The 124,511-nt window shown below is 38.1% G+C and overlaps 10 protein-coding genes and 2 non-coding genes across 17 annotated transcripts in view; 8 read left to right on the top strand and 4 right to left on the bottom strand.

The window, feature by feature from the left end:
* Positions 1-10,294, bottom strand: part of ttbk1a (tau tubulin kinase 1a) — a 62,739-nt gene extending 52,445 nt beyond the window's left edge. The window contains exon 1 of one of the 3 annotated variants that reach the window (XM_028017587.1): positions 10,204-10,294. Coding sequence is in view for 1 of the 3 variants with exons in the window: in XM_028017585.1 (XP_027873386.1) it covers positions 1,227-1,229 (3 nt within the window). In the remaining 2 variants the exon portion in view is untranslated. Of the gene's footprint in view, positions 1-1,226; positions 1,819-6,169; positions 6,874-10,203 lie in introns of those variants that run through there. The other 2 variants (XM_028017586.1, XM_028017585.1) reach the window with 2 other exon arrangements.
* Positions 10,295-11,539: 1,245 nt separating this feature from the next.
* LOC114144783 (peroxisome assembly factor 2-like) lies at positions 11,540-27,168 on the top strand. The gene is made up of 18 exons (XM_028017960.1): positions 11,540-12,131; positions 12,969-13,586; positions 14,516-14,682; positions 14,857-14,940; positions 16,176-16,275; positions 17,101-17,234; positions 17,626-17,731; positions 18,701-18,897; positions 19,879-20,059; positions 20,361-20,437; positions 21,461-21,578; positions 22,255-22,460; positions 22,557-22,618; positions 23,785-23,893; positions 23,990-24,106; positions 24,970-25,047; positions 25,501-25,640; positions 25,857-27,168. Exons 1-18 carry the CDS (start codon positions 11,604-11,606, stop codon positions 25,991-25,993), a joined length of 3,159 nt encoding a protein of 1,052 aa, XP_027873761.1. The 5' UTR covers positions 11,540-11,603; the 3' UTR covers positions 25,994-27,168.
* Positions 26,800-28,854, bottom strand: LOC114144784 (histone H1-like). The gene has a single exon (XM_028017961.1). The coding sequence runs from the start codon at positions 28,370-28,372 to the stop codon at positions 27,752-27,754; it is 621 nt and encodes a 206-aa protein (XP_027873762.1). The 5' UTR covers positions 28,373-28,854; the 3' UTR covers positions 26,800-27,751.
* A 2,379-nt stretch (positions 28,855-31,233) lies between these two features.
* On the bottom strand, positions 31,234-31,902 carry LOC114144785 (histone H2B 1/2-like). The gene has a single exon (XM_028017962.1). It carries the CDS (start codon positions 31,890-31,892, stop codon positions 31,518-31,520), a length of 375 nt encoding a protein of 124 aa, XP_027873763.1. The 5' UTR covers positions 31,893-31,902; the 3' UTR covers positions 31,234-31,517.
* A 1,479-nt stretch (positions 31,903-33,381) lies between these two features.
* LOC114145661 (U2 spliceosomal RNA) lies at positions 33,382-33,572 on the top strand. Its single transcript, XR_003595747.1, has one exon. It is a non-coding gene; the product is annotated as a U2 spliceosomal RNA (small nuclear RNA).
* Positions 33,573-34,255: 683 nt separating this feature from the next.
* Positions 34,256-34,446, top strand: LOC114145677 (U2 spliceosomal RNA). The gene has a single exon (XR_003595762.1). It is a non-coding gene; the product is annotated as a U2 spliceosomal RNA (small nuclear RNA).
* A 439-nt stretch (positions 34,447-34,885) lies between these two features.
* On the bottom strand, positions 34,886-37,749 carry LOC114143916 (two pore calcium channel protein 1-like). The gene is made up of 5 exons (XM_028016312.1): positions 37,512-37,749; positions 37,301-37,391; positions 36,252-36,365; positions 35,917-36,032; positions 34,886-35,408 (listed from the first exon to the last, which is right to left on the bottom strand). The coding sequence occupies exons 1-5, from the start codon at positions 37,705-37,707 to the stop codon at positions 35,278-35,280; spliced, it is 648 nt and encodes a 215-aa protein (XP_027872113.1). The 5' UTR covers positions 37,708-37,749; the 3' UTR covers positions 34,886-35,277.
* A 7,937-nt stretch (positions 37,750-45,686) lies between these two features.
* LOC114145059 (trichohyalin-like) lies at positions 45,687-49,014 on the top strand. The gene is made up of 2 exons (XM_028018403.1): positions 45,687-48,817; positions 48,953-49,014. The coding sequence occupies exons 1-2, from the start codon at positions 46,627-46,629 to the stop codon at positions 49,012-49,014; spliced, it is 2,253 nt and encodes a 750-aa protein (XP_027874204.1). The 5' UTR covers positions 45,687-46,626.
* An 11,947-nt stretch (positions 49,015-60,961) lies between these two features.
* On the top strand, positions 60,962-72,951 carry LOC114144116 (probable ATP-dependent RNA helicase DDX5). The gene is made up of 13 exons (XM_028016615.1): positions 60,962-61,147; positions 63,362-63,542; positions 63,671-63,767; positions 63,884-64,017; positions 64,540-64,605; positions 65,677-65,818; positions 65,900-66,060; positions 66,200-66,372; positions 67,147-67,257; positions 67,384-67,445; positions 68,269-68,328; positions 69,759-69,980; positions 72,140-72,951. The coding sequence occupies exons 1-13, from the start codon at positions 61,107-61,109 to the stop codon at positions 72,598-72,600; spliced, it is 1,911 nt and encodes a 636-aa protein (XP_027872416.1). The 5' UTR covers positions 60,962-61,106; the 3' UTR covers positions 72,601-72,951.
* Positions 72,952-73,956: 1,005 nt separating this feature from the next.
* On the top strand, positions 73,957-78,434 carry polg2 (polymerase (DNA directed), gamma 2, accessory subunit). 4 transcript variants are annotated; one of them, XM_028016616.1, is made up of 9 exons: positions 73,958-74,234; positions 74,330-74,787; positions 75,615-75,720; positions 76,368-76,473; positions 76,793-76,978; positions 77,313-77,450; positions 77,544-77,624; positions 77,725-77,825; positions 77,929-78,434. In XM_028016616.1, exons 2-9 carry the CDS (start codon positions 74,331-74,333, stop codon positions 78,092-78,094), a joined length of 1,341 nt encoding a protein of 446 aa, XP_027872417.1. In that variant the 5' UTR covers positions 73,958-74,234; position 74,330; the 3' UTR covers positions 78,095-78,434. The 4 variants fall into 4 exon arrangements, with proteins under 4 accessions (XP_027872421.1, XP_027872417.1, XP_027872419.1 ...); XM_028016620.1 differs by having other exon boundaries at positions 73,957-74,787; positions 77,544-77,620; positions 77,922-78,033; XM_028016618.1 differs by having other exon boundaries at positions 73,958-74,787; positions 77,544-77,620; positions 77,929-78,064.
* A 637-nt stretch (positions 78,435-79,071) lies between these two features.
* srp68 (signal recognition particle 68) lies at positions 79,072-94,506 on the top strand. The gene is made up of 16 exons (XM_028018251.1): positions 79,072-79,228; positions 79,683-79,749; positions 80,630-80,743; positions 81,915-82,110; positions 82,336-82,418; positions 82,545-82,654; positions 82,748-82,827; positions 83,815-83,955; positions 88,214-88,312; positions 89,529-89,593; positions 89,865-90,018; positions 90,153-90,247; positions 91,056-91,185; positions 91,259-91,334; positions 91,448-91,500; positions 92,668-94,506. Exons 1-16 carry the CDS (start codon positions 79,144-79,146, stop codon positions 92,893-92,895), a joined length of 1,776 nt encoding a protein of 591 aa, XP_027874052.1. The 5' UTR covers positions 79,072-79,143; the 3' UTR covers positions 92,896-94,506.
* Positions 94,507-99,902: 5,396 nt separating this feature from the next.
* evpla (envoplakin a) lies at positions 99,903-121,676 on the top strand. The gene is made up of 22 exons (XM_028018244.1): positions 99,903-100,060; positions 105,112-105,211; positions 105,311-105,465; positions 106,055-106,178; positions 106,290-106,421; positions 106,520-106,561; positions 107,085-107,246; positions 109,763-109,870; positions 109,953-110,048; positions 110,934-111,044; positions 112,375-112,521; positions 112,636-112,790; positions 113,108-113,205; positions 113,321-113,493; positions 114,397-114,572; positions 115,534-115,672; positions 115,763-115,956; positions 116,377-116,527; positions 117,313-117,396; positions 117,508-117,615; positions 117,684-117,776; positions 117,891-121,676. Exons 1-22 carry the CDS (start codon positions 100,008-100,010, stop codon positions 121,275-121,277), a joined length of 5,988 nt encoding a protein of 1,995 aa, XP_027874045.1. The 5' UTR covers positions 99,903-100,007; the 3' UTR covers positions 121,278-121,676.
* Positions 121,677-124,511: the final 2,835 nt, after the last annotated feature.

Here is a 124,511-nt window from a genome sequence, read left to right on the forward strand (position 1 = left end):
GGAGATGCAGTGAAACCTGCTGCAGAATTCAACACGCTGCTGAGACTCCAGTCACTGCAGAGGAGAGGGACCACTAAGTCTCCCTGAAAGCACAGCAACAGTCTTACATAACTGCAAACACATCAGAATCTGCTGTTTTACTTGTTATATAGATGGAAAATAGGTGGATATCACAAAATAATACATAAACTGATTTGAGGTGTGCATGGCCACCAATATTACAAACTCATTAAAGCCATTGGTGAGTTTTTCTGTTCAAAAATAATTAATGTTTTCATAAACCTTCTAGCTGTTTTTGCACCATTTGTTTATATGTAAGACTATTAAATATTTTCACACATTACATAGACGCTCAAGCAATGTTGAAATATCACCTAAAATGCAAAAAGTAAACATATTTGTATACTTTAAGCACATATTCTTCTTTTAGGCTACAAAAATTAGCTTTTGTTTTTCTTAAATCTTAGCGTTTAGTTTTGTAATTTCTGCCACTTGCTGGAGTATTTTGTATTTTGATTTTGAGGGCTGTGATTACTTCTTTTTCATCCAAGAAATACTCAAAATTAAACAAAAACATATATTATTAGCTTTAAGTTCAGAACACAGTTGTTCTCATACTTTGCATGTGAAAGATATCAAATGTTGCATGTGTTTTGGCCCTCCTGGCTTTCCATACATGAGTCAGGAGAGCCAGAGCTGAGCATACACACAGAGCAATTGTTTATCAGAATTGAGATTGTGCCTCAATACGTAAACATTTGTGAGATTTAAATGCAACCGCCAGAAATTATTGTTTGCTAACATAGACATATGTGCTCACGTCAGTCTCACTGCACATAGATAAAATTTTTGAGCAAAACTGGAGGAAAAGCAAAGTGTTAAAACACCAAAATCCTCCATGGGTGTGACTCAAATTAACTATTAATAAATGTAGTATAATGCACTTCTATATGCACAAATAAAACAGCATTCAGCACTGATGTGTAAAATAGAGGAGGAGGCTTAGTGGTCCAGCAGAAGTAAACTACGGGTCGTAACGGGACCTCAGCAGCAAATCAAAGTGAATCATCCTGACAGACACCTCCTCTACAATCAAACCGCAGTCTTGTCTTCTTCTATCTACAAATCTATCAGTTTATCATTGTGGAGGAGAGGGTGGGATGCTCTGCCAATAGCTGAGTTTTTATCATTCCAGTTTTGATCTGAGAAAGTCACTCAGAGCTCACCATAGTTCTGAGCTCCTGGAAAACCTGATGGTTTACAACAAATCCTGAGCGGGAAAAAACCCTTCCTGTTCCTTTGTCAGCCTACAAGCCAAAACAGAGGGCACAGTTAACCATCAGAGGATGCGAACGCACCGACTGCCACAGCGTCGTCTGTCCTCGCTTCAAAAGGAGGCAGAACATGAAGGGGAAGGGCTTCATAAACAGAGTTTACATCTTTAAATCCTCAGAGACCAAATGCATATTGCAAAAATGAAAGAAAATAAAATGAGATTCATTTAGTTTTACCATGTAATGCTAGATTCACCACAAACCAAAAGTGTAAGATTTTAAAGAATTGTGTAAAAATGTTTGAATCTGAGTTGTTTCAGATTTTTTGTTTGGTCCTCGTTTCCTGTCATTCAACCAGCTGCAAGATGTATTTTTTAAATGCAGTCTCATTGCAGATAATTAGTTAAGAAATGCAAACTACCACGTCACCTCATGTTTGTTAACGTCAATTAACTGATGTATATATTAAAATATTCAGATGTTAATTAAACTAATGAAATCAGATGATTGACATTTGCTTCTGCATATAAAATCCAAAATCAGGAAGGATAAAATATATTTCAGAGTCAAGTGCGTAAATCCCATCTCATTATTGGGGGGGACCATAAACAGGAACATTTCTTAAGAGCAATTTTGGGGGGGGGGTCAGCAAAGTTACAGTGAAATGTAACGCAAGATATGGTTTAAAAAGTTTTTACACCCCATTCAAGCGACAGGACTAAAAATGACTAGTAATGCACATTAAACATGTTTTAGTCTCAGGCTGCAGAAAAGTAAAACTAAAATTTAAATGTTGCTTAGATATGAGTTTTGTCCAGTTTGACTGATCTAATCTCTGCTACATCTTTACAAAAATGTAAGGTTCTAAATACAATAGCTTTAACGAATAACTGCTTTTAATAAAATTCCTCATAAACACTGATTTATGGAAATGGCTCCCAATACAAGTTATGGGCTATTTAGATAATAACTTGTTCAGTTTTGTCATGTCCTGGGTGACTGAGAACAGAGTAGATAGAAATTAATATCTGGGGAATGTCATAATTTAAACGTAACACTTAAAGCACGAGAGTTTACACAGAAAAATATTCAGATTTTATTTTGTGGTTTTAAAGGCTCTACGTTGAAGACAGTGAGAAATAAAGGAATAACTTTTTGTAAATTTCTATCTGTTCTCTCGTCTGTTCTCGGCCCCCAAACACAGAGCTGGGTCCACTTGCTCAGCCCGTCCTTCCCGTTTCACACTCTTCTAATTTAACTAAAAGTTAAAGAATCTCAATATGAATGTTTGCTACCTTTGACAAAAAAGCTTAAGTCCATGAAAGCAGTGTAGCAGTTTTGCTAAGAAGGCAGCTTATCATGACTCAGCCGAATTAAGAAAATGACGAACTGCAGTCTGACTTTTATTGTTAATGCGTTTATTCCCACTGAGCAGTGAAAGTAAATAAAATGTTTACATGTCTTTTGCTGTAAGTATTTACTTACTGGAGGGGTTTTTATTTGTGATGCAGAGCTACAGCTAACAGTTAGCTCCTCACTTCCGTGGCTCTGGCCAGCCTGTACCATTCGGTACAGGTCCACTTTGGACTGAACCATTGTTCTAATAAGGGTGGGAGGAGGTTGCCTAAAAATTTATTCTTATTTTTTTCTAAGATAAATGGCAGATTTATCGTTTTTTGTTCTTTTGCCTTTTTATATTGATATTATTTAAATGCAAATGTTTCTTCAATATTTTTTTTAGGGGGATAATTCTAAACTTTTCCAAGATTGGGAGGGTCCAGACCCCCCCTGACCCCTCTTGGATTTGCGCCTATGTTCAGAGTCTATGATATTTTCATTTACTGGTTTCATAATTTTCCAGAATCAGTTTTATAGATGATCCTTTCAGTTTTTATGGCAATAAGACATCAGTCACCTATAGTTTATATTTAATACCGAAGCTTGCTTCCCATTTGACAGTGAGGTAAAAATCTATTTCTCAATTTTTTCTGGCATTTTTTCTGTACAACCTGATGAACTGAAATCTATAAAACTGACTAATATGAATTATTCTAGGTTTAAATCCTTTAAATGACAGTTCGTGACCATCATTCTTGTAATTTCACAAAAATTTAAAGAACTAGAATATCAACACTAAACTGAATTCAGTTCCATTACCAACCATTGGCATCATAAAAAAAAACATGATGGCCAAATTAAAAGATTTTTGAGAGGTATGAATATTTTTGGTTTGACCAGCTAAAGCACTGAGACTCCAACCAAAAACTTACATTTATAATTAAATTTAAAACACAATAAATATTGTGTTTTGCAATATCACATTTGCGCACACTTGTATTGCATGTGATAATTGGCTACACTTGATTTTATTTAGGGATAGATAGATGAAAAAGGGTTAAACATAAATAAACTAAAAAATATTAAGGTTTTTATTTGTGAAACTATTCATCTTTTTTCTTCCACTTCACATTTTAAAAAAATGCAGATGAATAACACTAAAGTTTTGCTTTAATGTGACAAATTGTGGATGAGTTGAAAGGCATTTTAAGTGTATAGATTTATTTAAAGTGTTTTGCTAGTTAAGTAACTTTAAAGGCTCGCTTGTGTCATTTTGAACTACTGCACAACTGGCACCATTCCAATATAAAAGCACCAAAAGCATCTCCTCAGCTGTTTATCCACCTCATGTTTCGTCTTGAAGATGGTTTATCACTTCATGTCATTAAAATGTTATGGATGCCTTCGCTAAGTAGTTTTGGAATTGCAAAATAAGACTAATTTATGTAAAAGAGACATTGCTGTCTTCTGCTGCCTCAGCAGTTCGACTGATATTAACCGATGTGACAAAATACTGCAGTTAAATCCCAAACTAATTGAGATGGACTTTTTTTTTTGCATTGCAGTAAGACAATTTGCACACTCAAAGGTTTTCTGAGCCAAATTCTGAATTTCATGGTGAATCTGCCATTAGATGGAGAAGAAGAACATCAACAGTTTCATATTTGTGCCCGAAAACACATCAGTCAGGCGGCTGGGTCTACCTAAGAGCAGAGAATTACGCCTTTATGAAAGCATTCAGAAACAGCTAGTCACCATTTTAAAGATTATTTTATCTTAAGGTAATATTAATGATAAAAAATATGTATATATATAACACAATATATCGCCTTAGCTTCTAAAAACAACTAAACCAATCTTACAGAAAATTAAGCTAAACTAGGATAAAAAAAACGCAGAATTTTGTCATTTCTAATGTATTTATGAACTTTATTTTGAACCCTTTGCTGTCAAAAATGATCCCCATATTCCTACATGTCTCTTTTTTGATTTTTTTTAATTAAAGGGAATCATAAAACAAATCATCTAAATAAACGTTTGCAAGATAAACAAAGAACTACATGCTGCTTGACAATTTTTACATTAACATGTTAGCTAAAAAATGGCAGTTTTCTCTACTTCTCTAAGCTACATCTCTGTTTTTAAACATTAACGGCACAAACGGTAGACATATTTATTGGTCCAATGGTAATCTTTTACTGCAGTAGCATATTTACAAGTGCAAAATACAACCTTCAGTTTGAGAACATTTATTGGTGGGGAAATAAAATGTAAAATAAGAGGTTTTAACAGAAGCTTTGTTGAAATTTTAACTAAAAGTAGGTGTGTTTTTGACAGATGAGACTTAGATTTTGTTGGTTTTTTGGGGGAAAGAAAGGGTTCATATAGGGTTAGTGTGGTGCAAGGGATGAATATATGATAAAGTACCACACGTCCATAGTTAAGCATGGCGGAGGATGTGTGATGTTGTGGGCCCTTGAGTGTATAAGGCCTCAAAAACAACTCTTGGTGAAAAATGAAAAAAAGAAAAAACAAATTTTTCAAACATATCCACCGTAACAAGGGTATGAAATAGTGAACAGATTGATACCAAAAATACTAGCAGTATTAGATCTGTGTTTTATTAACATTATAAAATAGAATAAAATAGCAACATACCCTAGGAAAATGCATCCATCCTACTTTTGTAAATGTTTTGTCTTTTTCTTTATATTAAAAACAAACCAAGCAGGAGTAAAATGCAGGTTCTTGTAAAATCTTTCAGTAGATATTTCTCAAAAATTTATAATGTGGCTTTTTTCTTAAGGTCATCTAATATCGGTGGCTCTAAACAAGCTTTATGTCGCCAGACTCTTTGGATTGTGAAGGTAATTTGTGAAAAGTTGAAAGCGTGAGATTATGTTGCTGCAGTAAAAGATAATCTAACTTAAATGATTTTTATACATCTTTAGCAGGTCTAATCATAAATGTGAAACAGACAGAAATATTAGATAATATTCCTGCTTTCTTCAAGCAGGAACAGGAGTTTTTTTTTTTATTTATGAATGAGATCTTTTAATTGGCTACTACATCTTGAGAGTTCAGGATGGTAACAAACGATGTCCGCTTTAGTATTAAAATCAGTTATTTTCTATTTTTCTAGAATCGTTTTTGAAATTAAGAACAAATATTCAGTATGAATGAATAAATAGAAGCTTGTGAGGCACACTTCCGCTCTGATCCAGCTCTACACCGCAGCATCCCTGCATCACTTTTTATTCAATCTGTCCTCTGCAGTGCATAGTCATGGGTCCTCGGCGCGCATGCGCACCATTACACCTTACCAATCAATACATTTGGCCCGCACTGGACCACGTTATGAATTACAGCAATGCAAACAGCATCATCGTCATCATCATCATTTTCATCCAGCGGGGTGTGCAGGTCTCATTTGGATCTAAAGTCGCTGATACGGATTATTAATTTCACTTCAGTTGACCCGAAACGTTTCCCACACACACACCCACTAAACGCTATAAGAGGTAGTCCGGGCCAAAACCGGTCCGGATCGGGCCTACCTGGCACACCGTCCGCTCCTTTTCCGCCTTTTGGGAATCTTCATCTGGGATTTTACTTCGGCACAAAACGTTCTGGTCCAGAAAACCCACCGTTCCTCTAAGGAGGGGTCGAGGTCTGGGCCTCAGACTCCCACAAGACTAAATCACCATTTATTTCTCCTCAGACAGGGGGGCTACCAACCCGGACCGGGCCCGTCCAACAAGCCAGACGTCCCGCTGCAAGTCCGGAACCAACAGAGTCCAGAAACAAACCGCAGGTTCTGTTTTCGGAGCCGCGCCGCCGTCCCGGACTCATCCGATGCTGTTGCAGCTGAAAATGATGCTGAGGTTGAGGAGGAAGAGGAGGAGGAGGGGAAGGGAAAGGGCGGAGGATGATGCGAAGTGGTTCCTTCCTCCTGTTGGACCGGATCCGAAAGGCTAATCACAAGAAAAGCCGAACCGGAACCAGCGTCCCTGGCTGAGGCGGACCGGGGCGGGCTGTCGGGGCGGCGTGTGTCTGTACTGATCTCCGGCTCCAGCCTGTTTGTCCGCACTGCAGCTCTGCCTCCAGCAGCGTCAGAACAGCCACAGCAACCACAACATCCGGCGGGCTCTTTCAAAATAAAACTCCCTCTGATCAACGCAGCCATCACAACGTAAAGTTGATTACTGACAGCGACGTCGTTCCATCGAAAACTAGTCTTTGCACTGGGTTCCAAAATTTAAACTAAAATTTTATTAAATAAAAAAATGCCGAAATTATTATTATTATTATTATTATTATTATCATCAATTGGGTATTTCTTAATAAAACCTGTATACCATTAAAACATAAAAAGAGCTTCAGACTACTGCCTTTGCGAAAGGAAAACAGACAATTTCCAAAGTTTTTTGTCATCAATTATTTTCAATTTTGTTGGCCAAATTTTTAACATTGTTGAATTGTTAAAAATTCAACATGTCCATATACTTTGGACATGCCTGACTTAACTGATTAAAAAATAAATAAACATGATTTTGTCAAGCCCATACACAGTACAAGATTATTCGAACTTTTTTTTTAACAAAATGTAATGCTCCAACATCAAACTTTAATGAATTTTATTGGGATTGTATATAATATATCAACTAATTGTAAAAATTAAAAAAATTATACATGGTTTTGATTTATTTAAAAAGAAAACAAATCTGAACTTTTTGGTTAACATATGAAAAAACACAGATTGGTGGATATAAAACTCATTTGTAAGATAAGAGGCACCTTTTGAAAACAACCTCTAAGCTGGTATTAAGCATACTTTTCATTAAACCTACATTTCTGTAGCCTGGTAAAAAAAAAAAAAGAAGTAAATTTTCTTTTGAGTCGTTTAACATATACATAATTTTTTTAGCCAACTGAAGTAAACGTTGATTATGCTGTGAAATGGTTGCATGTGCCTGTAAAACACATAATATTTAATATTAATATTTAGTTAGATCAGGAAGCCTGCAGATGATTAAAAATAGAGCAGCAGTCTGGAACAAACTTGATCCTTCCCACACACTTTCAGTTGTTTTACATTTTTCAGAAAAGCAGAGACCTGTCATCTGATCCTCACTAATATTGACTTACAATTATCTGGGAAGCAATGAGAGCAGCTATATTTCAAATAGTAGATATGGATTTCATGGCTTGGATTGCTCCTGTTCTTCTGAGATGACAGATACTTCACAAACACAGCATTCCTTCCATGCAAAGTGGTCTTTCTCATATATATTAATTTCCTTCTTAATGAAGTTCCAGTTCGGAAAATTCTTCAATGAGTTGCCAAAACAATTACTGGACAGATAATGCATTACCAAATACCAAGCAAGCCTCCAATTTCTTTGCCTCAAATGACGCAGAGTTTGCACAATAAAAACACAGTTTACAAGTACAATCACAAAAAACACAGAAATGTTCAAAGTAAATTAGGCTGCTACCACTAATGTTACAGATCTAATTGTTGAGCAGGAGGAAAATTATGAATAGTTACAAAAAATATATTATTAAATATATGTAAAGATATATTCTATCTTTGTGCCTCTAAAAAATATATTCTATTACACATATTGAAAATATTCAATATTTTGTAGAACCATCTTTCTTTGCAACTGCAGCTACAAATTGTCTTGCAAGTGTCTCCAACAGCTACAGAGAGGCTACAATTCTGGCTGGTTCTTCTTGAAAAACAGCTTAAGAGCATCAATAGACGACCAAGAAACTTTCAATACACTTCACTTCCTTTCAACAATGGTTTTCCTCCATAAAGGCACACACTAACACCTATTTAGAGAGACTAATTAATCTAACTATGGAAAGATGCCAGATAACACACACATAAGAACTAAATGCAGAAAGAACCAATGATTCAAACCCAGGACCGTCTAATTGCAGGACAACAGGGTGCAGAGTCAATTTGTAATTGTGTGAGCAGATAAGATAAGATAAGATAAGATAAGATAAGATAAGATAAGATAAGATAAGATAAGATAAGATAAGCTTGTCCCAGCATAGCACACAATAATAATAATAACAATCTTAAGGACACACACATATCACTCAGTATATTGCTTAATATACATTCAACATTTAAAATGCACAGCAGCAAAGAAAGTTAGTTGGTTGCACAGTTTTTTGTTCTCCTCACTTTTTTCGTTTTTGTTTGTTTATAATAATTAGAAAACCGAGAATTATTATTTTAACTATTTTCATAGCACTGAGTTTCTTGTACTTCACTTTATTTTAAGATAAGTAGGTTTATCACAATAAATCCCACTGCAATACATTGAAATTTTCTGTAGGAAAGAGTTCAATGTGCACAAACACTAATACAAAGATGTGTAAACACTTAATGTCAGAATGCTATCATCACTAGTCTGACTAGTTTTACAATTTTTTCTGTTTTTAAAAAAATAATCCAGTTCTAATTCTGCGTGAGGGAGTAAAAAAATATACACGAATACCATTTAACTACTAGGCAATGTTGGAAGCAAATCCCTACTAGCAGAGCATCCAAAAATTGTACTCAAGTAAGAGCAGCACTACTTCAACATATTTTTACTCAAATAAAAGTAAAACGTAGCTGTCCAAAAAATTTGTCAAGTAAGAATAAAAAAGTATTTGGTAAGATGTTTATTCAAGTGCTGACTAACTGATCAAGTTATCATTTAATGTTTAAAAATGACATAATTATATACAGACCAAAATATAAAGCTAAGTGGAAATTTCTGTATTTTAAGGACGGAAATGACAATAATACATATAAGTAACAAAAATTAAATCAGCCAAAATATTTTTTTTCCCAAATCAGTTTCTTTCAATAAAAAAACGTATAAACTGTAATAAAAAGTGCAGACACAGACACACAATAAAAAGTGTGTGTCTGTGTCTGGTGAATTTTGGTTAAAACATGTTTGTTTTTCATTCAGTGAATAGAAAATCCAGAAATTTAACTCAAGTAAAAGTAACCATATTTTATAATAAAATAACTCAAGTAAAAGTAAATGGTACGGCGTAGTAAGAATACTCCTAAATGTAAATTTTTTCAAAAAGTTACTCAAGTAAATTTGTCTGAATGGAGGTAACAATTCATGAAAATCTGTCTATTAGTTATAAGAGAACATTATTCTACACTTAACACATTTATTTCACCTGTCTGCATTAAATAAAATTACATAAATCAGTCCAAACGCAACAATGACTTTTCTCAGCCGCTGGGTGAGGCATGAGAGTCTTGTAAGTCCCACCCTGATTTAATCTCCTGAACGCCTCATCTTGTCCGTTGTATCAAGGTTTATTATCGTTATTCTGCTGGTTCATATTTTATTTTACTAAAATAGATTCGTCTCTCTCCACAATGCTGAATAAATGGCGCTCTCTCCTCCCTGCATCCATCCAGCCTGTGGCCTCACACACACACACACACCCACCCACACACACACACACAGACTGTCTCTCCGGTTTCACTTTTTTTAGGTTCGCGTCCAGTTCAACCAGCTGTTTCTTTTAACTCCTGGCTGATTTATCGCCCTACCTGAATGTTGCTATCCGTCTGGAGGATACAGAACCGAGCAGCTTCCACTCCCTTCGCTCCATCTCTACAGCATCAGCACCGCACGCTTCCTCGGCGTTAAAATGTTCACAGCTGTAGCTCTAACGCGCCTCCTGCTGGTGGACTGTTTCCACTGTAACTCTACATATTACAGGTCATCATTGTCACAAAATATGTGTGTGCATTTTTAGATAGCTCTTTTAATTTATTGTGTTGAAATTTACATGTTATCATTAACTATATTGTCTTCCTGGGATAAATAAAGTCGATCTTATACATATATTTTTTTAATAATTCAAAATTGCACCTAGACAATTAGCTCAAACGTGAATTTTGGTTAAGACATGATTGTCTCAACTATGCCTGTCACAATAAGCAATAAATCAGTTAATTATATGATAAATTAAAACAAGCTTGATCATTTCCATTTGCATGATTTACCATGATTTCTACCAAAAACTGGGTGACAAAAGTCTGTTGCTTAGGTCTCAATTAACTCTTTTTTTAAAGGACAGTTTTGTTTACAGAGACTTCATAATTAATTTTAATTGTTGTTTCTCTTGTGTTGTTTATTTATTTTGGATATTTAAAATGTCTTCCAGTTATTTTGTTAAATGTTTATTATAGCCTAGAATGTGTTCTTACATTACTAGACTGTTATCATTACGTTACTTGAAAATGTTCTCAAAACAACAATGTTATCATTTATCATAATGACTTCTTTGGCAATTTATTATCCAGCAAAATGTTTTTATTGTTACAGGTCCATTCACAACTGTGAACCACAATAATGAGTTAGATGAATCTTTAATATTAATTGACTTTGCCATAAGGAGTGGCAATAGTTGGTCCAACAACTCTTGTCCCACAAAAAGTACATCACAAATATCTTCATGAGATTCTGTTAATGTTTGTGTTTAATCCTGATATACATTCAAGTTTTAAAAATGACTAAACACAAGCAATAAAATAAATACGTAAGCAAATAAATAAATAAATAAATAAATGTTTTCTTCAGTTTCAAAATACTTTCTTCAGATTTTTTTTTCGGTTTCAAATTTCAAAATGTTTTTTTTTGTTGTTTTTTTTAAACATACTATAGCCCCAATTTCTTTTGATATAAATCCACTTATTTTCAAAACTGATTTAACAGAAGCAAAGATTAGAATAAATGAAAATAAGATTTTTTGCTTGCACAATAATTTTTCTCGGTTCAAAATTATATTTTAGTTTGAAATTCTTTTTTTATTCGTTTAGATTTTTTCCCCAACAAACTCTATGGTCCTAGCTGTATACATTTTAGCGTGGTGTTCCTCTTCTGGTCCACTGGGTGGCACTACCGACACCTGGAGGCAACTATTAAGCGGTGAGGAAGGTCCAACATGGCGGTACAGATTCAGTTGAGTTGTTTGGAGAATTTTCCCGCACACATTAGTCCTCTGGATGTTCTGGCCCTGGAATCTGACCTGGAATCTGTTTTCCAACATGGCACCAACCAGCCCACCGTCCTCTTCACCCCGAACCAGCCTCAGCTCTGTGACAGGGCGGGCATTTTACTGCAAGTTCACCCGACCACCATGGAGGAGATTAGCAGCGCCGGGGGTAGTAGCTGTCTAACTGCCGACAGCGAGTCCGGACTCCGTGTCCGCTTCTTCACCAGCCAGTATTTCCTGAAACACTTTCGGTTCCAGCGGTGTTCATACGCCGGAACCATCAGGCCTCTGGAGCCGGTCAGCCTGGACAGGGTGGTACTCGGAGCCCGCAGCAGGCAGAGCCTCTGCTGGGCAGGAAGGGAGCAGTTCACCGGTGGACTGCTGGAGCTCTGTCACTTGGGGCAGGAGCCGCTGGCCCGTCAAGGAGACCCGTTTCTCCTGTCCCATCATCCACTGTTTGGAGACGACACGGGACAGGTGAGACGCTGAATTGATCATTACTTAGCTAATTAACCCAAAAGAAGACAGCGTTATCATATTTAGATTCATGTTGCTGGACTAACACCGACTGACATGTTTGTTTTACTTCTTGGCCATCTTATACACTGTTTCCAGGATCATCATCAATTATGCAGTAGTTTGTTTAACACATATAGCTGAAGTAAAATACACATTATCTGGTTGTAAAGTGACAGAATGTGGTGTTCATGTGAAATGTAGGCCAGCAGATAAATGCACTGGCCCTAACAAATTTAGGGAATTTCTGCCAAATTCCCTAATTTAGTCCCTAATTTTCCGACAAAAATTGCGAAATTTTATGAGCTCCAAAAGTCAAAATTTGCAAGAAAAAAACCCCTCAGAAATTGAGATTAAGCTCAGACATTTTCTATAAAAAACTTGAATTTTTTTAGCTCCACAAGTCAAAACATTTGCTACAAACAAAATCTGAAATTTTGAGGTTAATCTAAGACATTTTCTAGAAAAAAACATTAAACTTTCTGAGAACCAAAAGTTTAAGATTTTTGACTTTTGAAACTCAGAAAGTTTACAAAAGTCAAAAATGTTCGACTTAACAAGCACAGAATATTTCTGGGACTAAATTTAAAAAATCCAGAAATGTTGAGATTAATCTAAGACATTTTCTAGAAAGAAACTTGGAAATTTCTGATATTAGTCTCAACGTTTCTGGGGAGCTTTTTGGTAGAAATGTACTCCTTTAATGTTTACAACTGCCCTATTATGCCATTGTGCAAGTAAACCATCTTTATGTATCTCACTCATCTGAATTATTTCCTGCTCTCTGTGTTTTGCAAGGTGCAACAGCGCCTCCTGGAGCTCCTGGTGCTGGAATGCAGTCCAGTGAAGCAGGGGAGAATCACAGCCAACACCTCTCTGGTCCTGACCGACTGCTGGGACTGCGCGGACCCTCCAGGCCCGTCGTTGCCAGGCAGATCTCTCGGACTGAGCGTGTCAGACTTTGCTCATTACGCCGACAGCGTTGGGTCTCGGTCTCTCCTGGACAGCTGGAGTAGCCTGGGCTCTGGGTTGCCGGACGTCCTGCAGGCCTTGGAGTGCAGGTTAGACGTGCGCGTGGTGGACACTCAGCGATGGTACTGGGTCAAAGGCAAGCAAGGAGCACTTGTGGACACAGACAGCTGCATGTTCCTGAGCAAGCAGCTGCTTCTGAGGCTGGGGCTGTTCAACCATGAGTGGGTGAGGTTGTCCAGGCCTGCAGGGAGCGGCAGAGGGCTGGGGGAAGAGGTCGATGTCAGAGCTGCCCCCTGCAGAGAGCGCCTGGTCTCTGCAGTAGTGGTGGATCTGGGTCCAGAACTGACGATCCACGACGATGTGGGTTTCATCTCAGCGACTCTGTGGTTCAATATGACAGAAGGAGAAAAGCTTCCCGTGAAGAGCTGCACGCTAAGGATGAAGGTGCTGCAGTACATTTAAACACACTTTAATCTGCTCAGTAAGGATATGTTCACACTTCAAGTCTTAATTCTGAAAGCAAACGTTTTTTATGTGGTAATTCATGTTAGTAATTGACCCCGACCACAATGAGACTTCGGTCTGAACGGTTTACGTTCCCAACGCACCGAATGTGCAGAAGAAGAAAGTTGACGTCACATATCAGCACACCGTTTACAGAAGTTGAATGACGCCATATTTAATGGTGACAGAAAAGCTCCACTTTTGTTTTAGCATTAAAAAGCTGTAGCAGCAACCAAAGAGTTGTCAGCGTAAACAGTGGAAATGTTCCTGGAGCTTCTTCAACAAGCTACATAATCAGCCAAGTATGAAATTTGATTCAGAGACACAAAACACTTTGGTGTTTAAAATAAAAAGGTAAAATCATTGAATCAAGACAGAAATCTTCCGTAAAAACACAACAAAAGATATCTGGCAGAAACGGGAGCAATGGTTTTGAGTAAAACCATAAAATATTAACTTCAGAAAGTTGCTTTTATGTCCAGAAAGACCCAATTTGAACTTTCTAAAAACAAGATCCCAGTGTGGTAAAGAGAAACATCATGCACCAGGAGTTCTGCAACTTCATCACACTGGAGCCAAATATTGAAATCCTTAGCAGAACTCTGGAGAACTTGACTGCTTACTAAGGAGGTAATTAAGTGATTTAATTCAGGTGTGTTGGACCTAAAAGTTGACAGGACAGCAGACCTTGGGGACCTCTGACATCAGCTGTGACTGAATAGATTAAAATAATTCAGGAATTGAAAAGAAAAACTAAAATGATGTTTGTGCATCTTTAAAAATTTTTAAATTAATTTAAAAAAAATAAAAGGACGTTTGTCTCATTTAGATCTTTGTTTGATGAGCTGTTCTTTGCTCTGTTGCATTAGAGGTGGAAATCGGCTCTTGAAGATCTCAGGCAGCGCTCTGACAGTTACTGCCTCTCAGCTTCTCTGCCGTTTGCCACTGAGCTTCACATCCAGCCGGTCAGCTCTCCGCAGCACAGCAACCTCAGCTTCCCCGACAACCTGCTGGCCGAGCATTTCACCACACCACGGTGGGTTACTGCAGGTCTGCCAGTCCAAACGCCTCCGCTTAATGTAATCTGATTAACTGTGTGGGGAAAGAAGCAGGAAGGCATTTTCAACAGACACGACTTCACTGTGAAGCAGAAAGTTCTCTGTTGTACGCTGTTTCTTTTCTCTAACCAGTTTGTTGTGACGTTTCACAGCATGATTTCACAGGGAGACATCCTGACGGTTCCTGCTGAAAACCATCCAGAGCTGCTGGAATACAACGCAGAGGGGATTCGCAGGTACAGCGCACCTGTGTGCATGTTTACAATTATGGCAAAAAAAAAAGAAAAACAAAAACACCCACTTTCTGAAAATATAAAGCTATCAGGTCTTTATCAGGTTCATTCAGGTAAATCTGACCTCAAGTTTACAAAACACACATAACAGGTTGCACTTGGAATTTTATCACAATATTTTATGGTGTTTTATTGTGACAACAATAAAAACAATGACTAAAAAAATATTAAATGCTTAATTATTATGTAACTCTATGCCTGTGATTGCATTTCAATTCAATTTATATCACTAAGCTGCACAAAGTAACTACATTTAGTCATATTTTTGAATTAAGTGGTTTATTTTGATGTTGAACAGTGGAGAAAATAGTAAAAATAAAAGTTACAATAATGCTGCTTGTTTTATCTAAAAAAAAAAAAACCCACACCATTAATTAAAATTTATTGAGACAACAATCAAAATTCTTTAAAAACATTTCACAATAAACGATACAATAAATGTAATTGGGAGCCATTATGAAGCCCAAAATGTAAAAGCTGTGCATAGAAATGACACTTCAACACTGTGTTGCTTAGCAACAACTCTGAAACTTAAAAGATCTGGAGGAAATCCAGATGTGCATCAAAATCACGGCTGCAGTGTTTGGTAACGTGGTCAAGAGTTACAGGAAACGCCTGACCTCTGGAATCGTAAACAAATGTTTCCGTACCAAATATTAACAAATGTAAATTCGGGATGTGTCAGCTCAGTCAGATGCAATTTTGGAATAAGTTGTGCTGACATGTTGTCTTCAAATAGAAAACAAACCTTTCAAACAAATCACCAGCTGTTTTTCCGTTACAAACGTGCACAAAACTTTATCGATCTTCCACTAATGTCGAAAAAACACAATTTTGCAATCGGCATGTTTTCATTAAATAAGAAACATAAATAAAATCACACATGAATGAGCTTGTTCATGCAATAAGACATGCCGCATCGTGGTCCTCCAACCGCTTACTGTTGTTTTTGTCTTCGTGGTTTGCACCAGTGGAAACATCCAATTTTGATGCAAGCAAAAGAAAAACCCCAAAACATTTCAGCACCAAAGCTTTTTAGCAAAAAAAGAGAATTTTCTTTTGAAAATGGTGTGTTTCCATTAAGCTAATTTATTTTCGAAATGTCAAATTGTTGATGGAAACACAGCTACTATTGTGAAGTCTTTTTCTGATCATATTTGTGCTTTGACTTCTGCCAGGTGTCCGGTTCTGTACTTTAAAGTTCAGAAGGCTCTCCCATCTGCTAACGGAGGGGGAGAAGCTCTTCTGGCTGATGAGGCTCACACCTCACTCTACATGGTGAACATCTGCTTCTATTTAGTGTCTGAACACAGAAATGATCCATATCATGGCTCCAAAAACAGCATTAGCAAACCCACAGAAAATGCTGCAAGATATGTGAAAAAACATCGACTAATGTTTTTTTCTCACTTTTATTCACCATTCAATCATTTTTACATTTGTTTTGCATGTATGCTGCCTCTGTGTGTAACTGGTGTTTTATAATAATGATTGTAAAACTGATTAATAAAAACGTAAAAATTTAGGATTAAGATTTTTTTTTATTTACTTAGAAAAAATGCTGCTCTGCAACACTGCAAAACCTTATCAAGTATTTTTGGTCTAGTTTCTATTGCATATATCTGAATACACTTGAAGTAAGACAATATTAAATTGCAAGTAACTTTCCAGTAAGATACAGGAGCTTGTTTTATGTCAATAATTCCTTAATACTGTTGAAAAAATATTCGTTCCACTGGATTATAATTTATAAGGGAAATAATCTGCCAATGAAACTAGTACTTTTTAATCAATATAAGACGATTATATTGATTAAAAAATAATCAATATAATTACTTTTTAATCAGCAAAATTACCTATATTTTGCTAAAAAGTTACTTGTGAAGTAGTTTTGTCTTATTTTGATATTTGCACCAGAAACTAGACCAAATATATTTGGTAAGATTTTGTGTTTATGCATTGAGCACAGCTTTCTGTAAATTTCCTTGCAGACATTTAGTTGGTATATATACCTCCTATTGAAGCGAGGTCTGAAACTGTACTTTAAAAATTACTATTCATTTGGTGTCGGTGGTAATGAATATGCTTTAAATGCATTAATAGGGAACATTCACTAACAGCCCTGTTCCCTGCTGCTGTGTGGATGAAGAGTCTCTCTGGAGAAGCCTGGCTCCTTCTGGCCTCAACAAGACCGTCGACCTCCTCAGTGACCTCATCCTGCCTCACCTGCAGCACAGGTAGCTTACTTCCCTGCTGACACCTCACTGCTTCTTATTGACCCTTTGCACGTGACGTCACGCTCTCCAGAACCCCGCCCATGCCGCCATGACGTAGTTTTTAGTTTTCTTTGTCCTTATTGTAAAGTAAAGACCCCAATCACAACACATTATTAATAACAGTAATAAATTATGTCATACATTAGTGAATTGAAGCTGTCTATTTTTTAGTTTATGTGTGTTGTTTGCAAGTGTGGTGCAGGAAAAGTTTGGACATTTAGCTTGAAAATGCTTAAAAAGTGCTTGAATTTAAATGTGGGAATAGTGTATGAACTATGTAAATAATAAGACATTTATATTTGTCGGTTCTTTAGGAGGAATTAAGTCTAATTAGTGTTGTGTTTGGTTATAGAGAGTCTCTGTCTGCTTGCACCGTCATCCTCCAAGGTCCTGCAGGCAGCGGAAAGATGACTGTGGTCAGAGCGGCGAGTCGCAGACTCCACCTCCACCTGCTGAAGGTGCAGTTTAATGTCTAATTTCATGATTGGTTTTGTTGATTTTCTTTTGGATTTTTTGCAATTAAATTTAATGATTTTGTTGAGCTACCTGAGAAATTCTTGCAAGGAATCTCTCTAGATTTATTCTAATCTGCAAAAAGATGAGAAAAAAAGAATAACAAGCAGGCAGATTCGACACAAACATAAAGAAGTTAAATAATTTGATCATATTAATCTTGAACTGTAACTTGACATCAAGTAAGGCTTTTAGTGTAGTAAGAAATATTTTTGATTTTTAATTCAAAACATATGAATATTCAACAAAACTGCAGGTGTGTGTCCTGTCTGCTGAATTTTTGGTTAAAACATGTTTGTTGTTCATTCAGTGGGTAGAAAATCCAGAAATTTTACTCAGTTAATAGCAGAGATGCTTCACAATAAAATTACTCAAGTAAAAGTAAAAAGTACTACATAATAAAAATACTCATAAAAGTATTTTTTTGTCAAAAAAGTTACTCAAGTAAATGTAACTAGTAATTAGCCCAACTCTGCTTAAACCCAATGTTGTTGACCAGCTCTTCAGAACATTTTCAATAAACTAAAATGATAAACATAAAGAGAACAAATTTGTTTATCTCTAATGAAACAAAATTAAATCTTTTTTTTTTTTTTCAAACAGGTAAAATGTCAACAGAAAAAATTTAAATAAAAAAACAATTATAATTATCAAACATGAAACAAAACTTTCATATCCAATTTGAAAACGAGTAGGAGGAAAACGAAGCTTATTAAATTCTGCCTCCAATTGTCTCATTAAGACGTGTGTAAATACATATTTATACTTCTAGTTTTTACCAATGTCACAGTTTTTACTCTTTACAAATTATATCTGTTTTTGTGTGAATTTATGCAAAAAAAATTGCAATGTGGGTGTGTTTTGCTGCTTAAAGAAGTAATTTGGTGTGTGTGTGGGTGTGTGTGTGTGTGTAGGTGAACTGTGTGACTGTGTGTTCAGACACTCCTGCAGCTGCAGAAGTGAAACTGTCGTCGGTGTTCCAGCGAGCCAACGCGCTGCAGCCGTGTGTCCTGCTGCTCAGAAACCTGCATCTCCTGCTAAAAGGAGCTGCTGAAGACAATGGCCGGGTCAAGGCGGTTCTGTGCCAGCTGCTCGGCAGCGCCCCCACCAGGTCAGTGGCTTAAACATGATGATTTTATTGGGAGAAAAAAAAAAAACACACACAAGACGTCTTCTATCATCTACAGGTGCATGACAGTAAGTTGGAATATCAATAGAAAGTTTATTTATTTTATTAAACTTGCTCAGAAAGTCAAACTTGATACGTGAAAATTGATACGTTTAATATATGTATTTATTCCTGATCATCTTAATTTTTTTTGGTGTTTCAAAAGATTACAGAAGACTAATAGCATTTTTTGTGAATGAAATGTAGGTAGGGCTGGACAATAAATCAATAATGTATAACGCTATAGACACATGATCAATATCCATGGATAATACGTCTGGTAGAGAATAATCAATAATTTAACTGAACTTTGATCCAGAATCCCACAGCATTCTGGGAAATGTAGGCAGAGGAGAAAGGCTTTAACCGCTCAAATTACTCACAAAGTTTGGTGGCATCAACTATAACTCACTCACTCTCTCGTTGCCTAGCAACAACCTGTTGAGCAACTTGCACAGCAGCGGTTTAAGGTTTCACCTCTGTGCCTCATAACTGCTTAAAAATAAAAAAAAAACAACAAAGTTTGAAAACTGTGGATAAAACCAAAAAGGCAGCATTAAAGATATTTAAAACAAAAATCTAATCAATAATTATCAATGTCGACACTTACATCATGATACATTTTTCATCCATATTGTCCAGCCCTACCATATATGTTGAATCGGTACAAATGTTTATTGTTACAACCACAGACTTCATTGTGTTTTATTGTGATTTGATGTGATAGATAAGCACAATATAGACTATAAACACTAATTGACTTTTAATTGCAATAAACCTCCAAATTTTTTAGCTGCATCCTTTTCTACAAATGATCGTTCACTAAAGCATGCAGCCCTACCATGTTACTGATCTTTTGCAGTGATGCAGACGGACTTCAGGATGAACAGAGTTAATGTGTTGTTGTCTGTGTGTTTCTGTCAGTGTGGTAGTTGTGGCCACGGTTTGCAGAGCTCGGGATCTCTCCATCATGGGGGCATTTATCCACCAGGTGGAGATGGAGAGCCCCACAGAGGAGCAGCGGCTCGCCATGTTGGTAGGTCTGAGTCGAGAGCTTCATCTGGGGAGAGACGTCAACCTGGAGCGACTGTCCAAGCTAACAGCAGTAAGCGTTGATTTTCATAGGACCTATGAATTATTTGGGTTTAATAAGATTTCTAAGTTAAGGAGAGATACAGTAACTCTCTTTATTTTATTTATTTTTTGTAAATTGAAGGCTTTTCTGTGGCAGAGACAGAGGTCGCTAGGTACTGTAGTTTGTAGGGAAACGAAAACCTAGACATAGATTTTCAAATGGCTTGCGAGCATAATACATTAATGTTAATAATTCTGGGTCCACAGTGGTCAGATTGCTCCCTACACAAATTTTAACAGGGATTTCACTCTAGATTTTCTCATCTTCTCAGGGTTTTGTGCTGGGAGATCTGAGCGCTCTTCTGACTGAAGCTGGAAGAGCTGCCTGCAGGAGGCTGATCCACACCTGGTGAGACTGAAGCCATGGGTTTAATACTCTGACTGCAACAATTACAGAAAGAGAAGCTCTTCTACGAACATCTCTATATTTACAATCAGAGCTGGCACTAATAATTTTATTAGGAAATTTTTGCAGCCCACTAAATAAAACTTTATGAATGGCCACTTTTATAACAAAAATAAATGACATAATGCGTATTTATGGTTGCCAGATATGAGACTAAACTGGAAATAACCAAAAATAGATCAGAGTGCAACTCCAAATATTGATATTATTTATACAGTTAAAGGTATAAATAATGTCAAATAACTTGGACAAATCCATGCATTATCTGAGGCATATGGAGAGTGAAGAGTGCCAAATTGCAATAAATGAATAACTTAATTTAATTGTCATTAATTTTTTTAAATTGGAAATAATTTATTAAACATAAAACTAATTTTATGTTTAATAAATACATTTATTGATTTCATTTTAAAAAGTAGATATACTTCATGATTTAATAAATTATGTCATGTTTCTGTGCTGAAACCTTCCAATAAAACTATTTTAAGAAATTATCATAAATCACATTGGCAAAACCAATTTTTAAATTTTTATCTTTGATATCTCTGATGTTTACAGTGCAAACATAAATACATATAATACAGATTTATAATAAAATGGTAAAACTAAAAGGACTCCCTGACATCACCAAATATTTAAATTTGTTCAAAGTGATTTTAAAGATGAAATCAACATCACTTTTCTGTTTAGATATTTGACTAGACATGAATGTATGTAGGGGAAAAATGTGTCTTTAAAATGTGACAGAAACTTAAAATTATTCTTAAAATGTAGATGTAAGATGTAAAGTATGGATGGAATTTGCAATATTTGTTGTTTGAGCAAATAAAGAGTCCTTGATGACATAAAATCACTGATGGTTTCTGATAAATAGAAAATGTCCAAACCTCTGACTGATGCAGATTAATGATCACAGGTTTTATTTAATTTAGTTGGACGCTGTTCAAAGTGTTGTTGTTTGTTCAGTGGTGGCAGCCTGCAGGAGGACTTGTGCTCCAGCGGAGTGACCATCATGAAACAGGACTTCTGCTGCGCTCTGGAGACGCTGCAGAGCGCCCAGTCTAAAGCCATCGGAGCCCCAAAGGTGACGCCGTCGGCCTCAGCAGAGCTGCTTTCATTATTCTGGAGCCCGCTGAGCTTTAAGTCCCTCCAGTTTTTCCACAAAACTGCAAAACTTATACAAAATCAACAAATCTCCACATTGTTTTCTGACTGTGCTGCAAATTGTTTCAAAATTGGTCAAAATAAAAAAAAATATATATATATATATTGCGTTTAAGTGACTGCAGCCTCAGCCTTACTTGATGCCAAATTATAGTCCGTAACTGATGCGGCGAGTAACAAAAAGTCACATTTAACATCAATCATTAGCACAAATATGGTAAAAATTCCTTATTAACATTTCTAAATTTTCACCACAAAATCTTTGACTTTGATTACAAAAACATTAAATCAATCAGAAAATCCTGGAGGAACTGCTATTTATTGATATTTTAACAGTTTAATTGGTTTTGTCAATACAGTGAACCCTCGTTTTTCGCGGGGGTTACGTTCCAACAAGATCCCGTGATGGCCGATATCCGAAGCAGCGAGGCCGCGAAAGGTGAACCGCGATATAGCGAGGGTTCACTGTACATTCTGGCAGAACTGCCTGTTTAAGAACATTCAAAATTTTTGATTTGGCCCAAAATGAGCTGAATTTGACACAGACTCTATAATCATTTTATTCTTGTTGGCTGTTTGTAACTCTGAACGAACAGATCCCTAATGTGTGCTGGGAGGACGTTGGAGGGTTGGAGCATGTGAAGAGGGAAATCCTGGACACTGTGCAGCTTCCTCTGCAGCGTCCTGAGCTCCTGTCTTTGGGTCTGAACCGAACCGGAGTCCTGCTGTACGGACCGCCCGGTACAGGAAAAACCCTGCTGGCCAAGGCTGTGGCCACCGAATGCGCCATGACCTTCCTCAGGTGGGTTTACGTCATGTACCAGGTGTGAACTTCCTCTTTTTATTTCTTTAAATGCTGTTTAATTGTTTCTTAAGCTGCGGCTCTTTTCTGTTTCAGTGTCAAAGGTCCAGAGCTCATCAACATGTATGTGGGTCAGAGTGAAGAAAACATCCGAGAAGGTTTGTGTCTCATCTGTTCCTGTCACAGTAAATCAATTATTTAAAACCAGCTGGACAATTTCCATTTGCATGATTTATTGTTTTTCTCTTTTATCTCTTTCTACTGGTCTGGTGCTTTGGTCTCAATTAGCCATTTTTTAAGGTCAATTTTGTTTACAGAGACTTTATATTCCATTTTATATGTTTTATTGTTTATTTAGCTTGGATATTTAAAATGTTATAAATTCCAGTGTTAAATGTTCATTAAGATTTGAAGATTTTTTAGAATGTTTTTGCATTATTATGCCATTATTACCATGATATTACTTGAAAATTGTCTCAAAACAGCAATATTATTGTTTATTGCAATGACTTCTGGAACAATTTATCGTCCAGCAAAATGGGTTATCATGACAGGCCTCGTCTCATCATTTGATCTAATCATCACTGCATCTTTTGTATTTATTGATGAAATTTGTATAGTCCCGTCATTTTAACCATTGTTTATTTTTTCAAGACAAATTACTCATTATCCAGGAACGACAGCTGGAAAAACGACATTTACAAAAATGTTAATATGCATTGTCCCTACCAACTAAATTAAATTTAGACATTTTGCTTGGAAGATCTTGATGGTTAAAGGGAATATTTGTCTAGAAGGAATAAATACTTTGTTCTTCTTTTCCATTTCAATTGTTTTGATTCATGTGTCTTATTACCTATCAAAGTAAAATGGCTGCCTTACAGCCGATTGTCCAGATTCTTCATAATCATGTTTACTTTTACGATGCTCACTCATCTGTCCCATCTTTGGAAAAGCTTGTCATAGTCAATCTGCCCATTTTCTGATTTGACAATAATTTCATACGTGTCTGTTTAACTTATTAGAAGGATCTTTTTTTAAAAATCCGTTTTCTGTTTAAGACAACAAAGTGGGCTGCGTGTCTTTTCTAAATGAGAGAAACAATCCAGGGGACATTGTCAGGCCCAAAGACTTTTTTATATCCAAATGTTTTGAAATGATTTATCCGCTTTGTATTTATTCGTTTCACATTTTAAAGATTTCTAAGTTGTCTGGTTTATAAATATATTTAACTCTTCGTCACTGTTTTTGCAGTTTTAGATCTTTTTTGTGTGATCTTGATGTTTCATCCTTTGGTCTTTTGTAATGTTTTGTTTGTGTTCAGTGTTTCACAAAGCGCGCTCGGCTGTTCCCTGTGTCGTCTTCTTTGACGAGCTGGACTCTCTGGCGCCCAACAGGGGGCGCAGTGGAGACTCTGGAGGAGTGATGGACAGGTGAGCGTTGACTTCAGTCGGGAATCTTTCTGGTACCTTCTCTCTGTGTTCTGCTTCATGAACATAAATAAATCTGATCTTCTGTCCTCTGGTCAGAGTTGTGTCTCAACTGCTGGCTGAACTGGACTCGCTGCAGTCGTCTGCCGGAGTTTTTGTGATCGGAGCCACAAACCGTCCGGATCTGCTGGACCAGTCGCTGCTCAGACCCGGAAGGTTAGGAATAATCAAATAAGTGATGATAGTGTTCATAATGACAAAACATATTGAGATTAATTAATTATTGAAACAATCATCAACTAATTCAGCAATCGATTAGTCGCTAACTGGAACACACAGACTCAAAAAAAGGCATTTTGCTTAAAGAAAAACAATATTCAGAGCAGTAATTCAACCGAAACTGTATAATATATGTAGAGAGAGTTTACATTTGAGATAAAAGCACTTGTGTGTAAAAATGTTTTACCCAAAACTCCTCAAGTGGCATAGTTTTAGCATCACCCAGTTCAAATTTACTAAAGCAATGTTGCTGTTGCATTTCAAAAAGAAACTGAATTATTTGTTTATTTGCATCTTTTACCTTATTCTGAAATTGTACTAAAAAGGCTGGAGTGGTAAAATGAAAAATATGTAGAATTTGCCTTTTTATGTGATTAATCAGATAAAAGACAAATTTCAGATAACCATTTAAGCCACTTAACAACTTGGATGCAAAATGTGAATAGTTTTTATAATTTATTTTACCTAATTACTGCTTTGAATATGATGTTCTTTCAGCAAATTGACTTTTTGGAGTCTGTTTGCCTCAGTTAATTAATTGATTACTAAATTAGTTGACAATTGTTTCGATATTCGATTGATCATGATTAATTGTTTCAGCCCTGAAACATGTGGATGTTGCTAATGCTAACTCAGCAGACTTTGACATTGAGGTGATTTTTTTTTCCATTAAACTTCCACATTTTGTTGATCATAACTGCTTTTTCGTAAAAGCAATAAAAGGGTAAAACATCCAAGAGGGTGAATACTTCTTTATGCAGAGATGAAGTATGAACTTCTCTTGGACTCTGTCTCTGCAGGTTTGATAAACTGGTCTATGTTGGGATCAATGAGGACCGCGTCTCCCAGCTGCAGGTTCTCCAGGCCATCCTCAGAAAGTAAGAACAGTCCTCTGAAGGCAAGAGGAAAATAAAATGTCTGCATCTGCAACATCAACTTATCTGTGCTGTATGACAACGTATTAGGGCCTTTGGACATAAAAAATAAAGAGTAAATTTCCACCAAATCTTTTTTTCTGCGTTTCTGTGAACTCTGGAATGATCTTTTTTTTTTTTTTCTAAAACGTTTATGAACTCAATCTCAAAAGTTTTTTTTTTTCAATCAAATTTTCAACTTTTTCAACTCAGAAATTTTCTTTTTCTGTGTTTTGGGGGAAATTTACTCCTTTTTATTTATTTTATATGAGGTTTATTGTCATTGTACAGTATTTTCTCTACAATGGCCCTAATACACCTTCGTATTGGTATCATTTTTGGTGCTTTAAGCTAAAATAATAATAAAAAAAAACCAGACTCCCAGTTTGAGTTGAAATGTCTTCACTGTGTGTTTAGGTTCCAGTTGGATCCGGCTGTGAATCTGCAGGACGTGGTGGATCGCTGCCCGACTCGCATGACCGGCGCCGATCTGTACGCTCTGTGCTCAGACGCCATGACGGCGGCCATCAAGAGAAAAATCCAACAGATCAACGATGGTAAGAACAGAAAAATGGCTTTAAAAGGTTCTGTAAAGCCTTCATGGCATTTTTTAAGGTAAGAGCTACACTAAGTTTATTTTGGAACTATTTATGTATTTTATTAGATTTTTTCCTTTCTCATGTCCACATTGTCTTTGCCTTTGTCCTCTCTTTGTTGGTCAACATCAGCAGTTATTCCCTAATAATCTGTAATCTCGCCGTTCTGTCCTCCAGGTCTGGATTCAGAGGACTCTCCTGTCCTCCTCTCTGCAGAGGATTTCTCTTCTGCTCTGAAAAACTTTAGACCTTCTGTTTCCGAAGCGGAGCTGCTGCGGTACCGGAGCATTCACCAGGAACTCTCCGGACAGTAGAAAACCTCTGTGAGGCGTTTCATCAGGCGTAGCTGCTAAATGTAACATTAAGACAACGTGCGAGTTCTGAGTTGACGCTTTTCACCGTTTTGATTTTTCTAACATGTAAATGACACGAAGAAAGAAGCGCATGCTAATAAATCAGTGAAAAGACTTTAAATATTTACTGTGGATATCTCTTCTTTTTATTTTTATTTTCTAAATGACTTTGAAATGGTTACATTGAATAAGATTTCCATTAATATTTCAAATTAAGAGAAATAAATATTTTTGATACTGATATTTGACACTTTTAGGTCAGTTATAATTACTAAAATTATTTCAGTTTCCCAAATGTCACAATAATTATTTTTTTAATTAATAATTTAAGCATCAGTGATTTGATCTTGTATCATTTTCCATCCAGTATAAAAATGCTAGAGTAAAAATCTAAATTATATAATTAGAAAGTTGCCTCTTAATACAGGTTCACATGGCAGAAACATTTTTTCTATGCTTGTTTTTTTTTGTGTGTTAAATAGAGTCCGAATTAGCTAATTTTTCAGGTTACCACACTTGTATTAAGCCAACATTTATGTATTAAAATGTTTTATTGGTCTAATTGTAAATATGATGCATGTTTTTTTCTTTAAACTTTAATAGTGAAAATATTGTGTTAAAACTGCATCAGAGCAAAGTAAAGCTAAACGACGGGGAAAATCAATCAAATGCAACAAATGTAAAATTTTATTTTAATTTTTAGCAAAGGTACTTTTAAGTCTTAAAAATGTACTGTATTTTACAGGAAAGTTAAACTCGCACAACGATTTGTAATACGAACAAAATTGATAATTTATTACAAAATATAACACTCGTCAAGAAAAGACCAAACTTCACAATGTAGAAACTGTTGCTGAAAACTGAAACCGACATTCAGTTTGACTGAATTTACAACAGCGGAGTAAAACTACACTGCAATTACAAAAATATTCAATTCAAACAACGTCCTTAAAAGAAAACGAATAATGGCATTTTTCTTTTAAACGTCACTGTGGAGCAAAAATAATGAAGCTGCAAATCTTCAACATAATGACAAAAAGTTACAGTATTTGTGATTTGGACCAATTTTAAAGTAAAATGTTAAACTAAACTTTCGTACATGCTGAACTGTGATGGGTGACTTTCAAAAACAAAACCACAAAACAAAAATTTACGTTTTGTAAAAAACCAAACTGCAACAGTATCAAGTGATGATGCATCATAGCAACATGAAATTAATGTTTTAACATTGAAAATCTCAATGAGCGAACACATCTGTAAACACCCCGTAAATTACATTCAAAATGTACAGAAAGATACAACAGTGTACCAGGACCAGCAGAGAATAAATGCATTTCTGCTAACGATGTTTGAAAACTCAAATTTGCTAGAAAAACAAATCTAATTTTGAGATTACTCAGAAATTATTTTTTAAAAACTCGGACATTTCAGAAATTTAAAAAAAATTCGACTTTTGGAAAGTCCCTCATTAGCAAAAGGCGAACATTTCTAACTTTGGAAAACAAAAAATTATTCAAGATTTGTTTTCTAGCAAAATTTGAATTTTGTTTTATCTACAATGGCCCTAATATGCTCTCATACTAACTCAACGTAATCGCAGAAAGAAGCATTTCTCTTCATGGATAAAGTTTGTTAAAAGTGACGGAATGAGCTCTTATGTGTTGAAGTGTTGGCTCTTAAAAGAGCCTTTGTTTAGCTGATGTCTGACAGGGATGGAGTTCACTTCTTGGCTGCTGCCTTCTTCACTTTGGGCTTAGCGGTCTTCTTCGCTGGAGCTTTCTTAGCTGCTGCCTTCATAGGGCTCTTAGTGGCCTTCTTGACCGCCTTCTTAGGGCTCTTCGCTGCCTTCTTGATGGCTGCTGGCTTCTTGGCCTTCTTAGGAGACTTCTTGGCAGCAGCAGCCGCAGGCTTCTTGGCTGCTACTTTCTTGGCCTTCTTGGCCGGCGCCGCTGCGGGTTTCTTGGCCGGCGCCGCTGCGGGCTTCTTAGCTTTAGCAGCGGGTTTCTTCGCGGGCTTCTTCGCCTTGGTGTCGGCCTTGCTGCCCATCTTGAAGGAGCCGGAGGCCCCGGTACCCTTGGTGTGGACCAGGGTTCCCTTGGTGAGCAGGCTCTTGATGGCGGTCCTGACTCTAGCCTTGTTTTTGTCCACATCGTATCCTCCGGCGGCCAGAGCCTTCTTGAGGGCGGCCGCCGACACGCCGCCTCGCTCCTTGGAAGCGGCCACAGTTTTCACGATCAGCTCGCCGACGCTGGGGCCGCTCTTCTTGGGCTTGGAGGCCTTCTTCTTGGCCGCTTTGGCCGGAGCGGCGACGGGCGGTGGAGCTGGAGCGACTTCTGCCATCTTCTGTTGGCGATTCAACGACAGTCCGAGTAGAAATGAGAAACCCGGAGCAGCGCGCTGCACTTAAACACACCATGAGAACCGTGGAGACTCAACCGTGTCCGGGGCTCCTCGCAGCAACATGGACGGCTTCTCTTTGTGTTTTCTCGGCGGCATAAAGCAGCTGAAATCTCCGTGTTTTAGCAGCGCTGCGGGCCGACAGTGAAGCGGCTCCGTCGCGGACTAGTTTCTCTTCGTGTTCAGCTTCTGGAAATCTCTGAGGCTTTCTGCTCTTTGTTACCGGAGCCTGAAAACTGCACCGGTTCACGGCGGAACACGATGATAATCGCTGTGTTTTCCGTCCTTTCTCCTCGTCAGATCCTATCATCCTCATCAAATACTGTCTGATCGCTTCCCGACATGTTCATGTAAAGCCTGGGAATAAAAACAACCAGCCGCTGAGTCTCATTTCGTCCTAAAATGAAGATATTGTAGCAGCAGCAAACACACTGATGATGGCGTCTCGTGTTATTGCCAGACTTCCTAGCAGTGATAATCAAAGTCAGATTTTCTGCTCTTAACATCTGAAATTAATAATAAAAAAACTTCTGGATTATAACAGAGCTTGAGCTGAATGTTGGTGTCTGGATAAAGTATTTTCTACACTTTGTCAGGGCTTTACAAAGTTAGTCTGAAACAGAGTATTTGTGTTTTTAGCTTCCTTTATGTGCCTGAATAAAATGTGACTTAAACGTATACCTTCAGTTGTTTTGCTTCTTAATTATCTCCAATTTAATCTCTTTTTAAAACTAAGCTGGTGATTGTCACATTTTCTATTATATCCTGAGATAAAAATGAGGGTTTTAATGAGACTTAGTTTCATCATTGATAACTATCAAGGCTCTCACACATTGAACTAGATTACCTATTTTTAGGGACACATCTGAAGCAGAGAGGACATTGAATCCTGAGGACCAGAAGTTGAAATGTGGAGAAGATGTGCAATGATTATAATTTCAAGTAAAATAGTTAAGTTGATGTATATTTTTTTATTATTAGATGAACTCTGAAGATTGAATTGGATTTTATTCCTGGCAAAATGAGGACTGGTTGTTTTTGTAAATTACTTTATCGCTTTCCTTCCACCTCACAAATATTTATTGCCGTTTTGTTGGTGTGCTATCAAACATTTCAAACTTTTTTTTAGTTGTAACATGACAAGATGAGAAAACATCCAAGGAGGTTTGGAAAAATTTCACTCATGAGCAAAATCATTATTCTAAGAAATTTTTATTGCAAAACAAGGAAGTCTTTTTTCTCAAAGCAACTTATAAAACTTGTACTAAACATACATAAAATATCTTGCACAGACAGTTAATTTTCATTACATTTGTTTTGAAGTTATACAGCACCTTAATTATATTCCATAATTCCTAGAAAAAAAGCACATATTCTCACCACTGCACATTTTATTAAGGAATCACCAACAAATCCCAAAGCATGTCACAGAAAGTCCAAAGCTTACTTTAGTAGTTATGTAGGGAAAACTACATGATTCGAGCAAAATGTGGTCAAGACCAGAAGCTTTATTTGCCGATGATACGCAACTGATCTTGTTGGCGGCAGCATCCAAAGCGAACTTTGTAGTTCCTGCAGGTTCCAGTGTTCTGGTCGCTATTGAAGCAAACAAACCCCTTGGTGGGACTGTAGCTGAAAGTGAACAGTTGATGTTGAGTTAGCACACGTTATTTTACTATTTGCAAAAGCAGTTTAACCAATAAAATCCTGTAATAAGTAGTAAACAGGTCCATGCTTTGTCCCCATTGAAGTTCAGCTAATTATTTCCCTAAAATTTCAAATTGGTGCCAAAAACAAGCGTAATCTTTGCTTCCAATCACTGAGAGGAAAGTAAAGGGAATGTGTTCTGTGATCATTTTAATATGAATTGTCCTTTAGTATGGAGTTTTTCAAAATGAGCCACCAGAGGGCGCTAAGGAGGGCAAGGAAATTGGAGAAAAGACGAGGAAAAAAATACAAATATAAAAAAGTTAAAGTTTTGATAATTAATTTTGTAATCATAAAATATAATCTGATTTTCTATCATAATTATAAAATATAAGTTAAAATAATCTTACTACTCAGTTTCACATCTCTTGAATTGAAGTGCTTGTTCTATTATAACTGCATAAAACTTTTCTATTATAATTTTTGACTGTATATTATTGTCATTAAAAATGTAATTTTTTCCTTTATACATTTTAAACTCGTAGCTTTATGCTGCTGTTACAACTGAATTTCCCCACCGTGGTCCACCAGAGAAATATTTATATTTTATTCTAAAATAACTTATTGAAACGTTGGCTGCCAGGCTCTTCTTTCTGATTGGCTGATTATCAAAGCAAGAGCAAAATGGAAAAGTTTCGGTCAAGAAAACAGACTGAAGGAAAGTCCAGCAGTGGAGAACATTGCTGCAAAAAACCCAAAAAACTAAAATCAGAGAATATGGGGCAACATTCGTGCTAAATTGATGCAATAATTATTAAATAGTAAAGAAAAAACATTGCAAAAGTTTCTTTCCATATTTTGTAGCCTTGTCTGTTGCAGCCAGAAGCTAATGCTGCCAGCGGGAACATGGCATGGAAAGGTTTGGGAAGTCCTGCTGGAGGATGACTTACTCCTGTTCTGATGGCTGGGATCTCGCCGTCGACAGTAACGGCTTCGATGTACACAGGTTCAGCACAAAGGCAGATTCTAGATAATTTCTGAAAAAAAGAAAGTTGTAACATGAATTGCACACAAAGACACAAACTAAATTCCCTTAGGTACATTATTTCGAAGTGTCTGTGTCTCCAGATGGAGAAAACAGAACAATGTTAAGGTAACTAATCTATAAAATTTATTCCAGAATGTTACAAAAACACCTAAAGTACTACAGGATTCAAGATAAACCATCGTAAAATGGCATCAGACTAATATATATATAATTTAATAAAAAAGGTGAAATAAGAGTTTTGCTTTATTTTTATCTGGCAGATTCTAAATTTGATCATTCTTTGAATTTCTTAACATAATAGTTTAAAGATTAAAGTGTCAGGACCAGCGCTCTTCAGACATTGTGGGTGGCTCTTAAAAGAGCCTTTGGTTGAGTGAACTCCCACAGCGGAGTTTACTTGGAGCTGGTGTACTTGGTGACCGCCTTGGTGCCCTCAGACACGGCGTGCTTGGCCAGCTCGCCGGGCAGCAGGAGCCGCACAGCGGTCTGGATCTCCCTGGAGGTGATGGTGGAGCGCTTGTTGTAGTGAGCCAGACGAGAGGCCTCGGAGGCGATGCGCTCAAAAATGTCGTTGACGAAGGAGTTCATGATGCTCATGGCCTTGGAGGAGATCCCGGTATCAGGGTGGACCTGCTTCAGCACCTTGTACACGTAGATGGCGTAACTCTCCTTCCTAGTCCTTCGCTTCTTCTTGCCTCCTTTGCCGGCCGTCTTGGTCACGGCTTTCTTGGAGCCCTTCTTGGGCGCAGACTTGGCGGGTTCAGGCATTTTGTCTCAGTCTAAATATCGAGTGAAGCTCTGTGGTCTGGGAGACCGTTATTATACACAGTGCATGTAAATTCAGCTGTAGCGTCCCTTGACTGTGATTGGCTGAGCCGTTCAGCGGGCTTCCAATGAGAGGCGGAGGATCATTGGTTTGAAAATCCCCGCGCGCGCGAATTAACAGAACATGTTAAAACCAGGATGAAGAGGTGAAACTGAATTATTGCAACATATTTACTGATGAAACTGAATCAGCACAACACTGTTTAATCTCAGACACGCTACAGACAGGATTTCATAGTGAAGCAAATGAAAAACTTCATTAAAACTGAGATGCTGCTTCTAGATTCTAGTTGCTAGAGAACATATTTACTGTTCTACTCATATTCAGAATTTTTTAAAGCTTTTTCACTTATTACAATGAGTGTTAAACTCTGCAGTTACACAGCACAAGTTGTATGAAAAAAACTGAAGAGTTTCAGAATCACTAATACTGTTTTAAATCAAACATTAACAGGACGAAGTGTAAACAAGTTAATATATTTTAAGGATTTTTGGGATATTTCACATTTTTACAGTTAGCTTTGCAGAATATCATCACCTCAGCTTAGGTTCTACCTACGTTTCTAACAGGACCAGTTCGGGAGAAAGTAAGACAAAGATTTTCTTTTTTTCTATAAAAACTTTAACGTTGGCTTTATAAAAAGCAACAGTTGCTACGTAAATTGAGGTTTCATTTGCCACTAACATATCACTACTGTTGGTTGCACGGTTATTGTTTTTCTTTTTACACAAGGCATTTCCAGATGCTTATTAGTTATACTTAAAAAGTTTTGGGTTGTTTTCATGTTATCACTTACTTTAGTTTGTGGTTTCTGCGTTTTAAGTGGTTTATTTATTAAGTGTACTGTGGACAGAATGAAAGATCATTAAATGTTGCTAACTGGTGGTGTGCAGGCCTCGGTTATTTAACTCAAATATATAGTATATGTTTGTTACGTTATAAGTGTTTAATTTGCGTGGAGTGAAGCAGCTGCAGTTTGGTCTCATGTCCACTAGAGGCTGCTGTAGCAGTTGCTATAAATCTGCCCCGTCAAAACAAAACTTTTCTTAACCTAATAACTTTTTATGTTGTTTCGAATATACAAGAAAATAACTGTATATGTATATATTTCTGTCAGATGAACATATGCATTTTTACGAGTGATGTGATCATTAATCGTTAATTGTTATCGCTTCTCAGCTTCCTGTTGGACTTCAGTGAACCGCGTGACTAGAAATAAACAAATTATCTTGACTATCGTTTCCTTTTTTTTAGCTTGATGTAATTTACTTGCGTTAATTTCTTGATTAGGAACAACACATGTTAGTAATTGTAATTTTATATAGTGAATGTTGGTATTATGACTTATAAAACAGTATAAAAACAGTTTTGGAACCATGAGTTAAAGTGAGGCCAATCAGAATGACTTGGTTTCCTCTGCAGTTATGTGGCATCGCTTCTCGGCCTTTTGGCTCAGATCAGTGTTTAGTTTCTGTTCTTATCAGTTTAATATCTGATATGTCTCCACTTGGAGACTGTATATTAAATTGATTTTTGAAGCAGGGAGCTGGAATAAGGGCTTGCTCTGTCCACTCCACGCATCATCCTGGTATTGCAGTATTTCCAGCAATGGTGCACTTTCCTAAACATGTGAAATGATAATTTATTGCTTAAAAAACAGCAGAGATTTTTAAAGCTGTCATAATGTTGTGACATTAAGATGTATAATCTGTGAGAATATTGAGGTAGATTTCCACCTAATACTGCTACTGGAGACTGCAAAAAAGCACCGCTCTCAGTCAAAACCAATCAGAGTCATTAGGAAGGTTTTAGCGCTGACAGTCAGGCTCATGTACATGCTGCTCAATGTGCCAATGGTAGAGAAACAACACACAACCTACAGACACACCCTTTTAAATTTTAAATTAGGCTTGATTTCAATCTAACTTTGCAATAAATATTCTTTCATGAGCTACAACAACATTTAATTTCCCTTTGGGATGATTAAAGTATTTTTGATTTTTAATTAATTTAGAAAAATTCTCCTGCCTCTTTCAGCTGAACATTCGAATATTCAGTTCAAATTATTTAGACTGAACATTTAAAATATTGACTGTGCAGTTTATTGTTGAGTAAATACAAACAACAAATTTATTGTTGAAATTGTGACATGAGTAAAAATTTTAATTGTGGGACATGAATGAGACATGGGGTAGGATTTCATAAGCCTTGTCTTCTTCCTCCTTTTTATAATAGCAAAGTTTTGGAACCGTGAGTTAAAGTGAGGCCAATCAGAATGACCCGGTTTCCTCTGCAGTTATGTGGCATCGCTTCTCGGCCTTTTGGCTCAGATCAGTGTGTAGTTTCTGTTCTTATCAGTTTAATATCTGATATGTCTCCACTTGGAGACTGTATATTAAATTGATTTTTGAAGCAGGGAGCTGGAATAAGGGCTTGCTCTATCCACTCCATGCATCATCCTGGTATTGCACTATATCTAGGAATGGTGCACTTTCCTACTTGTGTGAAATAAAAAATTGCTATTCAACAAATAATCCTAAATAATTAGTTTTGAACAGACAATTAAAATCTGAGGAACTGTAATTTTTGATTCGCAAGGCTTTCTGTGGAGATATACTGCAAAAACATGCATGGAGAAAGAAGCAGTACGAGCTGCAGTTTGGTCTTATGTCCACTAGGGGCTGCTGTAGCAGTTTAACAGGAAGTGATGCCAGTCAGGATGGAAATATTTCCACCACATTTTTTCCTTCCACTTAGCTTTTCCATAACTAACAAGGCATCAATCTCCCAATTGATTATGTTGTGGCCACAATGTAAAATTGCTGTATTAAAAATCTTCTATTTATTAGTCTTATATAATAAAACTGAATTGTGGTGTTTAATTTGCCACAACCAGTCAAATAAATGCCAAAACAAATTAGAAATTCTTCAAATGTAGAGTTTGGTGATAATGCCATTTACTGAGATGAACCTGTTGGTATAGAAAATAAATACAACATGCCACTTGCTTTTTCAGTGCAAATAAAAATGCAAGACGTTTGCTCGTTTCATCTGGAAAAAAAGTTACAATGTTTTGTTTTTTTTCCCCTCAAATATTTCAACACACAAGACATCAATGTAAACGTGCTTTTATGCGAAAATACAAATTTGTTTTCATTCTACACATTTTGCTTTTGTATGCAAGTATAAAAATAAAACTCGGGTCATGACGCAATCAAACCGTTGATGCATTGCACTGGTTAAGCGTCGCATTTCAACATGTAAAATGTCTAATGATACAATTTCTCTTTTTTCATATGTATATGCTATGAAGTTGTGCTGAATTGTCTATGCTACTCCAAATGTTGGATTTGCAAAGTTCCCAGCCTGGTCTTCAGGAATGTCGTTCTCAGCAAAATCCTCTGGGTCGAGGTCCGCCTCGAACATCCGCTGCAACAACGCGTCCACCGTCCGGTATCCTGCAAGATAATAAAACGATCCACTGGTCAACAAGCTTTTCAGTCTCCTGAAAAAACAAAACAAACATACATAAACGTAGGCACATAGTAAATTAGCGGATAGGATGACATTGTAATCTAGGTACCATTAAAAGAGCACTATTATTTATTTTCCAGGCACATTGTTTTATAAAATTGCACTATCAATTTTATATTGATCGTGCAATTTTAGCTTCAGTTGTTATGTAAACGACTGAACCTGTTTTCAGCTTCAGTTGTTATGAAAATGCTATATATATGAAATATTACTTAAGGAATTTAACTTAGATATTCAACGCCTTGAAATTGTGTCTTTGTCTCTTTAAAAACTGCTCTTTCAGAAACTCCCCTTCAAAAATATCAAGGCATTTTTATTCTTCTTCTAACAAACAATGGATGAATCAGATGCTGCACAGCTGAAGACCAGCAAACTTTCAAAAGTAGAAAGGATCGAAACTCAATGAAAAGTAATACCGTTTTGTAAACTTACTTTTGGAAGAAACTTTAAATAGTAGCGAAGGCAGGTTTGCTGTGGGTGACTGCCCAGATCCTAAGTCGTTGTCAGTGGTTTCCATGGCGTTGACCAAATTGTCCTCTAGTTTCTCCCTGGTGAAAAGGTAAAGATATAAAAGCACAACTCAGCAGAAACATATCAGTTACTCGGTCACATACAGCTCTCCCACCCTCATCCTCAACACAAGTAATCTGCAAAGAGTGTGCAGAATAAATCACAATCCCATAATCCAGTGATACAGATAAAACCAAAAGCCTCCTTCAGTGTTATGTACAAATCACGCTAGCATACTAAGACCAAGATAACATTACTGTGCCACGGCGAGCTCCAGTTCCTCAATCTTCCTCTCCAGAGATGTTTGCAGATCACCTTTACCCACAGAGTACTCCACAAAGAACGCCTCGAGAACAAACGCCACAAAGATACTGAAAAACAGAGATTGAAACATGCTTAAAATACTAAGTACTAGGGAGACAAAATAGATACGTAGGGATGTGTTTTAGTGTAAATTGCATTACAAAAAAAAAGGACAGAAATTGCAACACTTAAATTCAGAATAAACTGAAACATTTAGAGTTTGCTTAATTACCAATAATCTGATAACCAATGAATTTGGGTTTAAAATTATATGGCAGGGTTTTTTTTCTTGTACAATTCAGTAAAGTGATGATTTCTGATGCAAGTTTTCCCAATCGGTGGCACTGACTACAATAAATCTCCCTGTATGCTGATGATAAACAGTTTTACTTTGTGTAAATATGGCATTGTTCACCTCTATATGTGCTGCAACAGAAATCCAGAAAGCAATTCGATCTACATCCAGTTAAACTTTATTTGTATCATCTATATTATGGAATTATTCGACCCACTCTGTAAATTTGATTTACTGGAATAATTCAAAACTGTTCAAGTGTTTGCAAATAACATATGAAGATAAACAAAACTACCGTAATATTGTGAGAATTCAAAAGTCGACACTAATTCTTACTTTCACCGACTACTGAGGCATCAAATTTAAAAAACCTTGAATCAAATGTGTTGTAAAACCAGAAATTTGCAATCAAAAGTTTTTAGTTTTATAACAGCACACTTCAAATAGCTAGAATGCTGATTGTAATGTTGAATTGCATTCTAAAAATTAATTAGTGAATTTGACTAATGGGTGAAGTTGTGGAAAACTTGAGTTTTTACATGGTCTCCCTATAATAAACACTTAGCATTACTCTTTGGTAATAACACCAGATGTTGTTGCCTACATTGACCAACATTAATTTCAGTAACTGTGTTCAGACATGAAAATTATTTGTTTTTGTTGCTGGAGATGATGCAGAGGAGTAGGATTGGTAAGAACTGGTCATACTTGATGATGATGATCACAACCATGACGTGGAAGAGGACAAAGAAGATCAGGGCTGATTTATGAGTGACTGTGGCAAATCCGGTGCCGAGCAGTGGGATCGGATTAAGGAAAGAATATGGATTTAAATATGAAATCTAAACTAAAGATAATTGAAATATTTTCTTGTAAAAAGTGAGGGAAAACCCTGCAGGCAGCACTTTGTAAAGGATATCGTGCCATTGGTTGACAACAGTGAGCTCCAACAGCAGGATAAAGGAGGAAACCACATTATTGAAATTATTTTTGCAGTAGTTGAGTTGTGCAAACGTGCTGCCTTTCAGTAACGAGTTTCCACAGTATGCCTTCTCAGGGTTACTGATGTCTTCGTAGAACTTCACTTTGTTTTTGAACAACTCCATCCCCACCATGGCAAAGATGTAATACACCACCTGAGGAAAAACAAAACAAAAACAGCTTAAAGCCTCATGTTCAAACATGTGCAATTTAGCCTAAAATGTCTTTACAAATAACAGATTAGTGTCAACTAGTTAGATCAAGGGTTGCCTAATGTTGAGGAAAAATGATTATTTTTAGTGCTTAATACAGTTAATCTTACGGCATGTGTAAAATGTATATTGAACACTCTTATTTTGAACAAATTTCTTTATTTTGAACAGGTTTGTGTTAAGGATTTAAAACTAAACCAGATGACCAAGCATTAAGACAACAGCGGCCAAATGCAGATCTCTCAATGGGGACTCCTGCTGTGCTGCCAGACCACAGGAGGCCATAAAATTAGCATATCCTGCAGGGCAGAATCACTGGAGCTTGGGGGAGAGAAGCCTGTTTAGTTCACAGAAGATCAAAAGCCTTATAGAAACCAACATCTGGGATGGTGTGAAACTGGATACAACACAGAAGGTTGAAACCACTAACATTTAATTTCTAAGACATTTTTCTAAGTATTAATACCATGTTTTTATCGAAGATTGTATTATCTCATTTTAAAACTACTAATCTAGTAAATCATGAATGTATTTGAAAATTGTACTGTCTGTGACTATATCAGAAGCAAATGGAAATTGTTTGAATGAAAATGTTTTGTTTAGTATTAGAAAGTTGCTCAGGAATTATACCTCATTTTGTTCTGTTGATTTTATGTGTTATTTTTGGCAGGACTCAATTTTTTGAGGTGCTGACTGTAGAGGAGTAAAACTGGGGTTTGTAAAGATAACCTTTCCTTGAACCAAAATCACTGAATTTAAGTTTCTTCTGAGAATTTATGTAAGGAGAGATAATGGGAGAGACTTCGGATTTCACAGGTATCTGTGAAATCTTATCTCAGGTTCCTCTGTACCCAAAATGACCGTAGAACCACAGGGGGTCAGGACGCAGCTGTTCGCTCTTTTGTTTTATCAAGGGAGCAAATGGCCTTTGATCTTTGCCGTAAAATTAGGGGGAGTTTCTAAGTTTCTCTGAGTGTCCAAGGTGGCTTGGCCAACTAGAGGAACGCCTTAAGTGAATATATTTAAAAGAGAATACACACCTTCAGTATAAGACTGTGTGTACAGGAGAAAAATTCAGAAAGCTGCCACTCTTTTGCTTTTTGCATCAGCTATCTCCAAAGACGTGTCTTTGCCTTTTCTTTGTTTTTCCTTTCTCTATTTTTCCTGTCTCAGGTAAAATGTATATCTCTGTCCCTCTGCAGTTCTGTTGTTAATTAATACGTTGCTTTGTATGGGATTAAACTCTGTGATTCTGTGACGTCAACACGCATTGTTGTTTTCCTGTGGCTGCACGTCGCCCGCTGAGAGGACCCGAAAGATTAAGGAAGAGAGAGCCAAACGTTTTGTCCAAAGTTAATTTATAAAATTATTCTTCCTTAATACCTAATCATTATAAACTGTTTTAACTTTGGAGAACAAAGAGTCTTTATGGTGTTGACCCTTTGCAAGGCGCCATGATGGACATTGGATGTGAAGGACGGGAGTTTTGAACACAACGACTGAAATTGTTTTCCAAACTTGTTTTTGCCAGTTTATTCGTGGCTTCTTCTAGTTCGAGTCGAGCTAATTTGTCTGTGAATACAACACACCAGGTTGGGGCTCATAGACAGCAGTATTAAATATTATATATTTATAGTATATTAAATAGCTAGCTTAGAAACCGACCCTTACCTCCTCTCCCCTGACATGTTGAACAAATTACCGACTTTGTCTGAATTCACATCACATGATTTATATCAATGTGTCATAAACGATGTTTCCCCTTTTAATGCAGCATTAAAAACGTACAAGACGAGATGCTAATAAGTTTTTTTCCATACATGCTAGGCTACATGACGGTGCGGCACTGTCTCCATGGTTACTAACGGTTAGACACGTACCTTCTCCATAAAGCAATATTTGATGTCTTTCTAATCATACTTACTTATAAAGTATATCAATGTTAGTCGTTTTACTTTGTAAAAAGTGTTCCCTGCAAATTCGTGATTACACCGACGGCTGACAGTCATGATTATTAACAGCTGCCAGTCGTTATGATTAACGGCTGCTATCCATCGCCGTAGCATCTTTCCTCATTAAAAGTCAGAAAATAAAATGACATCTTAGGTTTCTATCCTTGTCCGTTTAATGCGGCCAACCGCGCAGCATCCTGCGACCATTTTTAAAGTGAAATCAACTAAATAGAAGCGAACATGTGTACAGTCATGGCCAAATGTTTTGAGAATGATTCAAATGTTAATATTTACAAAGTCTACTGCTTCAGTTTTTATAACATCCATCCATCCATTTTCTGTTCACCCTTGTCCCTAATGGGGTCGGGAGGTGCTGGTGCCCATCTCCAGCTACGTTCCGGGCGAGAGGCGGGGTACACCCCGGACAGGTCGCCAGTCTGTCGCAGGGCAACACAGAGACATACAGGACAAACAACCATTCACACACTCACACCTAGGGAGAATTTAGAGAAACCAATTGACCTGACAGTCATGTTTTTGGACTATGGGAGGAAGCCGGAGTACCCGGAGAGAACCCACGCATGCACAGGGAGAACATGCAAACTCCATGCAGAAAGACCCCGGCCGGGAATCGAACCCAGGACCTTCTTGCTGCAAAGGCAACAGTGCTACCAACTGCGCCACTGTGCAGCCAGTTTTTTTGGCTGTGCAGCTAGTTTTTATAACAGCAATTTGTATATACTCCAGAATGTTATAAAGAGTGATCAGCGTAACAGCAATTAATTGCAAAGTCAATATTTGCCTAGAAAATGAACTTTATCCCCCAAAACACATTTCAACTTCATTGCAGCCCTGCCTTAAAAGGACCAGCTAACATTGTTTCAGTGATTGCTCCATTAACACAGGTGTGGGTGGTGATGAGGACAGGGCTGGAGATCAATCTGTCATGATTAAGTAAGAATGACACCACTGGACACTTTAAAAAGAGGCTGGTGCTTGGCATCATTGTTTCTCTTTTGTGAACCATGGTTACCTCGAAGGAAACGTGCAGTCATCATTGCACTGCACAAAAATGGCCTAACAGGAAAGAAAATCCCAGCTAGAAAGATTGCACCTCAGTCAACAATCTATCGCATCATCAAGAACTTCAAGGAGAGAGGTTCTATTGTTGCCAAAAAGGCTCCAGGGCGCCCAAGAAAGACCAGCAAGCGCCAGGACCGTCTCTTAAAAGTGTTTCAGCTGCGGGATCGGGCTACCAGCAGTGCAGAGCTTGCTCAGGAATGGCAGCAGGCAGGTGTGAGTGCATCTGCACGCACTGTGAGGCGGAGACTCTTGGAGCAAGGCCTGGTCTCAAGGAGGGCAGCAAAGAAGCCACTTCTCTCCAGGAAACACATCAGGGACAGACTGATATTCTGCAAAAGGTACAGGGAGTGGGCTGCTGAGGACTGGGGTAAAGTCATTTTCTCTGATGAATCCCCTTTCCGATTGTTTGGGACATCTGGAAAACAGCTTGTTCGGAGAAGACAAGGTGAGCGCTACCACCAGTCTTGTCTCATGCCAACTGTAAAGCATCCTGAAACCATTCATGTGTGGGGTTGCTTCTCAGCCAAGGGAGTCGGCTCTCTCACAGTCTTACCTAAAAACACAGCCATGAATAAAGAATGGTACCAGAATGTCCTCCGAGAGCAACTTCTCCCAACCGTCCAAGAGCAGTTTGGTGATGAACAATGCCTTTTCCAGCATGATGGAGCACCTTGCCATAAAGCAAAGGTGATATCTAACTGGCTCAGGGAACAAAACATAGAGATTTTGGGTCTATGGCCTGGAAACTCCCCTGATCTTAATCCCATTGAAAACTTGTGGTCAATCATCAAGAGATGGGTGGACAAACGAAAACCTAGGAATTCTGACAAAATGCAAGCATTGATTGTGCAAGAATGGACTGCTATCAGTCAGGATTTGGTCCAGAAATTGATTGAGAGCATGCCAGGGAGAATTGCAGAGGTCCTGAAGAAGAGGGGTCAACACTGCAAATATTGACTTGCTGCATTAACTCATTCTAGCTGTCATTAAAAGCTTTTGTTACTCATAATATGATTGCAATTGCATTTCTGTATGTGATGACAACATCTGACATACACACATGGAAACCAGAGGGCAGCAGATCATGTGAAAATATAATATTTGTGTCATTCTCAATACTTTTGGCCATGACTGTAGGTAGGTTACATGTAGGTAACCTACCTACATGTAACCTACCTACATGTAGGTAGCTTTAAAGGAGGGCATTGGTTGTTTTCACGTCCGTCATGGCGGAGTGGGCGGAGTTCTGGAGATAAAAACAAAAAATATGTTTAATGTATAATTAAATTGTACAATTAATGTACAATTTAATTCAAATCTTTACATTTGAATTGAAATGAAAATAAAAAATTAAGTCCTAAAAACAACATCCATCCATCCATCCATCTTCTTCCGCTTATCCGAGGTCGGGTCGCGGGGGTAGCAGCTTCAGAAGGGAGGCCTAGACTTCCCTCTCTCCGGCCACTTCTTCCAGCTCTTCCGGGGGAATCCCGAGGCGTTCCCAGGCCAGCCGAGAGACATAGTCTCTCCAGCGTGTCCTGGGTCTTCCCCGGGGCCTCCTCCCGGTGGGACGTGCCCGGAACACCTCACCAGGGAGGTGTCCAGGAGGCATCCTGACCAGATGCCCAAGCCACCTCAACTGGCTCCTCTCGATGTGAAGGAGCAGCGGCTCTACTCTGAGTCCCTCCCGGATGACTGAGCTTCTCACCCTATCTCTAAGGGAGAGCCCAGCCACCCTACGGAGAAAACCCATTTCGGCCACTTGTATCCGCGATCTCGTTCTTTCGGTCATGACCCAAAGCTCATGACCATAGATGAGGGTGGGAACGTAGATCGACCGGTAAATCGAGAGCTTCGCTTTTTGGCTCAGCTCTCTCTTCACCACGACGGACCGGTACAGCGCCCGCTTGACAGCAGACGCTGCGCCAATCCGCCTGTCGATCTCCCGCTCCCTTCTTCCCCCATTCGTGAACAAGATCCCGAGATACTTAAACTCCTCCACTTGGGGCAGGACACCCCCCCTGACCCGGAGAAGGCACTCTACCCTTTTCCGGCTCAAGACCATGGCCTCGGATTTGGAGGCATTGATCCCCATCCCGGCCGCTTCACACTCGGCTGCGAACCGCTCCAGCGAGAGCTGCAGATCACGATCTGATGAAGCCAAAAGGACCACATCGTCTGCGAAAAGCAGAGATGAGATCCTAAGGCCACCAAATCGGATCCCCTCAACACCTTGGCTGCGCCTAGAAATTCTGTCCATAAAAGTGATGAACAGAATCGGTGACAAAGGGCAGCCCTGGCGGAGTCCAACTCTCACCGGAAACGAGCCCGACTTACTGCCGGCAATGCGGACCAGACTCTGACACCGGTCATACAGGGACCTGACAGCCCGTATCAAAGGGCCCGGTACCCCATACTCCCGGAGAACCCCCCACAGGGCTCCCCGAGGGACACGGTCGAACGCCTTCTCCAAGTCCACAAAACACATGTAGACTGGTTGGGCGAACTCCCATGCACCCTCCAGGACCCTGCCGAGGGTGTAGAGCTGGTCCAGTGTTCCACGACCAGGACGAAAACCACACTGCTCTTCCTGAATCCGAGGTTCGACTATCCGACGGACCCTCCTCTCCAGGACCCCTGAATAGACCTTGCCAGGGAGGCTTAAGAGTGTGACCCCTCTATAATTGGAGCACACCCTCCGGTCCCCCTTTTTGAACAGGGGGACCACCACCCCAGTCTGCCAATCCAGGGGAACTGCCCCCGATGTCCATGCGATATTGCAGAGTCGCGTCAACCAACACAACCCTACAACATCCAGAGCCTTAAGGAACTCCGGGCGGATCTCATCCACCCCCGGGGCCTTGCCACCGAGGAGCTTTTTAACCACCTCGGCGACCTCGCCCCCAGAGATTGGAGAGCCCAACCCAGAGTCCCCTCAGTGGAAGGCATGTTGGTGGGATTGAGGAGGTCTTCGAAGTACTCTGCCCACCGACCCACAACGTCCCGAGTAGAGGTCAGCAGCACACCATCCCCACTATAAACAGTGTTTGTGCTGCACCGCTTCCCCCCCCTGAGACGCCGGATGGTGGACCAGAATCGCCTCGAAGCCGTGCGGAAGTCTTTCTCCATGGCCTCTCCAAACTCCTCCCACGTCCGAGTTTTTGCCTCAGCAACCGCCCGAGCCGCATGCCGCTTCGCCCGCCGGTACCCATCAGCTGCTTCCGGAGTCCCACAGGCCAAAAAGGCCCGATAGGACTCCTTCTTCAGCCTGACGGCATCCCTCACCGAAGGTGTCCACCAACGGGTTCGAGGGTTGCCGCCGCGACAGGCACCGACAACCTTGCGGCCACAGCTCCGATCGGCCGCCTCGACAATGGAGGCACGGAACACGGTCCACTCAGACTCCATGTCCCCCACCTCCCCCGGGACGTGTTCGAAGTTTTGCCGGAGATGGGAGTTAAAGCTCCGTCTCACAGGGGATTCTGCCAGACGTTCCCAGCAGACCCTCACAACACGTTTGGGCCTGCCAGGTCTGACCGGCTTTCGCCCCCACCACCGGAGCCAACTCACCACCAGGTAGTGGTCAGTGGACAGCTCCGCACCTCTCTTCACCCGAGTGTCCAAGACATACGGCCGCAGATCCGATGAAACGATGACAAAGTCGATCATCAAACTGCGGCCTAGGGTGTCCTGGTGCCAAGTGCACATATGGACACCCTTATGCTTGAACATGGTGTTCGTTATGGACAATCCATGGCGAGCACAGAAGTCCAGCAACAGAACACCGCTCGAGTTCAGGTCGGGCGGGCCGTTCCTCCCAACCACGCCCCTCCAGGTCTCACTGTCGTTGCCCACGTGAGCGTTGAAGTCCCCCAGCAGAACAAGGGAGTCCCCAGGAGGAGCACTCTCCAGTACCCCCTCTAAGGACTCCAAAAAGGGTGGGTAATCTGAACTGTCGTTCGGCCCGTAAGCACAAACGACAGTCAGAACCCGTCCCCCCACCCGTAGGCGGAGGGATGCTACCCTCTCGCTCACCGGGGTGAACCCCAACGTACAGGCGCCGAGATGGGGAGCAACAAGTATGCCCACTCCTGCCCGACGTCTCTCTCCCTGGGCAACTCCAGAGTGGAAGTATGTACAGCCCCTCTCAAGGAGACTGGTTCCAGAACCAGAACCAGAGCCATGCAACATATAGTCACCAATTGAGAAACCAGAAACAAATATTACATTTTGTCATCATCAAAATCATCAATACACAATTTTCAATTAGCCACTCGAATTTCAGCATGATGGCCATTTTTCAGGATAATAGTTTTGTTTAGTGGTTTGGAAAACCTGTTCCTCTCCTCGCCTGTGGGGGCGCTGCATCAAGTACTACTGAAGGAAACGACACGAAAACATCTGAAGAGGAAACTGAGCACAACTTCCTTGCTTCACTAAATGTAAACAAAATGGAGGCCTCAGATTTTAGCGGTTGTAGATTTTCTTTTTCTTTTGCTCAAAGCTATAAGCCATTTCTCCTGCTAGCGCTAGGCTAGCACATTTGTTTTGATTGTATTTACCCAGAATGCCTTGCACTGTAGTTCACTTCCTGCTTTTGGAGCGGTCTCTGGTCCGATTGATGTACAGAAGCTGTTCTGTCTGCAGCTACAATACATAAAGTAATGCTACATTTACATATGGGCTAGCATCGTCTGCTGTTAGCAAAATAACAAAACAACAAACACTGAAACAAAATAAACACTGAAACATTTCTGCTGATATAAGTACAAACGGAAATTAATGGAGAAAAACTATTTATAATAAGAACAACATTGTGCCTTTAAAAAGCTAATGAAAACAAACTGAAAATATAGATTACAACTTTCTTTATTTTAACTGACAACCATCTTGTTATGCAGTTGCTATGACAACAATAAAGAAGACACAACAATACTAGTACAACTATCGCTCATTTACAATGTTTGAGTCTTAAGCCTGATAATAAAAACAAGGCTTAATCAATCCGACCCAACTTTCAACAAGATTTAGAAATCAATAGTTATAGTTTTTATCTTTTACTTTTTCATGTTGTTATAAATAAATAACCACAAAAATCAACAGATCCCCACATTTTTTCTGAGTTTATCAAAACCTTTTCTCAAAATTGGCCAAAAACATTTGGTGACCGCTGTCTCAGCCTTGCTTGATGTCAAGTTATAGTGCATGACCGATAGAGTGATTAATAAAAGAAAACATTTAACATCATATATTAGCTCAAATATCGTAAAAAATCCTTACAAATATTTCTAAATTAGCACCACAAAATCTGTGATGATTGCAGAAAACCACAAAAACAATCCTGGATGGACTGATTAGTGTGAAAAGATGTTCAATATGATGTTATTTTAAGAATTATTGAATGCTGAAACACCTATATATTGATATTTTAACAACTGAATTGGTTTTTATCAGTACGATCTGGTGCAACAGGCCCTGTATGAACATTCAGATTTTGGCCCAAAATGGAAATGAGTTTGATGCCCTGATATTTGGGATAAAACGAGTGAATCATGGACTATTTTGAATGTAAACAAGAATAAAGAGTGAGATATTTGGTGGTGGAATGATGTCACACCACCAGCAAAGGAAGACTCTGTGATGTCACTGGCGGTGCAGTCTGTGATGTCATCAACTGCAGAATTGTATGCAACACAATTCTGCATATTTTTCATTGCTTGCAATATCACTGACCAGTTCAGACGTGCGCAAAGCTCTTTAAGGTAGTTTACCGATCGACAACTTTAGTGATTGTATTTAGGAGAAAATGTCTCATTATACGCCAAGATACCGCAGTGGAACGATGGGACCCCACGCGAGAAGGGGAGGCCAGCAAAACCCCCAAGGCAGGTTCCCTCCTGCACACCCGAGAATCTTTCACGGGGAAATCCAAGAACTCAGCTACGCCCTGGAAATGGAGAGAGCCAGGAGGGTTGAAGACAACCAGAAACTGGCCCACCTGGAGGCCGAGCTGGAAGAGACGAAACTCCAGTTAAAGAAGCAGAAAGCTCTCAAAGAAACGTTTATCAACGAGGCCAAGGAGGCAAAGAGGGAACTTGAGAGACTAGAGAAGTTCAGCGATCCAGCAGTCCTTAACGCAGCGGTCATTGCTTCCAAGGTTCACAACGATGTGAAGTACATGAAGAAGAAGAACTTGCAACAAGACTTTGAGGAGTTAAAGGTGGCCCACCTCCTCAGCCGGGAAGCGTTTGTAGCTGAAATACAGGCTGAGAGAAAGAAAAGTCTGGCCCTCCAAGAAGAACTGAACCAACTGCAGACTTCATACGAGGAGCTGCGTTCCCAGTATGAAGCAGATGATGCTCTGCTGAGGCAGGAGGCCGAGACACAAAAGTATGATGAAGCAAGGCTTAGTGAGGAACAACGGCTGTTGGAGAACTTGAGAGCTGAAAAGGATGAAATGTATCAAGAAATGTCTCAAACGATCACATTCCTGCAAGGCAGTGAGAAACTTCTGCAGGAGGAATTAATTCAGCTGAAATGTTCATACAATGAGCTCAATTGTAAATACGAAAGGGATGTTTCTGGATTGAAGCAAGACATGGATAGATATCAGGAGGAAGTGAGACATGCGACAGATGCCAACATAGAAAGAGACAACGAAAATCTGCAGCTCATCAACAAGCTGAGAGCTGAAAAGGAGGAGCTCCTCCAAAAAATGTCAGGAGAAATCGAGACATACCAGCAGCAGGTAGAGCAGGAGAGAAAAGCTCACCTGGAGAAAACAGAGGAGGACAAGAAGCTTCTAGACAATATGAGAGCTGAGAAGGAGGAGCTCCTCCACAAAATGTCAGGAGAAATCTCAATTCGGCAAAAGAGGGAGAAGCAAATGCTGCATGAACTGGACCAGATTCACACTCTCTATGAGGAGCTAAAATGTAGATATGAAAGAGACATTATGGACATACAGCAACAGGTTGAGACATACGAACAGAAGGTAAAGCAGGAGGAAGCTGCTCTTTCAAAGAAAGGAAAGAAAGAAAAGCTTATCCAAGAGAGAAAACATTCTGCGCTGAAACAAGAAGTCGAAAAACTTCAGCATCAGGTAGAGCAGGAGAGAAAAGCTCACCTGAAGAAAACAGAGGAGAACAAGAAGCTTCTAGACAATATGAGAGCTGAGAAGGAGGAGCTCCTCCTAAAAATGTCAGGAGAAATCACTATTCTTCAAAAGAGAGAGAAGCAGCTGCTGAACGAACTGGATCAGTTTCACATTTCGCAAGAGGAGCTAAAATGTAGATTTGAAAGAGACAATATGGATTTACAGCAGGAGGTTGAGACATACCAGCATCAGGTAGAGCAGGAGAGAAAAGCTCACCTGGAGAAAACAGAGGAGGACAAGAAGCTTCTAGACAATATGAGAGCTGAGAAGGAGGAGCTCCTCCACAAAATGTCAGGAGAAATCGAGACATACCAGCATCAGGTAGAGCAGGAGAGAAAAGCTCACCTGGAGAAAACAGAGGAGGACATGAAGCTTCTGGACAATATGAGAGCTGAGAAGGAGGAGCTCCTCCACAAAATGTCAGGAGAAATCTCAATTCGGCAAAAGAGAGAGAAGCAAATGCTGCATGAACTGGACCAGGTTCACACTCTCTATGAGGAGCTAAAATGTAGATATGAAAGAGACATTATGGACATACAGCAGCAGGTTGAGACATACGAACAGAAGATTTACAACAATGATTTACAAAGAGAAAGAGACGATCTACTGCTGGCCGACACTCTCAGAGCCGAGGAAGAAGGTTTCCAACAACAACCCATCACGGTTTCCCAAGAGAAGGAAGAAGAATCACAGAACCAGGTTAAAGTCTTAAATCAAGAGGTTTCTTCAGAGGAGGGTCTCTCAGGAGAACCTTTACCAGGTTCTTCCACTGATCCAGAATCCTCAGAAGAGACCGAGGTTGCTGGAGAAACCCTACTGGAGGATTTGGACAATCCAGATGGTAAAAGGAAAAAATCTAAAATTTCCTTTTGGAAGAAAGTACGAAACTTTCTGCGATGTAAGAAGCCAAAAAAAGAAACAAACAAGTAAAGACAATCAAGATCATGTCTAAAGTTCTTGATTTTGATTGATTTAGAGAAGGAGAAAGACGTGCAGGAGACGAACCAAGGACTGGAATCAAAGGCATGGAGGTTGTAGCCTCTGTGAACGGGGCGCCATGCCACGCTCCGTCAAGACCAAATTTAAAAAGTTTTTCCCCCATTGACAAACTAGAAAATAGATCCCTTCCCAACCCAATTGGAAAAAACGTGGGCAGCACGGTGGTGCAGCGGTTAGCGCTGCGTCTTCACAGACACCATCTGTGTGGAGTTTGCATGGTCTCCCCGTGTTTGCGTGGGTTTTCTCCGGGTGCTCCGGTTTCCCCCCACATCTCCTAAAACATGTCGGTCAGGTCAGTTGGTCACTGCAAATTGCCCCCAAAGATTTGAAGAAACCCCAAACACATGTGCAGCTTTATTGTTAAACTTGTCAAATTAATTGAATTAGCCGTACGTTAGCCCTTTTCCCTTCGCTGCTTTAGCGCCGCAACAACACTGGGCTCAATTTTTATAGCAACGTATTGATTTAAGAATTAAAATGTCTTCTTTTAATAGGAATAATTTCTGTTTATTTTCACTGTATTTGTGCTTTTATGGTTTGTCCTTTAGTTTACCGTTTCTACTCACTTTTTATATTAATTTGCACTGAATTGTAGCTCATTAAACTGTTTAAACCTGTATTTTAAAGAAGACTAGCAAAAGGATCATGCAGTGGCTGTTTTAGTGCGACTGTGGCTCAGTGGGTAGAGTGGTCGTCTTGTGACCAGAAGGTTGTAAGTTTGATTCCAGCTTCCTCAGCCACATGTTGAGCTGCCCCGGGGCGGGGAACTTAGCGGCAAGTTACCCCCTGACCTGCATGTCGGTGTGAATGTGACTGTAGTGTGAAGCGCTTTGAGTGGTCAACATGACTAGCAAGGCACGACACAAGTTCAGTCCATTCACCGGTTTTTCTTTGATAAATCCTGTTTTTCTTTTTATACCAAACATAAAAAAGCTGATTTAACAGGTTTGGACTTCTTCAGGTTCCAGGATGTTAAATGAAGATTAGAGTTTAATCTGTACATAGTAATAGATGATAATTGTAATCATAATTTAATACTCTGGACCCTGAAGAAGCCCAAACTTGTTTTATCTGGTTTGTTTGTTATAAGAAAAAAAAAGGTTTTATCAAAAATAAAAGTTACTGTGGGATCTTTCAGTTAGTCTTTATTTAGAAATACAGATTCAAGATAATATTAGAAACTTAACAAAAAAAGTGCAATTTAACATGAAAAACTGTAGAAAAGGTAAAAAGAAGAACAATCCATGAAAGTATGAAAACAGAGAACTTAATCAGAAATCATTTCCACTACAGGAAGAAATCGATTCTTAGATGAATATTTTGTAATAAATATGAAGCTTTTGTGTTGTTGAGCTTATGTTCTGTCTGCTTGTATAAAATAGAAGGAAAAGGGGCTAAGAAATGAATAATTCAGTTATTTTTTTAACCAGATTTACAGTAAAACTGTAAATTATGTTTTGTTTAGGACGTTACTTCTAGGTTTTGTTTGTCAACCTGGGTTTAATTCCCAGTCCTGGGGAATCTGCTGCATGTCATTTCCTTCTCTCTCCTCCCAATTTCCTGTTCAGCCTGTTAAATAACGGCCTAAAAACTTTATTAGAGCCTAAAAATCTTTTTTTTTAAAACTACAAAGATACATTTCACCTCACAACTGGACCCAAGGTCAGAATTTGCTTCCCACCACATTGAGTTCGTTTCCTCATCTTATAAAACAACTTTCTTCCTCTCTCTCTCATTTTCTCTCTGTCTTACATAATTAACAGGTTACTTCATATTTACACACACACACACACACACACACACACACGCACACACCCACACACACGCACACACACACACACACACACACATTTACACGTCCCCTCCATGGGCTGCCACCTTATCGTGGTGGGGGGGTTTGAGTGTCCCAGTGATCCTAGGAGTCTTGCTGTCGGGGCTTCATGCCTCTGGTTGGGCCACCCAATGCAGACAGGTCCAAGGTGAGGAACCAGACCAAGTGCAGCCCAAAGATCCCTTATGATGAAAACGACCATTGGAAACAGTGGTTCTGCTCGCCCGTACATGAGGTCCCACCCTGGAGCCAGACCTGGGGGTGGGGCACATTGGGGAGCCCCTGGTGGCCGGGCTTTAACCCACAGAGCCCGGCCGGGCTCAGCCCGAAAAGAGCCGATGTGTTCCGGCTAGAAATAGTCGGACTCGGGGCGTGCTGTGGTGGCGCAGGGGGTTAGCACGCACCACGTTTGGAGGCCTTAGTCCTCGAAACGGACGTCGCGGGTTCGACGACCTTTGCCCCCTCTCCTCGCCCTCCTTCCTGTCTGCCTGCTGTCAGAAAAATACGAGCCACTAGCGCCGCAAAAACTCTTCGGGTTGGATGTTTTCCCACCCTGGAGTTGCCCCTTGTGAGAGGCGCTGGGCAGGAGTGGGCTGACTTGTTGCCTCCCGTCTTGGTGCGTTGGGGTGAACAAGAGGACAGCCTCTCCCTCTACCTACGGGTTTGGGTCGGGTTCTGACTGTTTACCCAGCCTTTTTAAGTCCTTGGAGGGGGTACTGGAGAGTGCCCCTCCTGGGAACTGCCTTGTTATCCTGGAGGGGTTTTCTCCGCAGGGTCTCTGGGCTCCCTTAGAGAAAGGGTGAGAAGCCCAGAAATCCAGGAGTCATTGATGTTTATACATATATCCAGGGTTTCCCCCAGCGCATCTGCTGGTGTCGGCCAGCGGGTGACCCGTCAGTTATTCAGTTGGCGAAACCTCAAAAAAGCAAATAAACCGGCGACCCGCCAGAACCGCACACTGTAAGAAGCTCAGGCGGGATCTTAGAACTACGGGAGGTTCAAACTCCACTCATTCATGTTTAGCTTACAGAAAAACGCCAACCCGTGAAATAAACAAAAGCAAACTGACCAATCAGATTTAGGCTTTGTGCCCCACCTCACCCCCACAGACTCTACACAGCTGTGTGTACAATATCTTTGGACACAAAATACCTTTTTTTCTCCACAATTTTGTTAATAGTAAAGAGGGTTAGATAATAAAACAAGAACTATTCTTTTCTTTTTTTCTTCAAAGGAAAATCTCAAGGTACTCAGTTCGTCCAGCCGTGCAGCTGCAGCACCAATCCAGGCTCTCAGTCACTGGTGGGAAATTTAGAATCACACAGAAAATCTGCAAAAGGGAATCAAACTTAAAACTCTGAACCAAGAACTTCTGATCACAATATAGCAATTAACCATATCTGCCATGGTAAATTATTACTGATAACTACTGTGAGTAGTCCCTAACATTAATATGATCAGGCAGCATGTAATCATATATACATACAGTATATATATTATTGTTATAAAGGCTGAGCCAAGAACATTTATGTCTGTATCAATAAGTAGCCCTTCGTGTTACTCTGGACCCGTGAAGTAGCTCCCAGTCTGAAAAAGGTCGGTGACCCCTGTTTTAGACATTTCAAACCCAGAAATTGTCAAGGTTTTTTTTGCTGTTGTTTTGGGGTTTTTAAAGATTTTTTTTTAGGTTAATCTGAAAATTTCAGAGTTTTTCTAACTTGTTCTAGACTTTTGAAACTCAGAAATGTTAAAGTTTTTTTCTACAAAATTTTTGAGATGAAGTTAATTTTTTTTTTTAGCTTTTTAATGGAAATTTACTCCTTTTTTGTTCTGATACACTCTTGTATATACTACGGCTTATTCCTGATAGACAGAGTCTGCCAGGAATGCTAAAGCTAGTTACGTTACACTGATCAGCAACTTCTGGGTCTAGACTGGATGCTGAAGCACGTAAAGCGGAAATTGCGCATGTACCGCATGCAAATAATGAAAAATAGAAAATGCAAATAGGCCCGGCCGATGTCCCGCCCCCGAGAGCAATATACTCCACCATGATTGGTAAGTTCGTTCAGCTCCGCGCACAACACTGAAAAGTGCCAATTATATCAAACTCGCGGGCCACACTAACATTAAACTTTCATATTAAGGCGGGGGCCACAAACTATCGTCCCGAGGGTCGCAGTTGGCCCGCGGGCCGCGAGTTTGAGACCCCTGTGCTAGATGAATGCAAAAATAACCTTTTAAATTTTGAGGAAATGTGGAGCGAGAAAAATGAACAAAGTCCAAACCTTGTTAAAGAGAAAGAACAAAACACAGCTTTATTTCACATCTGCGCAGATGGAGAACTCCGAAGAGATCTAACTAGACAAAGGAATCGCCTCTCTACATATACTGTATACCGTCCTTCTGCCACAGACACAGTGTCATCACCAACATTCCCAAGGAGCTAATCAGATTAATACACACACAGAGAAAAATGCAACTTTCAGTTAAAAATGGGTTTCAGACAGAATATTCTGTGCCTAATGATAATCGCTGAGTCGTCGGTCTGGTCTGTCACTCCGCAAGGTATGAAAACTATTTACTTATCGCCTGTTGCTAAGCTTCTGACACACTGAGGCAAACTGTGAAGGCTAAAAAGAGAAACAATGACTCTGTAAGACTGAGTGAGACATAATAAACTAATTAAACATTGTAAGGTTAATATTAAATAAACTTCTAATAAAAGTAAACACACTGTAAATAATTATTTTATTCCACAATTCCTCCCTTTTGTTTCTCTTGAAACAACTTAAAAATAATTATTTCTATAGTAAGATGAATAAAAGTAAAGATGAAAACACATACAATAAAAAGTTTCAAAAGAGTTAGAAACTTCAAATTCCTTCATAATATGATAATACAACTACTTAGTGCAATAAAAACTTGGATTAAGTAATAACTCCTCATTGTCGCTGTCTTTTCTGTCTTCCACCACAATTAATACACAAGTCACAAGGCATCTGTGATCCAGTGTCGCTGATGATGTCGTCTGGTTCCCTCCATGTTCTTAATGCTGCCTCAGCATCCTCTGATGGATGGCCCCGGTGGGATCACCACTTTTTCCTCCTAAAATTCCTACTAAACACAAAATCTCCTGGTTGTATATCATGCAGTGGTTTAGTAGCTGGTGCTGGTTGGCCTCCTTGAGCCTGTTGTCTAGAGGTTTTCAGCTGATCTGCTAAAGAAATGCAATAATTAATCATGTTATCATCACATGTGGTTAGATCTTTCCCAGAACTATCTGGGGGTCCCATCCCCGTGTTTGGAGGACCTGCAAAGAGAATTTCAAAAGGACTGAGGTTATTTTCTGACAATGTCTCATTCGCATATACATTAGGGCAATTGGAAGAGTCTGTACCCAGTTCAAACCTGTTTCTTCACATATTTTAGTTAGTTTTAACTTTAGTGTGCCATTTTCCCTCTCAACAGCGCCACCTGACGGTGGATGGTAAGAACAATGTTTTGTTAGATCCAGATTCAACATTTTAGACAGTTCAGTAAGTATTTGATTTGCAAAGTGTCTTCCTTTATCACTAGAAATTCTTCTAGGCACTCCCCAGCGGCAAATTCCCTCCCTTAAGAGGATCTTTGCTAATGCGGAGGCATCTGCTGTTTGAACTGGGAACGCTGCAACCCATTTTGAAAACATGTCAACCATCACTAAACAATTTTTTTTTCTTTTCACATGGGGTGAGCTCAATAAAATCAATCATCACATGTTGAAAAGGTGTGTGTGTCTGTGGGTGTGCTCCTGTTCCTTGCATTTTGTGACCTTTTGCAATGTTGTTTTGAGCACAGATAATGCAGTTTTCACAAAAAATGTGAGCTGATTTTGAAAAATTTACTGTGAAAAATTTACTGTAAACCATAATTTGTCCATCTCCCTCAACATTCCTCCCTTCGACACATGGTCAACACCATGTGACGTCACGCAGAAGGGTCTGAAAAATTTTTCAGAGAGGCAGGGATTGTCATTTGGACCAATCCAGACACCATCTTTAAGTTCAGCCCCGTGAGACTTCCAGACAGACTTTTCTTTGGGATTTGCATGGGATTGAAAATCTTGTAAAGTAAGAGGCAAAGGTGTCAGTGCTCTTACTTTTAGTAGCGAATGGTTGTTGGGTAGAGACCTTCTGGCTGCAGATTTTGCAGCAGCATCAGCTGCCGCGTCTCCTAAAGAAATGGGGTCTTTTGAAGTGGTGAAAGATGGCGCCAGAGTGCGGATCTCTGGATGCACTTCCATCAACAAACAATGTGAGTTCTGCATCTGAGAGCGGTTCTTGCTTCAGATCAGGTCGGGGAAAACACAGGACGTCCCATTCAGCAACACAGTCATGTGGTTGGCCTTCCACAGGTGCTGGCAAAAGAGTAGCTGGATTAAAAACTGTACAGCATTTAATGGTTATGTTTGACATATCTAAAAGAACACAGTGGTAACGCAGCTATCTGGCAGTTGACAGATGCGCCGTCCTCTGCACTTTCCTAAACATGTGAAATGGGAAGAAACAATTAACAATTAGAAACAATTAGATCTGAATTATTGTATGTAAGAGGAGGGGTCTCTGATGTAATTTAATCTGCAGTATGTAACTTTGAAAATTTTTTAGATTTTTTTTACACATTTGTTCAAACTTATAATAGTGTGGCTGTAATATAAGACAGATAATATGTGAAAAAGTCAAAATAGATTTTCTCCCAGTGCCACTATTGCTGTCTGGAAAAATGTGTTGTTCCTAGTTAATGACACAATGTGCTAACGGTGGATAAACAACTCACCTTTACAGGAAAACAGTTTTTCCACTGTTTCAATGAACTTGATGTAGCATAACAGAGAGAAAGGAGGAGACTGTGAGCAGCTTGTACACAAGAATGATTGTCAGCCCCAAGACCCTCCCCATGATTCTGATTGGTTGTTTCCAAAGGAACTGTGTATTTGTTCAGACCATAGGAGTATGAAAAGGAACTTGGATTTTTTCACATTACCTGTCTTGTATTATACTGTCATGACATAGTGACATAGTTTTAACAAGTATGTAAAAATTAAATAAAATCATTTTTTATACTCAGCAACGGTTGTTAACACCTTCAGTACATTTCTACATATGTGAATTTTGATCCGAGATTTTCTATTGATCAGAAATAATAAATTGAACATCTAAGCTTAATAGTGTCTACCTTCAGAAAGAATGACTAATTTGCAAAGATTAACTTTTTTCTGTAGAGATGACTCGCTGAACGTATTAAAGAACCTCTCTTCTAAATATGCATGACCTTGACCCACATATAATCCTGAATGTTTAATAACATTTACAATAGCCCTTTAAATTAGGCTGGAAGACTTTTCGGTCAGACTTTGTATGGCAAGTTGTTTTAACATTTAATCAACAATCGTATTTCCTATGACTCTAATTTCAGGGTCATCAGCCACCCAACATTCAGTAGTATTTTCCTGTGATGCCTAATGTGTTTACACTGCAGGGAGTTACATTGATTTGACATGAAACAAGCAACAGAAAACTTTTTGGGAGTGAAACTAGCTGCCCTTTGCCAACCAGGACAGGAAGTCACATTAAAAACGACCATTTCTTCTGACTAAAATGTGAAAACGGCTTCTAGTTCTCAATCACAAAATGGAAGATGTGATGCTCATGCAGATCTATGAAAAACAAACAGATACTCAAACCTTAACTTCCTAATTTTAACTCTTCCCCTTTTTTAAACCAAGTGCTCTACCTCTTTTGGAAATCATCCCACATCAGAGATTAGTAAAACAAAAGAGTGAAACCAGAACAGCAGCTGCTAAGAACAGTATATGTTGGGAATATCTATGCAGAAACAATGTCAGGTAGCCTGTCTGTGGAGCCTGGCTGTGTTAAACATGTTCACTTTGAACAGGACAGCAGGGAAAGCATGGTGGACATCTACGTGAGTACAGAAAGCCTGCGAGTGTTCGACATCCCCTGGGTGGAGGACACGTCGCCAAACCCTTCAGGACTTTCACAGACTCAGTCCAAAAGTAAGAGCGCTGCTGATTCTGTGTAGAAGCTGCTGTACTGTAGCAAAAACAAAATATTCCTTGATTTTGCTTTGGTAGTTTACTTTAGATACATGTTAAGGTATTTACTCCCTGTTTAGTGTCCTTTGGCAGGGAAACGTCCGTGAAGAGGAGTACTTTCAAATGGGCCTGTGTTTTCATGGGTGTGGTGTGTTTGCTCCTACTGGCTGGAAACATCTACCTCGCAGTCCAAAGTAATTCTTTTTTTAAATAAAGGAAAAAAATACCCAAAGTTGTATGTTTACCATATGATGGAACATCCTGCAAAACTATTTATTTAGTTTTCCTTCGTGTTGCAACAGAGTCTCAGGACCAAAGTGACAAAAAGCAACTGGAGAAAAGTAACTCTGATTACAGGAACCTGACTGAACAGTTAACTATTATTAACACTGAGCTCAGGAAAAAGATAGACACCTGGCGCAACAAGTCCTGCGGTAAGGATCCAAATCATGACACGCACTACAGTGATCACATTATATTTGTTTTTAAGTTCTAGGTAGATGTCTATGTCTATTAGGTTAAAAAAACAGAGAGGAAGTAGAACAGTAAACATTATTGTGATGTATAAAGCTCTTTAAAAGGGTTTTAACTTTAGATGTGTGGTTCCTCCAATTATACAGTGAATTGCAAACCTTTTTCCTTTCTCATTTTGGATTAAATAATAAAATAATATAGTGATTTTCATCCTCCATGTATTTTGAAGCATAAAAAAAATCTTTATTTTCATAATATTCATTAATAATATTCTTCTGGTCATATCCTTCAACCTGCCTCCATTTTGTACCCATGATTTTTTTTTTACCTATTGGATATTACTTTAAATTTTTGGTGGATTATGGAGACAAATAATCACTAAAATGTTGCTGTTGGGCAAGAGCTTTTCTCTAAAAATTGTTGATTGAAAGGTGGATAAATCCCAGGCAAAACAGGACAAACAACCAGGCACATACACCAATACATAAAGACAATTTAGAACGACTAATTAACCTAACAGTCATGTTTTGGACAGTTGTAAAATAGTTGGATACCACACCAGCAAAAATGTCTGCTGAGATGATCTGTCTGTTTCACAGTTTTGGACTGTGAAAAGCCCAAAACTGAGGCAAAGAAGCAATTTCTCAGTTCTGTAACCCAATTTATGTCCCTCAAGTTGAAAAACATGACAGAACATACAAATAAGTTGGGTATAAAAAGATTTTAAAAAATGGGGTGGCTGACATTTTAAAAAAGCAATGCTGGTCGTTCCAGTCACTTTTATATCTTTGTAGTTTCATGGCAGTTCTGGGCATGAATTGGTGCCAAACCATACACAGAAATTAGAGCATGGATTGGCGAAGGGACAAAATGCATCTAGACCAAATGGGATGGTGGCTCTTTTACCCTTTAGTCACTTTTACATTTGAAGTTTTGATTATTTTCTACCTGACTCTTCCAGGTATCTTGTACCAACCAGTTCGATGACTGAAGATTTAAATACATTTTCTATAATTTAATGTAGGGAAATGTGGTTATCTGACTCACCACTTACAGACACTTAAAGTTACTGAGGTAACATTAAATCACCATGAGTGACTTTCTCTGAAACCTTAGACATACACATTAAACCAGCTTCCTTCTTTTGAGGGAAAGTGGAACTATACCGATGGGAAAATCCCCCAGTTCAACAGCACCACTGTGAGGAAAAAACAAAAAGTAATCTAAAATTTTACTATGTTTCCTGCCAAGAGGAGAGGAGAGGCCAGATGAAAAGAAAACAAAGCTTAGAAAGTACAGAAACTTAAAAAGTGATCAATTATAAATGGGTTTTATTCATCTTTGAAGTGTTTTATTTAACTTTATTAACTGTTCTGTTAGGTCAGTAATATCCTGATCATGTATTGATTGAGTTTTGCTATTAAATACTTCAATTGTGTTGAAATACTATCTGTGGTGAGATTTTATTTGATCAGATTTTTTTGATGACCTAAAGCTACCGTATCATACAGTTACTCTGGAAGCATCAACCTAAATCTAGTTTCCAATCATGAATATTTTATCTGTTTCACACAGGACAAATTGAAGGCAACTGTCCATAATGACAAACTTAAACTGGCATCTCATCAACTAGAACAGTATGTATTTAAATTTGAAGCTTTTATGTCCCAGTTCTTGGGTGTTTTGGTTTTTAACGTGTGGTTTATGTTATGTGTTTTTGATATTTATTCGTTTTTGCAATATTTGCTCATCCTGGTTGATCAGTTTTCATCATTTCTTCTGGTTTCTCTGGTTTTAGATTTCTCCCTTTCTGGTTTATTTCACTTATATTTATTCTCAGTTTTGGCATTGTTTGTTCCCCCTCATAAAAACAGGAAATTACAACCTCCAAAATAAGGGATTTTATGTGACAGTAATAGAAATCTACTCTTTTGCATTCGTGTTTAAGCACCTTTGAAAATCTTTCAATTTTCTATTTGTGAAATTTGGGGTTTTAAAAAATGTGTGTTTCTCTGTTTCAGGTGAAAGAACAGGAGATAATTTACATCAGCTAAGAAAATGTTTTGGATTGGGACTGAGGCCTGCTGTTTTTGGAACAATTTCCACGTCACTTACTTCCATTTTGTGCCAAAACAAACCACAGCAGAAAAGCACAGAGCTCCTCTTCAAACCTGGAAAAGTCAAGAAATGGACCAAAAACTGCAAAAGTATAAAACTGTGCAGAAGCAAACTGTCCAAAATGACAGCATCCATTTTTGCTGGATATGAGGATTTTCTTTCAATCTCAGCTTCACAAGTAGAAAACAAAATGTTACATTAGCACCATTACCGTTCAAATAAATGTGCAATCTGTGCAAAACATTACAGTATAATAAGCTGTGTGCGGATTTCATAAAAAGACACAACAGACAGCTAACTGTAACACCCATAGGCCACTTTGAAGGTCAACCGTTCAATTACTTAACATCAAAACTTGCTTCAGCCAATCAGGTGGTTCAACCATTGGGTTCAACCCAAAACATTTAGGCACCTAGATGTGGTGAACATGGCTTTCTATCGTCATAAGCAAGCATCAGAATGGGCAGAAAGGGGAAGTAAGTGAAAAACCAAAATGGGACAAACTCATCCGCAGACTTGATACCAGCTTGGGGAAGTGCCTGGTCTCTGGGGGGAGTGTTGATAGGCTCTTCTACTGGTTTAATGCAAAGAGACAGTCTCCTCCACAGGTTCTCAAACTGTTTTATCAAGTTAAAACTCAGAAAACTCGATAAACACACAATTTAAAACTTTGATACAAACAGAAAAAGCAGTTTATTGTTTTCAGTTTGTTGTGCTGTCATAACTCAATAAATTGGCCCTGCATGACTGAGTGAAAGGTTTGGTTCAATTACATTATCCAGTTTAACTTAGAAGCTGACATTTTCAAGATTAAATGAAAAGGATCATAAAATTCATAATTCTAAGTAGGAAAGTCATCAACATTGACCTCAAAATCTAATATGGCTACCTTTAATAAACTGATACCTGAAGTAAAGAGAAATCGATTCACACATCTAATCATTTGTATCTCAATAAATCAGTCACATGTTGTGGCTAACCCTCTTTTAGTAAACATGTCAATGCTTACTAAAACTGTTTGAAAAGTGTTTGAAAGTGCAAATGACAAACAAATAGATTATTTGTTTATTTTGCTGCTAATGGTTCCAGTGATCACTGAGCATACCCATTGGGAAGTTGCACTGGTTTTTGAACTTGAAACAGGAACATAATGAAGTTTGTATTGATTTAATTTCCAAATGAAATTTTTGACTTCAGTTATAGAAATACAACCTTCGGTGCATTTTCCTGTTTCACTGTTTTCAACTTCATCAGATTTAATTTGTTTGCATTTATTTTGTAAATTACATATATATTCCAAAGGAACTTGAGTATCACAAGTTAAGCTTACTGGTAAAATATCATCACCATTCATAAAGCCAAGAGGGGAAAGTATTTGATGGTAATTTCAGGTACAAAGTAGGACCACAACAAATGTTTTTCGGACGCGGATGGATATGCATGTAAGTCGCCGCCTCTGAGGTCATTTCCGCCTCGATGGTCTGTGTTTGTGAGCCGGCCGGCATTTTCTTTTCACCCGGTTCTTCTAACAGCCCTATCGCTCACCAGACTTATAGACCGACTGACAATATTTTTGACTTAATTTACCTTTCCGCAGCGATTTTCTAAACAATGCCTGGCTTTTCAGACAGAGACCGGGGCAGAGATAGAGGGTATGTATCAGTTTGTCTTCAGTTATTGTTCTCTGTGTTTCGCAGCTCGGTGTTTAGACACTGATGACGTCGGTTTCACGGCCGCGTTTTCTACACACAAAAAAAAATCACGGACGTTTAGAGTAGTTATTAATACTGGGTGACTAAGTGAGATTCATGTACTAAATTGTGCATTTTGGTTGGCCGTTGGCACGCGTGCGGCTCGCGGAGCCTGGAAAATATTCACCGTTTGGTCATCGGAGCTAAAATGGCAGCAAACGGAGGCCTTGTGTCTGCAGCTGATCGGCAGCCTCCACTGTTTCCTCCCCGGCCTTGTGACGCAGTCTGCCCTTATCTTGCGGTTGTGTTTGCAGGGCAAAAACGCCTGGCAAATAGGCTCATTTCATACGCAATATTCTCAATCTGAATGTATTTTACTGGAGGCAAAACGACCCTCCCTTAATTCACCGTGTTTTTAAGTAGGTCACCATGTTGCATCCCGGTCAGTTTGTTCGCTACATCCAGTAATTACACCAACGCAAGCCCCGACCTCATTCAATTTCCCCCTTCCAACCATTTATATCAAGAAAATAACATTTAAAATTACAGATTGGTGTTTTGTTTATCTTGTTACGTAAAAAAACAAAAAACTTAAAAATAGCTACAATCTATTTCCCGACGAAGGGTGATGAAAGCAGGTTGTTTGACGGATCAAAACATTCCAAATTTGGCCTCTTTTCCATTTGTTTATATTGCTAAAAAAAACTATTGATATAATTATCATAATATGCTCTAAGGTGTGATAGATTTGGTAACATTTGCCTTACAACACATTTAAACAGATGCACCAATTTGGTTAAAATTACTTCAGGAATAGTCACAAGTGTAACAATGGCTGCAAATGGGTTGCATCTACTAAGAGAAGATATAGATAATTTTATTGAACAACTAGAAAGTATTATCAATGAACTACTCCCATAACAGATGCAATAAGGAAGTACTCTGAATATGAGAACTTTATCACACAACCAGTTTAGATCTACTTTGGTAAGAACAAGCTTTTAAATCAAAATGTACACCTTTTCTATTTTATAATATGCTTTGTATTTTATGATTGTGTATAGCACTTTGGTCCTGTTGATGTATAAAGTGCTTCATAAATAAAGTTGGTATGGTATGGAACCTTGTCTCTGATCCACACTGCAGTATGCTTGAATTCAATGTTTCCCCAGCGAGAACATTGCGTATTGGCAAACAGAAATAAATCCATAATGGTTTTACATCTGAATTTATTAAAACGTTAGTGTGCTATAAAACTAAGGTTCATACAAATCTCCTTAGTCTGAACAACAATAAACCAGTCTTTAAAAATATGAACTGTGTCATAGATTGCTTCTGCAGCTGAAGTTATCACAGATTACACCAACGACAGGGACTGGCTTTTGGGCTTTAAGATTTATTACGTGGCATGAGAGCTGGACGATTTGCTCGCTCTTAGCAACTGTGGAAGGTCTTTCCCAAATGAGTGCATAGACATCATTAGTAAAGCTGCACAGTATATGGAGTTGCCATAGCGATGTCAATGTTTGCAGCATCACATTTGCAAAGGACGTCTTGGAAAAAATATTTATTTTCATGTATTCAGACTCTTTATATTGATAACATGTTTTCCCAGTTGAATGAACTCCCAAACCTGAAGTTTACTTTTATACCAATTTTCTTTATATAAACACAGAAAAATGTTAGGCAGCACTTCATTTTAAGGGGCGTGCATAAGACTGACATGACAGCAGTCATGAACATGAAGGAGTTTTCATAAATGTTTATGACTGTTGTCATGAAATGTCATTCAGTAAATAATGACACTTTCAATGCAAAGTTGACACTTTTAATGCAACTTTGCATTAAAAGTGTCATTATTTACTGAATGACACTTTGTGACAACAGGTATAAACATTCATGAAGATTCTTTCATGTTCATGACCCCTGTTATGTCGTGTTTGACGGTTTCATGTCAGTCTTCCACACACCCCTTCAAATAAAATGTTACCAAATGTTATTCTTAGCTGATATTGTCATTGCAATTTTTAGCAACAGTTTCACAGTTGAATATATTTTTTCTGACATGCAGCTTCAAATTTAGGTTTTGTTAAAACGGCAAATAATTGATATTTTTTAGACTTTGACATGAACGGTTATTTTTTTTCTTTACGAAATGATTTGTTTCTTCTTCAGTTATGGTGGCGGCCCTCCTCGTTTTGGTGGCGGTGGAGGAGGCAACAGGGGAGGCCCTCCTCCAGGAAAGTTTGGAAACCCCGGAGAAAGGCTGAGGAAGAGACACTGGAACCTGGATGAGCTTCCAAAGTTTCAGAAGAACTTCTACCAGGAACACCTGGACGTCACACACAGACCTCTGGTGAGAAAGAGATTCGTTTCAGAGTTTCTGATTTACCTCTGCGATCTGTAAGTCGAAGTGAATTTATTTTGTAGAAGCAGAGTGAAAAACTAATTTCGTCTTTCTTGTTTTTTCTTTTCCAATTTCAGCAAGAGGTTGAAGAGTATCGGAGAAGCAAAGAAGTCACAGTGAAAGGCAGAGATTGTCCCAAACCGATCGTTAAATTCCATGAAGCTGCTTTTCCAAGTGAGCCAAAACGTCTCCAAAACAACTCAAACCAATTCTGACATTATTTACTCCCGGTATATTCAAACGTTCTGCCATGCTACCAGTAAATAAACTTGAATGTCCCATTTTCTCAGGCTATGTCATGGATGTTATTGTTAAGCAGAACTTCACTGACCCGACTCCAATCCAGTCCCAGGGGTGGCCAGTCGCTCTGAGCGGCAAAGACATGGTGGGCATCGCTCAAACTGGCTCTGGGAAAACCATTGCTGTAAGTGATCGCTTCTTACTTCCTTCAAGTACTATCTTTCCTTCTTAAGTGCAAGTTTAACATATTTAGCTTAGGAATGAGCAATATGAACTTAGTCTTATGACAGTTTGTGGTACTACTCTGATAAAAATAAAGGTGACGATAAGAACTGTTTATAACTTCTTTTTTTAGACAACTCTCCCCACAAACACAAATACTGCTCTTGAAAAAGATACTCATTTCTTTAGGACACTGGTCACATAAAGAAGTGTGATTTGTGTCACAAAACTGCACAAAATAACTGCATTTGATATTTTTTTCAAATTTATTGATCACTCATTAGGCAAACTAGAGAAAGTAGCAAAGCTAACAATATTCGGACAGTTTTGGGGAGTTTAAACAACATTAATTGGATTTTATCAAGACAATACCAAATCAAAGTCTTATAATAAGAAATGTATCATGATAAACGATAATGTAAGAAAGTGGGGTCTGATGACATGCATTGAGTGTTAAGTGTCTTTTTTCATGAAACTTTTTTAGTATCTTCTGCCGGCAATTGTTCACATCCAACATCAGCCGTTCTTGGAGCACGGAGACGGACCCATTGTAAGTACGCCTTGAGCTGTTATTGTCTATGATGTTTTTTGTTGCTATATAGGAACAAAGAACTTTAAACTTTAATCTAATGGTACATTCACATTCCAGGCTTTAATGCTCAGTTCTGATTTTTGGTGAAATCTGAATATTTTTGCATGGTTGTTCACATTTCCATATAACAGCTTTGGTAAAAAGACCGCTGCGCTGAACCCCATCAAAAACCTCCTGGTTATTCCACCAAATATTGATTCCTGAACTGTTATGGAGTTAAAATATTAGTATTGTTTTTTCTACATGAATATGAACTTGTTTTTATTGCATTATTTGAGGTCTGAAAGCACTGCACCTTTTTGTCATTTTGACCATTTCTCATTTTCTGCAAATAAATACAAAATTTTTGCTTGGAATTTCAGAGACATGTTGTCAGTAGTTCAGAGAATAAAATGAAACTTATACATGTAAAGAGTAAAATCAGTGAAACTAATCATTTTAAGTGGTCTCTTAGTTATGCGACCTGTATGTGTTCTCCAGTGTGAACTGGAGATGACCTGAAAGTGTCCTGTAGAGGGTGCAGTGATGTCACACACACACAGTGAGCTCAGTGATTGTTGAAGTTAACGTGGATGCTAATGGTGAAGCATATCTTATAACTTTAAATTTGTTATTCAACCAGAGCAGAACATTAACAACTTAATCCTCATTATCATCAGTCGTGGTTGTTTTTGTTCCTTCTTGCTCGTATCAGGATGCAGAATAGTGACATTTGTAAATTATCAATGACGTTAATGTCGGATGAATGTGACTTGGTTGTTCAGACTCGGGTCACCTTTTAAAAGATTAGATATGCATCTGATTTAGGACCACATATAACCTGGGTCGCATTCAAAAAAATGTGATCTGTGTTGTTCAGACTGTCGTAAAAAGATCAGGGACAGGTCGCATTAAGTAAAAAAAAAATCAGATTTGGGTCACTTCAGGCTGCAGTGTGAATGAAGACTAAATGTAAACGTCAGCTGTGTGTGACTGAAGTAATTGACTAATAATGTGGTTGATTAGCTGAAGTGATTCTGTTTTCCATAGTGCTTGGTTCTGGCCCCGACCAGGGAGCTGGCTCAGCAGGTGCAACAAGTGGCTGCTGAATATGGGAGGGCTTCTCGTCTCAAGAGTACCTGCATCTATGGTGGCGCGCCAAAAGGGCCACAAATAAGGGACCTGGAGAGGGGTAGGCCTACTTTCTTAATGCTCTGATGTAAACACAACTCCTTTGTGTTTTTATTGATCACTGTCGTTGTTTTTATTGAAGGAGTGGAGATTTGCATCGCTACTCCAGGCCGTCTCATTGATTTCCTGGAGTGTGGTAAAACCAATCTGCGTCGTTGCACCTACCTTGTGCTGGATGAAGCCGACCGCATGCTGGACATGGGCTTTGAACCTCAGATCCGCAAAATAGTGGAACAAATTCGGGTGAGTTTTGCCTTTCATGGAGGAGACGGTTAGCTTCAACATAGATGCATCACTGCCACGCAAGAAATGAACGAATCACTCAGTTTATTTTTTTTAACTGTAAGTAGAATTGACATTATAATTTTTTTTTTTTTATCAGCCTGATCGTCAGACTCTGATGTGGAGCGCCACCTGGCCGAAAGAGGTTCGTCAGCTGGCTGAGGACTTCCTGAAGGATTATGTCCAGATCAATATTGGTGCATTGCAGCTCAGTGCCAATCATAACATCCTGCAGATAGTTGATGTCTGCAATGACCTGGAGAAGGAGGACAAGTGAGTAGAAAACTGAGCTTTTCCACCAAAGAGGCTACAGTTCTTAACCCTTACTGGCATTAGAGTCAATTCTTAACTGATTGGGTATGGAAGCAGGTTGCTTTTTCTCTCTCATTTATTTCTTATTTAATCCTCTCTCTGTTTTATTTTTTAATTTTTTGTGAGGGACTCTAGTGCATGAAGACAGTTCAACCACCATAATATGTATTGGAGTATCCCAGCACATAAACGCTGTAACATCAGAACCCGGTTTTAAATGGTTACCTGTGGCATCCACCAGTGATAGAGACATTTTTAGAGCAGAATTTAGTAGCACCACCTGGTGATACGAAAAGATTCACTTCCTCAAAAATAAACAAGAGGGGGGGATAGTCTGCATCTGTTATTCTAACATGTCACTGTTGTGCTTTGTTTTTGCTGCTTGTTTTTATTAGACAAATCAAAAATGAAACAAAACTCTGGAGTTTTAAACGAGGCATGTTTTAATTGGCTACTATTTCAGTGAATCCTTCAGCACACTGGGCTGGGATAGCTCCTGGTTATATAACCAGGGGTTTTGTCTTTGTGGAAATACAAAGACCTGCTGCTTAGAAACTGTTATGCACTGAAACCGGTCTCATGGAAAAGACACATTTGATGAGTTGGTATACAAACAAGCAACTAGATCTAAAGGAAACCGGTTATAGCACCCTCACATCTGCTTCCCATCATATTCCTGCAAAGATTATTACTGTAGATTTGATCAGTTAAAACTTTATCTTCTGCTGTTTTAAGGCTGATCCGTTTGTTGGAGGAGATCATGAGCGAAAAGGAGAACAAGACCATTATCTTTGTGGAGACCAAGCGACGTTGTGATGAACTTACCAGGAGAATGAGAAGAGATGGGTGAGGATTTATACCATTTCCAGCTGTATTGTGTATGGTTTATTTTCACCTTTTTTTTTAGCTTGTATATTAGAATAATTTTGAACTGCCTAAGTTAAAGGGTTTCTATGTTATCTGTGTCTGTAGGTGGCCAGCAATGGGTATCCATGGAGACAAGAGCCAGCAAGAAAGGGACTGGGTTCTTAATGGTAAGGCTGTATTTTTTATTTTTCTTTGTTTTTTTTTTTTACATTTCATGTTAAAGCTGGTGTCTGTAACTGTTATAGACAATGTTTGTTTTACTGTCACCATATCATGACTGTATAATGTGAGACAGATAATCTTTGAAAATATCCAGCTCCTCCCTAATCTGATATTGATTGTTAGATTGATATTGAAAACCAATCAGAGCCAGGAGGAGGGTCTTGGCGCTGTCAATCAAACTCATGTACGCGGTACTCAATGTGTTTATTAGGGCTGTTGTAAACTAATATTTTAGTAATCAAGTAATCTATCGATTACTCTTACGATTAATTGAGTAATTGGATAAAAAACATAAAACATAAGTTAACGAAGCTTCGAGGCAGGTACATTTTCCTCGAGGAATTTTAATAATCGAGGTACTCGAATTATTCGAGGAATTGTTTCAGCCATAGTATTTATGGTGGAGAAACAACTTAATATTGCAGGAAAACTGTCTATCTGCTGTCATTGATGGCCATGCTAATTAGCCTTAGCATTCATGGCAGAACCAGCAGTTCATAAGGATGATTGACAGCGCTAAGTCCCGCCTCCCTGCTGTGATCGGTTGTTTCTGACTCAGCAGTGTATTTCTGTAGTTAGTACTGGGAGAAGACAGATTATCACAGATTATCTGTTTCATACTATACTGTCAGGACATAGTGACAGTTTTAACAAATATGTAGAAAAACATATTTTAATAAAAGTAGCATGCCTCAGCTTTAAAGCAATAGAATATAAACTGTGTCCAGATTCATCTGTTGGCTGATTGAAACTGTTGTTTGTTTACAGAGTTCAGATTTGGCAAAGCTCCAATTCTGATTGCTACAGACGTGGCTTCCCGTGGTTTAGGTCAGTATGCCATTGAGTTGCTCCACTTATCAGTGTTTTCCTTATTTTAAAGAAAGTTTTCTGCTTTCTTTAACTTCTCTATGCATTTTCTGAGTTTTTCCTCACCTTAAGGTGCAGTCTTTGTGGCAGGCGCTAGGCATGACAGTCCCAGGCCTCGAGAGGGAGAAGGAGGACATATTGGATTTGCTCCACTGGCTTGCCACCCAGTGGGCCTAGAGAGGTGAAAGCTCTTGTGTGCCAGTGATCTTCAAAAGGCTGCGTGGCTAAGCCTTTGTCTCTGATATGTTGTTGAAATACACACACATCTGTTCTCTGTCCATGGATTTCACCCAACAAGTATCCATCCAGCTGGTTCCAACTCAAACATACGAAAATATACGTATATGCTCGATGCTGTGACATTGGCCTTGCATGTTGTGTAAGAGGTTGCAGTTACGCAAGTCACTTTGTTTGAGATTTGGAACAAACATTATCTCTAGGCACTCGTTTCATGTAGCATGGGGGTCAGCTTGTCAAAATTTGACGGCTGGTTTGTTTCTCGTGCTGGATTTCGTGAAATGGAGAGAGCAGTTTTGAAATTTTTTTTGTCTCTGAAAATTGAGACCTGGCACATGTGTTGAGGGACTAGTGGGAACATCTAAACAGAAGAGAATGAGAAAGCTGAAAACCAAAGTTCCTCCCTCGCCTGCGTTTTATAGTCATGTCGAGACCTGCCAACGAGAGACATTTTCTCAAGTGAACACTGGCTTCTTGGAAGATCTTGCCTCGATGAAACTGATGAAGTGGGGGGAGGGCTTTACTTTATGCTTGCATCGGAGTCCCGCAAGGGTCAATGCTGGGACTCTTTTGTTTGTGGTTTGAAAGGGTTCCGTTTTTTAATTGGTGCATAGTCTAGTTTGTCTTGGCAAGACGTGCAGTGCGGCCTTTAATATCAAGGTTCTTATGAGAGTGTACTGGGGAAAAATCTGAACCTGCAAAAACGTACCACTCAATGGTCCTATATTGGCTCATGAGGAGGTCCCAGTGCATATGGTCGGCCTAACTGCGTAGAAGCTCCTGGATGTCACTTGACAATATGTGGGGGATTTCGCTGCATTGGGAAAGGACTAGTGAATGCATACTCCTTTTATGGTAAGACTTAAATCTATCTCTACTCCCTTTTGTAGTCAAGGGAGACTGTCTTTGACTCTTGATTAGGGTAAGCAATAGGAGTGTGCATCGTTTCTCTCTTCCCACAGTAGTATTCCCATGGAATAGATGTTTACACACTCCTTTGTTGCCTCTAATCTCTTTCCTCCACAGCTAAATAACCACTTTTCTCCCCTCAGCATTGACAAGTTGCTAACTTTTCCCTCTGATCTGGCTGTTGTGGTGTGCAAAATTCTGTGGCCTCCTATGTATTGTTTTGCCACACTGCAACACTTTCACAGATGTGGAGGATGTGAAATTTGTCATCAATTATGACTACCCTAACTCCTCCGAGGACTATATCCACCGCATTGGCCGCACGGCCCGCAGTCAAAAAACGGGCACAGCCTACACCTTCTTCACCCCCAACAACATGAAACAGGCCAGCGACCTGATCTCTGTGCTGCGCGAGGCTAACCAGGCCATCAATCCCAAGCTCATCCAGATGGCAGAGGACAGAGGAGGTAAACTAAAACAAAAATTAAATTACCAATTTTTGTAGGTAATAAACTTTTTATGGCTTTGTTGTTAAGGACACACAATATATCGGCACTAACGTCAAGATACAGCTCTGGAAAAAACTTAAGAGTTCACTGCACTGAACCGCATTGAAAACCTCCTGGTTATTCCACCAATTATTGATTTCTGAGCTCTTCCTGAGTTAAAACATTAGTATTGTTGCTTCTAAATGAATATGAACTTGTTTTCTTTTTACATTATTTGAGGTCTGAAAGCACTGCATCTTTTTTGTTATTTTGACCATTTCTCATTTTCTGCAAATAAATACTAAATCTTTGCTTGGAATTTCGCAGACATGCTGTCAATAGTTCATAGAGAAAAAGAATAATGTTCATTTTACTCAAATATTACCTATAAAAATAAAATCAGAGAAACGGATCATTTCAAGTGGTCTCTTAATTTTTTATAGAGCTGTATTTGTCATTATTAACATCGGTATTGGTCCAACGAATATATCTAAGCTGATACTAACAGCCATCTTGTTGGTAATTGTGTTTCAGGGGGGGGAGGGAAAGTTTTGGTCATTTGTTCAATAATGTGATGTATTGCTGGATTGTGGGTTATTTAACTTTCACAGTAAGGAAAGGGAAGGGTATATCCTGTATGTAAACTTCTGAATTAAAAAAAACAAAAACAATTCAGTCTCTAAAACAAGATTCTCACCAGGTTTTCTGGCATTTAGCAAATTGAAATAATTCTTCGTAATTCTAACTAACCTAAAACGAGAGAAGTTTGGTCTGATTTAACTTCTAATAGTGAGGGAAAAAATTGTCTCTTTATTTGGTGTAGAACTGGACAATATGGCTGAAAAATATATCACGATATTACAAAAGGAAGACGCTCGTATGCACTTATTACCGTTTGGCTACTTTTTCCCATTTTCATTTTGATTAAAATCTGCAGAGGTTGGACAGGTATATTTGGCTTTGCAGCTGTCTGCTTTGACAGACAACAGCATTTCGTCTGACTTTATTGATAATTATTGATTAGGTTTTTTTTGCATGAAATATATGGTGACGTAACTGCTTCCTGTTTTATCCAGTCCAGTACTTTACTTCTCATCCCAGAGAAAGTTTCTGAAATGGCTTAACATAAGGAATGTGACCGTTGTAGCGCATGAACTGCAATTCCCCCAGAAAAGAATATTGAATAAGCTTATCACCATAATTCCCCTTATGGCTGTTTTGCCCCTTTTTTCCACCAGTTTTTCCTTCCACTCAACCTTCCATAGACATGCCTCGATACAACAATCTGTGGAGTTAGATTTCTTTATTAAATTGGTCTAATTGTAGTAGACCTGTCGCATTAAACAAGAAATGCATCAATCGCATGATAAATTAAAACGACCTTACTAATTTCCATTTGGATGATGAAAACTAGTTTTCAGTCTGGTGCTTTGGTCTTAACTAGTCCTTTGTTTTCTTTTATTTTTTTTTGAAGGACAATTTTGTTTTCAGATAATTACATTTATTTATTTATGTTGATTTGTTTAGTTATTTTGGATATTTAAAATTTCTTCCAATTCCAGTGTTAAATGTTTGTTAGAATTTAAAGTTTATTGATCTTTCAGAATGTGGTCTTGCATTATTATACCATTACCATTATATTACTTGAAAATGGTCTCAAAACAACAATATTGTTGTTTATTGCAATAACTTCTGGGACAATTATCAATAGGCCTGTGAAAATTTGTCAAGATGTTTAGTTTTGACAGGCCTGTTTTGTAGTGTAATTTTCCAGGAAAATTGTAGTGCATAGTGCACACATTCTTGTCATATGTGTGCACTGTATGACATATATGACATAAGAATGTGTGCACTATACACTATTCAATTTGTGTGTGCACTGTATGACATAAAAATTCAAATGCATAAAGAAATTTGTGTTTCCTTTAGTTATGAACCATATTCATCAAAATTAGTAAACACAGTCTTTCTGTGTCACTTCATATAATGTATCTATAAGTGGGGTTTCCATTTTGAACTTGAAAAAACCCTGAAATGTTTTATATTCTAATGTATTGGCATTTTTCTGTATCTCAACACTGCATCTTCAGATTTAATGTATTCATCACTGTCTCTTGTTTTGTCTTCCACTGATGCAGGTCGCGGACGGGGGGGAAGAGGTGGCTATAGGGATGACCGTCGCGATAGGTATTCAGGCGGCAGAAGTAACTTCGGTGGCGGCGGCGGCTACAGGGACAGGGACGGCGATAGAGGGTTCGGCAACGGCCCGAAAACTGCCTTTGGGGGAAACAAAGCCCAAAACGGTGGGAATTACGGAGGCAACAATAGCAATTCTAGCGGTAACTATGGCAACAGCAATTACAGCAATAGTAACGGACAGGGTAACTTTAGCGCTGCACCAAACCAAGGCGGCGCTGGCGGCTTTGGTAACCAGAACTTCCAGGGCCCCCCTCAGTTTGGCGGTATGCAGAGGCCCGCCCAGAACGGCGTGAACCACCCGCCATTCCCCTTCAACTCTCAGCCACCGCCACAGAACCAACAGCCACCGCCACCGCCACCGATGGTGCCCTACCCGATGCCGCCGCCATTCCCTCAGTAAATATTGTAAATTCACATTATCAAACCCCAACGTGAGTCTTGAAATCTTACCGTACGATTCTCATATTATTCTTTGTATTTGTTTAACGTTGTTTTGCTTACAGCATGGTTGGAATTATTCAGTAAACCCAGATGAGTAAATGGGATCATAAGTCTCCCATAGTGTAAACATGATTGCTGCACTTTTCCTGGACTGTATTTTTTATTTTATTTGATTTTTTTTGTTACATTCCTCAGTAATTTATTTTTACTAGGTAATCTTGTGTTTTCGCTTTCAGTTTAAAGTGATGTTATGAAAATTGTATCTGAAGGGTGCCCAGGGTCCCTTTTAAATAAAAATAAGAAAATCCAATCTTGTCTGACTTGTGTTGAATATTTAAGGGAGTGGGGATGTTTTTTAGATACTTTTCTTAAAACCTTTTTGTGTCAGGTGTGTGAAGGATAAGAGGAGACATTTATTTGTAAAATTGCACATTGAAAAGAGGATTCCTTCACACCACGGTTTATAAATATTAAAACTAATTTGGCTGAAATTCTTGCTTGTAATTTTTTCAGATTTTTTTCCCTCAAGATTTGCAATAAAATGTGAACTGTTTCTGACTAGGTTGATCTATTTGTATGTAAATGGATCACTTTCAGCAAACACAACAAGAGCATAACATTTAGTCTTCTTTTTGTAGACGTGCATCTTGTTTTTCTTACTAGACTTTCCACGAAAAGAGAAATTGATTCAACAGGGACACAGTAACATCTTCAAAGAACCTTCCTAGCTAATTGTCTTTTTATTTTAAGCTCATGGTCTAAAGAAATCTGAAACGTCCAATTCAGATTAAATATTTGACATTTTTAATTGAATAAAGGGTTGGTAACCTTTACAATTCTAAAAACTTATGTTCAATGTTATATTTCTACATAATCAAGTTAGTCAACAGTCAAAATCTACGCAACCATACAAATAAAATAATTTAAGCCTATTGCAGAGAGCCAGGACATAACGTAGACACACACACAAAGTCCAGTTTTTACATGTATTTTATGAAGTATATTTTAATAATTTGATAATTTTATGTATAAAATTATCTGAATATTCACAGTATTTATTTTTTTCTTACTGTGGACTACTAGTTGCCATGACTATGGCTAATATGGTATCAAACTTAAACTAATTCGAGTTTACTGACTATAAAATATGTAATACAATAATTTTAACTACAGACAATATGTATTATTGCGGCAGAAATTATAATAGTTTTATTAAAATCAAACTGGTTGCCAATACATTTAGGTAGAGTATTGGAAATATGTTACCGTTAAGCCACTTCTCGTTGCTTAGTAACCAGATTCTCTCACGTCATAACCCGGATGTTCATCATTAAGTTCCGGATCTGGAAAGCACGCTGTATGTATCTCCATAGATACTTGACCCTGATGTAATTGTTTTGTATGTTAAAATCCTTTCCCCAGATATTATAGCGGATTTTGCACCGGGAGAGCAGAGACCGTAAAAACCGTAAATGTTGCGGTTTGTGACGCCGCTCGGCTTCGCTACATTCGGAGCTGTTTTTTGTTCGTCATCCGCAATTGTTTCCTTCAAACATTTGAAGGAAACATTTGCGGTTACAGCAGGATTTAGGAGTAAGTGTGGCACAGAAGGTGCACATAAATGACTTTATCATAATTTATTCCTGACTTAGCTTGATATTTGGGCCGGGGTTACTCTCCACCTTCAGCATGCTGACTCTGAGCGCCAGACGCTGCGTCCTGTCACAGAGTAAATCTCCACTGAACAGCACCAGAGGACATTGTGACACAGCACCGCCTGATGTTTTGGACCGGGTCCGGACTTTACTGCAGCTCTGTGCGGACAGATACTATATTTCTCCCGGAGAGAGCAACTCGGAGCTGTTCCGGAGAGGCTGGAGCTGCAGCTACGGACCTTTGGGCGTGGAGTTGAGGAGGAACCTGCTGCAGCAGTGGTGGCACTCTGTGACCGGGTCCAGGGCCTGGGTGTTCGGGGTGAATACTGTGAGCAGCAGCCCGGACAGAGGAGCTGGAGGAGCCCGGGTTATTGAATCTGAACGTTTCCAGCAGATACTGGATCAGGCTGAGTTGAGCAGAGAGCAGCTGATCCAGAAGCTGAACAGGCTCCTGCTGAGCTCTCCATCTGTGAGAACAAGCTTACTTAAAGGTAGAAACAATGCATCCTCCTATAATTATCATACATTTTGGAAATTTGCACAATGTATATAGAAAAAAGGAGCAAATTTCCGCCAAAAGAACTCCTTTTTTTTTTTAGCTTAATCTCAGAAAATTTCTAGAGAAATGTTAAAATATCTGCTGTTGAAAAGTTTAAATTTTGCTAGAAAAAACTTGAAGTTTATGAGTTTGAAAAATAATTTTTTTTAAAATACTAGAAATTACTGAGAAATTTTGAGATTTACCTCAGAAATGCTCTTGAAAAAAACTGAAATTTTCAGATTAATCTTAGAAATTTTCTAGGAAAAACTTGGAAACACCTGAGTTTGAAAAGTTAAAAAATATATTTTCTAGATGAAAATGGGAAATTTTAAAAGGTCAGAAATGTTCTGGGATAAATTGTTGGAATAGTTTGAATAGTTTAAAATCTGCTAGAAATATTTCTTAGTTTAATCTCAGAAATTTTCCAGAAAAAAACTTGGGAGATTTCTGAGTTTGCAAAGTTTAAATTTTGCTTGTAAAAAAATGAGAAATTTTGAGATTTCCAAAAGTCAACTTTTTTTTTAGTCTTGAAACCTTCTGAGCTACTTCTAGCAATTTTTTTTGGCCTTTCAAAATCAGAAATGTCCAAGTTTTTTTTTTTTTTTTGAAAATTTGTGAGATTAATCTAACAGTCTCACAAATTGAAAAAAAGTTTAAATTTTCTTTGGTGAAAATTGAAACTTTTATTTTCTTGTTTCTCTATCTACAATGGCCCTAGTACACCATTATAAATTTGTGCTTCCAGGATTTATTGTAAAACTCACGATGTGTTTACAGGTGCCTTGGAGCAGTTTGCGCCCTCTCTGGAGATGGTGAACAAAAAGCTTCCTTTCGGCCTGGCTGAGTCCGGTCTGTGTTTCCAGCCTTCAGATGGCTCTGGTTGGTGAGGCTTCAGATACTCCAAATATCTGAAATGCTGCCCAACTGATGGTGTAACCTCAAACAGTTTTGTCCACAGTTTTCATCCCATGCTGTTATTGTTTTATTTTTAAGCAGTTAGGAAGCGTGTAACTGCTGCTGCGCCAATTACTTGAACAGGTTGTTGCTAGGTAACCAAAGAATGAGTGAGTTAGTTGATTCCACCAACTTTGCTTTGCAGTGAGAGGTTGAGCAGCTGAAGTCTTTTCTCTGCCTACATTCCCCAGAATGCTGTGTGGTTCTGGTTCAGAGTACAGTGGAATTATTGGAAATTCTATCAGATGCCTTATCTACTGATATTGATCATGTGTCTGTCACAGAATACGCTGATGTTGATTTATTGTCCAGCCCTACGTTACTCCCTCGGATTACAAGCTTAACATCTTTAAATTTATTTCACCTGTGGCTGAGAACCTACAGTATCTAGAGGAATCAACAAGTGATTTTATGACTGCACTTGTTGTGGTTTTAATTAACTTATCAGATGAGTGATTTTGATTTTACAGACACATTTATAGCTCTAGAATAGAAATGATGGTTTTCTGGTTGTGGCTTCCACAAGATGTCAAGTGTCTGTTTAGTTTCACTGACTCGTTTCTTTCTTCCTGCCAGCTCTGCTGAGGTCACCCAGACGTCTCTGGTTTGGTTTTGCTCTCCTCGCTCTTCTTCCCAGTGGCTGGATCACTGGGCCCGCCACAGGCTGAAGTGGTGGAGGAAGGTGAGTGTTGACAGAAACTCAGATAAAAGAGACGATGGGAAAACTTCCTGCTGAGAAATGAGTTGAAATAATATTAAAACAGAAATGTTTAAATTTATAAGAAAACCAGACACTATTGTTTGAATTTAGACTTTCCAGAATATGTTGATGATGATGATAAAGTGAATGATAGAGGAAAAGTTTTTTTTTTTTTTTTACCAAATATTGATGTTGAGCTTACACGATCATGATCAGATTAACAACTCTTTGGTTGTTTCAGTCTCAGACTTTTATCATACATCATCCATTTTGTTTTGTCATTTCCTTTCAACCCGTCCAGTTCGCCTTGTCTCCCTCTGACTTCAGCAGCACTGAGGTGCCTGAAAACGAGCTTGAAGAGAAAACGTCTCGTGGGGTGAAGATCTTGTACAAGTTTCCGTGGGGCCTCGAATCCCTGGAGACGCTGTGGTGCCGAGGAGACGCAGAGCTGCTGCAGACGTATAAGGGCATCCGCACCAAACTGCAGGTCAGCCTGAATCTTTTAGTCCCTCTTTCTCCCCATGTTCTTTCTGCAATGCTGTTTCACTCTTAACTCTCTGATGCAACCCAAATCAAACATAAACTGTCAGCTTTCTCTCATTTCAAGTGTATTAAGATATTTGCACTAGAAACTAGACCAAAAATACTTGGTAAGTTTTTCTGTTTTTGCAGCTTTCCACCATTTTCTAAGGTGAAGCTAAAGTTCATTCAGAAAAAAAGACTGCAGGGAAATATTTTAAGTCCATCAGGTTAAATTATTATTTTATTCTGCTGTTTCAGATAACATGTAACCATTTTCTGACTTGCTGCTTGTGCTCCAGACTCGAGATGGTCGAAAGTCCATTCCCCACGTTGTGTCTGTAAGCGGCAACATGGACCGCGGCGCAATGGCTTTCCTGTCCAACTCACTCCAGCAGCTCAGAAGAGAAGACGGAAAAAAGAGGCTGCAGCAGAGAAAGGTGAGGCTGCAGCAGAGAAAGGTGATGCTGCGCCGCATCTCACCTGGAATACTTCTCTTTTTAGTGACCTCCAGTTTTCTGCTTCTGTTTTAGGTTTTAAAGCTGCATCCAGTGTTGGCTCCTGTCAAAGTGGCTTTAGACATTGGCAAGGGAGCCACGGTGGAACTGAGGCAGGTCAGATCTTTATTCTGCTGACATTTGATCCCGGAATATGAAATGATCTAATCAGCATGCATAAAAGGAAGAATGTTAATTACTTGAACATGTATCGTAGGTGTGTGAAGGCCTTCTGCAGGAGTTTCTGGAAGCTAAGATCTCTGCGTGGCCCGGATATCTTGAAGCTGTGCCAACATCATTAGAGCTTCTGAATGCTAAGTAAATAAATGCCTCTTAGTGTTGAAATGTCTTTCTGTTCACTATCAGGAGAAATGCAGAAACTATGGATCATCACTTGTGTTTTTCTGTAAATTGATTCCAGATATGATGAGATGGGCGTTCTCTTCACTGTGGTGATCGGTGAAAAGACTCTGGAGAGCGGCCTACTGCAAGTCCGCAGCAGAGACACAACCGTCAGAGAGACCATTCACATTTCAGAAATTAGAAACTTTCTCTCTAAATATATTTCTGCTGCTGACAAATTCTGAATGTGTGAAAATCATGATGGACTTCCCTCTCAGCGAATTATTCAGTCCCATAAGTAAAACTTTCACAACCAAACTGAGAGACTTTTTGGCTTTAAGTCCGGGACTCATCTGAAAAAGCTAAAGAGACCATTTGGAAGTAAAAGGTCCTTAACTTCCAGTCGATGGTTAATTTGTTATCACAAATAGGATGAACAGATGACCTGTTAAAGTCAGAAAATATGCAGAATAATTATTTCTCAGGGGAAATTATGACATTTCATGAACATCGTTACATTACAGAATGCAGTATGACCTGTTTTTCTTTTTTTTGTATTCTCAATAAAACCTCTTAGAAGAAAAATACATTAGCAGCCCGTTTGCAGTTTTTCTGGAGCTTTCACGCATTATTATTTAATATGTTGTTCATCTTATTGATAATTTAATCAAAATTAAGTGGAAAATACATCTTCACATCCCATCAGCTCTGCCTTTTCTCCATTAGATATACATTGCTTGCAAAGTATTCCTACACTTTTCACATTTTGTAGCATTACAACTACAAAACTCAGTGTATTTTATTTGGATTTTATGCGACCTAGGTGCGCAATTGTGGAGTGAAATGAACATTTTCTTTAAAAATATTTTTTTAAGGAAAAAGAAGCGTTACCAATTTACATCATAAATAATTTTATTAGTAACAATCACCTGCATCAGGTGTGTTAAAGCACGGGATCAGAAAGAAACGAGGCTGTTTTTTATTCAGTTACTCGCAGCTTGTAGAGAATCCAGAAATTTTATACAGTTAAGAGTATCCGAACTTCACACTCAAGTAAAATTAAAAAGTACAGTAAAAGAAAAAAAGTATTATTTTTTTTTACTATAACGTTACTCAAGTGAATGTATCTGAATATGTTGAAGTCGCGCTAGTCAGTAAAGTACAATTTCTTTTTGCTTTTATAGCTTTTTAAAGGTAGGCTATTCTCCAAATCTCGCGAGATTAACACATTTCTCGTGCCTCTTAGTGGGTCTGCTGTTGGTGTGTGATTCAGATTAGCTGTTAGCTTGCAGAGATGACCGCGGACAGGCAGATCGAAGCTAAACTCTCTCCTACGGAAGAAAATAAAGAGAATATACAAGGAGGACTGGGTTTGGAAAGTATCCTTCACACTGTGGCGTTTCTCATCGGGGATGTTATTTTTTTAACGAGCGAAGCTGTTTCTAGTTCATCAAAGCTAAGCTAACGTTAGCTGCTTGGTAACGCAATTGAAAGGGTTAGCTTGGTTAGGCTACGTGTCATTTGACTACCCATGGTGGACATGAAAACGTTTTGTTTTTAACATCGCAGAACTTTGAATAATTTATTTAAGCAGCAGATATCTTGTCTACCTGTAAAAAAAAACAGCTTGTCATAGAAAAGTAACGCTGAAATATGGAAGAAAAAAAACGTACCATCTTTTAAGTTTCATTAGCTCTGCGCTTTCTAGGCTCACTGTTGGTTCATTCATCTGGTGCCAACGCTGCACACACATTCAGACTTGATAGTGTCACATTTGTCTATTGCTACATTTATATACATGTGTAAAGTTTGTCTCTTAACGCTGAATCGCAGTTCTCCAAATCATCAAGGAGTCCCAGCAGCAGCATGGCCTCAGGCACGGAGACTACCAAAGATACAGGTGAGTAGCCAGATTACATGCCGGTGCAAAAACTGGCCTTCAGGGTCATCATTTAGCTCAGTTTCTATTCAAACTGCATTTATAAACTTAGAAAACAACTATTCATGCCTCTATTAATATACAGATGTAAAATATGATGGTTCAATACAATCAGAGGTGGTAGAGAAGCTAAAAATTGTACTCTGGTAGGAGTATTTGGTTAAAAAAGGCTACTTTGAGTAACTGTGAACATAACATTTTATTTTAATTTGTAAAAAAAAAAACTAAAATCTTAATCTCAAAATATAAGGTTATGTACAAAGTCTGATATTTTAAAGAACAATTACAAGGTAAAAGAGACAAAATATCAAATTCAGGCAGAAGTTTCTCGGCATGAAGCTGTTAAGCCCAGTACTACAGTAAGGAATGAACGCATGTAATAATAGAATAGTGTAAAATAGTTCCAGTGACAACATGCTGTTTACTGTATTAATTTGATCTCCAAAAGGCACTGCAGATAAAAAAAAAAATCTAGTGTACAAAGGAGTCCTACTTTAAAGTATACAGTCTGTGTCTGGCACATTTTTGGCTAAAATATGACTAATCCTCATTCAGTGAAGTAACTTAATGTAACTTAAGTAAGATTAGCATTACTTTGACTAGTTATTACTGAAATAAAAAGTATTGTGCAGTATAACTGCACTTTGAAGCACTTCTAATAGACTACTGTAGTAAAAGTTTTGTTTTTGTCTTAGAAATCTGTACAATATAAACATTGAGCTAACTGAAGAGAATTCAACATGTGAAAATGGAATATATCTGCTGTATTGTCTCTAAATTGAGTGAATACATATTTATCTTACTTTATTTCAGTGTAAATACCTTTTTTTATTCTTCTCAGGGGCTACTGCTCTCGTAGGCTGCGCCGCCTCCGAAAGACTCTTGGCTTCAAGATGGGAAACAGACACAAGTTTGTTGGAAAGAAAATCACAGTGGAAATCCTTTCTGACAGCAGGTTGGCAACGGCTGATGTGAACTTGGACTCTGGTGCAACACCAGTTAATTTAGTCGCAGCGTTTGGTCATTAAATGTCATTTTTTAAGAAAATAACACTATAGTCAGTTCTTTAGAGGGGGTATTTGTAAAATTGACTTTATTTTAGATGTATATGATATCATAATGTTGTTCCCTCATCAAAAACATACCCGGTGTATTGCCTTGATTCTTTCATTCATGTTTGAGAAATCATTGAATCTCCTGTTGCAACCAGTCAGGTGTGTCTTAATGCTTTTTTCACAATGCGTCTATTTCCACACAGCAATTAAAGAGAGCGAGGCCAGTTACAAAGCAATTTCATTTAATTTATGTTTGACATATAAATCTTTTTTAATAACAGCTAAAAGTAACAGTTTCTTAATCGTGCCATTTTGTAGCACAATGTGCCTGGAGAATAATAATACCATCCCTTTAAATTGTTCTACAGAACAACAATGCATCATGTGTTTTATCAAGTTATTATAAAATCTAGCAAAAATACATCTTCTTTGATTAAATAGACACGTTTGCAATTTTTACTACGGTTGTAGCAAAAGTTGAAAATTATACAGAATTTCTGACCTTCGATTTGCATCAAACCCAATTTAAAAAAATGACACCGATAATAGGTTAAACTTATTACTGTTATTGTTGAAAACCTATTGAAATTTAAAAATGGCAATTGGAACAATTCTGCCATGAAACAAATGATTATTTTCAAGTAACAGTTTATTTCTGGACTTTAAATTTGTTTTCGTGTGTAATTATTTTTATTTTTTCACATTCTTTTTTTAGAGTACAAGAGTTCTTTAAAAAAAGACTGAATGAAAAAAGTAGATATAGAACATATAGTGGTTAGGTTTTCATTATATTATCTCAAAACTGCAACATGCAGCCAGTTAACGCCATGGACAGGTGAGTTATTCATAATAATTGAGCAAGAATAAATTCCCTGATTAATGTAACCACTGACAATGATTTAAATTTGGCTGTTTTGAATAGTCCTTATTTTATCCTCTACCATCTATGGCGTCACATTAAAAGGTCCTGGAAGTTGCAACAGTTTAACAAACTACTTTAGCTGTTTTCTTGCAAAGTTTATGTCCATTGGTAAATGAGAGCATTCATCAAGCTTCCCTTCGTCCCTGCAGGTATCTGTTGCTCGTTCTGATGGAGGCGGAGCGCGCGTGGAGCTACGCCATGCAGCTGAAGCAGGAGGCCAACACGGAGCCGAGGAAGAAGTTCCACCTGCTCGCTCGTTTACGTAAAGCCGCCAAGCATAGCGAGAAGCTGGAGAAGCTCTGTGAGAGCCACCGTGTTGACGCCAAGACCAAACTAGAAGCACAGGTACGCTAAAGACAACAACCTGCTAACATTTCATAACATTTTCATGATGAAAGGGTGTGGAATAAATGCTGAAAATAAAGGATTGGAGCTACCAAATAAAAAGTGTCTTGTACTTGTCTCTGAATTAAAAGTTCCCTGTGTTCCATTGAACCTTTCTTTTTTACTAAACTTGTTAATGGAGAGGAATAAAACAGTTTCCAGTCATTGCTGATCTATTTGTTCCAGGCTTACACTGCGTATCTGACAGGGATGGTTCACTTTGAGCTGCAGGAGTGGAAACTTGCCATGGAGGCCTTCAACAAGTGCAAGTAAGTTTTAATCCAATTTTACTTACAGTACATTGTCTGAAAAAAGGGGTTCATGTTTAGTTACCACTTGGATTTATGTCAAATGTATGAAGAAGAGTAAAAGTAATGTACTCTGTTGTTTACCAGGACCATTTATGAGAAACTGGAAAGCGCCTTCACTGAGGAGCTGGCTGTTCTGTATCGCCAGCGTGTGGATGAGATATCACCCAACATCCGCTATTGTGCTTACAACATAGGTGACTAACTATCTACAGATTCTCAAGTGCAGGTGGGCTTGTAATTCAGCGGTAGAGAGAATTTCCTAAGAGCTTTTCACTATGAACCTGCAGGTGACCAGAATGCCATCAATGACCTGATGCAGATGAGGCTGACCGGTGGAGGAGGGGGCATGATGGCTGAAAAACTGGAGGTGATGCAGCATAAAGCTTTTTTCTTTAAATTCATGACATCATATGTTTTTCTTTATATTTCTGAAAATGCATCTAACTTCATAGTCGTAATCAAACTCAAGTTTTGTTGCTGCTGCTGATGTTTTCATTCAGAGCAGCTCATTCTAACATGTTTACTCTCATTTGATATTATTTCTCTTTAATTTATATTTCAGTGAAGTTCCGGTTAATCACAGAAAGACAAATCCTGCGGATAAGTTTGCTTGCTTATTTCAGAAACAGGTTTGCTTTGGACATCATAACATTTAATAAGTGTTGTTTCAGCTGCTCTTTGCTTAGCAACAGCTTTCTGGACACAATTCACAAAGCAGATCACAAATCTCAGACAGGAAGCTGCAGCGCGCAAAGTATTGGCTCTTTTGCTACAAAAGCCCTTAGAAATGATTTATTATATTATTGTATAGGCCCAGATTAGTTGGATCAAAACCATATTGATGTCAAACTTATTTATGTAGCACATTTAAAAACATTTGTTGACCAAAATGCTTCAGTTGCATCCACAACTATAAAACAATAATAAAAAGTACATAAAACAGAGTTAAGATTTAAAGCTAATCAATTAAGTGTCTCCATACATAATCAGACTTTGGCCAAAGAAAATAAGTGATGATGATGAGATTTTAGCTGAGATTTAAATGATAGTTAGAGGCAAGTTATTCCAAAGTCTTGGGCGGTCACAGTAAATGCTTAATTATCTCTATATTTTATGCTTGATCACAACAATAGGGGAAAACAATAAGGTGTATGTCCTGAAGAAAACGGATTTGTAAAGTTGGCTGTTTTTTTTTTTAAAAAAAAGCACAGTCTATACAAACAGAGTTGCCTTGACAATGTTACAGATGAAGCTCCAGCTGCAGGTCTTGGGAGTTGAGCTCAGTCATTAGACATTTAAAAAGTCCTTTAATCAGAGAGATGGTATTATATTCAGAGTGTTTTGTTCCCCTCAGGCTCTGATCACTCAAGCAAGAACCAAGCAGGCGGCCACGATGAGCGAGGTGGAGTGGCGAGGCCGGTCCGTTCCTGTGAAGATCGACAAGGCTCGGATATTCCTCCTGGGTCTGGCGGACAACGAGGCCGCCATCGCTCAGGTCAGCCTTCTCACTCGTGAAAACGCAACACGTCTTAAAAGCGTGATGACCTCAGCGTTGAATACACAGACACCACCCTTTAAAACAAACAGGTGTTCTTAATGTTGCCGGTTGAATGTCCTGAAGAAAGTTGCTGCTATAGAAGGAAATCCAGTGTCTCAGTCGCAGACGATGAAACATTTTAAACGTCAGAATATGAGAAAAACAACAAAGCATCAGTTTAGGTTTTATAGATTTAAAAAACTTGAATAAAAATAAAACATGTGATGCTTGTTGAAGACAACAAATAAATAAAAAGTAGGTTTTGTAATGCCTCAAAGTAAATATTCCTAAAATGATCATTTAGTTATCATTTTAGTGCCGGTATTGGGGAGGGGCACCAATATCAGTATCGGCTGGTACTGGCACCAGTTTTATTTATGGGCTTAAATAAAAATGAAACTGTCAATATTAACAACTGATATTTATTTCCATCTTGCTGTTGCCGTCTTTGTTCAAAGGTGTTAAAACAATAGAGAAATGCGTATAATGTGGTTTATCGGCCATAACAGCAATATTAATATCTGATATCAATATCGGCCCAAACTTTCATATCGGTGCATCACTAATTTGTACTAAAACTGCTAAAATCTGCAACTAAATTTAGTTGAAGCAATATTTAAAAGAATGTTTTCTGCTGGTTATTACACAAAATAACCAGCAGGGGGCTCACTTTGAGACGTTTTTCTTTCCTTTGCTTCCTCTCATTTTACGTAGAATATAAAAATCTTCAAAGCGAATTCTGGCGAGTAGAAAAGACGCATTCATTTAAAGTTTTTTTTTTTTTTTTTTTGTATTTTTTATTGTTTTTGTTAGTATAACAAGGGGAAGAAGATGTTAGAACTGACGACCTTTAGGTGCGTCCATGCTCATCGTCTGTGCAGAGGGCATGTAAGGTCATCCAGCAGGTGACCAAATGAGTGGCTCATTAATGACAAAGTTTAGTTAATTTTATGTCTCGACGTTTCTACACGGGATGCACTGATTTTCTTTTTTAACTTCTGATACCAATACAGATATCTGAGGTTTAGTGAGAGTCGATATGATCAGATACAGAAAAACACCTGAATTCACTCAAAGTGTCTCCTGTTTTTTTTTTTTTAAACACAGAAATTAATGTACTGAAGTACAAATTTATTTGCCAACTCTGCACCAGTACAGCACATTTAAATACACCAATAGCTTCACAAGCTTGGTCAAACATGTAAAAACAAAACAACTTTAATTTGTAAATGCACAAAAAGAAACTGTCCACTTCTTATTAAACAAAAAAGTGCCTTTTTGTTTAATAAAACATGGAGCTAAAACAGTCTCATAATTCACACATGCACAGATCAGGATTTGATGTGCGAATTAGTTTAGCTCCATAATGCTGTGCTTAATTTAATATTGTGCATATAAAGTTAAAAAAAAACAACAAAATTATTTTTCATTGGGGTTCACCAATTTATCGGCGCTGATTTTGTTCGTTTTGGGACGTCGGTGATCAGCTGATACTTGCATGTGAAGTTGATCTCATCTTCCTCAGCAAAAGTTTAAAAATCAGCCGCTGTCCGTCCTGTTGGGGAGGTTCGACCGACGGACCGGCCCACCAGGTCACGTCTGGACATTTGCGGTTAACCAAACTGTTGCCAACTCGGCGACTTTCTTGCTACATTTAGCAACATTTCAAACAGAAAAAAAGGATGTTGCTGCCATTTATTTAATCTCTATCAATTTATTTTTTCTTTGGGCAGTTAAAATAGAATTAAGTTGTTTCAAAACCAAAATCTGTAATAAATGTTTATATTTGAAATTGTTTAGATGACTTTGGTAACGTTTAGACTCTTCCATTCAGAACACACCGGCTGTTTGGTGGAGGTCTTTTGTTTGGTGAATGTTTTCAACCAAGTTGTAAGAGATTTTTAGTAATTATTTTGTCTACATTTTAACAAGAAATAAAGCATATACATTTTTTAAAACGATGAAGTTGGAAGTGCGTGCAAGACTCAAACCACTTGTTACCACGACCTTCGTTGGACATTTTTGATTCTGGAACCTAGAAGTCCGCGACAAATGGTGCCGACTAAAATCGGAATCGGCAGATCAGGCCTTTTAAAGATTGGCCAGAAAACTGCAATCGGTGCAACTCTATGTTGTAAAAACAATTTTATCTCTCTGAGTATTTTAAACTTTTGGATTCTGTTCTATGTTGAAAATGTTTGGAGCACTACTGGCCTTAATATACGCAGTTCTTGATACCACCAGTGCGTGGCGCTGTCCTCTGCTGTGAATCACCCGCCCGATCAGCCAAACATTCCTTCCTCTCATCTTTCTGCCCTTCCTGTCGGCTCACCTGTCACACCCGCCGCCACTCAGCTCTCTGGCATGTCGCGTCTCATGCAGCTGCATTCTGTGCATTTCACAAAGCCACTCCCAGCAGCAGATGTCTGGACGGAGATGCATCAGATTTATTTTCCCAACAGATTTCAGTCTTAAAAAGAGTCTTTGGGAATCGCCTGTAGCATTAAAACCTATCATGTTGAGCTAAAAACGTGAGCCGAAGCTGCTTTCTAATCATCACCATTCTACGTTTTTTAATTTTACACATCTATACTTTATATCACAATGTTATATCAGAGGTGTTGCTTCCCAGTAGGTAACAGCTGATAAACTCTTTAGGGTCAGAGAACATGAGGTCAGGCCTTCAGGCATCAGTCTGAAGTGAAGGGCCTCTCCCATCTCTGACCAGATTATGTGTCCAACCCTGACTCTGAACAGGACGTCCAACTGGTTCAGCTGGTCATGCTGGGCCTCGGCAGGGTGTTGGTGAAAGTCTGCAGCTCAAAGAAACGTCACAATCCTGGGTGGATTGAAGCAGCTTTTGACTCATCCAGGAATGTTCGAGTGAAATCCTCTAACCTGTTGCTTCCTCTCGATTGTTTGGCCTCAGAACCATGAAAATCAAAAAAAAAATGTGTCGACCAAACTCTGAGCCTTCTAAGAGTTTCAGCGAATTTTAATGAGGAGCAGGAACCTTTTATTTTTTAAAATATCTGGTTTTCACACGGTTCTGAAATTAGATGAATGCAACTTCAGATTAATTTTATTTACCGAAAACAAAACCCTTACAGCAACCAGGATTTGGTGAAATGTTGTAATCCTATAAGTAGCTATAAAGCTACTTTATAAAATTTCTTTATTCTTCCAGGATTGTGGGGGGGAAATAGGTCATCATCAATTCCTTTGTTTTTTTTTTAATTTTTTTATTAAAGATCTTTAGTGGTTCATTCCCAACTTATGTTGGTGTTGCACTTAAAAACTTCTGCTTCTGTTAAATGGGCTTACAGGAGTTTCTTTATACTTCTGGCGTTTAGGCCTGTTGCAGCAAATCAATTAATCGTATGACACATTAAAACAAGCTCAATAATTTCCATTTGCATAATTTGTTGTTTTTCTCTTTTCTCTCTTTCTACCAAAAACTGGATAAACTTTTCAATCTGCTGCTTTGGTTTCAACTAGCTCATTTATTTTGAAGGCTAATTTTGGTTTAATTCATTTTATTTGTTTTGGATATTTAAAATGTTTTCCAGTTCCAGTGTTAAATGTTCATTAGAATTTAAAGTTTATGGATATGTGCAAATGTGTTCTTGCATTATTATTCCATTACCATTATAGTACTTGGAAATAGTCTAAAAACAACAATATTATCCTTTATCGCAGTAACTTCCAGGCTTCTACTTAAACTCTTAATTCTAACAGAAACTGTAAGTACAAAATGGCTACTCGTTTAATATATGTTTTTGTTTGCAATAACGTCATGAGTAACTGCAGTAACTGGATTCCAATTAAATACGTTTGCCTTTGAACATGAGAATAATACGGCACACATTTCCTCTTATATTTGAGCGTTTCTCAGATTGTCTGTCAATGGGAAGAAGTAGAGTTCTGTTGTTCTGAACCCTGAAACTACGCTGCGATGAGCTGCACATGAGCGATGTGCAGGAATGTACGATGAGCCCGCCTGGCAACATACCTGAAGTTTATCACTGTCACATTCCTCCCTTTACTATTGTTGCAATCTTCATATAATTACAACTCTACAAACAACTTGTCCTTTAATATGAATAAATATAATTAAACCAACCATTTCTGTAGATGAATTGGTGTCATTTTGGAGAAGTTTGCTCTGTTGTCCTGGAGAAAAACTCTGCATGTCTGGTGTTTTTTTGTTACGCAGGCCGTCAACGAGGAGACCAAAGAACATCTGTATGAGACGCTGCTGGCCGAGTGCAGAGACACCATCCAGGCCGTGAGGGAGGAACTGAAGAGCGAGGCGGTAAGAGGCGCACTGAGGTCCTACCAATCTAAAAACTGAGGCCCAGCAACACACAGTGGAGATCGTTAAAAACTCAGAAAGTGGTTTGGATATTCAAACGTTACTAAAAAGTAATTAGGTAGGTAGAGACATACTTTAGACGTAATGTCCTAAAAACACAGTGGTGGAGGTTTTCCTGTGTTTTTTCATCTGCATCTAAATTTGTTGCTACTTTTTCCTTCAGATGTCGATAAAAAAATGTTACGGCTACATTCACACTGCAGGCAAATGTGACCCAAATCCTACTTTTATTTTAATTTCTTTATTTGCCTAAATCTGACTTCATGGCAACCAGTTCCAATCTTTTCACCTTGTAAAAAATCTGACTCATGCTACTTTAATATGTGACACTAAATTAAACGTATCCGATCATTTTCAATATGGCCTTAAAGTTTTATCACAATATTTTGTGGTGCTATTGCGATAAAAACTATTTACTTTTTTCTGCAGCTGTTTGACTGCAAGTCATAAACGTTACCATTTGTTAATGTTTCTTTAGGAAACCGGTTACATAGAGAAGTGTGATTTGTATCTCTAAAATGCACAAAGTAACTGGATTTAATCTTATTTTCATGTTTATTGATATCCTTATTGAATAAACAGTGGGAAATAGTAGTAAAACTAACAATCCTGATCATATGGACAGTTTTGGAGGATTTAAACAGCTTTAACTAGAATTTATTGTGAAAATGATAAACGATGCGATAAATCCCCACCTCTGTTTTCAGCTGAGCTGTGGCTTCCTTCATCTTCTGATGGGGTGACCAAACTTTCAGTTCGTGTTGCTCAACTATCTTAAAATCGATCTATAATCGACGCCGTCCATTATTCAGGAAACAGCGCATTTAATTGGTAGTATGAACGACCATAATCAAACGAAAAAAAATACAATTTCAGCAAATGATCTGAAGCGAGCATCGAGATGTGCTGTATGACTGTAATTTAAGAGGAAAGTGGCTGAAGAAGGTTTCATGTTTTAATGTTTTGAACTTTATCGCATCCTCCTGGTGCAGCAGAGATACCAGTTTTTTTGTTGTATTTTGGAAGTGAAATCCCAGAGAGAATCTGCTTTAATAAATGTTTGCACTGATGTATTTTGGGCCTGAAGTTGGTTTGAAGTGTGTTGTTGAAAATAAATGTGGAAGAAAATCAAAAGCGATACTTCTTCTGTTTCTAGAAACAGCGAGAGAGGAGCTCCGATAATGAAAGTGGGAAAGTGTCCAACCTTCAGTTTCTGCACAGGTAAAAACCAGAGGCTTGTGCTTCAGTCAAAATGCTCACTTCACTCATGGATTTGTTAGATGTAAATTAACATTCACACAATCCTCAGATCCCCACTGTACAGCAGCCGTTTTGCTTGTTGAAGTGTTTGTGTCGATATGTTAAGTGACGAACCCGTCATAAGGCGTCGGTGTAGTCTGAGCCCAGCCTGGGAACACCTGGGAGGATTGTGCCAGGTTTTAATTTTTCCTCCTTATTTTCACCTGATATCCCTGCTGCTCTTCTTCCCCAGTTATCTGACCTACATCAAGCTGTGCACACTGGTGAAGAGAAACGAGAGCATGGCCCACACTCTGCAGGCTAAACTGAAGGAAACCGGCGCCGACGAGAACAAGAGGGGCCCCCGTCCACAAGACCTCATCCGACTCTACGACATCGTCCTGCAGGTCGGTACCAAAACCAGAAATATTACGTTTCCACCTTAAATATGACAGACTGTTCACATTGGTTGTTTAGTGTCATGGTGTGTTGGTCGTCCTCGCTTGTGATATCTGCTCTCTCTCTCCCTCTCTGCCTGCAGAGTCTGGCTGAGCTCTCCACCCTGCAGGGTCTGGAGGATGACCACACTTTCCAGAAGGAAGTTTCCCTCAAGACTTTGGTCTACAAGGCCTACAGGTTAGTTTTTACAGTGTTTTTGCTTCAAATTTCTATTAGAATAATCTCTAAAAAAATCAATCTTCTGTAGGAAAAGCTTTGTAGATTTTAACTTAAATCCTGCAAAATCTAATTAGTTACAAACATTTTTAGGTTTTACAGCATTTAGAGCTGAAACAATGGTTTGTGATGAATCAGTTATTGAAATGATCAGCTGATTTAGTTATTGATTAATTGGTTACTTGTGTAAGACTCAAAAAGGCCATTAAAAAAAGTATGTCTCACTCAGAGCAGCAATTAAGTCAAAAAATAAAAAAGAAAACTTTGTAATTGTTCTACCCAAAACTCTTCAAGTGGCAGTTTCAGCTTCATCTGGTTTAAATAATGCAAAATAAACTCTCATTAAGCACCTTTTTCAATCAGTTTATCAAAAAATAATCAACAGATTAATCCCAAACTGTATTGATGCCAAGTTGTGATGTTGGAAGTGTTTTTTGCTGCAGATGCATCCTGTGCTACAAATGAGCAAATGTTCACTAAAGTAAATTATTTATTAAAAAATAAAGGAATCTAATTATTTACTTAATTTTTTATTGAATTTCTAATCTTGAATGAAAGGTCAAGATTGTCTGGTTAAAGTGCAGATTTTTACAGTTGTTGCCCAATTAATAGTCAGAATAATTAATAAAAGAATTTAGTTGCAGCTTTAATAGCATTGATTGCTTAAAAATGTCTAATTTAATTTTTTAAAAAGTCATATTTAATATTAAATGAGCTCCTATCATCTCCTGTAGTCACAGTGGACTCATGTCTCTCTCTTTTTCTTCAGGTGCTTCTTCATTGCTCAGTCTTACGTTCTGGTGAAGAAGTGGAGCGAGGCGCTGGTCCTGTATGAGAGAGTCCTGAAATATGCCAAGGAGGTCCAGTCAAAGTCCAAGAGTCTCAACAACAGCCTCGAGGTTTGTTCATAAGCAGCATCTTTTTCTTTTTCTTTAGAGATCTCTGTAAAAACGTCTTTCCGAACGTTTTCAGGATCTCCCTGACGTCCAGGAGCTCATCGCCGAGGTCAGCGCTGAGAAATACTCACTGCAAGCTGCTGCCATTCTGGGTGGGAACTCCTTTTAGAAAACCACGTTTTTCTAGATGGCTTTATGTTGATTATACAGATTCCTTCCTCTTGTTTCTCATGTCAAATCCTGAGGGAATGTAATTTTGTTTCAGACACTGATGAAGCACCTGAAGAGAGCTCTCAGCAGCAGGTGAAAGATAACACGGTAAGACTGGTTAGATTTTACTGCAGACTTTCATTTAAATAAAAAGTGCTACATTACAGTTTTACAGTGCCTGATAAAAACCTATCACTCATGTCTAATTTTTATTTCTGTTTTGGCTTTCCAGTAAATTTGAATTGTTAGTAATAAATCCTATAAATATTCAGAATTGGGATGTGTTTCCAATAAGACCAACAGCTTTTTGTTACCATGTATTGTTACAGTGAGTATTAAATATGTCAGGTTTATCTGTAAACTTTCAGCAACAAGGAGATTCAGAGACTTTACATGAAAAAAACATAACGGTGGCAAAGTAGTTGTAATTCACACTGGAATTAATCAATATTCAGGTTATTATTAATCAAAAGCAGCTCTAAACAGCTGGGTTTTTAGCCTTGATTTAAAGGAACTCGGTGTTTCAGCTGTTCTGCAGTTTTCTGGATTTTCTTTTTTTAACATTAGATGAACATAAAGGCTGCAGAGCAGACTAGAACCAGAAGACCTGAGTGGAAGGTTGATGCGACAGATCTTTAGTGTGTTTTAGTGCTAAGACATTTATTTATTTATAAACTAACAAAGTTATTTTAGTCCTGTAGACTCGGTTTGATTGGGGACTAAAATGGGAACATTTGGTACATTTTCACCTGTGGTGGCGCTGCACCAAGAACCACTGAGGGAAACGAGACAAAAACCTCTGAAGAAGTCGACTTCCTTCTTTATAATATGTAAACAAAAATGGAGTAGCGTCAGATTTTAGCAGTTGTTACGATTTCTGTTTTTTCTTGGGTGTAAGATTTAAAAAATACTCTTCAATCGGCTCAGCATGAGTAATTTCTCCCGCTAGCACCAGACATGAGTTTGTTTTGGTTGTATTTACCCAGAATGCCTTGTGCTACACTTCTCTTCCTGCTTTTGGAGCGATCTCAGGACCACGGCTCACATTTTTGATCTGTATCGGTTTGATTGCACATTCACACCTCCCAAAAGAAACCGGACTTTCAAGTCAAACAGACCAAAGTTCAGTTAAAGCAGGTGATGGAAGACTGAATTTGTAATCGTCTTTATGCGTTTCTGGATGTTCAGATCCGAGTCCACTCAAAGTCTACGTGTAGTGATGGATGTCTGAGAGCTTCCTTCTCATGTGCAGTAATAAATAAATGTTTTCCTCAGCCTCTGTGTGAACACCTGGACAACTTCCACCTGGACAAGACTCTGGTCGGGAAGCATCCGAACCTGGTCCAGTTCCCGCCGGAGTTCCAGCCCATCCCGTGTAAGCCTCTGTTCTTCGACCTCGCCCTCAACCACGTGGCCTTCCCACCGCTGGATGACAAGGTGGAGCAGAAGGGCAAGGGCGGCCTGACCGGCTACATCAAGGGCATATTTGGCTTTGGCAGCTAAGCTGAAGAGCCGAAGGCGACGGGGCTCCAGGTTGATCAAAAAACGTGCCTATTTTTCCCAAATTGATGGAGTCTGCAGAGTGAATCCGACCTTCAAACTGAGATTATAGACGAGCTTCAAGTAGCAATATGACCCCATGTTCATCTGGATTCTATAGACCGGATAGTTCCAGACATTAGTGTCTGAATATTCATAAATCCAACAGGTGACTCTCAAAATGACCTTCATTTCCATCGTTTCTTTAATGGAAGAGCCAGTATGTACTGGTGTTCACACCTGGAACTTAAAAAGAGTTATTTTAGATCTGAAACTGGCCAATTCATTTAACTCTGATTATCTGTTTACTCTTGGATAAATTGGACCCGTTAGATGAAGAAATATGATTCAGAACCAGGAGATTTATAGACATCACCTATAAATCCTATATTGGAGATATTTAATGAATATGTTCAGAATCGAGTTATTAAATATGAAAGGGTATTTTCCATTTTTAACTCTCTTCTGATTTCCATACTTCGGTTCGTTCATATTGGTGATATGAGAACAGTGCGAGCTAATTGATAAAACTATTTTTACCATTTATTAAAAGGAAAATTTCAGCTCTGCTTTTTGATTTTATTTGGATATTTTCCCAGATTGTTGTAATTCAAACCTTTCTGGTCTGGTTAGGTTTATGCAGCAGACTCCTAAGTTTCGTTATTGTTATAAATTTACTTCAGATCAGCCTGAATCACCCTGATCATACTTTCAGGGCTTCGACGCTCCTGCTGGAGTTTTACCTTCAGCAGACATTAAGCCATCAGGAAGGTTTTAGCAGCCTTTCCATCATCACACCACCACGCCTCATAGTATAAATGTTTTTACTACATGAGTAGCATGTCTGGAAGTTCAGCATTGTTACAAACATCTGTTGCTACCCATTGTTTTTGTAGTAAAGAGCAGTTTTTCCTCCAAATCGAACCTCCTGACTTCCTCTGCTCCTTTCTGGACCTGATTTCCTTGTGATAAACTTAGCAGATGAGTTTTTTTATGACCTTCATAAATCTGTGTTGCTGGTCTTTTTTTAAATGCTTTTATCTTCTCATTGTTTGTGTTGAAGAAGTAAGATGGACTCCCCTCCAGTAGCTCGGAACGGTGCAAAAACACAAAATCTTGCCAAGTGTTTTCTGTCTAGTTTCTAGTACAAATATTGTATTACACTTGAAATAAGAAAAACAAACTGACAAGTAACTTTTCAGCAAGAAATAGGAGCTTGTTTTAAGTAAATAATTCCTTAATATTGAGGAAAAAGTGCTGGTTCCATTGGCAGATAAATTCACTCATGTCACAAGGGAAATTATCTAGTGGTTTTTCTCCTTAATCAAAATTAAGGAGTTATTGACTTAAAACAAACTCCTATATCTTGCTGAAAAGTTACTTCCAAGTTAGTTTTGTTTTATTTCCAGTGTAATAAGATATTTGCACTAGAAACTGGACCAACATCCCTGGTTAGATTTTGTGGTTTTGCAGTAAAGAGTCTTGGTGATTGTTGGAAACATCTGAAAATAATGATGGGAATGTCTTCATTTTTTCTCCAGGCTCAGAAATAAAATATATTGGCACCAAAATCAATTTTATGATTCTTTTTTTTTTATGTCATTATTCCTTGATAAAGAGTGTAAAAGGTTCTGCGCACATTTGTTATGGAAACGCAGGCAATGAGACAAAGCAATGAATTCAATCTGTTGAGTTTCCCTAGATTAAATCTTTTTCAATCAATCAAATTTTATTTGTATAGCACATTTCAGCAGCAAGGCATTTCAAAGTGCTTTACATCATATCAAACACAAAGCAACATAGAATCAACAATTAAAACACGACATTAAGTCAGGTTCCATCAATAAATGTGTAATTGATGACATTTCAAATACAATCCTAAACAGGTGGGTTTTTTAATCTAATTTAAATAATTACCTGAACTCCATCCACTGTTTGATAACTAGGATCAACTGGATTAAATGTGTGGTTGGATTCGTTCAGTTCACCGAGACGGCGTGTGGTGAATTGCCTGAATTGAACCGACACAGAAACGCAGAAAATGTCCAAAACTTCAAGCCTGAGGGAAGTTTGGGAAAACAAAAAAAAAAGTCTCATCAAAGCAGCTTGTAAAGAATTCAGACTCAGGACTTTTGCACAACGTCGTATCTTTGGTGTTTAGATGATTGAATTCATAAGTAGTGCATTTGTGAAGGAAGGTGTGTCTCGGTATGAACCTCTGTTGGGATACAGGGAGTGTGAGAACGAGCGGATGCTTGAGCAGGGTGTGTGTGTGTGTGTTATGGTTTACATTTGGTACCTGCACTTAAAAAAAATGTTGCTCAACACTGTTACCTTTAACCTCGTCTCAGAAACAAGGACACACATCAAAATCCAGAGTATTTACCCAGCTGCCCTTTCTCCTCTTTAGAGCCGCCATGTTTGACAGCAGAAATGTGTGAAATGTCTTTAAGGAGAATATAAATGACATTTTTCATTCACATAGTTTTAGTTCCTGTTGCACAACTTATTGTTTACAGAAATCTATCATATTTTATCTAGACATTTGACACTAGTTGCGCTCTGGGAACCCGTCAGCCATTTTGAAGTGACATTTGTTTCTGTTTTTTTTTTTTTTTAAACTCCTTTCCAATCAGGATTGGGAGTTTTGAGACGTTGCGTTCTTTATCATCTCTGTGATTTCTGCGCTAATTTTCTTCTTCTGGTCTTTTTAGGTCAACAGAGTCAGGCTGAGTTATTCTCTTATACATTTTACAACTTTATCAACCACAGTGAGGAATTATTAAAATAAAAAAATGAACCTTTATCTGAATGCATTACATTTATAGCAAAGTTAATATCTGCAACCTTTACAAACCAAAGAGACGTTTTTTCCCTCATTTCAGAATAATACTGAATAAACTCATTTAGAGACGAAACTGTTACGTTATGACCTTTGGTAAGAAGACTGAAACATTTTTAATAAATATCTACTACGGGAAATATATGGTAACTTTTAAAGAACCATTAATCTATTTCTATTTTTACACTGCAAAAACACTAAATCGTACCAAGTATTTTGGTTTAGTTTTTATTGCAAATATCTTATCACAAAACTAACTAACAAGTAACTTTTCAGCAAGATATAGGAACTTTTTAAAGTCAATAATTCCTTAATATTGATGAAAAAGTGCAAGTTATAAGTGTAATAATCTGCCAGAGGAACGAGGAATTTTATCTCTTAATGTGGGAGAAATATCTTTTTCATCAACATTAAGGAATTATTGACTTAAAAATAAGTTTCTATTTCTTACTGAAAAGTAAAAGTAAGTCAGTTTTGTCTTATTTCAAGTTTACTAAGATATTTGTACTAAAAACTAGACCAAAATTAGTGTGGGTTAAAAAAAAAAACATTTGCAAAAAGAAGATTCATAAATTTTCTTACATGTAGCTCTAAGAGGCCTGTTTCCTAGTTTTGAATCGTGACCTCTGACCCCAACTGAAGTAGGTCAGGCCTTCATTTCATTAGATGTTCATTTTGATTCTGTTGTTTCCTCCTGGATGAATCATCAATGTGTTTTTGGATCATTTTGATTGTCCAGCCACGCCTGGGAATGTTCTCCACTGTCCTGTGTTTTTAACATTTATAGGTGACTCACTGACGCTCACAGTACAAAAAACTAAATCTTAGAATTTTTTTTTTTTTTTTTGGTCTGGTTTCTAGTGCAAATATTTTAGTGCACTAGAAATAAAACAAAACCAGTGGCAGACTTTCACAAAACTAACTTACACGTACCTTTTCAGCAAGACATAGGAGCTTGTTTTAAGTGAATAATTCCTTAAAATTGTTTTTAAAAAGTGCTAGTTTCACTAGCAGATTATTTCACTCATAACAATACATTTCCCCAAGTTAACAGTGAAATAATCTCCCACTGAAACTAGTGCTTTCTCTTCAATATTGAGGAATTATTGACTACAAATAAGGTCCTATATTTTACTGAGAAATTGCCTATTAGTTGACAAGCTACTCATCCAAAGTGTTAAATATTAATAATACAATATAATCATAGGTGATAGGAATGTGTGTTTAAATATATATATATACAGTATATATATATATATAGAGAAAGAGAGAGAGAGAGAGAGAGAGATAAGTGTGTTGTAATTTAAATACAATTTCTTTGGGATTTCATTTATAATGTAAATAAATAAAAAATAAATTAACAAGCATGTACATGGAGATATCTTAATCTCTAAATGAGTCCAGAGAAAATTAGATTTCTTTACTCAGAGTTGTGCATTGTGAGGTCTGGTGGCTGCAGGCAGAAATGATTTCCTGTGGTGCATTTTGGTTTTATCAGTCCCTGGCTGAAGGCGCCTAGTGTGTTAAGATATTTCATTAGAAACTAGACAAAAAATACATCTTGCTCTTGAAGTGAAAATAAATTCACAGTGCATATGTAGTGGGAGAAAATCCTCCCAGAAAATAAATAAAATTATCTCCAAATGTTTAGTGTAAATGAGATGAAACCTGCAGCCTGTAGAGAAACCACCGTAAATCAACATGTGGTTCCGCGGACCACTTCCTTCGTTGTATTTCAGAGTAACCACAGTATTACATGTAGTATCTTAGCAACATTAAAAGTATCTGTTTTTCCAGACATGTAAACACACCCAGAGAGCCCGGCTGTGTGTTTGCTCCGCGCAGAAAGCCGCCCGGCTGCATTCCTCTCCGTTTCCCTCTGCTGATGAAGGGCTGCAGAGACGCCCTGGATGCCTGACATGTCTGAGCTGTAGGCGTGAAGCGTCGGTCCGCACGCCGCACACGGTGACCCCAACCTCCTGATAACGGGATTACGTAACAGTGCTGGCCGTCTGTTGACTGTACGCACAGGGTGTCAGCAGAGCCAGGGAGTAACTAGTTACATTTACTCAGTTACATTCACTTGAGTAACTATTTCTGGAAGAAAGGAGTACTTTTACTACAATGTACTTTTTACTTTTACTTGAGTAATTGTATTATGAAGCATCTCTACTCTTACTTGAGTAAAACTTCTGGATTTTCTACCCACTGAATAAAAAACAAGAAATATTTTAACCAAAAATTCACCAGACACAGACTTGCTATTTTTGTTAAAGTTTCATGAATTTTTTATTGAAAAAAACTGATTTGGCAAAATTTTCTTTTGCCTGAATTTGTTATTTTTCGTTACTTAAATGAACATGAATTGATATCAATATCAATTCTTATTTGTATGAATTCTTATTATGTCCGTCTGACATAAAAAGTCAGATGGACTTTATCTTTAAGTTTGTCTGATTATGTAATTTTGAAAGAGTTTTCACCAAATACCTTTTTACATTTTCTTGAGTAATTTCTTGGACGGCTACTTTTTACTTTTACTTGGGTAAAAAAATGTATAAGTAGTTCTACTCTCACTTGATTACAATTTTTTGGTTCTCTGAATCGTAAGCTGCACTACTTAGATGCTCACATCATCAACGGAATCATTTTCAGAATCTTAAAAGTGTGGCATGCATGTTCAGTATTCGGCACGAGGCTGCCCACCCCTGAGAGAATATCTCAATATCTTGGTTACTTTTTGCTTTAATCTCAGTTTTTAGGTTTTGTCTCTACCGGATTAGGAGGCAGACATTTACTCCTCTTATTTTTTGTTTTGCTAAACAAACCCCGTTCTGTCACATGCAATGGGGAGAGACTGTAAACAGCAAAGTCATGCCACAGATTTCCAACTGAATAATAGGCCTGGACTTTGACTGGGCCATTCTAACAGAAATATGCGAATGCTAACGCTGCACATCAACCTAAACACATAATTTCTTATCTGACAAGAGCTACTTCTTTCAAATTTCCTCTAAATTACTTGTGGCAAACGTTCTCCATTAAACCCCCGAGGCCAGAAACAGAACGTCTTCATTTATGCTGAGGTCAAATTACACACAGGTTAAATTTACATCCTGATTCAGGGACGTCTGAAGACCGGATTTTATTTGGGGTTATCAGATTGCAAGCGAATGCCAAAGTTTTTGGATTTTGAAAACAAAGTTTTGTTCTCTTTCCACTTCACAGTGATCAGTAACTTGTTTTGGTCGACCACAAAATGGTTGTAATACGACAAATATTTTTAGAAGGCGCTGTATAAAACCCAAACATTATTAATAATTAAAGAGCTGTTAAATTATATCAAATTAAATTATGTGTTTTTTAGTTTTGCATCAGTCCATCCATTGTCTGTTCCAGCTGATCCATCCATGTGGTTACTGGGAGAAGTGGGATGTTTCAGAGGATTATTTACAGTAAATCTTATTTATATCAAAGCTCAGCATGTTGCCTATTCATGAGCCTAACTCAGAATTACTCACTCTGACTCTCCTGTTTTTGTTTTGTTCTTGCAAAAACAATAGATTTGTTTCTTAACTTCTGCAGAAATCCAGTTTTCCTACATTAACCCTTTAGTGACAAATTTATCATCTTTGATACAATTATTGACCTAATAAGGTATTTTTGTCAAAAATTCGCTATATTGAGTAAATATGTTGCATATATATATATATATATATATATATATATAATAGAACAACTTAGATGTTTTTGATGGTGATGATTAAATGAATGTAAAAGTCTGATGTATTAATTACGATACAAACTAATTTAAAAAGCAAGGTGAGTCAAAAATACTTTTTTTATACGATGAAACACAGATAATACTTAATTTAAAGGAAAAATCTGAATTTTCTGATTATTGTTAATGTTATCAGGCCTTAAAGGTTTAATGATCTGTGTTTTCTATCTAAGATCCGAGGGACTGAAGAACCTCAGAGAAAAGGAAACGTGAAGGAGGAGAGCGGAGAACAGGTCGGGCTGGTCCTCCTGCACCGGGCTGATACCTGGGCGGCGGCACACCTGTTACCCTGCCTGGGAGGAGCCAGCGGCGTCAAGCCCCGAATATGGACTGGTGTGTCACACTTCCGCTGTGTCTGTTTGAGAAGGACCAAAGGAAGAGGAGAGACGCAGAGCGAGGAAGACAAGCAACGAAGAAGGAGTACGACAGAGAGGGTGACGTTTCCTCTCAGAGATGTCCAAGATGTTTAAGTCAAAGGACACAAAGAGCTCCAGCAAGATGAACAGGTGAGTTTTTCCTCTGGATGGTAACTGATGAACGTAGAAATGGAGGATATCTGTGTGTATATTTCATCTTCTGTCCTTTGTGGACACGTAAGGAATGTCTTCTGCAGCTTATTCTGGGATGGGGCTCAGAAAGGCTAAACAAAACAACCGTTTACTTTTCTTCAAGCTTTCTATATCTAATCTGAAATTTAAATCCCTCAGCGGTTGTGTTGCAAACACTGAACATATTTATTAGTGAGGGAAAAACTGAGCAGTAATGCGTAAATATCCCTGCAGCTTACGGAAAGTGGCTGGCACTGATTGTCTTCTTGTGTGAACAGTGTGAGGCGTGTTTTCTGATGGAAACAAAATGTTCCTATTTTATTATTTTTATTCTGCTTTCCAAACTCACAAAGGTTTCTACCTGCTGTGATCTGAACAGGGCTGGGCTGCTTTCCTTTCTCCTTAGTGGGTGTTGGTTCTCCAGCTACACCCACTGGTTGATTACTGGTTCTCCGGTAATTAATCACTTCTTTATCATTTAATGATCGTTCTTCAACCACTAAACTTCATCCGTTATCATTAAAACTAACAGATTATCCTTTAATAATACAGCTAATATTTCTGTGCCTATAAAAGCAGGTAACTCTGAGTATTTCACACTGATGATGTTTAACTGTATTTTGGTGTTTTGCACACTCTAGTTCTGTCTGTCTTATTTCAGCAGAAACATAACAATGGATTTAACTTTAATCAATCAATAATGATGCTTTCACACAAACTGATGCAAATTTGTTCTCGTTGTAGGACCTCCAAAGTCAAAAAACACAAAATCTTACCAAGTATTTTTGTTTAGTTTGTAGTGCAAATATCTTATTACACTTAAGATAAGACAAAACTAACTTACAGGTAACTTTTCCGCATCATTTAGAAGCGTGTTTTAAGTAAATAATTCCTCAATATTGATGAAAAAGTACTAGTTTCACTAGTTCATGTTATAAGTGAAATAATCAGCTAACTAGTACTAGTACTTTTTAGTCATTATTTAATAATTCCTGGCTTAAAACAGGCTAGTATATGTTGCTAAAAAGTTAATTGTATTTTATTTTTGACTTATTTTAAGTGTAATCACTACAAACTAAACAAAAATACTATATATATAGTATATATATTTTGTGTTTTTGCAGTGTAGAGTATCTCTGGACATCACCTCTCAGATGTGATGGAAACACACCAGTGTGTAGGCGTGTGTGTGTGTGTGTGTGTGTTTTATCTCTCTGTTGCGCCACAGTCCCCACTGACGACATGATTTAGCAAAATCAAATATTTCTACAATCTACAAGCGTCACTTTGACGTTAAATAAATTAAAACTCCAACATTTTTATTTTTACAAATGTTGCGATTCATTGAAGAATCTTCCCTTGTGGGTGAGGAGGGGAAAGTGAGCCGAACCCAACCAGGGAGTGTTTGCTCTACCAGATTTTCTAACCTCACAACTACTACAGCTAAAGAAATGCAGACCAGCCCTTCTCAGTTATGCGGCTCGTCTTGTTCTCCTGCTTTCAGGCACTTTAACTTCCCACCCACGTCCATTCATGAATGCTACAACAAAATCTTATGTTTGTTTTTTTTTATATATATATCATATTTAATTAATCATGGATTTAAATCAAACAACTGAGAACAACTTGTCTCCTTACATATTTTGGATATTTTCCTGTTGCTTTTTTTACACAAGTCTTACTAAGTATTTTTGGTCTAGTTTCTTGTGCAAATTTCTTAGTAATCTTGAAAAAGGACTAAATTAACTTTTCAGTATAGGAGATTGTTTTAAGTAAATTGTTCCTTAATATCAATTTTTAAAGTGTTTGTTCCACTGACAGATTGAGTCACTTATAACAAGACATTTTAACCCAAGTTATAAGTGAATTAATCTGTCAGCAGAACTGTATTTTTTCATGAATATTAAGGAACTATACACTTAAAACAAGCTCATGTATCTTTCTGTAAAGTTACTTGTTAGTTTTGTCTTATTTTATGTGTACTAAGATATTTGCCCTTGAAACTAGACCAGGAATACTTGGTAAGATTTTATGTTTTTGCAGTGTGTAGGAAGACATGATGCCACTGGAAAACACAACAGCAACCCAATAAAAATATCACTGAGTCTTACGATACGCTAACTGGATGCTCACCTCTGCATGCTGGCTGCTTGAAAGTAAAATTAAAATAGATGCCATGATTATTTTCTGATTAATTTGTCTAAAAGAATAAAGTGATAGAGTATCAAAATGGCTTCACTACACACATCTGATTCCAGTATACATTCACTATTCACCAGGTTTGAACACAAAAACAAGGTTGATTACACTTTGCTCTCAATGAAGACATTTAATATATATATATATATATAAAGCCGATAGGAAATGAAAAGTTTTTTGCAAATATGCAGAGATTTTTTATGAAAGAGAAAGACAAAATTGAATTAGTGAACAGGAGAGCAGAAATAGGGACGTGTCAAAAGTGACACACAATGATAATTTCCGCACATGTAGACACACAAAACACATTTTTCTCTACACTAACATACATGGCAACATGGGAAATTATGTGTAAGCAGCTTAACAAAGGGCTCACTGTAATCTATACTGTTTTAAATTTAAACTTTTTGCACTGAAATCATGGGGGATCCTGAAAAAGACTACATTTGACCCGTATTTGAGGAAAACACACGTTGTGTGAAGACAGGAAGAGCCCTTAGGTAGACTGTTTCTGCAGCAATATCTGAGGGTGTGAACTGTCACTATGTCCCTCATCCAACTAGCAAGGATGCCAAACAGCTGCCCCTCCTTAAAGATACACTTTTATAAAATTACACTAAAACATTTTTTATTGGCTCCATGCATCAAAGATTTTTTTTTTACTAATTTTATTTTTTGTTCCACATCACTTATTATGGACTTGAACATGAAGCCGCATAGAGAAAAAGAAGAAAAATAAACTCAAGCAAAAACACAAAGGAGTGAAAGCATTTCAGTCAAAAGATAAGATAGAAATGAAAATTTGGTTTACATAATCTGTCAGATGCCTCCCATAAGAACAACAGAGTAAGATCTGACTTTTATGCTTTGTTACTAAAGAATAAAATATAATAGAGATATTCTGTGTCGTCCCACCATGGAGAAATTTAGGCTGAAGGTAAACAGGAGAATGCAAATTCAAACTAAGGTAAAATTAAGATTTAAGAGCAGATTTGCAACATTAAAAAAAAAGAGTACTGTCATCCATTTCGTCACCCAGCATTTCTTCCAAACTCTGGAAACCACAAACACATTCTTCTTACTTCTGTCGCATTGAAATCATGAGAAAATCGGCCCGGTCTGGGAGACGTCGTTCTTTATACCGGCTTTTCCTGCTGAGTGAGCGGAACCGGTACCGGCCCGCAGAGGGAGTGGGGACAGAAAGCTCAACAGCGCCTCGCTCCTGGGTCGGAACAAACGGCAGGAATTACACTCGAAACGAAAGAAGCTCGTTTGTCTCCTTCCTGAAACCGGTTGCCGTGGTTTCTGTTGCCATGGTTACGTTAGGGCGACGCGTTCCGTTGATTTATTGCAACATTTCATGTGAATTTCAGGTTAATAATAGTCCACTGTTTAACCACAAAACAGCAGCAAATAAGCATTTAAACTCATTCTTCACCAAACTTTATGAAATGGTGTCTTTTTTCTACTGTTTGAATTTTTCCAAATGTTGAACGTTTCGAACGATTCATCAATTATTTTTATACAAATTCTTTCTAAAGGAAGAATTGCGTCTGGGATTGCCATAATAACAAATTTTACTGGGTGATAAATTGTCCCAGAAGTTAGAAATCATTATAATATTGTTGTTTTAAGGCAATTTTCAGGCAATAATACACGAATACATTTTCAAAAGTCAATAAGCTTAAAATTCGAATAAACATTTAACACTGCAACTGAAAGACATTTTAAATATACAAAATAAATAAATTAAACAACAAATAAAATGAGTAATGAAGTCTCTGTAAATAAACTTGCCCTTCAAAAAACGTACTAGTTGACACTAAAACACCAGACTGAAAACTTTTGTCATCCAGTTTGAGAAAAACAATAACTTATAAACATGGAAATTATTGAGCTTGTTTTAATTTATCATGCGATCAATTAATTGATTTATTGCTTGTTGCATCAGGCCTAAATATGTTTCAGTGCTGTAAAAAAGGCTTGACTGAAGTTTTAATGATTACTAAGTTCACATTTTAAATTGCCCCAATTAACATAAATTAGCCATTAGTGTAGATAGCTTCACTAACAGCAGTGCCTCTAAATTATACCCTAGCTATGAGGATGTAGTCTTCCTCCCTCAGTTATAGCATCCACACCAAACAGGGTTGTAAAATGACCTGCTAGCACTAGCATATTTAGCTGGCTAGTTCAAATCAAGTTAAAAACCAGCAGATTCTGCTCACCATTTGATTTTTCCTGTGCATTTATGTAAACATTGTTTAAGTTTTTATGAAATGTACTACCTATTCAGTAAGTCATTACAAAAGTTTGTATTCAAATTACTTTTAATGTTAGTTGGTCATTACCAATATATTAGTTTTGCAATTTTATCAATGTACAACACTGATTTGTCTTTTCTTTTTATAAACTACTTTAGTTCAGACTGTAAGTGATCAATTATCCAAAATATTCATAGTCTGAGCAAAGACATTCATGAAACTTTGAAATATTCTGTCTGAGGTTGGGTGACTGATCTGAGTAAAGATTTAACTACATGGTCTGCAGCATATTTTGTGATTTTCTTAAAAGTTCAATTTATTTCCCTGAAGTTATTTATAACAAATGCTTTCGGACAAAAATCATCCTTAACCAAAGAAATTCACAATTATTTTCTGTATAAAATTATGCTGTTCATTTGAATGCACTTTGCAAGACAGGAACAACCCATAAGAAAATATGTAGCATATTTATAAGATACTGTTTAATCAGTGATTGTTGGTGTAATTTGAATGTTTGTAGTTTAACTGGACTCTTCTTGTCTGCAGGTCTCAGTCCACCAGTGCAAATTTGCTGGTTGCCAAGATGCAGAGCAACTCTGACGAGGTGGTGAACAATATCCTCAAGGCTGAAAAACTGCTGATAGCGGTGAGAAGGGAAACATGCTTCGACATAAAGCTGTGCAATTATAACTTTTCATCGTTCACAATCAATTTATGTTTTTTTATTATTATTTTTACTCACCAGGACAACGAAAATGACAAGAAAGAGAAAAAATTTGAGCACAAGGATGAGATCAATACAATATTGGGCATTGCAGAGGGCCTGCTGGAGAAGCTGTTTCTGGACATTGGCAACCTCAAGTTGATCAACTACCCTCACGTCGCAGCTGTTGAGGCCGAGTGAGTGCATGAGACAAAACCAAAGAAAATTTGTTGAGCTTCAGTTTGATAAGAACACATAGAAATCAGTCAAAAATATAAAATATTACTAAGTATTATTGGTCTAATTTCTGGTGCAAATATTTTAGTGCACTTTGAGTTAGACAAAACTAAACTACAGTAACTATTCAGCAAAATATAGCAGCTTGTTTTAAGTATAATTTCTATATTCCTATATAATTCCTAAATATTGATTAAAAGGTGATAGTTCCACTTAAAATAAGACATTTCCCCTACTATAAGTAAAATAATTTGCAAGTGGAATTGTTGACTTAGAACAACTTTCTAGTTACTAGTATACATCTAGACTTTTCGACTTACTAGAAAAGTAAAACTTACTAGTGGTCAGAAGTGAGTACTAGTTTTCTAGTAACTAGAGGAGTTACTAGAAAAGTAAAATTTCTTTCTGAAAGTCACTAGTAAGTTGGTTTTATTTTACTAAGATATTTGTTTTAGAAATCAGAAAAAAAATACTTAAGATTTTTTGTTTTTCCAGTCTATTTTGCTTGTTTATCGTTACATTTCTTTTTGCCCTTGTTTTTCCTTCCAGCATTCGCGACCTACACAACCGATGGTCAAAAGACACAGCTGAATATGTAAGGCTATATGAGCAAATTGAAGACGTGTCTCTGATGCCCAGAATTAACTGGGAGCCTGTTTTTGCCCAGAAGGAAGTAAGTTCTGACCACTTCCTCCAACATCAAATGAAACATCCATTTATGTTTAATGGTATTGCTTAAAACAAGCATTTACTGACTGAGTTTTTGTGCTGCTTATGCTGTCAGAGAGCGCTGAGCTCAGATGAGTACGGCCCAACGCTGGAGGACCTGGAGAAGCAGATCGCTGCTCAGAACATCTTGCATAAAGAGCTGGAGGCTTACAGCTCACAGCTTTGCATCAGCTCTGCTGGCAGCAAGGTGCGCACCAAAACACACTTTCAGGAAGCATTTCCATTTTCCTCCGTCTTACTTTGAGACGGATAGTTTACCCAGCATGTTGCTGCCTTGTCTTTCAGGATAAATACACGCCATTGAAAAGGCAATATAACACTATGCTGGTGAGTTGATTGTTTTAAAACCAAACACATTCAGGTTAAAAATGAGCAAGAGTGTTGATTTTCTATTTAAACTGCAAAAACACAAATTTGTATCAATTAGTTTTGGTGTAATTTTTAGTGCAAATATCTTAGCATACTTGAAATAAATAGCTTGTTTTCAGTCAATAGTTCCTTAATATTGATGAAAAAGTACAGGTTCCACTTATACCATAGAAAACTGTCGTTAAAACTTTAAAAGTGACAGGACATGGTTGATTAGTTTAAGAGTCTGCACACGTTTGCAGCCAGATTATAGACCCTTTCTAATTTTATTTGTAATTTTTTTGAAGTCATTTTTATAACTGAATTGGGCTGGATATTTCTGAAATTAAACAAGCATAACATTTTTGAGCTTATTTCAGCCATTACATAAAAGCTTAGAGCAGTGTACACGGCTTAAGAGATTCACTGTGTAGCTGCTTTGTTTAGATTAATATTTATTTAAGTTAAAGGAGAGTATTTAAATGAAGCTGTTTTCCTTCAGGAAAAATCCAAGTTACGCAGCCAATATCTGAGCAGCCTCTACCAGCACATGAGAGACTGCAACAAGGAGATGATCTTCCTCGGAGAAGAGCAGGAAAAGATCAAGAAGCAGGACTGGAGCGACCAAATGGCGGATCCTTCTGGTGTTCGCCTGCAGTATGAGGTCAGGACTGAGTTAAAAGGAACAAATTGGGTTTTTGAATATCTCATATATGTTGACCCTTTGCACGTGACGTCGCGCTCTCCAGAACTCCGCCATGACGGAGGTCAAAACAACCAATGTGCTCCTTTACAGCTAGTCTGAAAACAGACATTTCTGACCGAATATAGCTTTTATTTAGTTGATTTCACTTTAAAAAATTGTCATAGGGTGCTGCGTGGTCGGCTGTAGAAGCAGAAAAGGATGCAAACCAAACTTGTCATTTTATTTTAGAAATTTTAATGAGGAAAGATACAGAGGCGATGGATAGCAGCCGTTAATCATAACGGCAGCTGTTAATAATAACTGTCAGTCCTCGGTGTAATCACGGATTTTACTTTGTACAAGATAACAAAATATATATTAGAAATATATATATATATATTCGATCTATTAGAAATAGATCAAATATCGCATTATGGAGAAGGTGTGAGTCTAACCGTTAGTAACCATGGAAACAATGCACCACCGTCATGTAGCCTAGCATGTATGGAAAAAAATGGTTAGCATCTCGTCTTTTGTACGTTTTTAGTGCTGCTCCGGTGTAAAGGGAAACGCCGTTTATGACACATATACATACACATATATATAGTAATCATGTGGTGTGGATAAAGGCAGGAGGAGGCAGGAGCGGGAGTCAGACGCTAACGAGGTAAACGGTCTGTCGGGAATGTTGCCATGAATATCGCTTGTTTATAATATCTTGCTGTCAGTTTACATTCACATATATAACTAAATATTTTTGGTTAAGCTGTTTTAGTTCTGGAATAGTCACATGTCCAAAAAATCTTACTGCTAACTTTGTCTAAAAGTTAGCTACTCTAGCCACAATGTTTTATTTCATCAGAATGAGACTGAAGCAGCAGCAAAATGAGCCTTTTTATTATTTAAAGTGAGCAATGGCCACACAACACTTGATCATACTCGACCACTTAACATGTGTATTATATTATATTATATTATATTATATTATATATTCAGGAGAATGGCAGTGCTAGAATGATGTTGAAGAAAGGTGAAGGAGCTCTGGTGAGGTCTTCATTTAGTTTATTGAAATATGTATTTACCGGTTTTAATTTTTAAATAAACTAAACTATTTTATTATGAACAGACCAGGTCAGGGAAGGCATTTGAGAGCCAGGTGGAGTTTCAGGATGTGAAGATATAAGAATTATATTAATTATAATAGAACCAGACAGGAGAACAGGTGAGGACTGATGTCAGGTTGATTTCTTTCAACGTTTCAATAATTTTTTTTCGCCACACTATATGGGTAATTGGTTAGAAGACATGAAAAGAAAAGCGCTTGAGGAGAGGTTTAAAAATAAATGAGTGAAAATTTTTGCGGGTTACACAGTAAATAGAGTTGAGATGTATAATAATGTATACATCTGAAAATTGTTAAGTTGTTTAAATTCTCATATTTAGTTAATTCACATTCTGATACTGTACATTACTGTAGTGTCTGTTGTAAATCCATGAATCCATGCAGGGACATCAGGCTGCAGAGAGTCAGAGGGAGGCAGAGACAATAACACATATCAGTAGATATTTTAGTTAAATGTTTGTGGCTGAAAATGACAGGAAAAAAAACATTTAGGCTTTTTGCCTCAGTGTTTTTCATGGCTCATGTTTGGTAAGTAACTGAATGCAGGGCTGGAAAGCGAGACTGAGTTATCAGTGAGGAGCTAAGGTGTCTGTTAGATGTGAAAAGTATCATTTTTATTAATTTTGTAGATCAAACTGTTGAACTGATGTAGAGAGTTGTTCAAGAAGAACAAAACTTGTTTTTTTGTTGGTCAAACTGCTGTATTGAGTTTAAAACTGCTGAGTCCTATTTTATGAGCTGTTTTTACTTCGGTTTTAGTAAGAGGCAGAACCTGTTCAATTGCCAGTCAACTTATATCAATGCATTTTGACCATTAATTAAATGTCTTTTGACCAATAAAATATATCAGAATCTGGTAGCCTGCGTGTGCTACCAAAATATTTAGCTTGCTAGTTGTGAGGTAAGTAATAAAGTGAGTGTTCAGTCCTGGAATGACAGTCATTATGCTACATGGATGCATAACTTTAATCTGATTATTGGATTGTAATTAGTAACGTGTTAGAATGCTTGTTACTGAAACAACGGGTGAGATTAGAGTAACAATTGTCTATGACATTTCTGCTCAAGCTATTTACTGATCTGTCAGGTTTCCGATATGACAGACTCGTTCCTACTCCCTTGAAAACAATTTCAGTCGCTCAGTTCAATACTCACTTCTGACGTAACATGGCGCCTCAAATTATTTAGTGACGTAGTTGTAAAGGGTCAGTAGTCTGTGTCTTCTGCTGAACTGCACATAAACGTCTTGTAGTAATTTTAGACTTTTTGCTTGTTGTGTTAGTTCTTGGCTGCCTAATATAAATCAAATAACCATCCTGTTAATTTTAAGGCATTGCATGTTGAGAATGACTTGTAATATTCTTTCAATCAGAACTTCAAGAATAAAGAGCTTTTGGATCACGAGGGCAAAGTGAACAGACTCGAGGATGACGGTGAAACATACATTTCCCTGAAACACCCAGCCAGCCAGCTAATAGAGGTACTGAAACCAAAGATTTTATCTAAATTAAAACTTTTTAAGTTGACTGAGAATTAAAACCAAATATATTCTTTACTTTAAGGCCCAAAACAGAGCTGTGAAAAACGAGTGGCAGAAGTTCCTGAATCTCTGCATATGTCAAGAAGAACATCTGAACGATATACAGGAATTCAATAAGGTAAGTAAAGTTGGTAAAAGCACAATATTGGAGGGCATGCTACACTGTAAAACATATGAAGGTGGTTAAACTTGAAAAGGAAAGTCCACCTGCTGCCTGGAAAATGCAATTTAAGTCGACAAGAAAATTGTTTTGGTTTTAACTCAGAAACTAAAGTTGATGAAGTTGATTTAACAACAAGAGACAAGTTGTCTAAACATTGTTTTTTAAGTTAATTAATCTTGAATTGCGAGTTCTGACTTAAAGCTGGAATTTAAACCAAATAATTATTTCACAATATGAAAGGAATAAACTGTCCTCACCTAGTTAAAGAGCCACATTTCTCTATTATTTTACTCACATTATCAAGTTAAAATAACAACTTATTTTACTTTAGAATAATTTAAATTCTTGTTTCAAATTGCATGAACAAAATTTCTGACCTAATTATTAAACATCACAATGAATTTTAGTGTGAACAGGACATTATCCTCAAGCTTTTAAATAAAAATTTCCCTTAATAAAACACAAAAGTCAGATCAATGTAACGCTCTTCCACCTCATGATACAGAAACAAGCCGCTAAGCATTCTGGGAAATAGTTCCCACTCCTGTCTTTTTCTTCTTTCAGTTTTTTAAGTGCTAACCTAAAAACTCTAGTTTATTCAACTCTCGGAGGTTTGACAAAATGAATAAAACTTCAACACAACTTACAAAGTTTTCACAAAGTCACATGTTTAGGTTCAAAATCTAAAACTGGCTAAATTTATTTGACTTAAAGAGTAGAAGATATCAGACACAACTAAATGCGGCTCAAATGTTTTACAGTGTACACATGGACATACTGTAAGTCCTAATTGTCCAGCTTGTTTTTATAAGTGATACCAAGTGAATGTCCATTTTCCAGTACCAAATGGACTCTCAGAAGCTGTCAGAGACACTGAGTCAACTCAACAGCACCACGAGTCCAGAGTCTGTAAAGACGAAGAGCAACATCGAGTCGCTGCTGCAGCTTCAGGTAAGACAGTGAGAGAAGAAAGAGGGTTGAGACTTACTTAATGTGACTAAAGCTGTTTTGGATTTACTTGTTCTAGCTTGTCCCGCAAACCTGCCACCAACATTGACGTCAAATATCAAAAGGAATTGTCTTTGTCATTGTGAATGTACTGTACATGTGCAAATACGTACTTTATACTGCTGTACATTCATTTACTTCCTAACCACTGCAAAAACACAAAATCTTACTAAGTGTTTTTGTTTAGTTTCTGGTGCAAAAATCTTAAAACAGGACAAAACTAATTTTTCAGCCAGATATAGGAGCTTGCTTTAAGAAAACAATTCATTAATATTGATGGGGGAAAAAGTGCCAGTTCCATTGTGAGATTACTTTACTAATATCATGAGAAATATCTTTTGTTGTAAGTGAAATAATCTGCCAGTGGAACTCATCTTTGTTACATTAGTGTTGGTGGGAATAAAAGATGTCCAAGTAAAAGGCAACTGGACTTCTTCTCTTGTTTTTGAAGATAAACACACATTTTACCTAAAATGCAAAACTTAGCGTTCCTTTAGTGTACGTTTTTTCATTTGTAGCAAAGGATGCATCTGCAGCTATAAATTACATCTAACGTCAAAACCTCAACTATTACTGCTTGAGCGTGAATTAAGTGTAAGACTGATCTATTGATTGTTGTTTAATTAACCAATTAATAACTTGACAGAAAGAAAATAGATTTTCTTTACAGAATTTGAATTGGATGAAGCTAAAGTTATGACACTTGAGGAGTTTTGGGTAGAACATATTTACGCACCAAGAAGGGTTTTTTAAATCTTAAATGCAAAATGTATTTATTATTTCATACAGTTTTGGTTTAATTGCTTCTCTGAGTGTGGTGTTCTTCCAGAAATCAGCTATGTTCTTAGCTTGTATACTCCAGTTAATGATTAATCATTTACTAAATGAGTTGACAACTTTTTAAATAATCGATTCATCTGATTAATTGTTTAAGCCCTATCCTGGATGCCTGAGAATCCTAGAATAACACAAACAGGGATGCACATGCTTTGGCTTTTCTAGCACCAGTAGAGATTTCTTCTTTAGAAATCTGAGCTAAAATGAACAATGCATTTTGTGGCGTGAAGGAATGTGAAGGCACTCAAAGAAAAGGATAGCATTAGGCTTAAAAATGAACACAAGTAAATAATGTCTGAGCGAAAGAATTAGCAACCAAAAATTATCTGTCTTACCAGCTTACTGCCATATGACAGGGCCACCTCAGAAGACACAGATTAGGATTGGATTAGGACATTCTTCCTCTGGATTTTCATGTGGTTATATTTCTCTCCAGGTGGAGGAAAATTCTGTCCACACTGCGGAGCAGCAACTGGCCGACCTGAGGCGAAGGAGTACAACTATTCCTCCTCTGAAGCTGCGCCGCACTCCCACCAACAAACCCATCACGGTGGTGTCCCTGTGCGACTGGGAGACTGACAAGGTGCAGCCCTGACCTCCTTCAAATACCTCAGTAGTTTCTAAACAGTGGATTAAAAACATCTTTACAGTTCATGAGCTGTGTTTTACAGTGCGTTTCCATGTTATCGCTGTGTAGGGTTCTATTTCAAGAGAGGAAAAATTTACCCTGAAATCCTTCTCTGACAACAACAACTGGAAAGTTATTTCTTCTGATGGAGCAACTAAAACCTTCCCTGGAGTTTGTTTCACAATCCCACCTCCTGACCCAGATGCCATTGATAATGTTAACCTGTAAGTAATGGAAAGCTGCACTATATTTAAAGGGGATCTGCTACGCAAAATTCACTTTTTGCATGTTTTTATGCTTCCATTTGGGTTTCAACTGTTTGCAAAAACCAACCAACCATTTTGTGGCAATAGGTTGATGGTTCTTGGCGTCTGGAAAACGAGCTGTTTCAAAAACCTTCTGAATGTTGAGTCACAATCGATGGGTACTGCGCTGTTACCTGGCAACCCAAGCAGAGCTCCGCCATGTTTGGCCAGCTGGTTTTACCGCTCTCCATCCTCTCCATTTTACCATCCTCTCCATTTTGTTCTTGTCTCATCAGTTTGGGCAGTGAGCTTGCAGAAACCAAGAGAAGGAGAGCAGCTCTGGCAGCGTCCCTGAAGAATAATAAGTCAGAAATCTCTCGAGCTCAACAGTCAGGTGTTTGTCTTTCACTTCTTACCATCATGATTCAGATGTTTAATCTGTGAACAACGCCTCAGTTTCCACTGAAATCAGATCGATCAGAGGATAACTTCACTGTTTCTTTGCTCAGTTCCAGTTTCTTCAGCTCCATTAGACCCCAAACTGGCAGGTGTTGCTCAGCAGCTGAACCAGCTGGACTCTGACCTGGCCAACACGGAGCAGGGCTTGCTGAGCCGTCTGCGAACCCCGGTGAGCCGCACCGACCCGACCGGAGATCTGGCCAAGAAGCTGAGAGAGCAGGAGGTGAGTCGATACAAACACTGATGGTTTCAGTGGGAATGAAGTCCTGGTCACTGGTTTCATTAGAGAGCTTTCACTCAATGGTTTCTCTTTTCCGTTTTGGAGGTTTAAAATAAAAGCAGGGAGAAAAAAAAAAAATCATAATTCACACCATTATAATTGCATATTTTTATTGATTGTAACACTTAAAATAAATAAACATGATATAGAATCATGTCATGTTTAAATGATTTTGTTAAAGAACTATTCACTGGAGGTATACAGGGCATGGTAAAAATAAGATAAGATGTACTTATTCATCCCAGAATTGGGAATTTATTGGAGTAGACCCACATGGGAACATAGTGGAAACACCAGAATAATCCAGCAGTGAGTTAAAAGAAAATGACAAATTAAATTACGTGCATTAGTTGAGCACTAACTATACTGGAGTGTGGAACTGGAGAATATACAAATAAACCTGAAGACTTAATCAGAGGTGAGTAGTTGCAGCGGGAGGAAGAGGAAATGAGGAGATTTAAAACAGCTGAGACGGGAAGCATACTGGCAGCCAGATGAAGGGAGAAATAAAATAACGATGAGGGAAAGGGAGAAAACCCTGAAACTAACTTAAAAAGTAAACATAAAGAAACAGTAATTAACTAATATTAATAATCCAAGAAGTAAACACAAAGAGAAATCAACTAAGACCAGATTTAGGTAAATATATTAAAAAAAAAAGAAAACCAAAAACACAAATGAAACTACAACTCCCAACACCTGAAAATCATGACAGCGTGCATTTACACCCAATGATCTACATCTGTTTTCTTTGTAAAGTGTTTATAGAATTTACAGTTTTATAGATAAGATGATCTGATATCTGATCTGTCATTAATTTATGTTAAAACTAACTGCTTTATACAGCAAGCTGCCAAGGCGCTGAACGCTCTGGAGCAGCAGAGACAGACAGCCCAGGCTAACCTGCAGCCTTTGCTGTCCAAAGATCCCAACGGGGCTTCTTCTGGACTCCCGCAAAAACTCAGCGCCGCCAATGACAAGTACGACAACCTGGCCAGGCTGGCGGATCTCTACAATAAAAAGTAAGTCTTTTCTAAAGATAAGGAAACACTTGCATAAAACGTACATTCAATAAATCCAATTTAGCTTATTTATGAAGAAGCAATTCAAAACCAACACTTCATAAGACAAGATGTGATTCATGTCCACAGAAATAGAATTTAAAAATGTTAGAGAAGATCTAAATTGATGGAGGAGACAATGCTGGGTTCAAGTTTCATCCTTCTGCTTAGAGGTTAGACACTGTAATTATTTTTCATAAAAACTGTTGGAACAAGAAATTAGATAGTAGCAATTTATTTTTTAGTGATTTACACTACTTAATTCTTAGTAACCTAACACACACACAGGTATAACCAAATTAATTTGTTTTTTTAGCTAATATTAGTTATGATAAGATAGCTATTAGTGAACTAATGACCAATAACGTTACATTTGAGAAATTATATTTGATATGAAGTTCAAAATTCAAATAGTTTGTAAAACAAGTAAGTTGAATATGTACAATATGAGAATGATGCCCCACAAGAGGTGAGTGTGGTTGCAATGCTAGCTAACAGCAACAACAAAAGCTAACAACATTGAATTTCTCCAAAGTCTTTCTTATTGTTACCTAAGGAACGTGCTGACAAATAGTGGTTTCACAGAACTATCTGCTTGTAGTTTGAAGAGACTCAAACTGCTATAAGTGCTAATAAATAGGTTACATCTTCAGCTGTATTGTAATTTATCAGTCGTTTTGAATATTGAACGTAGTGTTTAAAACTGTGATGATTTGAAAAACATGTCCTTCACAAAAATGTTACTTTATTATAATTACATTGAAACAATCTTATCTGTGATTATCACATGAACTAAAAACGTAAATTTGTGCTGGGTGGTGCTAAATTTGATAGCTTTTATGTAACAAAATCTATTTGATTCCCAAGTTTACATTCTGATTTGTTGCCCTAGACGTCATCTATGTTTCCTCTATTTTATCAGAGCAAATGCGTCTCTCAACCTGGAGAATCAAATACAGAAGGTCGACGGTCTTGTGTCTGGTTTCGAGAGAAACCTGAGTGCAGATGGTCCAATTCCTGACATACCAAATGCAATTCAAGCCCGAGCTGAGGATGTTCAGGTGAGTAAAATCATGCAAACACGTGTTGAAAAGTACAAAACTTTATCCTGAGAAATATTTTAACTGGAGTGTCATCTTTGCTGTGCTCAGCGCCAGCGGCGGTCTGTGGCAGCTGCCCTGGATGACATGATAAAGCTGAATCAGGATTTGGAGGCGACTGAGAGGTTGTGCAGCTCCCTGCAGAAAAACCACCAGGAGTACTGCCCTGACATCCAGCGCCAGAGGAATGATGTCAAACAGCTGCAGAGTCGCTACACAAATGTCGCCAACCAGCTGAAGGAAAGGTCCGGTAATTACTTTAACACACTGGTTCCCAAAGATTTTTCTGGGCCCCCCTATGGATTACAATAAAATCCCCTCCAAAAAAGAAAAAAAAAAATCAACTGGGCGCACACCTTGTTCAACCAGACATAAACCGATACATATATTTTGTTTTCAAACTCCACTGAAGTTTATTTCACACTTCAGGTTGCAACAAAACAAACTACAAGCCATCTTGTAGCCATCAGTGAAATGCTTTTGTGCAACTGTTTTTTTTTTTTTCATTCATCCATACTTCTTCCCGCACCCCCCCTGTAATGGCACTGCGCCCCCCACACTTTGGGAACCACTGCTTTAACATAACATATAATGTAAACATACAGCCTTAAGTGACTAAATGACTCCGCAGAAGTTAACACAACTTACACTTGTTCTTTTCTTAGGGAAAATGTGCTACAAGAAGCTTCAGCTAAGCACAAGGACTTCCAGAACACATGCCAATCCCTCAACTCCTTCCTGGACAACCTGCCGACAAATCAGACAAACTCCAGCGATGATCTGTCCCAGCTCACTGCCAAGCAGAGCTCCCAAAAGGTGAGGCGAGATGTGAACCATGCAAAGGTAGGGTAGTAACAGTAGCAGGAGTAGAGTGAGCTACCTGATCATGCTTTCTTTTTTTGTTTATTTATCTGAAAGTAAATACAACGCTTATTATCTTTCCAAAAATAAATAATAATAAAAAAAATATTTTCAAATGATAATTTCATTTGTTAAGGGTAAAACAATATCCAAAACTATTGCCCCCTAAACCTAACAACAGCCCAATTCTAGCCAACTCTGCGGAGTTGTTTTAATACATACATCAGAGAAATAAGCTGATTAAACATCTGCATCTCCAGCAGAAATCACTCCAAAGCATTCTTTTTTTTCTGAGCCAGAATAGGTGGATTTGTTTTTAAGGTTTTGATCATTGTTCTCTTCTGCATTGTTGTTCTGACCTCCTGTTTGATGCATTTTTAAGGTAATTCCTGGGAGCTCCCAGGAATTACCGTACCATCTTAGCACATCTTACCAGAAGTGGTAAGATGGCCACTCCTGGAAACCTTCACCACTGTCCATGTTTTGTTTGTTTGTAAACAAAGGCTCTGAAGGTGGTTCACTTTTGTTCCAAATTCCTAGAAATGTCACTGTAACCCTTTCCAGACTGATCAATGTTAGTGACTCAGTTTTTTTCATTTTTGATTGTCTTTAGATTGGGACATGATTTCATTCCTTTTTGAGATCTGTTAGGCAAATTTTCAGACAGGCTAGTAGGATGATGTGTTGTGACTTGGTGCTATATAAATAGAATTGAACTGAATTTGTGATTTATGTTGTAGCGAGTGGTGGATGACCTGAAGCGGAAGGAAGAGGACATGGAAAGAGTGGCTGACCTCTCTCAAGACCTGCAGAATCTACTCAATGTAAGAACAAAACAGAAAATACAGTATTTAATATTTACTGTTTATGTTATTAATAATTTGATATGCTAAGAAATGAATAAGTTAAAATGTTAATCTTTTTTGTCTTTGTAGGAGTATGAGGCTGATGTTGACAAATACAACGGTACACTTGAACAAGATGGCACAGCCGTTCCAAAGAAGCCCCAAATGCTCACACTCTGTGACGCTGTCGACAAAGAGGTATATATGGTTTTACCACAATGTTTTTTTTTATTAAAAAGTTTTTTATTGAAAAACTTTTGTTACAGGAAAGAAATCTGACAAAACGTTACGCTGAAGCAACATCGCAAAACATTCAACGGCAAAAACAGATGGACTTGGCAAAGAATTTAATTTCACAGGTAAAGTCATAAAAAACATTTATACTCTTGAAACTGTAACTGCTTGTTAAAGCTAAGCTGAAAATAAAATCATAAAGTGTTTAGATATAAAAAAATTTGCCTTTTCTATCGCAGAGTGAAGAGAAAGTTCAAATGGTGGCACAGCAACAGGTGCAGCTTGAAAACCAGCAAAAAAATGCCTCTAAATTAGACAGTCTGTTTAAAGAACTAGAGGAAGAGAAGGAGAGGACAACCCATGCTCAGACAGAGCTAAAAACCTACAAAACCAGAATGATGTCACTTAAGAGCCGCAGAGGAGTGGAACGTGTTGAGGAGAAAGAAGTACTGCAATACTACCGGGATCCTAAACTGCAAGCTGATCTGGCTGAATTGAGTAAAATTCTCAATCAAGAGGCCCTGAAGCGGACCACCACCCAGGCAGAGGTTGAGATCTTGAACAAGAAAATCACTGTCCTGGAGGAAACCATTAACAACAAAACCCCTAAACTGCTAACTAGAGAGGTGACTGAATTTGAAAAAGACCCACAGCTGGATGTAGAGGCTGCAAAGATAAGAGATGAAATAGCAAGGATGAGAGATGAGATCAGAGTAAAAGATGGAGAGCAGATCCAAATGAAGACAGAAGTTTCTATCCTCCAGCAGAAGAGACCAACTATCAAGGAGAGAGTGGTTAAGAAGGAAGTGGTTAAAGTAGAACAAGATCCACAGATGTTGAAAGAATTAAAAATATTTGAGAATGACATTTCTGATGAGAACAACAAGTGCAAGCTCCTCAATGATGAAATCTTTCAGACAAGAAGTCAAATCAATGCGCTTCAAAGAATGATCCCCAACATTCAGCCTAAAGTCATTGTTAAGGAGGTTAAAAAGATTGAACAAGACCCTGACCTCATTACTGAGTCAGCTAAGCTGCGAACAGTTGTGGAGGATGAGAGAGTTGGAAATAGCTCTTTGTCCCAAGAAGTGATCGAGCTACACAAGCGTTACAGAGAAGTTCAAGACTGGAAGCCAAGAATTGAGATAAAAGAAATTGTAAATGAGATATACAGGATTGACCCAAATACAGAGGTAGAAATCGTGCGCCTCCGCAAAGAAATACAGGATTCGAATAAACAACGTACGGATCTGGAAAAGGAGATCAGGCAGGTCAACACTGATCTGAATGCCCTTCGTTCAGAGAAACCCAAAGTAGAATTCAAAGAGGTTACCCAAGAGGTGGTGAAAGAAGAAAGAAGCCCTGAAAACGAGCGAGAGATCCAGAGGTTAAATGATCAGGTGAACCGCCTAGACAGCCAGTGTACCTCTCTTGAAGACCAGGTTAGACAGCTGCAAAAAGAAAGAGATGAATGGAAGGCAGAAAAGTCAAAGATAGAGACCCAACTGGTCAACAGAGAATTAATAAAGTATGAGCCAGATCCACTGCTGGAGAAGGAAGCTGAACGCTTGCAAAAAAAAGTGCGGGATGAAGCACAGCTGAGGCGAAGCATTGAGGAGATGGTTTTTGACCTTCAAAACAAATTCCTCCTTTTGGAGAGACAGAAACCTGAAGAGAAAGTTGTGATGCAGGAGGTTGTACGGCTTCAAAAGGATCCAAGGCAAGCAATGGAGCATGACAGGCTTAGCAGAAACCTGGATGAAGAAGTAACAAGACGACGTCAGCTGGATCTGGAGTTACAGCAACTAAGAACAAAGTTGGAAGACAAGGAGCGCATCATAAGAGAGAGTGATGAGCACCAAAAAAGGATCCAAGCTGAATCTGAACTTAGAGAGATCCGACTACGTATCACACAATTGGAAAATGCCCCACCTCCTGTTGAGGAGAGCATAGTAGTTGAGGAAGTGCTGAAGGTTGAAAGAGATCCAAAACTGGAAAGGATGACAAATGGTTTACGGTCTGACATGGACAAGGAAACCCATGATATCCTACGTATTCAGAGGGAAATTCGTAATCTCACTGTAAAGCTTGAGATTCTGCAGAAAGAGAAGTCAGGTGAAAAGACAGTGTATAAGGAGGTTGTTCGTGTGGAGAAAGATCAGGCTGTTGAAGCTGAGAGGGATCGTCTCAGGGAGCAGGTGTCTCAGAACAAATTTGCCAGACAAGACATGGAGGATGAAATCAGGCGTCTCAATGACAAAATCAATTTCTTGATGAGCACCAAATCTAACAATTCAAGAGAAGTGACAAATTTTAGTATGAACAAAGATACTCTAGTAAGGGAAAACGACAACCTCACCCAAGAACTCAGAACTCTTGAAGCAAAGAAACATGACACAAGCCTTTCTTTCCAGCAACAGAGTCGATTGATGACTGAAAGAACACAGATGAACAGGCAGAAGAGCGTTAAGATGGAGTCAGATGTCCAGCGACTGGAGAGACAGATCTTGGACGAGAAAGATAAGATTCATGAACGAGACAGCACAATTCGTGAGATTCTGATGTACCTGCAGAAAGAGGAACAGGCAGAGACAAGGACCAAAGAAACCAATGTCTCGACCAAAATCACCATTTTGGATCCAGATACTGGTAAAGACATGTCTCCTTATGATGCCTACCTTGGGGGCCTCATTGATCGCCAGCAGTACATTCATCTGCAGGAACTAGAATGTGACTGGGAAGAGATAACGTCCAAGGGTCCTGATGGAGAAACATCTGTGCTGCTGGATCGCAAGAGTGGAAAGCAGTACTCTATCAAAGACGCTATCAAGGAAGGAAGGCTAACAAATGATGATCTGCAACAATACAAACAAGGCAAACTTCCTATCTCAGAATTTGCCCTTCTTGTTGCAGGTGACAAAACCAAGCAACCCAAATTCACCTCAGTCACCCAAACACCAAATTCATCTGCGAAATCTCCATCATTAGACCTTACCACTGCTACGGAAACACAGCCAATTGCTGGAATAATGGATACATATACAGACACCTGCTTTACAATCCGCAATGCCACCTTGCGCAAACTGATCGACCCTACCACTGCCCAAAGACTGCTGGAGGCTCAAGCAGCAACAGGTGGCATCACTGACATCAGCAACAAAGAAAGATGCAAAGTTAGCAAGGCAGCACAACGAGGCCTTATCGAGGACAGCCAAATCCAACGGCTGCTTAATGCAGAGAAAGCTTTCACTGGAGTTGAAGACCCCATGACCAAAGAGTGTTTGTCTGTGGGAGAAGCTGTTCAGAAAGGCTGGATGCCAAAAGAGTCAGCAATTCGATACATGGAGGCACAACACCTGACTGGGGGGCTGGTAGATCCTGCCACTGGTCGTAGAGTCACCCTCATAGATGCCCTTGGATCCAAAATGATTGACAATTCTATTGCAAGGAACATCCAAACCGAAACAGCCTATATCAAAGATATTGTGGACCCTATAACAAATGAGAAGATCAACTACAAACAAGCTCTGGATCGTTGTAGGAAAGATCCAGCAACTGGCTTACCTATGCTACCCGCCTCCTCCAAAGAGTCAGGCTACAACTCTTCAAAATATGCACGTTTCTAGAAATGTTCAAAGTTTTCTGGTCTGAAACCTATTACAGAAAAATGTTGCTGTCAAATATCAAAAGTGCATGGAGAATTCATTGTATTTACAAGATATATTTTAACACAGGAGAAACTCCAAGTCTTTTGCCAGAACAAAATAATTGCTGCTGAGTTGCATTTGTTTACTGAAAGGTCTCATGTGGGTGTATTTGTTTGTCTTTGTTTCATCTTTATGATTTAACTGAAGAAGAGAAGTGTTGTTTTTCTTTGATATTTTATTTGGTTGGGATTTTGGGACATGGTGCAATACTATTTGCTAAAATTGAATAAATTTCTCTCACTCACTGTTAACAAGGTTTGATTGTTTCATAATATGTGAAGAATTACATATCAATAAAATTAAGTTATGATGGTTCAAGAGCACAAACTCTTTATTTTGTAAACTTTTTATTTTAACATATTTGAACTCCTTTATCTAGTACAGTTTTACCTGCTACAACGGAAAGAAGCACAATGCTGAATGTTGGAGGTATGAGTGGTTCATCGTAATGTGAATATGAATGAACTGCCAAAATATCTCACACCAAAGCATCCTTCTTGATAATTCTGACAGACCCAGAACCAATATTGTTTGTGTGTTATGAATAGCTCTTTATCTTAATCCAAATTACCAAATAAGAAGAACCACCTGACAATAAGGAATTTATAAGCCAAACACTCTGTCAGTTATTGCTTTATGAATACCTGCCTGGTTAGGTGAGGTACTATAGAACAATAGATGGGACGATCTACACACATTACCACACACATTCACATAATAGACCACTTCTCTCTAAAACAATAATGTTTTAACTTAATACTTAAACTTCTAGTTAAAATACTTCAACAAACAAACTACGCTAGTAATGTTGAACTACGCTACAAAGTAAAGAATAGTTAGAAGCTAATGTCCAAGGTCCTCCTTATCTGCCCTATTCAGAATACAGCCAATCAGTGCCAAGGAAAATTAATGGCACTTTTTGATTGGCTGCTTTGCAAATATTTGCCAATAGCACATCAAGTAGCATTGAGCCTGAGTATTTCATCTTCCAAAGCTACATTTTCTCTGGAATAAATAAGATTTTTTTCTGCAAATAATTGATGTTATGTTCTTCAGAATAAATATGCAAATAAATGAATCTGCAAATAATGAACAACGAATTAGAGAAATCCACTGTCATAAAAGTATACATTAGATTACATTACATTACATTTGATTACCAAATGCTACATCTTTTCACTCATTCAGTAAATATTTCAAATGTAATAATTTCTAATTGAAATATTGAGCTGTATTTATATCTACTTTCTAACATTTATGAAATGGCTCACTCAAAAATAGAATTTACCTTTCAGATTGATCTTGATAGATTTGAGACTGAAATAAACAATACAATTCATGAGGTTGATTGGATTTTCAATATTATAGATACATCTTTAATTGTTTAACAGTCAACCCTCTATGAGTCTTTTATTGTCTCCTTCATTGAGTTGAGGCATTATTATCCATACGCATCAAATCCAGTCTGTTTCGGTCGTGGAGAGGTACAGTGACTGGACTAATGAGGTTATTCAGGTACCTTTGGTTTGTCACACTACCATTCACAAAGGGTAGGGCAGTTTTGTATTGACTATACACACTTGCCTAGAGTATAACACCACCTTCAAAACATCGTCTGGTGACAACAGTGTCTGTTGCATGGCACTGTCCTTGATATTGCAGCTTGTGTTGGCACCCATAAATTTGGCTCAGTGTGGAAGAACATTCATCCTACAACAACACTGAGGCTCATAAGTTCATTGTCGAGTGCAAATGCTTTCTGACTCATGCCAGACGAAAACTTCTGTACCTTTTATCTTGGTCAGACCCTTGAAGTCAGTCTAGCATAATGGCAAAGCTGATTTCAGTGACTTGTGATGGTCTCTCATTGTTTACAATGAAGCAGTTATTATGGGATATGGCTAAATGACATTCAAAGCTTTATCGTGAGTCCAAACTATTTGTGTCTTTATAGCAAACTGATGCTCACACTCTACGTTCATTGGCAATGCTTTCTGAGAACAACTGATTTGAAGGGTCAAAATGTCACTGTTGATTGACTGTTAGGGACTTGGTGTAGATTCTCAGTTACCCATGACTGTTCTCACACAGACAGAAATGAAAACATTTTGGACAAGAAAGAAGAGTGATTTGAGGCAGGAGTGAAAGACCAACTTGGGATTAAGGTCTTGGGGTATCCTAGAATAGTTCTTTTTACGTCCCCAATCCAACACGTGATAAGTGGGAGAAACTTGATTTATATGAACACTTCCTAAAGACAACCACTACTCACTTCCATGGCTTAATTTTATTTATAACAAAATTTCAGATCAAAACCCATTCATCCTCTCATTTGCAATTTTCACTTAATCGTGTAGACTCACAATAAAGCTTGGAATCTATACTATACAACAGCACAGCTAAATTCATAAAGACAATGATCAAGTTACAGCTTCAGGTTATGTAACTTCAGTTTATAATTCCTGTCCATGTAGAAGCTTCGGTGCTCCATGATGGAACACCGAAGAAGCACAATGTTTATACTAGCAACACAGTTAAGCATAAGGGAAAATACCACCATACCAGGTTAAACAGAAAAAACAGATGGGGAGTTGTGGTAGAGGGAAACGTCTGGATGTTTTCTCGTTAAACTACCACTTGTTTTAGCATTTCCGAGTATCCAGTAGCATCCTTGTTGTCGGGAAAAAATCCAAGCAATGACAGTTGCTTATAGCCTTCACTATTCCTTTCTTTACTTCATAGTAGTTGCTTCACCTTAATTTGAGAAACCGGCAGAGAATAAGGATTAATTACATTTTTGGAGTGCGACATTTCTGACCAGTACTGACAAAATATTTTATAACGAAAAACTGCACCAGTGACTAAATAGGACAGCAAACTACAACACCTAGGATAATTTAACAAGAACAGTATTGTATGAAGAATAATGTTTCTACTTAGTGTCAGTTGGGTACATATATCTTCCATTGAGCCTGGATAAAAGCAGTGATTCAGAGTCACAGTAAAGATACGATTCTGAGCAAAGATACACCAAGAAATAAGACTCAATCACATATGAGACACAGGAGTATTTTAGTGTTTCTCTGTATTTGTTCCTTGCAAAAAAGATTTCCCACTACGGAGTTTTTAAATCAGCTAAACAGAGAATGATGC

Source organism: Xiphophorus couchianus, chromosome 5 (genome assembly GCF_001444195.1).
Source record: "Xiphophorus couchianus chromosome 5, X_couchianus-1.0, whole genome shotgun sequence".
In the NCBI taxonomy this organism is placed as follows: domain Eukaryota; kingdom Metazoa; phylum Chordata; class Actinopteri; order Cyprinodontiformes; family Poeciliidae; genus Xiphophorus; species Xiphophorus couchianus.

What these genes read in the sequence shown, in the direction of transcription:
- LOC114144116 (XM_028016615.1), top strand. Translation starts at nt 61,107, where the DNA reads ATGCCTGGCTTTTCAGACAGAGACCGGGGCAGAGATAGAGG. An exon ending in GACCGGGGCAGAGATAGAGG is followed by an intron (nt 61,148 to 63,361) that starts GTATGTATCAGT and finishes TTTCTTCTTCAG; the next exon opens with TTATGGTGGCGGCCCTCCTC. An exon ending in GATGGCAGAGGACAGAGGAG is followed by an intron (nt 69,981 to 72,139) that starts GTAAACTAAAAC and finishes CCACTGATGCAG; the next exon opens with GTCGCGGACGGGGGGGAAGA.
- polg2 (XM_028016616.1), top strand. Translation starts at nt 74,331, where the DNA reads ATGCTGACTCTGAGCGCCAGACGCTGCGTCCTGTCACAGAGTAAATCT. An exon ending in GAGAACAAGCTTACTTAAAG is followed by an intron (nt 74,788 to 75,614) that starts GTAGAAACAATG and finishes ATGTGTTTACAG; the next exon opens with GTGCCTTGGAGCAGTTTGCG. An exon ending in GGCTGAAGTGGTGGAGGAAG is followed by an intron (nt 76,474 to 76,792) that starts GTGAGTGTTGAC and finishes CAACCCGTCCAG; the next exon opens with TTCGCCTTGTCTCCCTCTGA.
- LOC114144784 (XM_028017961.1), bottom strand. Translation starts at nt 28,372, where the DNA reads ATGGCAGAAGTCGCTCCAGCTCCACCGCCCGTCGCCGCTCCGGCCAAA.
- srp68 (XM_028018251.1), top strand. Translation starts at nt 79,144, where the DNA reads ATGACCGCGGACAGGCAGATCGAAGCTAAACTCTCTCCTACGGAAGAA. An exon ending in AGGAACTGAAGAGCGAGGCG is followed by an intron (nt 88,313 to 89,528) that starts GTAAGAGGCGCA and finishes TTCTGTTTCTAG; the next exon opens with AAACAGCGAGAGAGGAGCTC. An exon ending in GCAAGCTGCTGCCATTCTGG is followed by an intron (nt 91,335 to 91,447) that starts GTGGGAACTCCT and finishes ATTTTGTTTCAG; the next exon opens with ACACTGATGAAGCACCTGAA.
- LOC114144785 (XM_028017962.1), bottom strand. Translation starts at nt 31,892, where the DNA reads ATGCCTGAACCCGCCAAGTCTGCGCCCAAGAAGGGCTCCAAGAAAGCC.
- LOC114143916 (XM_028016312.1), bottom strand. Translation starts at nt 37,707, where the DNA reads ATGGTGGGGATGGAGTTGTTCAAAAACAAAGTGAAGTTCTACGAAGAC. An exon ending in TGTTGTCAACCAATGGCACG is followed by an intron (nt 37,392 to 37,511) that starts ATATCCTTTACA and finishes ATCCGATCCCAC; the next exon opens with TGCTCGGCACCGGATTTGCC. An exon ending in GTTGTGATCATCATCATCAA is followed by an intron (nt 36,366 to 37,300) that starts GTATGACCAGTT and finishes TCTGTTTTTCAG; the next exon opens with TATCTTTGTGGCGTTTGTTC.
- LOC114145059 (XM_028018403.1), top strand. Translation starts at nt 46,627, where the DNA reads ATGTCTCATTATACGCCAAGATACCGCAGTGGAACGATGGGACCCCAC. An exon ending in GGATTTGGACAATCCAGATG is followed by an intron (nt 48,818 to 48,952) that starts GTAAAAGGAAAA and finishes TGATTGATTTAG; the next exon opens with AGAAGGAGAAAGACGTGCAG.
- LOC114144783 (XM_028017960.1), top strand. Translation starts at nt 11,604, where the DNA reads ATGGCGGTACAGATTCAGTTGAGTTGTTTGGAGAATTTTCCCGCACAC. An exon ending in TCCACCTCCACCTGCTGAAG is followed by an intron (nt 17,732 to 18,700) that starts GTGCAGTTTAAT and finishes GTGTGTGTGTAG; the next exon opens with GTGAACTGTGTGACTGTGTG. An exon ending in TCGCTGCTCAGACCCGGAAG is followed by an intron (nt 24,107 to 24,969) that starts GTTAGGAATAAT and finishes CTGTCTCTGCAG; the next exon opens with GTTTGATAAACTGGTCTATG.
- evpla (XM_028018244.1), top strand. Translation starts at nt 100,008, where the DNA reads ATGTCCAAGATGTTTAAGTCAAAGGACACAAAGAGCTCCAGCAAGATG. An exon ending in CAGCCAGCCAGCTAATAGAG is followed by an intron (nt 109,871 to 109,952) that starts GTACTGAAACCA and finishes CTTTACTTTAAG; the next exon opens with GCCCAAAACAGAGCTGTGAA. An exon ending in CTCTCGAGCTCAACAGTCAG is followed by an intron (nt 113,206 to 113,320) that starts GTGTTTGTCTTT and finishes TTCTTTGCTCAG; the next exon opens with TTCCAGTTTCTTCAGCTCCA.